This window comes from Pristiophorus japonicus, unplaced genomic scaffold (genome assembly GCF_044704955.1).
Source record: "Pristiophorus japonicus isolate sPriJap1 unplaced genomic scaffold, sPriJap1.hap1 HAP1_SCAFFOLD_37, whole genome shotgun sequence".
In the NCBI taxonomy this organism is placed as follows: Eukaryota; Metazoa; Chordata; class Chondrichthyes; family Pristiophoridae; genus Pristiophorus; species Pristiophorus japonicus.
In genome coordinates, this window is record NW_027253543.1 from 3,596,722 (window position 1) to 3,740,900 (window position 144,179).

At 44.8% G+C, this 144,179-nt stretch overlaps 1 long non-coding RNA gene across 1 annotated transcript; it reads right to left on the reverse strand.

The window, feature by feature from the left end:
* Positions 1-20,675: 20,675 nt before the first annotated feature.
* LOC139250322 (uncharacterized) lies at positions 20,676-96,899 on the reverse strand. The gene is made up of 3 exons (XR_011591290.1): positions 96,816-96,899; positions 23,934-24,097; positions 20,676-20,801 (listed from the first exon to the last, which is right to left on the reverse strand). It is a non-coding gene; the product is annotated as an uncharacterized lncRNA (long non-coding RNA).
* Positions 96,900-144,179: the final 47,280 nt, after the last annotated feature.

Below are 144,179 nucleotides of genomic sequence, written 5' to 3' on the forward strand. Positions count from 1 at the left end.
GTGCCCAGCTGGGCAATGCGCCCAGGGAAATCCCCCCTTAGCCCCTGATCCTGGCCCGCCAAACCATGGTCATGTATCCATGTGGACGACGCTGGTCCTTTCATGAGAAAAATGTTTTTGGTTGTAGTAGACGCCTACTTCAAATGGATCGAGTGTGAAATTCTCAATTCAAGCACATCCTCCGCCAAGGTAGAAAGTCAACGTGCAATGTTCGCTACCCATGGTCGACCGGACGCCTTGGTCAGCGACCATGGCACGTGCTTTACAAGCATTGAATTCCAGGACTTCATGGCAGGAAATAGTATCAACCATCTCAGAACGGCACCATTCAAGCCGGCCTCAAATGGTGAGGTGGAACGAGCAGTGCAGATAATCAAACAGGGAATGCTCAGAATCCAAGGGGGTTCCCTACAAAGCCGCTGATCATGCCTCCTGTTGACCAATAGATCCCGACCACACTCGCTCACAGGGGTTCCACCCGCAGAGTTGCTAATGAAAAGGACACTCAAAACCAGGTTATCCATTATACACCCCACCATGAAATAAATTGTTGAGAGCAGGCGCCAGTCACAATGTAACTACCATGACGGGAATGCGAGGGCGCGATGTATTGATGTCAATGACTCTGCCTTTGTCCTCAACTACGCTGCAGGGCTTAAATAACTCACAGGCACTGTGATTGCCCAAAGTGGGGAATAGGATTCTGATAGTTAAACTTACCAATGGACAAATCTGCCGCAAGCACTTGGATTAAACAAAAAGGGGGTTCAGCAACCACATTGAAGAAGCAGAGGAAGAACACGATTTCGAATTCACTCCTCCATATGTGACCGAACTTCGGAATCAAGCGGAGGAGAGCCCAGTCACTGTGGGCAGTCCGGACAGGCCTGAAGCACAGTAAACAGCAGACACTTAGACCAGCGCCCAACAACTGGATCCCCAACTCAGGCGCTCTACAAGGGAGCGTAAACCACCAGAGAGACTCAACCTGTGATCCAAATAAGACTTTGGGGAGAGGTGAAGTCATGTATTCAACTGTCATTGTAACCCATGTACAAACTGACCTAAGTTGTACACCGTGAGAACATTGACCACAAGGGGGTGAACTTGTGGGAGACACTCCTAACCTGGACTTTCAGGTATAAAAGGGGAAGCTCCACCCACCTTCATCACTTCAGTGCTGGCTAATAAATGTTACTGGTCACAGAGTGACCTTCTCTCAAGTATGGGCCTCGTGTGCATTTATAATCTGTAGTAAGGACATATTAGACAGAGTGTTCAAACTGCCCCGGTTCTGGTCTCTGTAAGAACTCCCATTCTGGATTGTTATACTGCGGGGAGTGTCGGGTTAATAAACGGACTGACGCAACAGGAATTGAAAAATAAATTTGATAAGTACTTGCGGGAGAGAATGTGTGACTGAAATCTGAGTCTCAGCCTCTAAACATGCTTTTAATTCGGCAGGCGGTGTAAATGAACAGGTCTGAGAGTGAAGCTGCTTATCTGAGAATTCAAAACTAAATCTACAGCTGGAACTCCAAAGGTTCACACATTTGTTCAGGAATTAATTACTGATTTAAGTTTAAAGGGAGATGGGTTTGTGCAGCTCTTTCAGAGAGGTTGTGGGTGGCTCTTAAAAGAGCCATTGTGTTTGGGTTTGACCTCTCAGGACAGCGTGCAGTTTGACTTGGAGCTGGTGTACTTGGTCACCGCCTTTGTCCCTTCCGACACGGCGTGCTTGGCCAGTTCCCCGGGCAGCAGCAGGTGCACGGCGGTCTGGATCTCCCGGGAGCTATTGGTGCGGCGCCTGTTGTAATGGACCAGGCGGGAAGCCTCACCAGTGATGCGCTCCAAAATATCGTTCACAACCGAGTTCATGATGCCCATGGCCTTGGAGGAGATGCCAGTGTCAGGGTGAACCTGATTCATCACTTTGTAGCTGTAAATGTGGTAACTCTCTATGCTCGACTTTCTGCGCTTCTTGCCGCTGTTCGGTGCTGTTTTAGTGACTGTTTTCTTGGCGCCTTTCTTGGCAGTAACTAACAAGAACATAACAACATAAGAATTAGGAACAAGAGTAGGCCATCTATCCCCTCGAGCCTGCTCCACCATTGAACACGATCATGGCTGATCTGGCCGTGGACTCAGATCCAAGTACCCGCCCGCTCCCCGTAACCCTTAATTTCCTAATTGGTTAAAAATATTTCCATCTGTGACTTGATTACATTCAATGAGCTAGCCTCAACTGTTTCCTTGGTCAGATAATTCCACAGATTCACAACCCTCTGGGAGAAGAAATTCCTTCCCAACTCGGTTTTAAATTGGCTCCCCCGTATTTTGAGACTGTGCCCCCTAGTTCTAGTCTCCCCGACCAGTGGAAACAACCTCTCTGCCTCTATCTTGTCTATCCCTTTCATTATTTTAAATGTTTATATAAGATCACCCCTCATCCTTCTGAACTCCAACGAGTAAAGCTGTTTCCCCCGGTGGTGGGAGAGTGCTCAGCGGCCGCCATATTTGTCAGGGCGGTCTCATGGCGCATGCACGGTCCTTTGTGCAGGGTACAAAAGGTGGGCGGGGCTTTAGATTGATCACATGTTTATGTCCAGCTCAGTGGGCCCTGAAAGGGAGCCTTGTTGTTCTGATAGTTGTCTGGTGACCCTGCGCCAGCAGGCCTCACCCTATTGGGTCAGACCAGTCCAAGCTAACCCTATTGGGCCAGTCCAGGCTCACCCTAATGGGCCAACACAGTCTCACCTCCTTGGGTCAGCCCGGGCTCACACTATTGGGCCAGACCGGGCTCACCCTATTGGGTCACCCAGGCACATCCTATTGGGCCAGCCCGGGTTTACCCTATTGGGCGAGCACAAAAGGCCCAGTGATCAGCAGAGAAAATCAGCAGTTCATTTATTTTATTCTCACTTTGTGTTCTTATCCAACCATGTAAACTGGAAATGATGGATACCATCGGCCTTTGAATGTGGAAGGAGAAACATTTTTCAGTTCTGTCTGTGGGAAAATATTTCAAACATCAATGTGACTGGAAAAGCAGCGACACACACATACCCTATCCGAGTGAGACTGTTCCAGTGTACTGACTGTGGAAAGAGCTTCAACCAGTTACACAGCCTGAAAAACATCGCACCATTCACAGCGGGGTGAAACTACACGTGTTCTGTGTGTGGACGAAACTTCAACTGATCGTCCAACCTGGAGAGACACAAGGACACCTGCTCCATGGAGAAATCATGGAAATGTGGAGACTGTGGGAAGGGATTCAGTTCCCCGTCTGATCTAGAAATCCATCATCACAGTCACACTGCGGAGAGACCATTCACCTGCTCTGTGTATGGCCAAGGTTTCACTCAGTCATCTGATCTGCTGAAACTCCAGCGAGTTCACACTGGGGAAGTGTGGGAAGGGATTTACTCAATCATTTGAATTGCGAGTTCGCAAGGGACTGCAGAGGTTGGGTTCTACTGTTAGTACTGCTGTTAATCACATCCTGACTGAATCGTGTTCATTCTGTGAGTTGGGAATTGTTTCTGCTGATGTTAATCACCCATACAACTGGACTGGAGTTTAATATTTTGATATTTCAAATAACACAGTGTGTCGATACTTGATGTCTCCATGATAAGAGGAGACAAATTGATGTCTTGTTATCGACTGCTTCATTTTGCGCCTTTACTCCTTTCTAACTGTAGATTGTTTCAGTTCTCAGACCTTTGGTTACTCTCAGGACAAGTCCCAGTTCCCCATACCGTCCAGAGTGCCTTGATGTCCAGGGTAGGGATAGCTAACACGCCCTGGATCACGAAACACAAAATCCAGTCTGTTAATCACTTACACATACTGGAATTTTCGTGTGTCCACAGCATCTCTCTCACCTTCAATGTGTGAATAGAGTATCACACCTGCAAAGCTGGTTTAAATTTAAATTTGAATCATTTCAGTAAAAGTATTTATAAAATATATCTACAAGTAAACCGATCACATCAGCTAATTGGCAAAGGTTTACAGTCAACTAGATGAACAAGTAAAAACATCATGGCCCAATAACGCAACTCCATATTCACAGAAGAATGTCTGTTATCTAATTCCTCGAATGTCAGTTGGTGAGATGAGAGACTGAATCTCTTTCCACACTTAGCTGGTAAATGGTCTCTCCCTGATGTGTATCCACCCAACGCGCATCTGCATCGATTCCCACTGACCCAACATTTACAGTGTTCAGTCAGCTGGGCACACAATCTCTCAAATCTTGACGTGATGTTTAGTTTGAATTTCCAAGCTGCAGATCGTCCCATTCTAATACCCTGCAAATGTAAGTTACAAACGTTGTTACTTTAAGTACAGGATAGAAATTCAGAACAGACAAGTCTTGATTCTATAGGAGATTATTTCCCCTCCTGTCCCTCCAAAACTGTAAATTCCTTTTTCTAGGCACTCTCCCTCCATGCTTACTGTCTAAAATCAACTGCGAGTTACTTTCTCCAGGAAGTGCTAAATCTGGCTGGGTGCAATTCCACAGAAATTTGTTAACCTCTGGTGCCTCATCATCAGTCCACTCAGTGAGTGTCAGCAGGATTTTAACCGTGGTCGGCATCAGAGAAGAGTCCAATCCTACCCTCAAAGACCTCCATACACTTCACAATTGATGTCAGTGGATCAGTATCAAGAGCAATTGCAGTGGCTAATTTTTACTCATATTTCGCCCAGTGGTACTGCGGACAATTATAACCCCTGAACTGCTGCCTTGGCTGATATCAACTAACAGCCCTGATCAAGGACGGAAATTGGCACCTACCCAGTCAGTATTGCAGAGTCTTCTAAAATTTGGGGTGGGGGTGAGGGAGGTTTAGAAAGATTATTTTGAAACAAATTTTACTCCACTTTTAAACAAAACCTTCGTCAAACTTCACAAATCTGAAATGACCACCAATGCGTCCACTATTTCTCGGGCCACTTCTTTAACTACTCTGGAATGCAGATTATCAGGCCCTGGGGATTTATTGGACTACAGTCCCTTCAATTTCTCAAACACCATTTCCTGACTAATAAGTATTTCCCTCAGTTCCTCCTTCACGCTCGACCCTCAGTCCCCTAGTATTTTCGGGAGGTTATTTGTATATTCCTTCGTGAAGACAGAACCAAAGTATTTGTTCAATTGGTCTGCCATATCTTTGTTCTCCATGACGAGTTCACCTGATTCTGACTGCAAGGGGCCGACATTAGACTTTACATATCTTTTTCTCTTCACATATCTATAGAAGCTTTTGCAGTCAGTTTTTTATGTTCCCTGCAAGCTTACTCTCATATTCTATTTTCCTCCTCCTAATTACACCCTTAGTCCTCCTCTGCTGAATTTTAAATTTCTCCCAGTCCTCAAGTTTGCTGCTTTTTCTGGCCAATTTATATGCCTCTTCCTTGGATTTAACACTGTCCCTAACTTCCCTTGTTTGCTACGGTTGAGCCACCTTTCCTGTTTTATTTTTCCGTCAGACTGGGATGTACAATAGTTGTAATTCATCCATGAGATCTTTAAATGTCTGCCATTGCCGATCCACCGTCAACCCTTTAAGTAACATTCGCCAGTTTATCCTAGCCAAATCACGTCTCATATCATTGAAGTTTACTTTAAGTTCTGGACCCCAGTCTCTGAGTTAACTGTGTCGCTCTCCAGCTTAATGAAGAATTCTAACATATTATGGTCACTCTTCCCCAAGGGGCCACGCATGACCAGATTGCTAATTAATCCTCTCTCGTTACACAAGACCCAGTCTAGGATGGCCTGCTCTCAAGTTGGTTCCTCGACATATTGGTCTCGAAAACCATCCCTTATACACTCCAGGAAATCCTCCTCCACAATATTGCTTCCAGTTTGGTTAGCCCAATCAATATCGAGTTAAAAGTTATCCATGTTAACTGCTGTACCCTTATTGCATGCATCCCTAATTTCCTGTTTGATGCCATCCCCAACCTCTCTACTACTGTTGGTGGTCTGTACACAACCCCAACTAACGTTTTCTGCCCTTTGGTGTTTCGCAGCTCTGCACATATAGATTCCACATTATCCCAGCTAATGTCCTTCCTTACGATAGCATTAACCTTCTCTTTAACAATTAACACTACGCCACCTCTTTTCCCTTTCTGGCTATCCTTCCTGAATATTGAATACCCCTGGATGTTATGTTCCCAGCTTTGGTTACTCTGAAGCCATGTCTCAATAATCCCAATTACATCATATCCGTTAACAGCTATCTGTGCAGTTAATTCATCCACCTTATTACAATGCTTCTCGCTTTGAGACTCAGAGCCTTCAGCCTTTTTTTTATTAAACACTCTTTGTCCTTTTAGAATTATGTTGTAATGTGGCCCTTTTTGATACAGAATTAAACCCACAGGTAATTACCAGTAATTGACAGGTACAGGATAAAATCCATGCTCTCGTATCAGAAACTAACATACAGAGTAAAACCCTCATCCACATACCAGAGATGGACAGATAGAGTCAAATCCACACTCCCATACCAGACACCCACTATATAAGAAAATAAGAACATAAGAAATAGGAGCAGGAGTGGGCCATATGGTCCCTCGAGCCTGCTCCACCATTTAATACGATCATGGGTGATCCGATCATGGATTCAGGTCCACTTCCCTGCCCGTTCCCCATAACCCTGTATTCCTTTATCGGTTAAGAAACTGTCTATCTCTGTCTTAAATATATTCAATGTCCCAGCTTCCACAGCTCTCTGAGGCAGCGAATTCCACAGGTTTATAACCCTCTGTGAGAAGAAATTCCTCCTCACCTCAGTTTTAAATGGGGTGCCCCTTATTCTAATATTATGCCCCCTAGTTCTATTCTCCCCGATCAGTGAAAACATCCTCTCTGCTACCACCTTGTCAAGCCCCCCATAATCTTATACATTTCAAAAATCATATCGCATTCATTCTTCTGAATTCAATGAGTAGAGGCCCAACCCCCTCAACCTTTTCTCATAAGTCAACCCCTCATATCTGGAATCAACTGACCGAACCTTCTCTCATCTTCCTCCAAAGCAAGTATATCCTTTCAGAAATATGGAAACCTAAACTGCATGCAGTATTCCACGTGTGGCCTCACCAATAACTTGTATAACTGTAGCTAGACCTCCCTGCTTTTATACTCCAACCCCTTTGCAATAAAGGCCAAGATTGCATTGGCCTTCCTGATCACTTGCTACACCTGCATACTCACCCCTTGTGTTTCATGTACAAGTACCCCACGTCCCGCTGTACTGCAGCACTTTTCAATCTCTCTCCATTTAAATAATAACTTGCTCTTTGATTTTATTTCTACCAGAGTGCATGATCTCTCACTTTCCAACATTATACTCCATCTGCCAAATTTTTGCCCACTCACTTAGCCTATCTGTTTCCTCTTGCAGATTATGTGTGTCCTCCTCACACATTGCTTTTCCTGCCATCTTTGTATTGCCAGCAAACTTGGCGACGTTACAGTCTGTCCCTTCTTCCAAGTCGTTAATATTGATTGTAAATAGTTGGGGTCCCAGCACTGATCCCTGCGGCACTCCACGAGTTACTGATTGCCAACCCGAGAATGAACCATTTACCCCAACTCTCTGTTATCTGTTAGTTAGCCAATCCTCTATCCATTCTAATATATTACCCCCAGCCCCGAGAACTTTTATCTTGTGCAGTAACCTTTTATGTGGCACTTTGTCAAATGCCTTCTGGGAGTCCAAATACACCACACCCACTTTATCCAACCTGTTCATTACATGCTCAAAGAATTCCAGCAAATTTGTCAAACATGACTTCCCCTTCATAAATCCATGCTGACTGCCTGACCGAATTATGCTTTTCCAAATGTCGTGCTAATGCTTCTTTAAGAATGAGCTCTTCAAAATTTTCGTAACCACAGATGTTAGGTTAACTGGTCTATAGTTTCCTGCTTTTTGTCTGCCTCCTTTTTAACCGAGTGCGGCTCTCAGCCCCGGGCAACACCGAGTGCGGCTCTCATTCCCCGGGCAACACCGAGTGCAGCTCTTGGGACCCGGGCAACACCGAGTGCGGCTCTCGGGCCATGAGTCAGAGCCACTGGTCCCAGCACCAGCAACCCCCGGGGGTAGCACCTCCCCCACACCAGGAAAACAACAACTTGCAGGCCCAGCAATTCCCAGCCGCTCTGTATCAATGTGGGCGCTGGATGTGTAAGTTACTCCCTGGCCTCCTGTGTGGATCTGTTTCTTGCATCAGTTTGAGATGGATGGAGAGAGGGGAGAAGCTGCTGGGTTTCACCCCCGGTAATTCTGAGCCCAGTGGGACCAACAATTTCCCATGTGGGCCTGTCGTGAGAGGTGGGTTCACTTCCCTGAAGGACTGTACTGACCCAGATGTGTTTTTACGACAATCCGGCAGCTTTCAAGGTCACTTTTTTCTAGAATGGCCCCACAAATGACCAGATTCATTAAACTCAATTTCACAACCTGCCTTTGTGTTTTTGTGGGTTCTCTCTCATACTCCCTATTTCCTGTTTGAAATTCACTTTACAGGCTGTTAAAAGGGAAGGATTTGTAGACTGGAAGCTCAAACCAAACATCACTCAAGATCTGACAGTCACTCGATATATCGGGACTGGAATATCATCAGTTTTTGACCATGGCAGCAGAAGGCACCATTCACAGTGGGGAGAAACGGTACACGTGCTCTGTGTGTGGACAAGGCTTCAGTCAATCGTCCAAACTGGAGAGACACAAGTGCAGTCCCACTGGGGAGAAACCGTGTAAATGTGGGGATTGTGGGAAACGCTTCAACTCCCTGTCCCAGCTGGAAACACATCGGCGAGTTCACACTGGGGAGAGGCCGTTCACCTGCTCCAACTGTGGGAAGGGATTCATTCAGTCATCCGACCTGCTGAAACACCAGCGAGTTCACACTGGGGAGAGGCCGTTCAACTGCTCCGACTGTGGGAAGGGATTCACTGCATCATCCAACCTGCTGAGACACCAGGGAGTTCACATTGGGGAGAGACCATTCACCTGCTCTGAGTGTGGGAAGGGATTCTCTCTGTCAGGCAACCTGCTGAGACACCAGTGAGCTCACAAGTGACTGCAAGGGTTGGATTCTGTTGTTAATCGCATCCTGGACTGCATTGTCTTCATTTTGTTAGTTGGGGTTTATAACTCCTGTAACGCTGATGTTAATAACTCCTGTAACTGGACTGAAGTTTAATATTTGGGATACAGACACATTATTAGTGTTGCTTCCAACACATTGCTGTGGATTTTTGTATTTCCCACCTGAGAATTTAGCATCACCTGACTGGAGCTGAGAAAGGACAATCTGTGGGGAGGATCTTACACGGGGAACTTCAGCCTGGACACAGTCCTTCAGGGCCACACTGAGATTACCTCATTATTCTGAGCTCCAATGTGTATAGGCCCAACCTACTCAACCTATCGTCATAAGTTAAACCCCTCATCTCCGGAATCAACTCTGGAATCTGCAGCAGATATGAACAAGGACCTGAGGCTTATTAAAATACACATATTTCATTACAGACAAGGTTACACTGGGTGAAATGTTCAGTTAGAACATGAGAATATAATAAATAGGAGCTGGAGTAGGCCATTTGACCCCTCGGGGCTGCTCCGCCATACAATAAGATCATGGCTGATCTGATCATGGACTCAGTTCCACTTCCCTGCCCACTCCCATAACCCTTTACTCCCTTATCACTCAAAAATCTGTCTATTTCCGCCTTAAATATAATCAAAGACCCAGCCTCCACAGCTCTCCTGGGCAGAGAATTCCATAGATTTACAACCCTCAGAGAAGAAATTCCTCGTCTCAGTTTTAATTGGGTGGCCCCTTATTCTAAGACTATGTCCCCTAGTTTTAGTTTCCCGTATAAGTGGAAATATCCTCTCTGCATCCACCTTGTCAAGCCACCTCATTACCTTATGTTTCGATAAAATCATCTCTCATTCTTCTGAACACCAATGTGTTTAGGCCCAACTTACTCAAGCTGTCTTCTTAAGTAAATCCCCTCATCTCCGAATCAACCAAGTGAACCTTCTCTGAACTGCCTCCAATGCAGGTATATCCTTTCTTAAATACGGAGACCAAAATACGGAGTCCATTACAGGCAAAATGCCAAGCAAACCAGCAGTACACTGGCACCTTAACAGTGTCTCATTGGCCTACAGGCTTTTCCTCAATAGATTTGCTGAGTGGATATAAACTTAAACCAGGTTTGCAGGCGTGATGCTCTATTCACATATTGAAGGTAGAAGAGATGCTGTGGGGTACATGCTAAGTCCAGTAGCTGAAAGTGATTAACAGACTGGGTTTTGTGTTTTACTGATCCCAGGCGTGTTACCAATACCAGCAAAATCGAAGCCCATGGAATAACGGGGACAGTGGCAGCATGGATATGAAAGTGGCTAAGTGACACAAAGAGAGTACTGGTGAATGGTTATTTTTCAGACTGGATGAATTGCTGTTCACCAGAGGTCGGTACTCGAGCCACTGCTTTTTTAAATCTATATTAATGACCTAGACTTGGGTGTACAGGGCACAATTTCCAAATCGACAGCTCACACAAAACTTGGAAGTACAGTGGACAGTGAGGAGGACAGTGATAGACTTCAGAAAGACATAGACAGGCTGGTGGAATGGGCAGACATGTGGCAGATGAAACTTAACGGAGAAAAGTTTAAAAGTGCTACATTTTGGGAGGAAGAAAGAGGAGAGTAAATATAAACTAAAGGGTACAATTGTAAAGGGGTGCGTGAACAGAGAGACCCAGGAGTACATGTGCACCAATCACTGAAGGTGGCAGCACAGGTTGAGAAAGTGGTTACAAAGACTTACAGGATCCTCGGCTTCATGAAATGAGATATGGAGTACAGAAGTGTGGATATTATGATGAAACTGCATAAAACTCTGGTTCGGCCTCAACTGGAGTATTGTGTCCAATTCTGGGTCATCATCATCATCATAGGCAGTCCCTCGGATCGAGGAAGACATGCTTCCACTCTAAAAATGAGTCCTTAGGTGGATGAACAGTCCATTACAGGAGCCACAGTCCCCGTCACAGGTGGGACAGATAGTCGTTTAGGGAAGGGGTGGATGGGACAGGTTTGCCGCACATGCTTTCTGATGTGTGCGGTTGATTTCTGCATCGAGGTGGATGCTCTTCCTCCACTTAGGGCGGTCTTTAGCCAGTGACTCCCAGGTGTCAGTGGGAAGATGTTGCACTTTATCAGGGAGGCTTTGCGGGTGTCCTTGTAACGTTTCCTCTGCCACACCTTTGGCTCGTTTGCTGTGAAGGAGTTCTGAGTAGAGTGTTTGCTTTGGGAGTCTCATGCCTGGCATGTGAAAAATGTGGCCTGTGCAGTGGAGCTGATCAAATGTGTTCCGTGCCTCAATGCTGGGGATGTTGGCGTGGCCGACGACGTTGGTGCGTCTGTCCTCCCAGGGGATTTGTAGGATCTTGCAGAGACATCGTTGGTGGTCTTTCTCCAGCAACTTGAGGTGTCTACTTTACATAGTCCATGTCTCTGAGGGTGGGTATTACAGCAGCCCTGTAGACCATGAGCTTGCTGGTACATTTGGCGGCGTGGTCTTCAAACACTCTTTTCCTCAAGCGGCCGAAGGCAGCACTGGAGGCGATGTTGAATCTTGTCATCAATGTCTGCTCTTGTTGATAAGAGGTTCCCGAGGTATGGAAAATGGTCCACGTTGTCCAGTGCCGCGCCATGGAATTTGATGACTGCGAGGCAGGGTGTGGGTGGAGTGGGGAGTGCTATTTGGCGAGGACAGGCTGGTGGAGGACCTCGGTCTTACAGATGTTTAGTGTAAAGCCCATGCTTTCGTACGCCTCAGTAAATACATCGACTATGACTTGGAGGTCAGCTTCTGTATGTTCGCAGACGCAAATATTGTCCATGTATGGTAGCTCAACGACAGAGATTGGGATGGTTTTTGACCTGGCCTGCAGACGACGAAGGATGAATAGGTTCCCACTGGTTCTGTAGTTTAGTTCCATTCCAGCGGGGAGCTTGTTGACTGAACTGGAGCAATTCTAGCTTCCGCATTTGAGTAAGTATGCGATGGCCTTCTGAGAGCGTGCAGAAAAGATTTACGAGAATGATTCCGGGGATGAGGGAATTCAGTTACGTGGATAGTCTGGAGAAGTTGGGGTTGTTCTCAGAACAGAGAAGATTGAGAGGAGATTTGACAGAGGTGTTCAAAATCATGAGGGGGTCAGGTCAGAGTAGATATAGAGAGATTAGCTGAATCTCTTGCAGATAGCCGGCATGGGCTCGACGGGCCAAATGGCCCCCTTCCATGTTGTAACCAGTCTCTGATTCTGTGATGATGAAAAATGTGTTGCCCAGGATGCTCCATCTGCCGGGCACTGGGACCCAGTTGGGAACAGACATTTTGAAGCCCCGCCCACTCTCTATTCCTGAACCAAGATGGCCGCGCATGTGCCCTGATCACGCCATGTGCAAGATGGCGGCCCGTGACCCTGCTCCCCCAGGCCTGTCACCACGGGGCCTGTGGGATCTAATTCGGGGCCTGAGATTTATTCTGTATCGAAGCCATGCTGTACCTGCCCTGGGATTGTTTGATGAGATAGTGTAGAGGGAGCTTTACTCTGAATCTAATTATTGCTGCACCTGCTCTGGTAGTGTTCGACAGGACAGTGTAGATGAAGCGTTTTAATACACACGAAAAATGACGGACAGGTAAAGACCATCTGGTCCATCAAGCCTTCCCACACAATTGCGATATATCACAGCATATGCATTCCACTCCACCCGAGTCCATGTGATCAACTTGGAGAGGCAAAAATACAGATTTTTAAAAAACCTAGACAATTTGGGGAAATAAAATCTGGGAAATTCCTCACCAACCCATCTAAGCGATGGAAACTAGTCCAGGAGATCACTCTGGCCATTCTACCCCCTGCAGTACCTATCTTCTCTAAGTGTTAATCTCCGCCGCAGGCAGAAACAAATCCAGCTTTTACTTGAAGGAATTCAGTGAGTCTGCATCCACCACATGAGAGGGCAGCTTGTTCCAGAGGTCTACTGTTCTCTGGGAAAAGAACCACCTCCTGATGTCTAACCAAGATCTATCCTTATACAACTGTAATTTTGTCCCTGGTCCTGTCTAACCTACTTAATTGAAATAAACGGTCAGCTGGAACACACTCTTTCACTTTCATTATCTTATAAACCTCAATCATATCGCCCTAAGTCGATGCTGCTCTCATATAAAGAGTCCCAGATCTTTTAACCTATATTGATAATTAAGATGCTTTAGACTTTAGACTTGGAATTAGTCGAGTGACCCTTTCCAGAACCTCAATATTACCCACCATGTGAGGAGACCAAAACTGGACACATTATTCCAAGTGTGGCCTGATTAAGGTCTTGCAGCAGCACAAAACACTACTCCTCGTCTTATTCTCAATTGTCCTATGGATACACCCGAACACCCTATTTGCTCTAACTGTCGCTTCACTGCGTTGCTCGTGTACCTTCAAGGATGTATTCACTAGACTGTCTAAATCTCTTTCTATCTCAACTATCTTTAATGCTTTTCCCTGGAGTGTGTATGAATGTTGAGCATTTGCCCTGCCCACATACATAACACTGAACTTATCTAAGTTGTACATCATTTTCCAGTCATGAGGCCAGTGTCCCAACACAATTAATATCTGCCTGAATCAGACGAGCCACTTCTACAGTTCGAGCACTCGCACAGATCTTGGCATCATTTCAAATTTGTGCCCCTAACACCAAAATCCAGATCATTAATAAAAATAGTAAAAAGCAACAGTCTCAACACTGATCGCTGCGGGACACCACTGGTGACCGGTCTCCAAACAGATCCAAATCCATCTAAAACTGCTCTTTACCTAAATCCTGCCAGACAGTTCTGTATCCAATTCAATATATTTCACTAATACCGGAGGCTCCGTTCTCATAGAGAAGGCTCTTGTGCGGTAACTTATCAAAATGTTGTTGGAAATCTAAGTAGACAATGTCTACTGGGCTTCCCTCATCCACCAACTTTGTAACTTCTTCAAAAAATACAATTAGAGTTGTGAGACAAGAACTCTTTTTTATGAAGCCATGTTGGATTTCCCTAATAGGTCCTTCCCCTTCCAAGTATTCATATATTGCATCCCTTATGATTCTTTCCAGCATCTTACCTATTACTAATATTAAACTGATGGGCCTATAGCTACCCAGGTCTGCCTTTTCACATTGTTTTAAAATGGGGACTACTTTAGCCTCCTTCCCATCTGTAGGAACCATGCCAGAGTGCAGTGAGCTATTAAACATACAGGACAGGGGCTCGCACAGCACATGTCCCATCTCCCGGAGGACCCTCACACAGTACATGTCCCATCTAACGGAGAACCCTCACACAGCACATGTCCCATCTCCCGGAGGATCCTCACACAGCACATGTCCCATCTCCCGGAGGACCCTCACACAGCATATGTCCCATCTCCCAGAGGGGCTCACATAGCAGATGTCCCATCTCCCGGAGGACCCTCACACAGCACATGTCCCATCTCCCAGAGGGGCTCACACAGCACATGTCCCATCTCCCGGAGGGGCTCACACAGCACATGTCCCATCTCCCGGAGGGGCTCACACAGTACATGTCCCATCTCCCGGAGGGGCTCACACAGCACATGTCCCATCTCCCGGAGGGGCTCACACAGTACATGTCCCATCTCCCGGAGGACCCTCACACAGCACATGTCCCATCTCCCGGAGGACCCTCACACAGCACATGTCCCATCTCCCGGAGGACCCTCACACAACACATGTCCCATCTCCCGGAGGACCCTCACACAGCATATCTCCCATCTCCCGGAGGACCCTCACACAGCACATGTCGCATCTCCCGGAGGGGCTCACACAGCATATGTTCCATCTCCCGGAGGACCCTCACACAGCACATGTCCCATCTCCTGAAGGATCCTCACACAGCACATGTCCCATCTCCCGGAAGGGCTCACACAGCACATGTCCCATCTCCCGAAGGGGCTCACACAGCACATGTCCCATCTCCCGGAGGACCCTCACACAGCACATGTCCCATCTCCCGGAGGGGCTCACACAGCACATGTCCCATCTCGTGAAGGACCCTCACACAGCACATGTCCCATTTCCCGGTGGGGCTCACACAGCACATGTCCCATCTCCCGGAGGGGCTCACACAGCACATGTCCCATCTCCCGGAGGATCCTCGGGTGGCTGCTCTATATATTTTGAAGTTTTTAATTTTTTCTTAAACAATATTCATATCTATGTTAATGTTACTGAGAAAAACTAGTATTATTAAATCTAATATTTGAGCATGATCTTCAAGGGTGAAGACTGATGCAAGATACTCACTAATATTTCAACCATACTCAGTGAGTCCTTTGTAACCTGTCCTTGAACACACATCAGTGGCCCAATACAGTCTTTAATAGTTCTCTGACACTTTACATAAATAAAAAAGTCTCTTCCCATGACTGCCACAGTTGCCGACAATTTTTTTTTCAAAACAACCTTTTTGCTGATCGAATAGCAGCTTCCGTTTTCACATTTCTTTAATTTATAGAGACATTTCTGTTTACTTGTTATTTGTCTTTGTACAGAGTCAGTCAGCCACCTTGGCTTTTTCTTACCACATTTCCATCTTTAGATTTTGGCTACGTTAGTTTTCCACATTTTTAATCTGAATTACATTCCATTTATATTCAACATCGGTTACATCACCACCGAGTAGGGTTGGCCAATTTACCTGTTGCAAGTCCTCTGCCATTTTGGAGACGTTTGCCCTTCTGAAATGCAGTGCGAGTTGCAGGTTCTCAGTCACTTTGGTTCTCCTGGCCAATTGGGACCCTACGATGTGATTACTGTTGCCCAGATGTTCCCCCACACGGAGGCCTGATATGAGGTCAGGCTCACTACTAAACACCACATCCAATATGTAATTTTCCCAAGTACCTTCATTAACATGTTGAGTCAGGAAACATTCCTGTATATTTTCAATAAATAAGAACATAAGAAATAGGAGCAGGAGTAGGCCATAAGGCTGTTCAATAAGATCATCGCTGATCCGATCATGGACTCAGCTCCACTTCCCTGCCCGCTCCCCGTAAACCCTTATCCCCTTATCGTTTAAATACATTTAAAACAAGAATAGACAGTTTCTTAATATCCCAACTTCCACAGCTCTCTGAGGCAACGAATTCCACAGATTCACAACCCTTTGAGAGCAGAAATTTCTCGTCTTCTCAGTTCTAAATGGGCGGCCCCTTATTCTAACATCAAGCCATCTAGTTATAGTCTCCCCCATCAGTGGAAACATCCTCTCTGCAACCACCCTGTCAAGCCCTGTCATAATCTTATCCGTTTCTGTAAGATCAAATCTCATTCATAGTAACATCGAAAATCGGTGCAGGAGTAGGCGTTTCGGTCCTTCGAGCCTGCACCACCCTTCAGTCAGATCATGGCTGATCACTCCCTCAGTATCCTTTTCCTGCTTTCTCTCCATATCCCTTGATCCCTTTAGCCGTAAGGGCCATATCTAACTCCCACTTGAATATATCCAATGAACTGGCATCAAAACTGTCTGCGGCAGGGAATTCCACAGGTTAACAACTCACTGAGTGAAGAAGTTTCTCCTCATCACAGTCCTAAATGGCCTACCCCTTATCCTAAGACTGTGTCCCCTGGTTCTGGACATCCCCAACATTGTGAACATTCTATCCGTTTCTATCCTGTCCAGTCAGAATCTTTTATGTTTCTATGAGATCCTCTCTCATCTTTCTAAATTCCAATTTTAAAGGCCCAGGTGATCCAGTCTCTCCTCAAATGTCAGTCCTGCCATCCCGGGAATCAGTCTGGTGAACCTTCGCTGCGCTCCCGCAATAGCAAGAACACCCTTCCTCAGATTAGGAGACCAAAGCTGAACACAATATTCCAGGTGAGGCCTCACCAAGGGCCTGTATAACTGCATTAATAACTCCCTGCTTCTTTACTTAAATCCCCTAGCTATGAAGGCCAACATATCATTTGCCTTCTTCACCGCCTGCTAAACCTGCATGCCAACTTTCAATGACTGATGAACCATGACACCCAGGTCTCGTTGCTCCTCCACTTTTCCTAATCTGCCACCATTCAGATAATATTCTGTCTTCGCGTTTTTGCCCCCAAAATGGTTAAGCTGACATTTATCCACATTATACTGCATCTGCCATGAATTTGCCCACTCACCTAACCTGTCCAATTCAACCTGCAGTCTTTTAGCGTCCCCCTCACCGCTCACGCTGCCACCCACTTTAGTGTCATCTGCAAACTTGGAGATATTACACTAAATTCCTTCATCTAAATCGTTAATGTATATTGGAAATAGCTGTGGTCCCAGCACTGAGCCCTGCGGCACTCCACTAGTCACTGCCTGTCATTTAGAAAAGGACCCGTTTATCCCGACTCTCTGCTTCCTGTCTGCCAACCAGTTCTCTATCCACGTCAGTATATTACCCCCAATACCATGTGCTTTGATTTTACACACAAATCTCTTGTGTGGGACTTTGTCAAAAGCCTTTTGAAATTCCAAATACATGACTTCCACCGTTTCTCCTTGTCCACTCTACACGTTACATTCTCAAAAAATTGAAGAAGATTTGTCAAGCATGATTTCTCCTTCATAAATCCATGCTGACTTGCAATGATCCTGTCACTGCGTTCCAAATGCGCTGCTTTTTAGTATTTAATAATTGATTCCAACAATTTCCCCACTACTGATGTCAGGCTAACCCGTCTATAATTACCCGCTTTCCCTCTCCCTCCCTTTTTAAAAAGTGGTGTTACATTAACTACCCTCCAGTTCACAGGAACTGATCCAGAGTCGATAGACTGTTGGAAAATGATCACCAATGAATCTACTATTTCTAGGGCCACTTCCTGAAGTACTCTGGGTTACAGACTATCAGGTCCCGGGGATTTATCTGACTTCAATCCTATCAATTTCCCTAACACAATGTCCAACCTAATATGGATATCCTTCAGTTCCTCCTTCTCACTAGGCACTCTGTCCCCTCGTACTTCCAGAAGGCTATTTGTGTCTTCCTTCGTGACGACAGAACTGAAGTATTTGTTCAATTGGTTTGCCATTTCTTTGTTCCGCATTATAAATTCACCTAAATCCGACTGCAAGGGACCTACGTGTGTCTTCACGAATCTTTTTCTCTTCACATATCTCTATCAGCTTTTGCAGCCAGTTTTTATGTTCGCGGCAAGCTTCTTCTCGTACTCAATTCCGCCCCCCCCCTTAATTATACCCTTTTTCCTCCTCTGCTGAATTCTAAATTTCTCCCAGTCCTCAGGTTTGCTGCTTTTTCTGGCCAATTTATAAGCCGCTTTCTTGGATTTAACACTATCCTTAATTTCCTTTGTTAGCAATGGTAGAGCCACCTTCCCAGTTTTATTTTTACTCCAGACAGGGATGTACAATTGCTGAAGTTCATCCATGTGATCTTTAAATGTTTGTCATTGCCTATCCATCGTCAAACCTTTAAGTATCATTTGCCAGACTATTCGAGCCAATTCACGCATCAAACCATCGAAGTTACCTTTCCTTAAGTTCAGGACCTTAGTTTCTGAAATAAGTGTGCCACTCTCCATCATAATAAAGAATTCTACCATGTTATGGTCACTCTTCCCCAAGGGGCCTCGCCAAGCAAGATTGCTAATTAGTCCCTTCTCATTACATATCACCCAGTCTAGGATGGTCAGCTCCCGAGTTGGTTCCTCGACATATTGGTCTAGAAAACTATCCCTAACACACTCCAGGAAATCCTCCTCCACCGCATTGCTACCTGTTTGGTAGCCCAATATATATGTAGATTAATGTCGCTCATGATAACTGCTGTACCTTTATTGCATGCATCCCTAATTTCTTGTTTGATGCTGTCCCCAACCTCACTACTATTGTTTGGCGGTCTGTACACAACTCCCTCTAGTGTTTTCTGCCTTTTGGTATTCCGTAGCTCCGCCTATACCGATTCCACATCATCGAAGCAAATGTCCTTTCATTCTATTGCATTAATTTCCTCTTTACCTAACAATGCCACTGCCTCCTTTTCCTTTCTGTCTACCATTCCTAAATGTTGAATACCCCTGGATGTTGAGTTCCCAGCCTTGGTCACCTTGGAGCCATTTCTCCGTGATGCCAATTACATCATACCAGTTAATTGCTATCTGCACAGTTAATTCGTCCACCTTATTCCGAATACTCCGCGCATTGAGGCACAGAGCCTTCCGGCTTGTCTTTCTTACACACTTTGCCACTTTAGAACTTGGCTGTAATGTGGCCCATTTTGCCTTCGGTTTCTCTGCCCTCCACTTTAATTTTCTTCTTTCTATCTATCTTTTGCTTCTGCCCACATTCTACTTCTCTCTGTCTCCCTGCATTGGTTCCCATCCCCCTGCCATAGTAGTTTACCTCCACCCCAACAGCACGAGCAAACACTTCCCCTATGACATTTGTTCCAGCCCTGCCCAGGTACAAACCGTCCAGTTTGCACTGGTCCCACCTTCTCCAGAACCGGTTCCAATGAACCAGGAATTTGAATCCCTCCCTTTTGTACCACTCCTCAAGCCACGTATTCATCTGAGCTATCCTGAGAATCCTACTCTGACTAGCACGTGGCACTGGTAGCAATCCTGAGATTACTACTTTTGAGGGAGCATTATTCTGTATGTAACCCGTGCTGTACCTGCCTGGGACTGTTTGATGGGACAGTGTAGAGGGAGCATTATTCTGTATCTAACACGTGCTGTATCTGCCCTGGGAATGTTTGATGGGACAGTGTAGAGGGAGCTTTATTCTGTATCTAACCCATGTTGTATCTGTACTGGGAGTATTTGATGGGTTAGTGTAGAGGGAGCCTTACTATGTTTGTAAACCATGTGGTAATTGTCCTGAGATTGTTTAATGGGACATTGTAGAGGGAGCTTCACTCAGCATGTAACCTCTGCTGTATGTGTTTGGGAATGTTTGATGGGACAGTGTAGAGGGAGCTTTACTCTGTATCTAACCATTGCTGTACCTGTCCTGGGAATTGGACAGTGCAGAGGGAGCTTTAATCTGTATCCAACCCATGCTGTGTTTGCCCCTCTGAGTGTTTAGTGGGAGAGTGCAGAAGGAGCTTTCCTCTTAGTCCAACGCGTGACGTACCTGCCTGAGTGTTTGATGGGGCAGTATAGAGGGAGCTTTACTCTATATCTAACCCAGGCTGCAACTACCCTGGAGTTGTTTGGTTTGACAGCATTGTGTGAGCTTTACCCTATATCTAACCCGTTCTGTACCTGCCTGGGAGTATTTGATGGGACATTGTAGAGGGAGCTTTACTCTGTATCTACCCCTTGCTGTACCTGCTCTGGGAGTGTTTGATGGGACAGTGAGAGGGAGCTTTACTCTGTATCTAACCCGTGCTGTACCTGCTCTGGGAGTGTTTCATGGGACAGTGTAGAGGGAGTTTTACTCCATATATAACCCGTGCAGTAGCTGCTCTGGGAGTGTTTGATGAGACAGTGTAGAGGGAGTTTTACTCCATATATAACCCGTGCTGTACCTTCTCTGGGAGTGGTGAAGTGAACCGAGCTGTGTCCATTCTCATTCTTGTTGAAGTTGTTGGATCTTTCCCCTGTTTGGACCTTCAGCCATGGCGGTGACAGGCATTCCCAGGTTCTGATGCTCTATAATAAATATATTAATAGGAGGGTTAGAGGGAAATATTAAAATGGGAAGGAGGACATTGCCATGATACCCAATCCCTCCTCCCCCACCGGTACAACAGCGGTTAGCTCTGGGATCGAGCATTTCCCAGTGTTACGATCAACTCTTCACATCAGGTGTGACACAGAAAGCTGCCCAGTAAAACCAGTGAGTCCCACTGATCTGCACAACCCAGTTCCAGACGGGCTCCCGTCGGCCGAGAGTCCGCACTGGGAGCACCCATTGGTGAGATTTACTCACAATGCAGGCACAAACCATTATACCCAAGGTAGGGAATATTCAGCAGGGAAATGTGGAGCGGGTGATAATTGATGAATTAAATGATCCTTCATTCAGTTTTACTTGGTCTGGAATAAGAATATAATAAATAGGAGGAGGAGGCCTTCTGGACCCTCAAGCCTGCTCCGACATTTAATGGCGGTATTGTATTATTTTTATTCACAGATGTGTGTTTAATATTTTTGAGTTGGGATATTAAATTATGCCATTTTATGACTATTTTATCTATCCACGTACACAACATATAGCTGGGTGTAATTCCTCTGGTCTCGATGGGCAGTGATATTGTCCGTGTGTTCAGGGAGATGTGAACTGGTTGCTGCTTCTATTTGAATATATTGACCATATATTATGGTGTCAGCATCTGACTAATGAACTCCACTGGGCGGGCCACATTGTTCACATGCCTGACACAAGACTCCCAAAGCAAGTGCTCTACTCGGAACTCCTTCACGGCAAACGAGCCCAAGGTGGACGGAGGAAACGTTTCAAGGACACCCTCAAAGTGTCCTTGATGAAATGCAACATCACCACTGACACCTAGGAGTCCCTGGCTAAAGACCATCCTAAGTGGAGGAAGTGAATCCGGGAGGTCGTTGAGCACCTCGAGTCTCGTTGCTAAGAGCATGCAGAAATCAAGCTCAGGTAGCGGAAGGAGCGTGCGGCAAACCAGCGCCACCCACCCTTTCCCTCAACAGCTGTCTGTCCCACCTGTGACAGAGATTGTGGTTCTCGTATTGGACTCACTTTTCGAGTAGAAGCAAGTTTTCCTCGATTCTGACGGACTGCCTGCGATGATGAAGAATGAGCACTTTAGGAGGTGAGGACATTTCCCACTGTCCCACTGATAACATAATGTAGAATGAATTGTGTACCTTCACAGTCAGGGGATACATAACATTGATTTGTTAAATTATCTTTAGGTGTTTTACAATCTCAAGACACCATAAATATATAATTGGTAGAGTTAGCTGCTGTTTTACAATCACAATTCTCCACTTGTGCGTGTGCAGACACACGCTCATGCACGTTAACTCTCAGCATCCTTTCCTTTCCCCACTGTGGAAATGCAAGCGATTCAGTCTCGGATCAGGAATTTCTCCAAACAGTTGTTGAAGTTATTCTCTGGCATTAATTTGTGAGGAGTTAGGAAATTAGCAACAGGGTTTTGGATGAGTGCAAGTTTACGGAGGGTGTAAGAAGGGAGGCCGGCCAGGAGAATGATGGAATATTCAAGTCGAGAGGTAGCAAAGGCAGAGATAAGGTTTTCAGCAATAGATGGTTCACCTGCTGTTGTTCCTCAGTCTGCAACCCCTGTTCACATCCAGCTGCAGACCTTTTATTTATCACTCCATCATTTACCCGAGATCTAATTATGCGAGACAGAAAATTAGATAAATATTGATAAAGTGACGTGGATTGGGACTCCCTCTGACCTTTTTCCCCAGTCCATCCCCAGGACCAGTGTGTATCTGAGTCAATGGGACTCTCTCTGACCTTTCTCCCCAGTCTATCCCCAGGACCAGTGTGTATCTGAGTCAATGGGACTCTCTCTGACCTTTCTCCACAGTCTATACCTAGGACCAGTTTGTATCTGAATCAATGGGACTCTCTATGACCTTTCTCCCCAGTCTATCCCCAGGACCAGTGTGTATCTGAGTCAATAGGACTCTCTCTGTCCTTTCTCCACAGTCCTCCAGGACCAGTTTGTATCTGAATCAATGGGACTCTCTCTGACCTTTCTCCCCAAACCCCCAGGACCAGTGTGTATCTGAGTCAATGGACTCTCTCTGATCGTTCTCCCCAGACCCCCAGTACCAGTGTGTATCTGAGTCAATGGGACTCTCTCTGACCTTTCTCCCCAGACCCCCAGGACCAGTGTGTATCTGAGTCAATGACACTCTCTGACCTTTCTCCCCAGTCTATCCCCAGGACCAGTGTTTATCTGAGTCAATGGGATTCTCTGACCTTACTCCCCAGTCTATCCCCAGGACCAGTGTGTATCTGAGTCAATGGGACTCTCTCTGACATTTCTCCCCAGTCTATTCCCAGGACCAGTGTTTATCTGAGTAAATGGGACTCTCTCTGACCTTTCTCCCCAATCTATCCCCAAGAGCAGCGTGTATCTGAGTCAGTGGGACTCTCTCTGACCTTTCTCCCCAGTCTATCCCCAGGACCAGTGTGTATCGGTGTCAATGGGACTCTCTGACCTTTCTCCCCAGTCTATCCCCAGGACCAGTGTTTATCTGAGTCAATGGGACTCATTCTGAACTTTCAACCCAGTCTATCCCCAGGACCAGTGTTTATCTGAGTCAATGGGACTCTCTCTGACCTTTCTCCCCAGTCTATCCCCAGGACCAGTGTGTATCTGAGTCAATGGGACTCTCTGACCTTTCTCCCCAGTCTATCCCCAGGACCAGTGTTTATCTGAGTCAATGGGACTCATTCTGACTTTTCTCCCCATTCTATCCACAGGACCAGTGTTTATCTGAGTCAATGGGACTCTCTCTGACCTTTCTCCCCAGTCTATCCCCAGGACAAGTGTTTATCTGAGTCAATGGTACTCTCTGAACTTTCTCCCCCGTCCCCCAGGACCAGTGCGTATCTGAGTCAATGGGACTCTCTCTGACCTTTCTCCCCAGTCTATCCCCAGGACCAGTGTTAATCTGAATCCATGGGACTCTGTCTTACCTTTCGCCCAAGTCTATCCCCAGGACCAGTGTTTATCTGAGTCAATGGGACTCTCTCTGACCTTTCGCCATTGTCCATCCCCAGGACCAGTCTGTATCTGAAGCCATGGGACTCTCTCTTACCTTTCGCCCCTATCGATGGATGAAAGTTCTTTGAATCGATAGTTTTCTCTGTTTGGTGCTATCAAAATCCTGGGCTCGTTCACCTGGTGTTGTTCCTCAGTCTACAATACCTGTTAGGTCCACAGCTGGAATTTTCTCAAGCACTCCTACATTCACCGGGATATCTAATCAGGACAGAAAATGAGAACAAAATTATCGGGGTGAAATAGAGTGTGATGTTAACCTACCTTGTAGTTACTGGTCGAAACAAAACATTCAAGTAAAAATAATTCCATATTCCGCTATTAGAGACTCCTCATATACTGGACGTGCATTTTCCAGGAGTAGGTCACATATTGAAGTTGGAAACATAGAAAATAGGTGCAGGAGCAGGCCATTCGGCCGTACAAGCCTGCACCGCCATTCAATAAGATCATGGCTGATCATTCAACCTCAGTACCCCATCCCTGCCTTCTCTCCATACCCCTTGATCCCTTGAGCCCTAAAGGCCACATCTAATTCCCTTTTGAATATATTTAGTGAACTGGCCTCAACAACTTTCTGTGGTAGAGAATTCCACAGGTTCACCACTCTCTGAGTGAAGATGTTTCTCTTCATCTCGGTCCTAACTGGCTTACCCCTTTTCCTTAGACTATGTCCCCTGGTTCTGGACTTCCCCAACATCGGGATAATTCTTCCTGAATCTACCCTGTCTAATCCCATCAGAATGTTTTATGTTTCTATGAGATCGCCTCTCATTCTTCAAAATTCCAGTGAGGATAAGCCTAGCCGATCCAGTCTTTCCTCATATTTCAATCCTGCCATCCCGGACTCAGTTTGATGAACCTTCGCTGCACTCCCGCAATAGCAAGAATGTCCTTCCTCAGATTAGGAGAGTAAAATTGCACACAATATTCCAGGTGTGGCTTCACCAAGGCCCTGTACAACTGCAGTAAGACTTTCCTGCTCCTATACGCAAATCCTCTCGCTATGAATGCCAGCATGCTTTCTCCGCTATCTACAATCACTGCCCATTCCTTTATATTCCTGGCTGAAGCCCATCCAGGACACACCCGCCCCGTCTCCACCTGTCTGTCTGTCCCTCGTGTTTTGCTTTCTCTCAGTGACACCTCAGGCAAAGAGAGAGCTGAGAGCAATATATACAGCTCAGACACTCAGCAGCTTCCCTGGAGCGTTGGCCAGCTTTAATGAAACTGATTAACATGGGCTTTCTCCCTCCCACTGTCTGGGGCTCTCTCTGTGTCCAGAGAGACAACAATGGACATCCAACTCGCTCTCAATTCCTGTCTGAGAGAGGGACAGCCCACCGTGTGTGAGGTAAGGGCCCCGCCCCCACAGCCCCTGAGCCCAGCAGCGGGAATGCTGCAATGTGAGAGAATAAAGAGAGAAGGTATCTGGGAACAGTCAGCCTGAGAGCTCAGGCAGTGTGTTTGGGGCGACAGAGAGAGAGAATGGAGCTGAAGGAAGATCATTGTCATTGGCCTGACATTCAGGGTCACGGGGCTTTACCTGCTGCTGGGGGCAGTGCAGCTGAAAGATTGAGTGACAATATACAGCAGTGTTTCCAGACACAACATGTTAATGCAGTAACTGGGGAAAACCAGAGATTGGATCTGGTGTTTAATAGTGAGCCTGATCTCGGATCAGGCCTCCGTGTGGGGAACATCTGGGCAACACTGATCACATTATACCGTCCCGAATGGCCGGGAGAATCAAAGGGACTGAGACCCTGCGACACGGACCGCATTTCAGGGCAAACTTCTCCAAACTGGCAGAGGATTGTAACAGGTAAATTGGTCAACCCTTCTCGGTGGTGATGTGACCAATGTTGGATATCAATGGAAAGGTTTTAAGAACAAGTTTAAAAATGTGGTAAACAAACGTGGTCAAAATTAAAAGACAGAAATATGGTAAGAAAAAGCCGAGGTGGCCGACTGGCTCTGTACAAAGATGTAAACAGAAAAGTTTCCATAAATTAAATAATTTTACCGTAAATAAATAGGGTGAATACAAGGAACAACTAAAGAAAACGAAGGCTGCTATTTGATCAGCAAAAAGGCTCTGGGAATAAAAGGATTGTATTAAACTGGCCGTCATGGGCAGAGCTTTTTCAGTTATGTGGAGAGTCCGAGAACTATCAAAGTCTATATTGGGCCACTGAAGGGTATTCAAGGACAGGTTACACAGGAGTCACTGAGTATGGCAGGAATATTAGTGAGTACTCTGCATCAGTCTTCACCCTTCAACATCATGATCAAATATTAGAATTTAATAATGATACACTATTTGTTCAGTAACATTAACTTAGATAAGCATATTGTTTTAGAAAACATTCAGAACTTAAAAAGAGATAGAGCAGCAGGGCCGGAGTATATACATCTGAGGGTCCTCCGGGAGATGGGACATGTGCTGTGTGAGGGTCCTCCGGGAGATGGGACATGTGCTGTGTGAGGGTCCACGGGGAGATGGGACATGTGCTGTGTGAGCCCCTCCGGGAGATGGGACATTTGCTGTGTGAACCCCTCTGGGAGATGGGAGATGGGACATGTGCTGTGTGATGGTCCTCCGGGAGATGGGGACATGTGCTGTGTGAGGGTTATCCGCGAGATGGGACATGTGCTGTGAAAGCCCCTCCGGGAGATGGGACTTGTGTTGTGCGAGCCCCTGACATGTATGTTTAATAGCTCATTCTGAAATAGTTCCGACAGATTGGAAGGAGTCTAATGAAGTCCCCATTTTAATAAAAATGTGACAAGGCAGACCCGGGTAACCAGAGGCCCATAAGGTTAACATCAGTAATAGGTAAGATGCTTGAAAGAATCATAACGGATGCAATATATGAATACTGGGATAGGGAAGGACATATTTGGAACTACACAACCCATTATAAAGAGTTCATGTCTCCATACTCTAATTGTACTTTTTGAAGAAGTTACAAAGTTGGTGGATGAGGGAAGCCCAGTAGACATTGTCTGCTTCGATTTCCAAAACCCTTTTGACAAGGTGCCACACAAGAGGCTTCTCTATAAGATCGGAGCCTCTGGTGGTGATAATTTATTGAGCTGGATACAGAACTGGCTGCAGGATGCAGGTAAAGAGCAGTTATAGATGGATTTGGATCTGTTTGGAGACCGGTCACCAGTGGTGTCCTGCAGGGATCAGTGTTGGGACCATTTCATTTTACTATTTTTATTTATGATCTGGATTTTGGGGTTGGGGGCACAATTTGCAAATTTTGAAATGATACCAAGATCTGTGCGAGTGCTCGAACTGTAGAAGAGGCTCGTCTGATTCAGGCAGATCTTAATGTGTTGGGACACTGGCCTCATGACTGGAAAATGATGTATAACTTAGATAAGTTCAGTGTTATTCGTGTGGGCAGGGCAAATGCTCAACATGCATACACCCTCCAGGGAAAGGCATTAAAGATGGTGGAGAGAGAACGAGATTTAGACATTCTAGTGAATACATCCTTAAAGGTACACGAGCAATGCAGTGTAATGACAGTAAGAGCAAATAAGGTGTTGGGGTGTATCCATAGGACAATTCAGTATAAGGCGAGGAGTACTGTTTTGTCCGAGTACAAGACCTTAGTCAGACCACACTTGGAATACTGTGTCCAGTTTTGGTCTCCTCACATGATGGGTGATATTGAGGTTCTGGAAAGGGTCACTCGACTAATTCCAAGTCTAAAGCATCGTAGTAACCAAGATAGGTTAAAAGAGTTGGGTCTCTTTACCTTAGATTAGTGCAGAATTAGGGCAATATGATTGAGGTTTATAAGATAATGAAGGTGAAAGAGATTGTTCCAGCTGACTGTTTGTTTATGTCAATTAAATATGTTAGGCAGCACCAGGGGACACAAATTTCAGTTGTACAAGGATAGATCTTGGTTAGACATCAGGAGGTGGTTCTTTTCCCAGAGAACAGTAGACCTCTGGAACAAGCTGCCCTCTCATGTGGTGGATACAGACTCACTGAATTCCTTCAAGTAAAAGCTGGATTTGTTTTCTGGCTGCGGTGGAGATTAACACTTACAGAAGGTAGGTAATGCAGGGAGTTTAATGGCCAGAGTGATCTCCTGGATTAGTTTCCATCACTTAGATGCCTTGGAGAGGAATTTCCCAGATTTATTTTCCCAAATTGTCCTCGTTTTTTTTTAAATCTGTATTTTTGCCTCTCCCAGGAGATCACATGGATTCGGGTGGAGTGGAGTGTATACGCTGTGACATATCGCAATTGTGTGGGACAGGCTTGATGGACCAGATGGTCTTTACCTGTCCGTCATTTTTCGTATGTATTAAAATGCTTCCTCTACACTGTCCCATCGAACACGACCAGAGCAGGTACAGCACGGCTTAGATACAGAATACATCTCAGGCCCCGAATTAGAGCCCACAGGCCCCGTGCTGACAGGCCCGGGGGAGCAGGGTCACGGGCCGCCTTCTTGCACAGGGCGGGATCAGGGCGCATGTGCGGCCATCTTGGTTCAGGAACTGAGAGTGGACGGGGCTTCAGGGTCTCTGTTCCCAACTGGGTCCCAGTGCCCGGGAGATGGAGCATCCTGGGCAAAACACATTTCATCATCATAGAATCAGAGACTGGTTACAACATGGAAGGAGGCCATTTGGCCCATCGAGCCTATGCCGGCTATCTGCAAGAACTTCTACGAATCCCACTCTATCTCGTCTGTCCAGACCCCTCATGATTTTGAGCACCTCTGTCAAATCTCCTCTCAATTTTCTCTGTTCTGAGAACAACCCCAACTTCTGCAGACTATCCACGGAACTGAAGTTCCTCATCCCTGAAATCATTCTCGTAAATCTTTTCTGCACGCTCTCAAAAGGCCTTTGTATACTTACTAAAATGTGGAAGCCAGAATTGCTCCAGTTCAGTCAACAAGCTCCCTGCTGGAGTGGAACTAAACTACAGAACCAGTGGGAACCTTTTCAACCTTCGTCGTCTAAAGGCCAGGTCCAAGACCACCCCAATCTCTGTCGTTGAGCTACCGTACGCGGACAATACCTTTGTCTGGGCACATATAGAGGCTGAACTTCAAGTCATAGTCAACGTATTTACTGAAGCGTACCAAAGCATGGGCCTTACACTAAACATCTGTAAGTCCGAGGTCATCCACAAGCCTGTCCTCGTCAAATAGCACTCCCCACTCCACCCACCCCCCACCCTGCAGTCATCAAAATCCATGGCGCGGCCCTGGACAACGTGGACCATTTCCCATACCTCCGGAACCTGTTATCAACAAGACCAGACATTGAAGACAAGATTCAACACCGCCTCCAGTGCAGCCTTCGGCCGTTTGAGGAAAAAAGTGTTTGAAGACCACGCCCTCAAATCTACCACTGAGCTCATGGTCTACAGGGCTGTAGTAATACCCACCCTCAGAGACATGGACTATGTACAGTAGACTCCTCAAATTGCTGGAGAAATAACACCAACGATGTCTCCGCAAGATCCTACAAATTCCCTGGGAGGACAGATGCACCAATGTTGGTGTCGTCGGCCAGGCCAACATCCCCAGCATTGAAGCACGGACCACATTTGATCATCTCCGCTGCACAGGCCACATTGTTCACATACCAGACACGAGATACCCAAAGCAAGCACTCTACTCAGAACTTCTTCACAGCAAACGAGCCAAAGGTGTGGCAGAGGAAACGTTACAGGGACACCCTCAAAACCTCCCTGATAAAGTACAACATCCTCACTGACACCTGGATGTCCCTGGCTAAAGATCGCCCTAAGTGGAGGAAGTGCTTCTGGGAGGGCGCTGAGCACCTCGAGTCTCATCGCCGAGAGCATGCAGAAATAAACCGTAGGCATCAGAAAGAGCGTGCGGCAAACCTGTCCCACCCATCCCTTCCCTCAACGACTATCTGTCCCACCTGTGACAGGGACTGTGGCTTCGTATTGGACTGTTCAGCCACCTGAGGACTCATTTTTAGAGTGGAAGCAAGTCTTCCGCAATCTGAGGGACAGCCTATGATGATGATGGTGAACCAGAACTGCACACAGCAGTCCAGTTGAGGCCGAACCAGAGTTCTACGTGGGTTCAACATAATATCCACACTTCTGTACTCTATACCTCTATTCATGAAGCCTAGGATCCCGTAAGTCGTTGTAACCACTTTCTCAACCTGTGCTGCCACCTTCAGTGATTGGTGCCCATATAATCCTGGGTCTCTCTGTTCACACCCCCCTTTACAATTGTACACTTTAGTTTATATTTCCTCTCCTCTTTCTTCCTACCAAAATGTATCATTTTTGAACTTTTCTACGTTAAGTTTGATCTGCCACGTTTGCACATTCCAGCAGCATGTCTGTGTCTTTCTGAAGTCTATCACTACCTCCTCACTGTTCACTGTACTTCCAAGTTTTGTGTGAGCTGTCGATTTGGAAATTGTACCCTGTACACCCAAGTCTAGGTCATTAATATAGATCAAAAAAAACAGTGGCACCAGTACCGACCTCTGGGGAACACCACTTCCTCCAGTCTGAAAAACAACCATTCACCACTACTCTGTGTGTGTCACTTAGCCACTTTTATATCCATGCTCCCACTGACCCCGTTATTCCATGGGCTTCGATTTTGCTGGTATTGGTAACACGCCTGGGATCACTAAACACAAAACCCAGTCTGTTAATCACTTTCAGCTACTGGACTTAGCATGGACCCCACAGCATCTCTTCTACCTTCAATATGTGAATAGAGCATCACGCCTGTAAACCTGGTTTAAGTTTATATCCACTCAGCAAATCTATTTAAGAAAAGCCTGTAGGCCAATGAGACACTGTTAAGGTGCCAGTGTGATGCTGGTTTGATTGGCATTTTGCCTGTAATGGACTCTGTATTTTCGTCTCCGTATTTAAGGATGGATATATCTGCATTGGTGGTAGTTCAGAGAAGGTTCACTCGGTTGATTCCGGAGATTAGGGGGTTGACTTATGAAGATAGCTTGAGTTGGTTGGGCCTAAACACATTGGAGTTCAGAAGAATGAGATTTGATCTTATTAAAATATAAGATAATGAGGGGGCTTGATAGGTGGATGTAGAGAGGATATTTCCAATTACACGGGAAACTAAAACTAGGGGACATCGTCTTAGAATAAGGGGCCACCCAATTAAAACTGAGACGAGAAATTTCTTCTCTGAGGGTTATTAATCTGTGGAATTCTCTGCCCAGGAGAGCTGTGGAGGCTGGGTCTTTGAATATATTTAAGGTGGAAAAATAGACAGATTTTTGAGAGATAAGTGAGTAAAGGATTATGGGGAGTGGGCAGGGAAGTGGAACGGAGTCCATGATCAGATCAGACATGATCTTTTTGAATGGTGGAGCAGGCCCGAGGGGCCAAATGGCCTACTCCGGCTCCTTTTTCTTATGTTCTAACTGAACATTTCTCCCAGCGTAACCTTGTCTGTAATTAAATATGTGTCTTTTAATAAGCCTCAGGTCCTTGCTCATGTCTGCTGCAGATTCCAGAGTAGATTCCCGAGTTGAGGGGTTTGACTTATGGTTGAGTAGTTTGAGGAGGTTGGATTAAACATATTGGAGTTCAGAAGAATGGGATCTAAGTGTGGCCCTGAAGGTCAGTGTCCAGGCTGAAATTCTGATCCCCCCGTAAGATACTCCCCACAGAATGTCCTTTCTCAGCTCCAGACAGGTGATGCTAAACTCTCAGGTGAGAAAGACAAAAATCCACAGCAATGTGTTGAAAGCAAAACTAATGTATGTGTCTATATCCCAAATATTAAACTCCAGTCGATTTCAGGAGTTATTAACATCAGCGTTACAGGATTTATAAACCCCAACTGTCAGAATGAACACGATTCAGTCCGGGATGTGAATAGTAGCAGAATCCAACCCCTGCGGTCACTTGTGAACTCGCTGATGTCTCAGCAGGTTGCCTGACTGAGAGAATCCCTTGTCACACTCAGAGCAGGTGAATGGCCTCTCCCCACTGTGAACTAGCTGGTGTGTTAGCAGGTTGGTTGTGGTAATGTATCCCTTCCCACATTCAGAGCAGCTGAACGGCCTCTCCCCGGTGTGAACTCGCTGGTGTCTCATCAGTTGCTCTTTGCTTTCAAAACTCTTCTCACAGTCAGAACATTTACAAGGTCTCTACTCATTATGAACTCGTTGGTGTCTCAGCAGGCTGGATGATGCAGTGAATCCCTTCCCACAGTCAGAGCAGGTGAACGGTCTCTCCCCACTGTGAACTCGCTGGTGTTTCAGCAGGTGGGATAACTGAATGAATCCCTTCCCACAGTCGGAGCAGGTGAACGGCCTCTCCCCGGTGTAAACTCGCTGGTGTTTCATCAGTTGCTCTTTGCTTTTAAAACTCTTCTCAGTCAGAACATTTACAAGGTCTCTCCTCATTATGAACTCGCTGGTGTGTCAGCAGGTTGGATGATGTATTGAATCCCTTCCCACAGTCGGAGCAGGTGAATGGTCTCTCCCCAGTGTGAACTCGCTGGTGTGTCAGCAGGTGGTATGATGTCGTGAATCCCTTCCCACAGTCGGAGCAGGTGAACGGCCTCTCCCCAGTGTGAACTCGCTGGTGTGTCAGAAGGTGGGATAATTGAGTGAATCCCTTCTCACAGTCGGAGCAGGTGAACGGCATCTCCCCAGTGTGAACTCGCTGGTATGTCAGCAGGTGGCATGATGTACTGAATCCCTTCCCACAGTCGGAGCAGGTGAACGGCCTCTCCCCAGTGTGAACTCACTGATGTGTCAGCAGGTCAGATGATGTAGTGAATCCCTTCCCACAGTCGGAGCAGGTGAACGGCCTCTCCACAGTGTGAACTCGCTGGTGTGTCAGCATGTTGGATAAATGAGTGAATCCCTTCCCACACTCGTACCAGGTGAACGGACTCTCCCCAGTGTGAACTCGCCGATGTGTTTCCAGCGGGGATGGGTAGTTGAAAAGTTTCCCACAATCCCCACATTTACACGGTTTCTCCCCAGTGTAACTGCACTTGTGTCTCTCCAGTTTGGATGATCGGCTGTATCCTTGTCCACACACAGAGCACGTGTACCGTTTCTCCCCACTGTGAACGGTGCCTTCTGCTTCCATGGGCAGAATACCAAAGGGCAATAAACGTTAGTGGGAGTTGTGTACAGACCTCCAAACAGTAGTAGTGATGTTGGGGAGGGCATCAAACATGAAATTAGGGGTGCATGCAATAAAGGTGCAGCAGTTATAATGGGTGACTTTAAAATGCACATAGATTGGGTTAACCAAACTGGAAGCAATACGGTAGAGGATGATTTCCTGGAGTGCATATGGGATGGTTTTTTAGACCAATATGTCGAGGAACCAACTAGGGGGGAGGCCATCTTAGACTGGGTGTTGTGCAATGAGAGAGGATTAATTAGCAATCTCGTTGTGCGAGGCCCCTTGGTGAAGGGTGACCATAATATGGTGGAATTCTACATTAGGATGGAGAATGAAACAGTTAATTCAGAGACCATGGTCCAGAACTTAAAGAAGGGTAACTTTGAAGGTATGAGGCGTGAATTGGCTAGGATAGATTGGCGAATGATACTGAAGGGGTTGACTGTGGATGGGCAATGGCAGACATTGACAGACCGCATGGATGAACTACAACAATTGTACATTCCTGTCTGTCGTAAAAATAAAAAAGGGAAGGTGGCTCAACCGTGGCTATCAAGGGAAATCAGACATAGCATTAAAGCCAAGGAAGTGGCATACAAATTGGCCAGAAATAGCAGCGAACCCGGGGACTGGGAGAAATTTAGAACTCAGCAGAGGAGGACAAAGGGTTTGATTCGGGCAGGGAAAATGGAGTACGAGAAGAAGCTTGCAGGGAACATTAAGACGGATTGCAAAAGTTTCTATAGATATGTAAAGAGAAAAAAGTTAGAAAAAACAAACGGAGGTCCTCTGCAGTCAGAATCAGGGGAAGTCATAACGGGGTACAAAGAAATGGCGAACCAATTGAACACGTACTTTGGTTCGGTATTCACTGAGGAGGACACAAACAACTTTCCGGATACAATAGGGGTCGGAGGGTCTAGTAAGGAGGAGGAACTGAGGGAAATCCTTATTAGTCGAGAAATTGTGTTGGGGAAATTGATGGGATTGAAGGCCGATAAATCCCCAGGGCCTGATGGATTGCATCCCAAAGTAATTAAGGAGGTGGTCTTGGAAATAGTGGATGCATTGACAGTCATTTTCCAACATTCCATTGACTCTGGATCAGTTCCTATGGAGTGAAGGGTAGCCAATGTAACCCCACTTTTTAAAAAAGGAGGGAGAGAGAAAACAGGGAATTACAGACCGGTCAGCCTGACATCGGTAGTGGGTAAAATGATGGAATCAATTATTAAGGATATCATAGCAGTGCATTTGGAAAGAGGGAATATGATAGGTCCAAGTCAGCATGGATTTGTGAAAGGGAAATCATACTTGACAAAACTTCTGGAATTTTTTGAGGATGTTTCCAGTAGACTGGACAAGGGAGAACCAGTTGATGTGGTGTATTTGGACTTTCAGAAGGCTTTCGACAAGGTCCCACACAAGAGATTAATGGGCAAAGTTAGAGCATATGGGATTGGGGATAGTGTACTGACATGGATTGAGGACTGGTTGTCAGACAGGAAGCAAAGAGTAGGAGTAAATGGGTACTTTTCAGAATGGCAGGCAGTGACTAGTGGGGTACCGCAAGGTTCTGTGCTGGGGCACCAGCTGTTTACACTGTACATTAATGATTTAGATGATGGGATTAAATGTAGTATCTCCAAATTTGCGGATGGCACTAAGTAGGGTGGCAGTGTGAGCTGCGAGGAGGATGCTTATGAGGCTGCAGAGTTAGGTTAGGTGAGTGGGCAAATGCATGGCAGATGAAGTATAATGTGGATAAATGTGAGGTTATCCACTTTGGTGGTAAAAACAGAGAGACAGACTATTATCTGAATGGTGACAGATCAGGAAAAGGAGAGGTGCAAAGAGACCTGGGTGTCATGGTACATCAGTCATTGAAGGTTGCATGCAGGTACAGCAGGCGGTTAAGAAAGCAAATGGCTAGTTGGCCTTCATAGCGAGGGGATTTGAGTACAAGGGCAGGGAGGTGCTGCGACAATTGTACAGGGCCTTGGTGAGGCCACACCTGGAGTATTGTGTACAGTTGTGGTCTCCTAACCTGAGGAAGGATATTCTTGCTATTGATAGACTGCAGCGAAGGTTCACCAGACTGATTCCCGGGATGGCGGGACTGACCTATCAAGAAAGGCTGGATCAACTGGGCTTGTATTCACTGGAGTTCAGAAGAATGAGAGGGGACCTCATAGAAACGTTTAAAATTCTGATGGGGTTAGACAGGTTAGATGCAGGAAGAATGTTCCCAATGTTGGGGAAGTCCAGAACCAGGGGACACAGTCTAAGGATAAGGGGGAAGCCATTTGGGACCGAGAATGGAAGGAATTTCTTCACCCAGAGAGTGGTGAACCTGTAGAATTCTCTACCACAGAAAGTTGCTGAGGCCAATTCAATAAATATATTCAAAAAGGAGTTAGATGAAGTCCTTACTACTAGGGAAATCAAGGGGTATGGTGAGAAAGCAGGAATGGGGTACTGAAGTTGCATGTTCAGCCATGAACTCATTGAATGGCAGTGCAGGCTAGAAGGGCCGAATGGCCTAATCCTGCACCTATTTTCTATGTTTCTATGTTTTCTATGGTCAAAAGCTGATGATATTCCAGTCCCGATGTACCGAGTGACTGTCAGATCTTGAGGTGATGTTTGGTTTGAGCTTCCAGTCGACAAATCCTCCCCTTTTAAAACCCTGTAAAGTGAATTTCAAACAGGAAAAGTGAATGAGAGAGAGAACCCACAAAAACACAAAGGCAGGTTGTGAAATTGAGCTTAATGAATCTGGTTACTTGTGGGGCCCGCACTAGAAAAAAGTGACCATGAAAGCTGCCGGATTGTCGTAATAACACATCTGGGTCAGTACTGTCCTTCAGGGAATGGAACCCACCTCCCTCGACAGGCCCACATGGGAAATTGTTGTTCCCACTGGGCCCAGAGGTACTGGGGGTGAAACCTAGCAGCTTCTCCCCGCTCTCCATCTAGCTCAAACTGATGTAACAAACAGACCCACACAGGAGGCCAGTGAGTGAATTCCACATCCAGCGCCCCACTGATACAGAGCGGCTGGGAATTGCTGGGCCTGCTGTATAAATGTAAGTTGTTGTTTTCCTGTTGTGGGGGAGGTGCTGACCCCGGGGTTGCTGCTGCTGGGGCCAGTGGCTCTGACTGAGGGCCTGAGAGACGCACTCGCTGTTGCCCGGGGACTGAGAGCTTCACTCGGTGTTGCCCGGGGACCCGAGAGCTGCACTCGGTGTTGCCCGGGGACTGAGAGCCTCACTCGGTGTTGCCCGGGGACTGAGAGCCGCACTTTGTTTTGGCCGTGGCCCGAAAGCCACACTCGGTGTTGCCCGGGGACTGAGAGCCGCACTCAGTGTTGCCCGGGGACTGAGAGCCCCACTCGGTGTTGCCCGGGAACTGAGAGCCACACTCGGTGTTGCCCGGGGACTGAGAGCCGCACTCGGTGTTGTCCGGGGACTGGGAGCAGCACTCGTTGTTGCCCGGGGACTGAGAGCCGCACTCGGTGTTGCCCGGGGACTGAGAGCCGCACTCGGTGTTGCCCGGGAACTGAGAGCTGCACTGGTGTTGCCCAGGGACTGAGAGCCACACTCGGTGTTGCACGGGGACTGAGAGCCACACTCGGTGTTGCCCGGGGACTGAGAGCCACACTCGGTGTTGCCCGGGGACCGAGAGCCACACTCGGTGTTGCCCGGGGACTGAGAGCCACACTCGGTGTTGCCCGGGGAAAATGAGCCACACTCGGTGTTGCCCGGGGACTGAGAGCCACACTCGGTTTTGCCCGGGGACAGAGAGCCACACTCGGCATTGCCCGGGGACTGAGAGCCACACTCGGTGTTGCCCGGAGACTGAGAGCCACACTCGGTGTTGCCCGGGGACTGAGAGCCACACTCGGTGTTGCCCGGGGACTGAGAGCCACACTCGGTGTTGCCCGGGGACTGAGAGCCGCACTCGGTGTTGCCCGGGGACTGAGAGCCGCACTCGGTGTTGCCCGGGGACCGAGAGCCACACTCGGCGTTGCCCGGCGGCCCCAAGAGCCACACTCGGTGTTGCCCGGGGACCGAGAGCCGCACTCGGTGTTGCCCGGGGACTGAGAGCCACACTCGGTGTTGCCCGGGGACCGAGAGCCGCACTCGGTGTTGCCCGGGGACCGAGAGCCGCATTCGGTGTTGCCCGGGGACCGAGAGCCACACTCGGTGTTGCCCGGGGACCGAGAGCTGCACTCGGTGTTGCCCGGGGACCGAGAGCCGCACTCGGTCTTGCCCGGGGACCGAGAGCCACACTCGGTGTTGCCCGGGGACTGAGAGCCACACTCGGTGTTCCCCGGGGACTGAGAGCCACACTCGATGTTGCCCGGCGACTGATAGCCAAACTCGGTGTTGCCCAGCGACTGAGAGCCTCACTCGGTGTTGCCCGGGGAAAATGAGCCACACTCTGTGTTGCCCGTTGACTGAGAGCCACACTCAGTTTTGCCCGGGGACCGAGAGCCACACTCGGCATTGCCCGGAACTGAGAGCCACACTCGGTGTTGCCCGGGCAGTTAGAGCCGCACTCGGTTTTGCCGGTGACTGAGAGCCACACTTGGTGTTCCCCGGGGACTGAGAGCCGCACTCGGTGTTGCCCGGGGACTGAGAGCCACACTCGCTTTTCCCCGGGACTGAGAGCCACACTCGCTGTTGCCCGGAGACTGAGAGCCACACTCGGTGTTGCCCGGGGACTGAGAGCCGCACTCGGTGTTGCCCGGGGACTGAGAGCCACACTCGGTGTTGCCCGGGGACTGAGAGCCACACTCGGTGTTGCCCGGGGACTGAGAGCCACACTCGGTGTTGCCCGGGGACTGAGAGCCGCACTCGGTGTTGCCCGGGGACTGAGAGCCACACTCGGTGTTGCCCGGGGACTGAGAGCCACACTCGGTGTTGCTTGGGGACTGAGAACCACACTCGGTTAAAAAGGAGGCAGACAAAAAGCAGGAAACTATAGACCAGTTAGCCTAACATCTGTGGTTGGGAAAATGTTGAAGAGTTCATTCTTAAAGAAGCATTAGCACGACATTTGGAAAAGCATAATTCGGTCAGGCAGTCAGCATGGATTTATGAAGGGGAAGTTAAGTTTGACAAATTTGATCTAAGTCTTTGAGCATGTAATGAACAGGGTGGATAAAGTGAGTGTGGTGTATATGGATTTCCGGAAGGCATTTGACAAGGTGCCACATAAAAGGTTACTGCACAAGATAAAAGTTCACGGGCTGGGGGTATTATATTAGCATGGATAGAGGATTGTCTAACTAACAGAAAACAGTGATTCGGGATAAATGTTAATTCTTGGGTTGGCAATCAGTAACTAGTGGGGTGCCGCAGGGATCAGTGCTGGGACCCCAACTATTTACAATCTATATTAACGACTTGGAAGAAGGGACTGACTGTAACGTAGCCAAGTTTGCTGGCGATATAAAGATGGGAGGAAAAGCAATGTGTGAGAAGGACACAAATAATCTGTAAAAGGACACAGATAGACTAAGTGAGTGGGCAAAAATTTGGCAGATGGAGTATAATGTTGGGAAGTGCGAGGTCATGCACTATGGCAGAAAAAAAATCAAAGAGCAAGTTATTATTTAAATGGAGAAAGATTACAAAGTGCTGCAGTACAGTGGGACCTGGGGGTACTTGTGTATGAAACACAAAACGATAGTATGCAGGTACAGCAAGTGATCAGGAAGGCCAACTGAATCTTGGCCTTTATTGCAAAGGGAATGGAGTATAAAAGCAGGGAAGTCTTGCTACAGTTATACAAGTTATTGGTGAGGCCACACCTGGAGTACTGCGTGCAGTTTTGGTTTCTATATTTATTATAGGATATACTTGCTTTGGAGGAAGTTGACAGAAGGTTCACTAGGTTGATTCCGGAGATGAGGGGGTTGACTTATGAGAAAAGATTGAGGAGGTTGGGCCTCTACTCATTGAATTCAGAAGAATGAATGAGAGGTGATTTATCAAAACGTATAAGATAATGAGGCAGCTTGACAAGGTGGATGCAGAGAGGATGCTTTCACTGATAGGGGAGACTAGAACTAGGGGGCATAATCTTAGAATAAGGGGCCCCCATTTAAAACTGAGGTGAGGAGGAATTTTTACTCAGAGGGTTGTAATGCTGTGGATTTCGCTGCCTCAGAGAGCTGTGGAAGCTGGGACATAGAATATATTTAAGACAGAGATAGACATTGTCTTAACTGATAAGGGAATAAGGGGTTATGGGGAGCGGGCAGGGAAGAGGACCTGGGTCCATGATCGGATCAGCCATGATCGTATTGAATGGTGGAACAGGCTCGGGGGGCATATGGCTACTCCTGCCCATATATCTTATGTTCTTATTTTCTTATATAGTGGGTGCCTGGTGTGGGAGTGTGGATTTGACTCTGTATCTGTCCATCTCTGGTATGTGGATGAGGGTTTTACTCTGCATGTTAGTTTCTGATACGAGAGCATGGATTTTATCCTGTACCTGTCAATTTCTGGTAATTGCCTGTGGGTTTCATTCTGTATCAAAAAGGGCCACATTACAACATAATTCTTCAAGGACAAAGATTGTTAAAAAAACAAGCCTGAAGGCTCTGAGTCTCAAAGCGAGGATCATTCGTAATAAGGTGGACGAATTAAATGCACAGATAGCTGTTAACGGATATGATGTAATTGGGATTACAGAGACATGGCTCCAGGGTAAACAAGGCTGGGAACACTACTTCCAGGGGAATTCAATATTCAGAAAGGATAGCCAGAAAGGAAAAGGAGGTGGTGTAGTGTTAATGGTTAAAGAGGAGGTTAATGCAATAGTAAGGAAGGACATTGGCTGGGATGATGTGGAACCTATATGGGTCGAGCTGCGAAACACCAAAGGGCAGAAAACGTTAGTTGGGGTTGTGTACAGACCACCAAACAGAAGTAGGGAGGTTGGGGATGGCATTAAACGGGAAATTCGGGATGCGTGCAATAAGGATACAGCAGTTATCATGGGTGACCTTAACCTAGATATTGATTGGGCTAACCAAACTTGTAGCAATACTGTGGAGGAGGATTTTCTGGAGTGTATAAGGGATGGTTTTCTAGACCAATATGTCGAGGAACCAACTGGAGAGCTGGCAATCCTAGACTGGGTCTTGTGCAACGAGAGAGGATTAATTAGCAATGTAGTCGTGCGTGGCCCCTTGGGGAAGAGTGACCATAATATGGTAGAATTCTTCATTAAGCTGGAGAGTGAGACTGTTAACTCAGAGACTAGGGTCCTGAACTTAAAGGAAACTTCAATAGTATGAGACGTGATTTGGCTCGGATTATCTGGCGAATGATACTTAAAGGGTTGATGGTGGATAGACAATGGCAGACATTTAAAGATCACATGGATGAATTACAACTATTGTACATCCCTGTTTGGCATAAAAATAAAACCGAAAAGGTGGCTCAACCGTGGCTAACAAGGAAAATTAGGGACAGTGTTCAATCCAAGGAAGAGGCATATAAATTGGCCAGAAAAAGCAGCAAACCTGAAGACTGGGAGAAATTTAGAATTCAGCAGAGGAGGACTAAGGGTCTAATTAGGAGGGGGAAAATAGACTATGAGAGTAAGCTTGCAGGGAACATTAAAAACTGACTGCAAAAGCTTCAAGAGGTATGTGAAGAGAAAACGATTAATGAAGACAAACGTGGTCCCTTGCAGTCAGAATCAGGTGAATTCATAATGGGGAACAAGGAAATGGCAGACCACTTGAACAAATACTTTGGTTCTGTCTTAACTAAGGAAGACACGAAAACCTCCCGAGGATCTAGCGGGAAGGAGGAACTGAGGGAAATCCTTATTAGTCAGGAAATGTTTGCAGGGAAACTGATGGGACTGAAGGCCGATAAATCCCCAGGGTCTGATAGTCTGCATCCCAGAGTAGTTAAAGAAGTGGCCCTAGAAATAGTAGATGCATTAGTGGTCATTTTCCAGAATTTCATGGACTATGGATCAGTATCTATAGATTGGAGGGTAGCTAATGTAACCCCACTTTTTAAACAAAAGGAGGGGGAGAGAAAACAGGGAATTATAGACCGGTTTGCCTGACATCGGTGGTGGGGAAAATGCTGAAATCAATTATTAAAGATGGAATAGCAGATCATTTGGAAAGCAGTGACAGGATTGGTCCAAGTCAGCTTGGATTTATGAAAGGGAAATCATGCTTGACAAATCTTCTGGAGTTTTTTGAGGATGTAACTAGTAGATTGGATAAGTGAGAACCAGTGGATGTGGTGTATTTGGAATTTCAAAAAACTTTTGACAAGGTCCCACACAAGAGATTAGCGTGCAAAATTAAAGCACATGTTATTGGGGGTAATGTATTGACGTGGATAGAGAACCAGTTGGCAGACAGGAAGCAAAGAGTAGGAATGAACAGGTCTTTTTCAGAATGGCAGGCAGTGACTAGTGGGGTGCCGCAAGGTTCAGTGCTGGGATCCCATATATTTACAATATATATTAATGATTTAGATGATGGAATAGAAGGTAATATCTCCAAGTTTGCAGATGATACTAAGCTGGGTGGCAGTGTGAGCTGTGAGTCGAATGCTCAGAGGCTGCAAGGTGAATTCGACAGGTTAGGTGAATGGACAAATGCATGGCAGATGCAGTATAATGTGGATAAATTGAGGTTATCCACTTTGGTGGCAAAAACAGGAAGGCAGATTATTATCTGAATGGTGACAGATTAGTAAAATGGGAGGTGCAAAGAGATCTGGGTGTCATGGTACATCAGTCACTGAAGGTAGGCATGCAGTAAAGAAAACAACTGGCATTCTGGCCTTCATAGCAAGAGGATTTGAGTATAGGAATAGGGAAGTCTTAATACAGTTGTACAGGGCCTTGGTGAGACCACACCTTGAGTACTGTGTGCAGGTTTGGTGTCTTAATCTGAGCAAGGACGTGCTTGCTATTGATGGAGTGCAGCGAAGGTTCACCAGACTGATTCCCGGGATGGCAGGACTGACATTTGAAGAAAGACTGAATCGGCTAGGCTAACAATCACTGGAATTTAGAAGAATGGGAGGGGATCTCATAGAAACATATAAAACTATGACAGGACTGGACAGGTTAGATGCAGGAGAATGTTCTCGATGATGGGAAGTCCAGAATCAGGGGTCTCAGTCTAAGGATAAGGGGTAAGCCATATCGGACTGAAATGAGTAGAAACCTTTTCACCCAGAGAGTGGTAAACCTGTGCAATTCTCTACCACAGAAAGTTGTGGAGTCCAGTTTGTTGGATATGTTCAAGAGGGAGTTAGATGAGGTGTTTACGGCTAAGGGGATCAGGGGGTATGGAAAGAAAGTGGGAGTGGGGTACTGAAGTTGCATGATCAGCCATGATCATATTGAATGGCAGTGCAGGCTCGAAGGGCCGAATGGCCTGCTCCTGCACCTATTTTCTATGTTTCTATATTTCTTTCCATTCCTGGTGTGTGAGTGTGTGTTCTGTGCTATATCTGTCCATCTCTATTATGTGAATGTGAGCTCTACTCCATACCCGGCATTCTCCAGTATGTTCGTATTGTTTTACTGTGTACCACCAATTCCTGATAGAGTATTGGTTTTACTTTCTAACTGTCAATTTGTGTAATGGAGGTGAGTTTTATGCTGAATCTGTCGGTCCTGGTAAATGAATCTGAGTTTTACTCTGTATCGAGTTGCCTCTGGTTGTGAGTGTGGGCCTTTCTCTGTATCACTCCATTTCTGTTATGGGAGCCTGGGTTTTATTCTGTACCCGTCAAGCTCTGATATGTGATTGTGGGCCTTACTCTATAACTGCCTGTATCTGTTTAATTATGAGTGGACTTTCCTTTGTACCTGTCAGTTTCTGGAATGAAAGAGAGTTCTTTACCCTGTACCTGTCAATTCCTGGTTCCTGAGTATGGGCATGTCACTGTATGTCAATTTATGTTATGGGAATATGGATTTTAACATGTGAGCCTCTGATATGTGAGTGTGGGTTTTATACTGTATCTCTCAGTCTCTGATATGCAAGTGTGTGTATTTTTCTGTAACTGTCAGGTTTTGGTGTGTGTTGAGGTTTAATCTGTGCCTCTCAGTTTCTGCGATGGTAATCTGGGTTTAATCTGTATTTGCCAGTCTCTGGTATGTGAACGTGATAATCAATTTAACTTTTTAACCTGTATTTATCTGATATGTGAATGAAGATTTTGCCTTCCACGTGTCATTTTTCAGATGTGTGTGTGTGGGTTTTTCTCTGCCCCGATCAGTTTCTGCGATGTAAGTAACAATTTTACTTACTGCCTTTCAGTTTTCCGACATGTGCACATGGGATTTACACTTTACCTGTCACTCTCTGGTATGGAAGTAGGGATTTTATTCTGTTACTGTCACTTTCATATATGTGGATGTGTGTTGTATACTGTATCTGTCAGTCTATGGTACGGGAATGTGGGGTTTATTCTGCACCTGTCATCTTCTGGTATGTTCGGGGGGTTAAATACTGAATCGGTCAGATTCTGAAACACGAATATGGCTTTTGCTCTGTACCCATCAGCTTCTGATATGCGAGTGTGGTTTATACTACCTGTTTGACATTTTTTCTGATAGATGATTGTCTTTTATTCTCTACCTGCCAGTTTCTGGCAAGTGAGTGTGGGTGTTTAATGTACCTGTCAGTGTGATCTGTTTCAATGGTGAAACAGCATCTGATTCTACTGCTCCATTTGGCTGTAAGATTCACATGTAACTCTGCCACTTCGGATCACTGTGGGACTGACAGCTTCTGCTGCCTGTGAAAATAGGATTGAGGCCAGTTCTGAGTCTCTGCGCTCTGTGAGTGATAATCTACTTACTGAGTGTGAGAAGGAGCTGCCTGCACTGTTCCTTGTGTTCTGGGTGGAGGAAAGATCACATTTGTTCTGACTGAAGAATTTTGCTCTGAGATTAATAATACGAGAACATTATTAGTTCTAAGATATGGATGCGGGGAGAATATGATGTATCTGAGGGAGTGACAATGTAGCTCTCGATCATCAGCAACACGGTTCTGGAGAACTCAGCTCACCGAAACAATAAAACCCGTCTTTAAAATATCTTCCCCCACACTCCTTTCCTGGTGCCTGCAATAGATGCACTTTGTGAAACTCCTCGCATCCTCACTGTTCGGCTGTGTTTCCACTGCTCACTGCCCAAGAAAAACAGACACGGTGAGATTGGAACAGAATCAGGAACATTGACTACTGATTTGGGGAAAGAAAGCCGCAATGATTTGAAAGAGCGAGGTGGTTTACTTTCACTGTTACCTTACACTGTCCACACACAGCCCGAGAATGGCCTCTTCCTTCCCCCACTCACATCATGTCCCGGAACTAGTTCCTGCTCCACTCTGCCTCTTACACACAGCCCCCAACAGAACTAAACCAGGAACCTTCACTACTGGTTTGGAGAGAGAAAGCAGCAGATTGTAAATAGCAGATTCTGACCATTCTGTCTCCCTTACCCTGGAAACACACTGCCCAAGAATGGCCTCTCCCTTCCCTGACTCACACCACGCACTGACACTGGTTCTTGGTCCACTCTGCCTCTCACACACAGCGCCCGACTCCCCCTGAACTTTCCCCGGACTCAATTCCGATTTCTGAGCCCATCTGCGGACACACTCCCAAAGCGCTGCGCTGCTGTAAGGAGGCTGCTGCTCGCTGCCTTACACTGGGGCCGCGGTGTCTCCATTCCCGGCTGTTTTAAACTATCTTCTTCCGCTCACTGAGTGAAAGGTGATCACAGGCAGGGCTGGGGGAGGGGAGTGCACATGTACTCTTCCGCTAATTGGGAATTGACACAGGGGGCGGGGCTGAACCGCGAATGCGCAGCTCTCTGCAATAATTCAGCCTGTAAAAATCAAAATGTACTTTTCCCAATTTACTTTTATCAGAATCTGAGCTAAGGAACTCGGTCTGGGGGGAAAGGACAGAGAATGATTAAAGCTGGGAGCCTTTTCCCTTGGAGATGCTCAATTTGGGATGATTCCGTGCAGGGTGTTTCTCTCCGTGAGCCCATCTTCACAAAGCAATCCTGCAGAAACATCAGAGGGACGAGGGAGTGGGAGTGTTTGCTGGGACCGTGCAGGAGTTAATATCTGACAGACACAATCTGTGATCAGTTTAATTACAGTAAAACACTCGGTCACTGAGAGTAATAATGAAGTGGATAATTAAGGGAAATAGTGAGGGAGTAACTTAATACAATCACTGTTCATAATGAAGTAGTACTCAGAAAAATAATGGGACTAAAGGCAGACAAGTCACCTTGCCCTGATGGTTTACATCGTAGTGTCTTAAGAGAAGTGGCTGCAGAGATAGTGGACACATTAGTTGTAATCTACCAAAATTCCCTGGATTCTGGGGCGGTCCCAACAGATTGGAAAACCGAAAATGTAACGACTCTATTTAAAAAAGGAGGCAGACAAAAAGCAGGAAACTATCGACCAGTTAGCCTGACATCTGTCATTGGGAAAGTGCAGGAGACCATTATTAAGGAAGCAGTAGTGGGACATTTGGAAAAGCATGATTCAATCAAGCTGAGTCAGTATGGCTTCATGAAAGGGAAATCATGTTTGACAAATTTGCTGGAGTTCTTTGAGGATGTAATGAGTCGGATGGATAAGGCGGAACCAGTAGATGTAGTGTGTTTGGATTTCCAGAAGGCATTTGATAAGGTGGCATATAAGAGGTTACTGCACAAGAGAAAAGCTCACTGGGTTGGGGGCAGTATATTAGCATAGATAGAGGATAGGCGAACTAACAGAAAACAGAGAGTTGGGATAAATAGGTATCTTTCTGGTTGGCAAATGGTGACTAGTGGGGTGCCGCACGAATCGGTGCTGGGTCCTCAACTATTTACAATCTAATTAATGACTTGGATAAAATGCCTGAGTGTAATATAGCCAAGTTTGCTGATGATACAAAGATGGGTGAGAAAGCAAATTGAGGACACAAAAAAATCTGCAAAATTATATAGAAAGGCTAAGGAAGTGTGCAAAAATTTGTCAGATGTTGTAAAATGTGGGGAAATGTGAGGTTATCCACTTTGGCAGAAATAATAGAAAAGCAAATTATAATTTAAATGGAGAAAAATTGCGAAGTGCTTCAGGACAGAGACCTGAGGGTGTTTGTGCTTCAAACACAAAAAGTTAGTATGCAAATACAGCAAGTAATCAGGAAGGCAAAAGGAATGTTGGCCTTTATTGCAAGGGGGATAGAGTATAAAAGCAGAGACGTCCTGCTACAACTGTACAGGGTATTGATGAGATCAAACCTGGAATACTGCATGCACTTTTGGTCTGTGTATTTAAGGAAGGATATACTTGCATTGGAGGCTGTTCAGAGGTTAATTCCGGCGACGAGGGGATTGTCTAATGAGGATATGTTGAGAAGGTTGGGCTGCTGCACATTGGAGTTCAAAAGAATGAGAGGTGATCTTATTGAAACATATGATAACGAGGGGACTCGACAAGGTAGATCCAGAGAGGATATTTCCACTCAGGGTAAACTAAAACTAGGGTGCATCGTCTCAGAATAAGGGGTCATCCATTTAGAACTGAGATTAGGAGAAATGTCTTCGCTCAGAGGGTAAATCTATGGCATTCTCTGCCCCAGAGCGCTGTAGAGGCTGGGTCATTGAAAATATTTAAAGCAGAGATAGACAGATATTTGAGCGATAAGGGATTAAACGGTTATGGGGAGGGGGCAGAGAAGTTGAGCTGAGTCCATGATCAGATCAGCCATGATCTTATTGAATGGCAGAGCACGATCCAAGGGCCAAATGATCGACTCCGGCTCCTATTTCTTATGTTATTATGTTCTTATGAAATAATAACCCTGGGACTGTTAACGGGGATTCCAACCCTGGGACTGTACATGGGGATTCTAACCCAGGGAGTGAACATCTCTGGGGCTTTCCTGGTCCAAATGTCTTGGACGTAACCAGAAGCTTAGTACTGAGCAGCGCCTTTGGGAGATGGTGAGAAATCCGAGGTGTCGAGAATAAAATAACTAAGCTGTTACATTACCAAGATGGCCGCTCATGCGCTTTGCTGCTCACTGAACCAAGATGACGGAGAACTGACGCTACCTTCCTGTACAAAGATGGCCGCAGTTACCCTGGGCCTACGACCGTGAGAAAGCCTCGAGGCTGCAGTCGCCGACATTCAGGTTGTTGTTCCGGGCTTCCGGCTACCCGCTGAGCCATTACTCACCTCCGCCCCACTGAAAATGGACTGTTTTGCGGAACAGATGTTCACCATGTCCGCGCCGCCATTGCACGCACCGCGCATGCTCCAAACACAGCCAGGTCCTGCGCCTGCGCACTGGGCCCCTGTAGTCTGGTGTCGGCACTTCCGATGTCGCGGGGAATGCTGGGTAAATACCAAAGACCACTTTAGTGACTGGGACAGGATTTACTGGGCCCCCATTGGGCACTGAACCATGTTCATTCTGGCACGCAATCATTGTTTCTGCTCATCTGAATGACCCTGTCCCTGAGCTGGAGAGTAATGTTCTGTCTCAGTATTGTTTCAAACACCGTGTGTCCAATATTTGATTTCTCCATAATAAGAGAATAATTAATGTTTCCTTCACTTCCATTTTAGGCCTTTTCTTACTCGAGATTCTTTCACTTCTCACGTAATTCATCTTTTCCCACATTCAAATCCCAAACTTGTTTCGTTTGAGTATACGGATTGTGGATGTGTCAGACTGAACCGGCGTGTCTCACTTTACACTCATTTCACGTTCATTTCAACCAACCCTTGAAAGAACTATCCTTCGTAAGACGGTAAATCTGTTATTTCCTGTATTTAACGATTGTTGAATGCGGTTAATAGATCTTCACACATACTGCATGTGATCAACTTTGAAATGTTCTGATATTTGTAATTGCCTTTGCTAATTTTGCTGGCTTAGTTGATTACAATTACTTGTTACCATCATACCTTGCAGTATTTTTTGCATCAAAATAATTGTTTAAATACTTCCTTTATCAGGTCTTTAGCTTCCGCACTGATCTCTGTTTCCTCTTGTGGGGGAATCTAGAACTAGGTGGCAAAGTCTGATCATAAGGGGGCGCCCATTTAAAATGGAAATGAAGAGGAATTTCTTCTCTCATATGGTCGTGAATCTTTGAAATTCTCTACCCCAAAGAACAGTGGAGTCTGGGTCATTGAAAATATTTATGTTGCAGATAGACTGATTTTAGAAAGATGGTGGAGTCACGGTATATCGGGAGAGGGCAGGAAAGCGGAATTGAGGTAAAGATCAGATCAGCCATGATCTTATTGAATGGCGGGGTGGGCTCAAGGGGCCAGATGGCCCACTGCTACTCATATTTCTTATGTTCTTAGCCTTGGTTAGGGGCTGGGTTTAGATGTATGTTTCGGGGTTAGTGAGTGTGGTTTGTGGTTAGTTGTTAGGATTGTGATTAGTGATTGGGATAATCAATCGAGTATTCGGCTTAGGATATATTGATTAACTTAGAAAATACTATTGGCAATATAAGTGTCACTAGACATGCCCTTTTCCATTTCATGTTTTTAACCTCACAGAGCCGAGTCACAAAACAGCCTCACAATATGTTCATTTAAGGAACTTTCTTTTCTGTGCAAGCCTCATTTCCTCCCTTTTTTCTGTCAACAGCACATCGTCATTTCTACATTTCTCATGAAAAACTAAATTAGTGACATTAGATTTGGGGACACTAACAGATTGATACAGTTGTTGCACTGGTTACATCTAATCATCAACCTGCCTGAAAAGGACTGCTGACATTAATCTGTCACCAGGCCCCACCAGTCACCGTCTGATTCCTCCATCGCCTCTTCATTCATTACCCAACTTTCCCCCTAACTAGAGCTGATTTCACCGGCATGACCATTCTCCATACTGAAGCTCGCTAATTCCCGAGCAGAGCATAAACTCCGGCAGAGAATGGTTAGACCAAATGGCCCATTTCTGTGTAATTTGGTAGTCACAGTGTAAGTGGTCCCTGGATTTGATGCCTCAGTCTTACTGGAACCTGGATTGTTTGTCACGGTATTATTAATCTCTCAATTTGATGTTACGGTGTTATTCATCCTGGATTTGATGCCTCATTGTAACTGATTCCTGGATTTGGTGCCTCAGTGTAAGGGCTCCCTGGATTTGATGCCTCAGTGTAAGTGGTCCCTGGATTTGGTGTCACAATGTAAGTGGTCCCTGGATTTGGTGTCACAATGGAAGGGAATCCTGGATTTGTTGTCAACAGCACCTCGTCATTGCGACTGATGACAACCCCGCAGACCAGCAGCGCATTCAGCACAGAATGATCCCACCAAAATCTCTTCCCAATTAACACTACCCATATTAATTCACCAGAAACAGCCCAGTGCCTGCAGCGAACTGAAGCCCCGCATTTAACTTCAGTGGAACACAGTGCAAAACATTTCAAAAGAAAAATAAACATCATAGTTCAACAAAGGCAATTAATGTGCAGTAAATACCCCTCACTCATACACCTCCTTCACCCCTACACTCCAACTCCCCCTCGCCAACTACTCTTTCGCCCCTACTCTCTAATCCCTCACCCCAACTCCGCTCTCACCCCATTTCTATCAAACCCTCACCCCAACTCCTCTTTCACCCTTCTCTCCAAACCCCTCCCCCAACTCCTCTTTCATCCCTACAGTTTCATTTTCAACATCACTTACACAGGTCATCCGCACTGAAGGTAAATCTGAGGAGATACTGTGTGATGGTGAGGTGATCACTGGACAATAACGTGCAGAGTCTGGTGGGTGGCTGCTCATTACCCTCGGTGAGATTTAATCCACTTTCCCACTGAATACTGCGGACAGACGGTCACCTTGGTAACAGAATAGACATTGTGACATCACTTTCTAAACAAGGGTACACAAGACAATGGGCCATCAATAAACGGTAAAGGGATTAAATACTCTACAACATTGCAATAATAGGAAATACAATGCTGAAAACTGGCGAAGATAATAGCTTATCTCTGTGGAATTCAATAATAAACAACAATAGATATGTCTTTAGTTTGCACACACACACACACACTTACACATATATATATAGCAAATACTTTGTGGACACAGTTTTCTGTTGTTGTTCTTAAGCTGATGCAATATGTTTTATTAGGTCTTGCTGCGTCAGGATATAAAGAGACTGCACACTATTGCTCCTCCCGCTGCCTGGGGGAATGGAGCAGATATTTAAAGGGACAGGGACTCCCCTTTCTCTGCCTAGTTATACTTAAAAGAACAGTCCAGTTTATCTCGGAGTGTTGGAGGACTTCACAAATCGAGCTCCCATTAACAGTCGCTCCCTTTTGTACCGTGCAGTGATTGTAAAGCTGTTTAGTTTCAGTGACGAGCTTTTCTATAATGTCTCATTGTTTTTAATGATCCATTTGATTTCCTTTTCTAATTTGAAAGGATTTCAGAATTGTGCATTGTGAAGAAGGTTCTGTTTAAAGGTGGGTTAAAATTTGTTTGAAAATATTCTTTCTAACCCTCCCCCAACCCCTCAAATTTTAGATCACTCTACAATACTGACTGCGATGGTCCCAATTTCGGTCCTTGATCTGGGCTGTTCGTTGTTCTCAGTCAAGGCAGCAGTTCAGGGGTTGTAATTGTCCTCACTACCACTGGGCTAAATATGAGTAAAAATTATCCAGTGCTCTTGCTCTTGATACCGATCCAGTGACATCAAATGGGGAGTGTGGGGATGTCAATTGAGGGCAGGATTGAATTCGGCTCTGATGCCTATCACAGTGTAAATTTCTATCCTGTACTTAAAGAAGCAACTTTTGTAACCTCCATTTGCAGGGTATTCGAAGGGGAGCATCTGCAGCTGGGAATCTCAAACCAAACATCACGTCAAGTTTTGAGGGAATCATCGGATTCATCAGGATCACCTTATCATCAGCCTTTGGAAAAACACCATTCACAGCGGGCAGAAACAGGACACATGTTCTGTGTGTGGATGCACCTTCAACCAATCGTCTAACCTGTGAGACTCGTGTGCACAGCTGACTCAACAATGTAAATGTGGGGACAGTGGGAATGGATGCAGATGTGCGTCGGGTGAAAACACATCAGGGAGAGACCATTTACTAATTGAGTGTGGAAAGAGATGCAGTCGCTTATCTCAACAACTGCTGTGTGCACATGTTAAGTGATGTCGCTGAAAGTGATTAACAGACTGGGTTTTGTGTTCAGTCATCCCGGGCGTGTTCGCTATCCCTAACCTGGACACCAAGGCAAAGAGAGACACTCTGGAAGGTGTGGGGATCTGGGACTTGTTCCTGAGAGTAACCAAAGGCATGGGAACTGAAACAATCGAGAGTTAGAAAGTAGAAAAGGCCCAAAATGGAGCAGTCGGTAACAGGACATCAATAGTCTCCTCTTATCATAGAGATATCAAATATTGACACATTTTGTTATTTGAAATATCAAATAATAAACTCCAGCCAAGTTTTCGGAATTATTAACATCAGCAGAAACAAATCCCAACTGACAGAACGAACACGGTTCAGTCAAGATGTGATTAACAGCAGTAATAACAGTAGAATCCAACCCCTGCAATCACTTGTGAACTACCAAATCAGATGACTGAGTGAATCCTTCCCACACTTCCCCAGTGTGAACTCGCTGGAGTTTCAGCAGTACGGATGACTGAGTGAAGCCCTGCCCATACATGGAGCAGGAGAACGGCCTCTCCCCGGTGTGACTGTGACAATGCATTTCTAGATCAGACGGGGAACTGAATCCCTTCCCACAGTCTCCACATTTCCACGGTTTCTCCATGGTATGAGTGTCCTTGTGTCTCTCCAGATTGGACGATCAGTTGAAATTTCGTCCTCACCATCAGTCGACTCAGTGAGTGTCAGCAGGATTTCCACTGTGGTAGGCATCAGAGCCGAGTCCAATCCTACCCTCAAATGACATCCATACACTTCCCAATTGATGTCACTGGATCAGTATTAAGAGCAATTGTAGTGGCTAAATTTTACTCATATTTACCCCAGTGGTACTGAGGACAATTATAACCCCTGAACTGCTGCCTTGGCTGAGATCAACTAACAGCCCAGATCAAGGACCGAACTTGGCATCTTCCCAGTCAGTATTGCAGAGTATTCTAAAATTTGGGAGCTGAGGGAGAGTTGGAAAGAATATTTTGAAACAAATTTTACTCCACCTTTAAATAAAACCTTTGACATTTGACAAATTAGACAAGCAAGTCAAATGGATTATAAAAACAATGTGACATTTCAAGTTACTGAAATAGACAGCTTTACAATCACAGCACAGTACAGAAGGGAGAGAATGGTAATAGTACCTCGGTTCGTGAAGTCCGCCAACACTCTGAGATAAACTGGACTGTTCCTTTAAGTATCAATAGGCAGAGAAAAGAGAGTCCCTGTCCGTTTAAGTAGCTACCCCTTTCCCCGGGCAGTGGGAGGAGCAACGGCGCGCTATCTCTTGAGATACTGAAACAGCAAACACCGCCTGATGGCTTCCCGCGGGTTCCTAAAATCCTAAGAAATAAAATTGCATCAGGTTAAGTCGAACAACTGAAAAGAATGCACACAGAGTCGTTGCTATGTGTGTGTGTGTGTGTAAACAAAACACATCATTCTTAATGTTTGATAGAGATAAGCTATTATCTGCACCAGTTTTTTTCGAACATTTTATTTCCTATTATGTACAATGTAATTGCAGAGTGTTTAATTCATTTACCATTTATTGATGACGCATTGTCTTGTGTGCTGTTGGATAGAAAGTGATGTCACAATGACCATTCCGTTACCAAGGTGACCATGTCTGCCCGCAGTGTTCAGTGGGAAGGGGATTAAATTAAATCTTTGCTCTGGGATTTGGACGCTGTGGGAACATTGGCGCAAAATCATCCGTTTTAATGTGAAATATGTCTGTTTTCTCACATGTCGAGCGGCTGTGAGAAATGGAACTTTGAGTAAAGAATGGCGGGGCTCGTCCGCGATTTGGACCCGGGACCTCTCGCATATCAAATGTGATCATCCCTCAGCAAAAATCAGACCCCTAGACCAACGAACCACCGACAGTGATTTGCGTAGCTCTCAGATTCTGACGGGTGTGAGAAAATGTATTCGGCCCATCGTGCTTGTGCTGTCCCTCAGAGACCTATCTAATTATTCCCTCTCTCCATAGTCCTCCAAATGTTACTCCTTTGACGAATATATTATTAGTTTGAGACATGACATGAGCAAAGTGCAGCATCCTTGTAATTAAATGGGAAATTTGGCGATGAGGTTAATTGTGATTGAAAAAACACAATAAGAACGAGAATGGGATTTGAATCCGTGCGTGCAGAGAACAATTAATTAGCAGTCCATCGCCTTAACCGCTCGACCACCTCGTCTCTTATTTACCCCCGCGTCAGCCATTTAATCTCCTGCTTTTTGTATCCAAACACAAATAATGTGCTGGGAAATCCACTTCACAGCTTGCTCCGCCCGTGCAACCAGTTCGACAATGATCAAAACGTGCTATTAGATTGTTGAAGCAAACAGCCTCACTTTACTTCCAGTGAGTGACTGGAAGCGATGGTTGGTTTTGCGGCAGAATCATAAGAAAGAATATCACGCACCGAATTAATTGACCGCCGCAGGATTCGAACCTGCAATTTTGTAATCAAGTCGCAGCTACAATCGAAGTCAAACGCCTTATCAATTAAGCCACGCGGTTTCTGCCATGACCCCCAACATTTCTTGTTGTGACAATTGGGAGCTAATTTGGAGCGACTGCGATAGCAAGGAGTGGATTTAAGAAAAGCTGAGCGGATATCGTGTAAATGAACAGATGCACTGCGATCTGTGTGCGCACCCGTGCAGGCAACCCCAATGTAACTTGGAACACAGCAGTTTATCAATTCGGTCATTGCAGCTGAAAGCACACTCCTTCTCAAACTATAAAAGATGAGGTGGGATTATGAAAAAATCCGTCTTAAATGGACAGATTATGAAACGGAACTGACAACCATCCCGTTTAAAGAGACAAGAATGATCCGAGACTGCAAGTACATCCCTTTTACACAGATGTAGAATGATCCTTGACTGAAAGCAATTCCCTTTTAAAAGAAAAAGGTGAGATTGCTATAATCACTGAAGACAATTGTGCAGGCAGAACAGAAAAAGCACATTTATTTTGGAAGTTAAAAAGTTGGGATTGGATATAAATATATATTTATGTATACAAAGTCAGTCAGTCATGTCTTGTCTTGTCTTGTCAATAAGGGTGGAGGATGTAATCATGTCACACAGCCCACACGCAAGCCCTCGATAAGATCGCTATATTTCTAACTTGTTTATTTTCCCTTCTTTCAGATGTGGAACAGCAAAATCCCACAGCAGATTCTTCTACTGTCAGAGAGTCCACGAAGGAGTGTTCAATCAAATCACTACGGTTTCAAGCAGCATGTAATGCATTTTTCTCACATGACAGTAAGATCGCACGGCACATTTGCACACACACTGGCTTACACAAACACACAAACAAACTAAAATTCCTGCATCCTCTAAAGGCAGTTTTTGAAATTTGAAACTTGAACTCCGGGACAGACAGCACATCCCTTTTAAACAGACACAGAATATTGCGGGGCTGATAGCACACCATTTTAAACAGACAGAGAATGATCTCGGACAGACAGCACATCCCCTTAAAAGGGACACGGAAACAGAATGAATACAAACAGATAAATATGTAAAACTCAGCAGGTCGTGCAGATTCTGTGGATGAAGAACCCGGTTTCACGTTCTGTCGAACAGCCTTCCTTTACTTCAGGTGAATGACTCGAAGAGATGGTTGGTTTCTCGGCAGAATCGCAACAAATATAAAATTTCACGCAGCAAGATACGAATCTGCAATGTTTTGATAAGTTCGCGGTTATAATCGAAGTCAGACGCCGTATCCATTAGACCACGCGGCCGCTGCCGCCATCAAACAATGTGTTGTTGCGTATATTGCGAGCAAACTCAAGGAGTGAATTGAGGAAAAGATGAGCATATTTCGAGTGAATGAACAGATGCACGGCGATCTGGGTGCGCACCGGCGCAGGCAACCCCAATGTAAATTGGACCACAACAGTTTAACAATTCGGCCATTGCAGCTGAAATCATACTCCTTCTCAAACAATACAGGATCACCCGGGTTTATGAGAAAATCCGTTTTAAATGGAAAGATTATGAACCGGAACTGACAACCAGACCTTTTAAACAGACACAGAATGATCGGGGACTGCAAGGACATCCCTTTTACCCAGATGCAGAATCACCCTTGACTGGCAGCAGTTCCCTTTCAAAAGAAAAATGTAAGATTTCTGTCATCACTGAAGGCAATCGTGCTGTGGAGCTCAGGACCACGCGGGGCAGACACGGTTATTGAAGCCATAGGTGATAGACAGGCAGGAAGGAGGGAGGGACGTAAAAGCAGCCCAGACTGAAAGCCAATTTACAAATATATATATATTAAACATTTTAAGAAAATAAATAAATTTAATTTTTAATTAAAAATAATTGAATTTGATTTGTTTTAAATAAATAAATAATTGATTCATAATCTAGATATTTTTTGATTGAACGAAGGCTGTGTGACTGGAAGAATTTCATTGGAAATGAGGGGGTGCCTCTTATCAACAAAGGCAGACACTGATATGGAGATTCAGCATCGTCTCCAGTGCTCCAGTGCATCTTCGGCCACCTGCAGAAAAGACTGTTTGAAGACCAGGCCCTTAAATCTACCACCAAACTCATGGTCTACAGGGCTGTAATAGTACCCGCCCTCCTGTATGGGTCTGAGGCATGGACGATGTGCAGAAGGCACGTCAGGTCGCTGGAGATATATCACCAACGATGTCTCCGCAAGATCCTGCAAATCTCTTGGGAGGACAGGCGCATTAACATCAGTGTCCTCGACCAGGGTAACATCCCCAGTATTGAAGCACTGACCACACTCGATCAGCTTCGCTGGGCAGGCCACATAGTTCGCATGCCAGATGTGAGACTCCCTGAGCAATGCTTTATGCGGAGCTTCTTCCTGGTAAACGAGCCAAAGGAGGACAGCGTAAACGTTATAAGGACACCCTCAAAGCCTCGCTGGGAAAGTGCGACATCACCACTGACATCTGTGAGACCCTGGCCGCAGATAGCCCGAGGTGGAGAAAATCCATCCGGGAGGGCGTTGAGCTCTTTGAGGCTCGATGCAAGGAGCATGAAGAGCCCAGGCGCACGCAGCAGAAGGAGCGTGCGGCAAACAAGCCCTACCGACCCCTTCCCCTGACGAATGTCTGTCCCACCTGTGAAATGGTCTGTGGCTCTCGTATCGGACTGCTCAGCCATCAAAGAATTCACTTTGGGAGTGGAAGCAAGTCCTCCATAGGAACCCTGGACCTGATGGCTTATATCCTGTGGATACAACCAATGCATCCATAGGATATAAGCCATCAGGTCCAGAGGACTTGTCCGCCTTTAGTCCCATTATTTTACCTCATACTGCGTCATTAGTGATAATGATAGTATTAATTTCCTCCCTCCATATAGCCCTTGGATTATCCACTATTTGGATGTTTTTACTGACTTCTACCGTGAGAACTGAAACAAAATATTTGTTCAATGTCTCTGCCATTTCCCGGTTCTCGATTATTAATGCCCCAGTCTCATCCTCCACGAGACTAACCTTTACTTTAGCCACTCTTTCCCTTTTTACATACCTGTAGAAACTCTTACTATCTGTTTTTATATTTCGTTCAAGTTAACATTCATAATCTACCCTCTTTTAATCATATTTTTAGTCATTCTTTGCTGGATTATAGAAATGTCCCAATCCTCTGGACTCGCACGAGTGGATGATTGGGTGAGCGTGACGGAACAGGTGGCCGACAAGTTGCTGCAAAATAATTCAGAACAATTACACCTCAAACGACCTCCAAACAGAGCGGATTACGGGCGAATGCCTACAGCTACTGATTCATTGTGAACAGGGCTCGAACTTACTCAGAAGCATTTGATTACATTCCTAATCCAATGACTTAACCACCCAGCCAAGGCAGCTGGCACCTCGCATTTTTTTAAACACACACTGAATGAAGCAGCACTGAGATCGCAATCCTTTTAAACAGAAAAAGACTGATCCGAGACTGACAGTACAACAACTTGATGTCGCTGTATTACACAATAGAAAGCGGGAATGGCTGAATTGCTTTCGGCGGGAATTAAATGCTGTGCTCCCTGCTTGTCTCAGCTAATCAGCTCGTTGGTCAAGGGGTATGATTGTCACTTATATAGGAAAATAATGGAACCCTTACTAATGGAGAAAATAGAAGAACATCTCGAAACCAAAAGTATAAAAATGAATAATCAGCATGGATTTCAATAGGGAAAGTACTGCTGGACCAAACTCATAATGTTTGAAGAGGTTATAGAGAGGGTAGACATTGATCATGCAATAAGTATAAGGTATCTAGATTTTCAAAAAGACCCTCGCTATGATACCCAATAATAGCCTGCTGAGCAACGTCAGGGTATAAGCAGCAGAATGCATAGCGAGTAGCTTCAAGACTGAAATCAGAGATTGGAGGTAAAAGGCAGATATTCACATTGGCAGAAGATGGTTAGTGGTGTTCCAAAAGGATCAATGCCGGAACCACTATTGTTCACAATTTATATTAACGATTTAGAATTTGGAACTAAAAACAGAATTTCCAAATTTGCCAATGATACCAAATTGGAGGAAATTTATACTGAGGAGGACTGCAACAAATTAAGGACAACATTAATAAACACGCAGAATGGGCATATAATTTTCAATTAAGTTCCACACACATACATGTGAGGTATTACATTTTGGTAGGAAGAATATGGAGGTCACTAATTACTTGGCACAAACGACTCTCGGTGGGGTAGAGGAACAATAGGATCTCTGAGTACAACTTCACAAATCACAAAAATTGTCACAGAGTTTAGCAAGACAAAATAAAGGTAACTAAGCAGTGGATGTTATTTCTAGTGGTATAAAATTGCAAAATAGGAAGGTTATGCTAAACCTGTATTGAACATCGGTTAGACCACACTTAGAGTACTGCATGCAGTTCTGGTCATCCTATTATAAAGATGATATAGAGGCACTTGGGAGGGTGCAGAGAAGATTTACACGGATGCTACCAGAAATGGGAGGTTATTCATAAGTGGAAATACTGAACAAGCTGGGTCTCTTTTCTCTTGAAGATTGATCAATAGGGGTGACCTAATAGATTTATTTAAAATTATGAAAGATTTTGATGGAGTGTTTACAGAGAGAATGTTTTCACATGTGGGGAAGAGCATAACTGGAGGCCACCAATATAAGATAGTCATCAAGAAATCCAGAAATCAAATGGAGAATTCAGAAGCAACTTCTTTCTGGAAAGAGTGATGAGAATGTGGAACTCAAAAGCGTAGGAGTGGTTCAAGCGAATACTATAGATATATTTACGGAGAAGCTATACAAGCATATGAGGTAGAAAGGAATAGATGGCTATGCTGATAGATTTAAATCAAGAAAGACTCCAGAATATTCGAGTGGAACATAAACGCTGGCATGGTCAGAATAGCCAGAAAGGCAGTGTACGCTATGCTGTCCTTTGTAAGCCTATTTAATTCAGTTATCTGCAGCATTATGCATTGGATTCAATGACAAGCTCTCTGAGTATAGGTAGGAGTGTCTGTGTCACTGTAAGAGCCTTCTGTTTCTGTGTAATAGTTTCTGGGTCTCTTTAGGTGCTGTCTGGGTCTGTGTTGCAGCTGCCTGTGTCAGAACTTGAGCTGACTGTGTCTGTTGAAGTGTTGTCCGGGTTTGTGTAGGAGCGTCGGGCTTTGTGTTGCAGCTCCATGTGTCAGGTTTGGAGCTGACTGGGTCTCTGCAAGAGTTGTCTCTTTTTGTGCCGGAGAGTCTGCATCTGTGATGGAGTGTGTCTGTCTCTGGTTGATCTCCCTGGGTCAGTGTGGTTCTGCATTGAGCTTTTTGATTCAGTACCGGTGCTGTCTTTATCTTTAAATGAGATGTCTGCATCTCCGAAGCGAGCTGTCTGGCTCGGTGAACGAGCAGTCTGGTCCTTTGTCGGAGCAGTCTGCGCCCGTGCAAGAACTGCTTATATCTATGTAGGAGTTCTTGGATCTGTGTTGGTGATGCCTTGGCCAGGGTAGAGCTGTCTATGTCTATATAGGAGGGAATTAATCTGTCTCGGAGGTCCCAATGTCTCTGAACGGAGCTGTATGGGTTTGTGTAGGAAAGTTTGTGCCTGTGCTGTTAATCCCTGCTTCAGTGTAGCACCTGCCTGGTTCTGTACAGGAGCTGCCTACTTTCGCGAAGGAAATGTCAGTGTCTCTGTCGAAGCTCTCTGGAAATGTGTTGGTGTTGTCTGCGGCTGATGAGGACATGTTTGCTCCTGTGTAGGTGATGCTGGGTCTCTGAAAGGAACTGTCTCAGTCTGTACACAAGCATTTTGATGCTGTGTATGCGCTTCGCCTGTCTGCACAGGAGTGTATGGATCTGTGCAGTAATGTCTGACTCGGTGTAGGATCAGTACCCATCTGTGCGGGAGCTGCATGGGTCTGTTTAGCCGCTGTCTCGGTCGGTGCAGGAAAAGTTTGGATCTGTGAAGGTAGATTGTGGTACTGTGTCGGAAGATTGTGAATCTGTGACGGTAGAGTCTGGGACTGTGAATGAGCCGTCTGAATATGTGTTGCAGCTGTCTGGCTCTGTGAAGGAATAGTCTGGGGCTGTGAAAGTACATTGAAATCTAGAAATCCACAGCGCTGAAGGAGGCCAATTCGGCCCATAGTATACATGCCAGCCGACAAAAAGCCACAAGGCCCTTTGATCAACAACCCTGAAGGCTATATATGAACCTGTGAAGTATGACAATGGCGGAAAGATAAAAACGCCCAGCCCAATAAGTCAGCCCCACACAACTTCTACAACCCTTGCACCGAAAAATTATTGACACCACCCCAACCCGAGCCATGCGAACGCATGGGAGAAGCAAAAAAGCAGAAAAATCCCCCAGGCTAATTGTGGGGAAAAAATCTGTTAAAATTCCTCTCCATCTACGCGATCAAATTAGTCCAAGAACTCAACTTGGCCGTATTGGAATTCCTGCAGTACTTACCATCGTATCTGCGCCAGCCAACAAAAGGTTATCCAGCCTAATCCCACTTACCAGCTCTCGGTCCGTAACTCTGCTAGTTACAGCAAGGACATTGTACTTGACTGTATAAAACATTGGTTAGGCCGCTGCTGGAGTACTGTGTGCAGTTCTGGTCACCACATTTAAAAAAAAAGATGTGATTACGCTGGAAAGGGTACTGAGGAGATTTACAAAAAAAGTTGCCTGGAATGGAGAATTTTGGTGATGAGGAAAGATTGGAAATGCTGAGTCTGTTTTCTTTGGACCAGAGGAGGCTGAGGGGAGAATATATTGAGGTGCATAACTTTATGACGGCCCTAGATAGAGTTGGAAGGAATGTCCTGTTTCCGTTTGCAGAGTGGTCAACAACCAGGAGGAATAGATTTAAACTAATTTCGGGATGGACCAATTCCCCTATCTCGGGCGCCTCCTATCAACAAGAGCAGGCATTGATGACGAGATCCAACACCGCCTGCAGTACGCCAGTGCAGCCTTCGGCCGCCTGAGGAAAAGAGTCTTTGAAGATGATTCCCTCAAAACTGTCACCAAGCTCATGGTCTACAAGGCTGTAGTAATACCCGCCCTCCTGTATGGCTCAGGGACGTGGACTATGTACAGTAAACACCTCAGGTCGCTGGAAAAATGCCACCAGCGATGTCTCCTCAAGATCGTGCAAATCCCCTGGCAGTACAGACGCGCAAACATTCGCGTCCTCGTCCAAGACATCATCGCCAGCATTGCACCACTTACCACACTTGATCAGCTCCGCTGGGCAGGCCATATGCCACACACGAGACTGCCAGAGCAAGCGCTCTTCTTGGAACTCGTCCACGGCAAATGAGCCAAAGGCAGACAGAGGAAACGTTAAAAAGACACCCTCAAAGCCTCCCTGATAAAGTGTGACATCCCCACTGTGACCTGGGAGTCCTTGGCCATAGATCGCCCTAAGTGGAGGAAGTGACTGTGGAAGTGTGCTGAGCTCCTCGAGTATCGTCGCCGAGAGCATGCAGAAATCAGGTGCAGGCAGCGGAAGGAGCTGCGGTAAACCAGGCTCCCTGCCCATCCTTTGCCTGAACGACGGTCTGTCTGACCTGTGACAGAGACTGTGGTTCCCGTATTGAACTGTACAGCCATCTAAGAACACATGCTAAGAGTGGAAGCAAGTCTTCCTCGATTCCGAGGGACTGCCTATGATGATGAATTAGGGGGAGGGTTTGATGAGTTGTGAGGATAAATGTCTTTACCCAAGGCGTCATGGTAGTCGGGAACTCAATGCCTCAATGCGGCAGAAACCCTCACACATTTTAAAAATACTTGAATGCCACTTAAATTGCTGTAACCCATAGGACGGACTTAGAGCTGGGAAGTGGGAATTAGGCTGGAAAGCTCTTGATCGGCTTCCTCGGGCACTATTGGCTGAAAGGGCCTACTTCCATGCTGTACATTTTTGCATTTCCTACACTACAAAGTGATCACATTTTAAAAGTAATGAATTTGCTCTGAACTGCTTTGGGAAGTGCTGAGGTAAAAGTCGCTATAGGAATGCTATCATTTTAATGTAAGGGTGCCATAAGAAAGTACATAGCATTAAGGCCGGTTGCCTCACTTGGTTAGCGCTTGGTGTTACTAACGCCAAATTGGCGAGTTCGAACCCATTACGTGCCATTTATTTTATTTTTGGTGGTGCGGTTGGCCTGCAAGTATTTTAGAGCAGCTGAAACATTCAGGGACGAAACTCACACCAAACCTGTAATACATTCAAGCAATGCTGCAAAACATTACTTCTGCCGAGAGCTGGTGGCCCTGAGGAGTGGTTCCAGCATTAAATGAATAATTCCATATCCTCCGGGGATTTGTGACTTCTCGTATTTCAATCAGTGAAAGGCTCACTGCCGCTGATTGGTTTGTAGTGCAAAGTATGGAACTGATCTAAATACAATTCTACTGCATAATCCCTCATTATAAGAACATAAGAATTAGGATCAGGAGTAGGCCATCTAGCCCCTCGAGCCTGATCCACCATTCAACAAGATCATGGCTGATCTGGCCGAGGACTCAGCTCCACGGACTCGCCCGCTCCCCGTAACCGCTAATTCCCTTATTAGTTAAAAATGTATCTATCTGTGATTTGAATACATTCAATGAGCTAACCTCAACTGCTTCCTTGGGCAGAGAAGTGCACAGATTCACAACCCTCTGGGAGAACAAATTCCTTCTCAACTCGGTTTTAAATTGGCTCCCCCGGATTTTGAGGCTGTGCCCCTAGTTCTAGTCTCCCCGACGAGTGGAAACAACCTTTCTGCCTCTATCTTGTCTCTCCCTTTCATTCGTTTAAATGTTTCTTTCAGATCACCCCTCATCCTTCTGAACTCCAACGAGTAAAGACCCAGTCTACGCAATCTATCATAATAAGGTAACCCCCTCATCTCCGGAATCAGCCTATTAAATCTTCTCTGTACCCCCTTCAAAGCAAGTATATCCTTCCTAAGGAAAGGTGATCAAAATTGCACGGAGTACTCCAGGTGCGTCCTGAACAATGCCCTATACAGTTGCAGCAGGACCTCCCTGCTTTTCTACTCCATCCCTCGCGCAATGAAGGCCAACATTCCATTCGCCTTCCTGATTACTTGCTGCACCTGCAAACTAACATTTTGGGATTCATGCACAAGGACCCCCAGGACCCTCTGCACCTCAGCATGTTGTCATTTCTCCCCATTCAAATAATATTCCTTTTTACTGTTTTTTTTCCCCAAGGTGGATGACCTCACATTTTCTGACATTGTATTCCATCTGCCAAACCTTAGCCCATTCGCTTAACCTATCCAAATCTCTTTGCAGCCTCACTGTGTCCTCTACACAATCCTCTTTCCCACTAATCTTTGTGTCATCTGCAAATTTTGTTACACGACACTCTGTCCCCTCTTCTAGGTCATCTATGTATATTGTAAACAGTTGTGGTCCCAGCACCGATCCCTGTGGCACACCACTAACCACCGATTTCCAACCCGAAAGGGACCCATTTATCCAGACTTTCTGCTTTCTGTTCGTTAGCCAATTCTCTATCCATGCTAATAGATTTCCTATGACTCCACGTATCTTTATCTTCTGCAGTAACCTTTTGTGTGGCACCTTATCGAAAGCCTTTTGGAAATCTAAATACACCACATCCATCGGTACACCTCTATCCACCATACCCGTTATATCCTCAAAGAATTCCAGTAAATTATTTAAACATACTTTCCCCTTCCTGAATCCATGTTGCGTCTGCTTGATTGCACTATTCCTATCTAGGTTCCCGCTCTTTCTTCCTTCATGATAGCTTCAAGCATTTTCCCCACTACAGATGTTAAACTAACCGGCCTATAGTTACCTGCCTTTTGTCTGCCCCCTTTTTTAAACAGAGGCGTTACATTTGCTGCTTTTTAATTCACTGGTACCTCCCCAGAGAATTTTGGTAGATTATAACGAAAGCATCTGCTAGAACGTCCGCCATCTCTTTTAATACCCTGGGCTGCATGCCATCAGAATCAGGGGACTTTTCTACCTTGAGTCCTATTAGCCTGTCCAGCACTAGCCTCCTAGTGATAGTGATTCTCTCAAGGTCCTTCCTTCCCACATTCCCGTGACCAGCAATTTTTGGCATGATTTTTGCGTGTTCCACTGTGAAGACCGAAGCAATATAATTGTTTGAGGTCTCAGTCATTTCCACATTTCCCATTATTAAATCCCCCTTCTCACCTTCTCAGGGACCAACATTTACGTAGTCATTCTTTTCCGTTTTATATATCGGTAAAAGCTTTTACTAACTATTTTCATGTTTTGTGCAAGTTTACCTTCGTAATCTAGCTTTCCTTTCTTTATTGCTTTCTTCGTCATTCTTTGCTGTCGTTTAAAATGTTCCCTATCTGCTAATTTCCCACTAACCTTAGCCACCTTATACGCATTGGTTTTTATTTTGACACTCTCCTTTATTTCCTTGGTTATCCACGGCTGGTTATCCCTTCTCTTACCGCCCTTCTTTTTCACTGGAATATATTTTTGTTGAGCACTATGAAAGATCTCCATAAAAGTCCTCCACTCTTCCTCAATTGTGCCACCGTTTAGTCTGTGTTTCCAGTCTACGTCCGCCAACTCTGCCCTCATCCCACTATAGTCACTTTTGGTTAAGCATAGTACGCTCGTTTGAGACACTACTTCCTCACCCTCAAACTGTATTACAAATTCAACCATACTGTGATCACTCATTCCGAGAGGATCTTGTACTGGGAGATCGTTTATTATTCCTGTCTCATTACACAGGACCAGATCTAAGATAGCTTGCTCCCTTTTACGTTCTGTAACATAATGTTCTAAGAAACAATCTCGTATGTATTCTATGAATTCCTCCTCAAGGCTGCGCAGTGCGATTTGATTTGACCAATCGATATGTAGGTTAAAATCCCCCATGATTACTGCCGTTCCTTTTTCACATGCCTCCATTATTCCCTTGGTTATTGCCCGCCCCACCGTGAAGCTATTATTTGGGGGCCTATAAACTATGCTCTCCAGTGACTTTTTCCCCTTACTATCTCTAATATCTACCCACAATGATTCAACATTTTGTTAATTAGAGCCAATATCATCTCTCACATTGCCCTGATATCATCCTTTATTAACAGAGCTATCCCACCTCCTTTCCCTTCTTGTCTATCCTTCCGAATTGTCAGATACCGCTGTATGTTTAATTCCCTGTTCTGGCCAACCTGCAACGTTTCAGTAATGGCCAACAAATCATACCCATTTATGATGATTTGTGCCGTCAAATCATTTACTTTATTTCAAAAGCTGCGTGCGGTTAGGTAGAGTGTTTTAATACTAGTTTTTAAACCAGGATTTTTAGTTTTGACCCCTCCTGCAGCCTCTTTATATTCATACATATTGTCCCTTCCTATCACCTTGTCGTTTACACTTTCCCCAGTGCTACTCTGCTCTATTGCCTCCTGCCTTTTGTATTTTTGGGGTCCTGTGATCTGAGCTCTCACCCACTCTAACTAGCTCAGAGCCCTGTCCTGGGTTCCGAATCCTCCTTGCATTGCGGCACCGAGATTTCATGCTTGCCTTTCTATTACACTTTGACCCATTAGAATTTTGCTGTACATTAGTCTGCTGCAAACTGCAGGGGCCACGTTGCTTACTGGATAAGGCATCTACTTTGATGCAAACACTGATGTAATCAGAAAATTGCAACGTCAAACGCAGCCGTGGTCATTTTGGCAAAACTTGTTCATCTTTATAAAACCAAACCTCGTTCGCACTCATTAACTAAAGGTGAGTTCCTCCCAAACAATGCACTTGACTTTATTAAAAGGCATTTTTTCATACTGTGTATATTGCTCACTGATTTTTGGAGATAGTGTCCAACAAACCAACAATTAATACCGATAAACTATTAATGTTTCCAGTTCGAACAATAGCTTCGCGTGAATCAGTGTAATAAAGGGCAGTGGAGGGAATTGTGATCAGATTCCAATGAGATCCCCGTGAGTCGATAAAAAAACAGCACCTGTAGAATCTCTGCGAGCAGGGTTCGAACCTGCGCAGGGAAACCCCCATTGTCAAGTCCAATGCCTTAACCACTCGGCCATCGCAGCTACACAGTAGAGCTGCTTTAATAGTCGATTCGTTGGTACAATTTATCAGAGAGACCGCCTGCATGCTTGCCCTATTGGATCTGTGAAAATTAAATCACAGAATCGCAGAATTTCGCAGCAAAGAAGGAAAAATTTCGGTTAGAAATGAAAGAATTTACATTTCGGGAAAAACTGAACAGTCTGGGGAGCTTCTTTCTCGAAAAACAAGTGAGATATATTTTTAACATTATGAAGGTATTTGATCGAGTTGATGTGGAGAAAATGTTTGCTATTGTGCAGGAGTTCAGAACGGGAGGTCACCGGTTAATTCAGTGGACAATTCAAGAGCAACTTATTTACCAAAGAGTGGTTAGAATGTGGAAGATGCTACACGAGCAGTAGTTGAGGCGAATAGCACAGATTCATTTTATAGGGAAATTACCAAAGCACATGACTGAGAAAGCAATAGAACAATATGCTGATAGGATCAAGTGAAGTAGCGTAGTGTGCAGCATTAACTCGCGCAACACCAGTTAGGTGCAATTGTCCCTTTCTGTGATGCAATCTCTATATAACATTATGTAACACACATTTTAAACAACAACAACAACTTATATATAATTAGTACCTTGAAATTAGCGAAACGTCCAAGGCACTTCACAAGAGTATTATGCGATACAAATTTGACACCGAACCACGAAATACAAATTAGCGCAGGTGACTGAAAGATTGATCAACCAGGTATGCTTGATAATGAGGAAGAAAGCTGTACATTGCAGGTAGATATCAAAGAACTTGTCAGGGGTTTAATGGAATTCAACCGGAAGAAGTGTTAGATAATGCATTTGAGGAGTGCTTATAGGGAAAGCGAATAAACCTTAAATGTTAGGCCACTGATGAGTGTAGAGGTGCAAATGACCTTGGAGTGCATGTCCACAGAATCCTTGACGGTAGCAGGGCAGGTCGATAAGATGCTTGTGAAGTATAGACAGAAAGGAAAAGGAGGCGGGGTGCCGTTGCTGGTTAAAGAAGAAATTAATGCAATGATAATGAGCGACATTAGCTTGGATGATTTGGAAGCGGAATGGGGGGAGCTGCAGAATACCAAATGGCAGAAAACGCTAGTAAGAATTGTGTACAGACCTCCAAACAGTAGTAGTGAGGCTGGGGACAGCATCAAACAAGAAATAAGGGATGTGTGCAATAAAGGTAGAGCAGTTACCATGGGCGACTTTAATCTATATATTGATTGGGCTGACCAAACTGGTAGCAATGCGGTGGAGGACGATTTCCTGGAGTATATTAGGGATGGTTTTCCAGACCAATATGTCGAGGGACCACCTAGAGAGCTGGCCATCATGGACTAGGTGATGTGTAATGAGAAGGGACTAATTGTCAATCTTGTTGTGCGAGGCCCCTTGGGGAAGAGTGACCATAACATGGTAGAATTCTTTATAAGATGGAGAGTGACACAGTTAATTCAGAAACTAGGGACCTGAACTTTAGGAAAGGTAATTTCGATGGTATGAGGCGTGAATTGGCTAGAATCAGAGAGTTGTTAACCTGTGCAATTCCCTGCCGCAAAGTGTTGTTGATGCCAGTTCATTGGATATATTCAACAGGAAGTTATTGTGGCCCTTATGGCTAAAAGGATCAAGAGGTAGGGAGGAAACATGAAAGCGGTACTGAGGGAATGATCTGCCATGATCTTATTGATTGGTGGTGCAGGCTCGAAGTGTCGAATGGCGTACTGCTGAAACTATTTTCGATGTTTCTATGTTGAGAAGCAACACGCAATACTTGCCTTCATTAGATGAGCCATAGAATATAAGATCGGGGAAGTTATGCTTCAAATGTGTAAAACTCGAGTAGGGCCACAGCTAGATTATTGCATGCTTCTCTGGTCACCGCATTACAGGAATGATCAGACAGCACACGTGAGCATACAGGTTAGATTTAGGCGGATGGTGAATTTAGCTCTGAGTAAATATTGCATTGGCTGGGTTTGTTTTCTTTGGAACAGAGGAGGCTAAGGGGCTCCGTATTGAAGTGAATAAAATTATGAGTGGCCTAAATCGAGTGCATAGAAAGGATCAATTTCCCTTCGCAGAGTGGCCAACAACCAGGCGTCATAGATTTAAAGTAATTGGTATTAGGTTTTCCGGAATTTGAGGTACACTGTTTTCACCCAGGGGTGGTGAGAGTCTGGAACTCACTCCTGAAAGTGATTTAGAGGCAGAAGTCCTCACCACTTTTAAAAGTCCTTGAATGTGCACTTCAATTCCAGTAACCTAAAAGGCTATGGACTAAGAGCTGGAAAGTGGCATTAATCTGGATAGGTCGGAATTTAGTCGGAATTTAGGTCATGATCTGGTGTTTCTTCGGCAGCTCAGTGCATTTTGCAGCAAATCAATACTTCAGAGAAGGGAAACTGCGTTCCCTGCAATTCCTGCTACACAGTGGCTCCAATCCTACCGACTTTTCCATTGAGTACTCTTAGAACCTGAGTCTATTACACAGGAACAAGAGCAAGCCATCGAACCTGTTACAGAAGGACAGCAGAATTCCATTAGCCCCTCGAGCCAGTTGCAAAGGACAAGAGGAAGTAATTCAGATTCTTGGGCTTTTTACACAAGAATAGTAGAACGCCTTCGGCCGCTCGTACCTGCTGCATAGATGACGAGGAGGCACACTTTCCTGTTACACAGAAGGCTGGAGGACATTCAGCCGCACCGCACTGTTGCACAGGGAAAGGAGAAGGCCATTAACGTCTCAAATCTGAGCCACGGAGAGGCAGAAGCCGATCAGTTCCTTGAGCTTGCACTACAAGAAGAGTATAAGTCCATTTAGATCCTAGAACATAGAAACATAGAAAACGGGAGCAGTAATAGGTCATTCGGGCCTTCGAGTCTGCACCGCCATTTAATATGATCATTCCTAATCCTCTATCTCATCACCATATTCACGCTTTTCCCCCGTATCACTTGATGTCTTTTGTGTCTAGAAATCTATCTCCCTCTTAAATATATTCAGTGACTCGGCATTCACAGCAGTCTGTGGAAGGGAATTCCATAGCTGCACCACTCTCTGAATGAAAAACAAGTCTCACCTTCTCCTTCCTAAATTTCCTACCCCGTATCCTGAGACTGTGACCCCTTGTTATAACCTTCCCAATCATGTGAATCATCTTCCCCGCATCCAGTCTATTCAACCCTTTCAGAATGTATACGTTTCAATGAGATCCTCTCTCATTCCTCTAAACTGTACAGGATACAGACCGAGTCCACCCAATCTCTGCTCATACGACAGTCCTGCCATCCCAATAATCCATCTGCTGAACCTTCGCTGCACTCCCTCTATGGCAAGTATATCCTTTCTTGGGTAACGAAACCAAGACTGCACACAATACCCCAGGTGCGGTCTCACCAAGGCCCTGTAGAACTGTAGTAACACATCTTTACTCATTTACTCACATCCTCTTGGAATGAAGGCCAACATACCATCTGCCTCCTCACTGCTTGCTGCACCTGCATGTATGCTTTCAATAGACAATTTTACAAGGACACCAGGTCCCTCTGCCCATCGATCCTGTTTCCTGTCCATTAACCAATTTTCAATCCATGCTAGTAAATTACTCCCAATCATATATGTTTTAATTTTGCACACTACATCTTACGTGGGACTTTATCAGAGCCCTTCTGAAAATCCAAATACACTATATCCACTGGTTTCCCTTAACTTTTCTTTCAGTTACATCCTCAAAAACTCGAGTAGGTTTGTCAAACATGATTTTCTTTTCATGAATTCATGTTGACTTTGTCTAATCCCTTTGGTATTATCTTAGTGTTCCGTTATAATATCCTTTACTATAGATTCTCGCATATTCCCTACAACTGGTGTTCGGCTAACCAGTCTGTAGTTCCTTATTTTCTCTCTCCCTCCATTTTTAAACAGTGGGGTTACATTTGCCACCGTGCAAACTGCAGGAACTGTTCCATAATCTATAGATGTTTGGAGGTTGTCAACCAATGCATGCACTATTTCCATTGCAACCTCTTTTATTACTCTGGGATGCAGATCATCAGGCCCTGAGGATTTATCGGCCTTCATTCCCATTAGTTTCCTCTGCACTATTTTCTTACAAATAATCATGTCCGTTAATTCCTCTTGCTCACGAGACCTTTGGTTCACAAGCATTTATGGGATGTTATTTATGTCCTCCGTGAAGCCAGAATCGAAGTATTTATTTAATTGTTCTGCCATGTCCTTGTTCCACATTGTAAATTCACTAATCTTTTCCTTTTTACGAACTTGTAGAATCTACTGCAGCCGGTTTTTATGTTCCTTGCATGTTCACTCTTATACTCTATTTCTCGCCTCTCAATCAATCTCTTGGCACATTTTTGCTGAATTCTAAATTGTTCCCCATCCTCAGGGTTGTACTTTCTCTGGCAACTTTGAATAACTCTTCTTTGAATCTAATACTATCCTTAATTTATTTTGTTAACCATGGTTGGGCCAGCATCCTTTTTGTTCACACCAGAAAGGAAAGTATAACTGCCGCAATTGATACATTCGTTCCTGAAATGTTAGTCCTTGCCCATCCACCAACATGACGTTTATTGACTCTTCCCAATTGATCATACCCCATGCAATTCATTCCCCATGCATTCGTAGATTCTTTAGCTTAGATTTAGGACCATAGATTCGGATTGGGTTACTTCACTTTCCATCTTAATAACGAGTTTAATCGAGTTATTGCCACTCTTCGCTAAAGGACCCCAGACAACTTGACTTTTAATTAACCCCTTCTCATTACACAAGACCCAAACTAGGATATTCTGTTCCCTAGTACGCTCCGTAAAATACTGGGCTAAAAAAACAACTGGTACAAACGCCAGGAATTCATCAGCCACATTATTATTACTTTAATTTATATGTAGTTTAAAGTCACCTTCGATGATGGTAGTACCCTTGTTACATGCAGCTCTAATTTCCTGTTAATGTTATCCTCTACACTACCACAACTGTTTGGAGGCTTATGGACAACTCACACCAATCTTTTCTGGTCCTTCGTTCTAATTAGCGCCATCCAACTGCATCTACATCGTGTCTTTCTGAGCCGAATACCTTTCTCATTATTGCGCTGATATCATCCTTTACCAACAACGCAACACAACCCGCTCTTCCTTTTTGCCTGTCCTTTCTAAATACCGGATAATGGTTGATATTCAGTTCCCAACCCTGGTCACCGTGCAACCATATGTCTGTAATTGCAACGATATTGTATCTGTTAACATCTGTTTGCGCTGTTAATTCTTCTATCTTATTACAGATGCTTCGTCCATTCAGATACAATGCTTTTGGATTGGTCTTTTTAACATTATTAGAGATCATAACATTTTTTTGCACTATAGCTCGATTTATCTTATCGCTTTTTTTCTTATCAGGATCCTACTTTTTAGTGCACTCTTTTGTTTGTATACTCTGTCCCTTCTTGACATGATGTGGTTACATTACAACAATCACTTTCCGGCATTGCTTCATTTTCATTTCTCTTTAGCATTCTAGATTTCTCTTCATTGCGACCGTCCTCCCCACCGCCTCCCCTCCCCCACTCCACTCTCCCCTTAATAAAAGATGTTGCATAGGATTAGGACGAGGCATTTCAGACACACCGACCAGTTATACAGAAACAGGTGGAGACTAATCAACCCCTAGAACCTGTTACATAGGACGCGGGGGATGACATTCCGTCCCTCAAACTATTGCACAGGAACAGCCTGATTCATTCAGCCCCTCTAGCACATTACACAGCCGGAGGCCTGTGGCACTGGACTAGTAATCCAGTGAGAGAAAATCACAGTTCACCAAGAGAGTAGGACAAATTAAATTCATATAAATACATCTAGGATTTTAAAAGACCATTGACGCAACACACCCATCTCGCTCAATAATCTCCTTTAGTGAAGGAAATCTGCAGTCCTTAGTGGTCTGGGCCCAAATGTGGCTCCAGATCCAGAGCAACGTGGTTGGCTCTTTACAGCTCTCTGAAAAGGCCTAGCGAGAAACTCATTTGCATAAGGTGGCTAACCATCACCTTCACAAGGGCAATTAGGGAAGTGCAACAAAGGCTGCGCTTGCTAGTATTGTCCACATGCTAGAATGAATAAAAGAAACAATAGGATGTCTAGATTGTTAGACAAGAAAAATTAGAACCGCAAGAGAGGTCAGAGAATGTGGAGTTTGGAGACAACTAGATAACTGCACAGCTAGCTGGCTTTAAGCCAGAAAGCAGAGAATAGGTGTAAAAGTTAGCTTTTTAGAGTGGCAGAAGGTGGGTAGTGCTGTTCCACAAGGATCGGTGCTGGGACCACTGTTGTTTTCAATTTATATTAATGACTTCTACCTGGCAATCAAAAACACAATTTCTCAATTTGCGGATGATGCCAAATTAGTTGGATATTCAATACTAAGGATGACTGCAACAAATTCGATCGCAAAAACCTGTTGTATAGATGACGAGAAGGCAATGCCAAACCAACTAACCTGTTGCACAGAAACAGTAAAGGCAATTGAGCCTCTCCAGTCTGTTACACAAGAACAGGAGAAGGCCATTAGCCACTTGCTAGCGATGACAACATGCTTGAAAGAATAAAATAAAAAAATAGATTGTTACATGGTTACAAGAAGAGTTGGAAAGTGAGATTAGGCGGGATTGCAATTTTCGGACTGTGCGGACACGCGGGGCCGAAGTAACCTCCTTCCGTGCTGAAAGGTTCTACGAGTCCATGACAACACATTGCTTTCAAACATGATGATTCGGGTCTGACAGGGCATCCGTTTTAGACGGCGGAGGTTGATCCAGTGACGATGAAAGTTCATCGACCTGAAACGTTCACTCTGTTTCTCTCTGTGCAGATTCTGCCTCATCTGCTGAGTGTTTCCAGATTTTTTTTAGCTCAGATTACGCATCAACATTATTTTACTTTTGTATTTATGCACAATTTGGCGACTCTGTGGCGCAATGGATAGCATGTTCGATTTTTAATTCTTGGCATATTAAACATTCAAAGTTTTTGTGCTCGACTCCCACCAGAGTCAGGATTTGAGCCTGGGCCGCACAGTGAACTTTGCATCAAAGCAACACTTCAGAGAAGGCTAACTGTGGTCCCTGCACTTTCTGTTGCACAAGTGGGTCCAGTCCTTCCCAAGTATCATCTGAATATTTTGCACAGTAACGGATGCAAGCAATCGAGCCTGTTACACAGGGACAGGTGGAGGCCAATGAGTCACTTAACCCCTCAAACCAATTGCAAAGGTCAGGAGGAAGCCATTCAGCTGTGTGCGCCTGTTTTACAAGAAATGTCGAACTCCATTCGGTCGTTCGAACCTTTCGCATAGTTGACCAGAAGGCAATGCCAAACCAATGAAGCTGTTGAGCAGAAATAGGAGGATGCCATTGAGCCTCTCCAGTCTGTTGCACAAGGACAGGGGAAGGCCATTAACCCCTCGAGCCTGAGGCATAGGACTGGCGGAAGCCATTCAGCTCCTTGAGACTTATCTATAAGAAGACTAGAAGTCCATTTAGCCATTCGAAAGTTTGAAGTTGAGGCATTTGCGACTCACGAACCTGTTATACAGGAACAGGAGGAGGCTAATCAATCTCCCGATCCTGTTGCGTAGGAACAGGGCACACCATTCCTTCCCTCAATCTGCTGCAATGGAATAGGAGGTGTCATTCAGCCCCTTGAGCGCATTACACAGATCATAGTAGCATGATGGTTATGTCACTGGACTAATAATCCAGAGAGAAGAAATCATAGCCCACCATGAGAGTGGGGAAATTTAAATTCAATTAATTAAATCTGGAATTTTACAAGTATCAATAATGATGACCATTGTAACAAACTCCTCATCTGGTTCACTTGTCTCCTTTCGGGAAATAATTCTGCCGTCCTTACCGGTCTGGGCCGACATGGGACTCCAAACCCACAGCAATGTCGTTGGCTCTTAACTGACCTCTCAAATGGCCTGGCAAGCCAGTCGGTTTCGTAAAGTGACTCACCAACAATTTCACAAGGGCAGATGGAGATGGGCAACAAATCCGGCCCTTGCTAGCGATGTCGACAAGCTTGAATGAATAAAATAAAAAAAATAGATTGTTACATCAGAACAAGAAGAGCCTCAAGCCAAGTCAGAGAATGCGGAGTCAGGTGACAACTGGCAGAATGGATAGCTAGCTGGCTTCAAGACAGAAATCAAAGAGTAGCTGTAAAAGTTAGCGTTTCTTAGCCACAGAAGGCAAGGATCGGTGCTGGGACCACTGTTTTTCAAAATTTATATTAAAGATTTAGACCTCGGAATCAAAAACAACATTTCTAAATGTGCGGGTGACACCAAATTAGGAGGGATAGTCAATACGGAGGAACACTGCAACAACTTACAAGAGGACATTAATAAACTTGCAGAATGGGCATATAATTGGCCAATGAATTTCAAACCATATAAATGTGAGGTGTTACATTTAAGTAGGAGACTTAGTGAGGTCACTTATTATTGGCAGGTGCCAGTCTGGGTGGTGTAAAGGAACAAAGAGATCTCGGAGTACAAATATAAAAACTCTAAAAAATAACGGCATAAGTTAGCAAGGCCATAAAAAGCAAACCAAACACGTTGATTTATTTCTAGACATACAGAATTGAAAAGTAGCGACATTATGCTAAACCTGTATTTAACCTTCATTAGATCACGCTTAGAGTACTACGTACAGTTGTGGTCGCCATATTATAAAAAGGGCATAAAGGCATTTCAGAGGATGCAGAGACGATTTACAAGGATGATACCAGAACAGCCAGCGTACACAAATCAGGAAAGGATGAACAGGCAGTGTCTCTTTTCTCTTGAAAAAGGAAGGCTGAGGCGTGACATGATACAGACATTTAAAATTATGAAAGATTTTGATGGAGTGGATACATTTAGAATGTATCAACTTGTGGGAAACAGAATAACTTGACGGTATCAATATAAGATAGTCACCATGAAATCAAAATCGGGTATTCAGAAGAAGCTTATTTACCCAAAGAGTGGTGAGATTGTGGAACTCGGTACGACAGGGAGTGGTTGAAGAGAATAGTATGGAAGTATTTAAGGAGGGGATAGTCAGGCATATGTGAGAGAAGGAAATAGAGCACTAGGCTGTTGAGGAATGTTGAGCGGTGGCTCCAGTGGAGCATAAAAGACTGGCTGAGGCGAATGGCCGGTTTCAGTGCTGTATATCCGATGTAATCCAATGCTTGACATGAGTGTACTTGACTCCATTCCGCAGAATGCTAGCCGCCACCACCTCAATGAGACCCCAACACTGCACGAGGTAGAAAACGCCATAAGAAAGCTGAAAATTAACAAGGCTACGGGGACTGACGGAATCATTGCTGAGGCACTAAAGTATGGCGGTGAGGCACTGCTGGCGCGAATACCTGACCTTCTTTCTCTCATCCGGAGGGAGGAAAGCATGCCGGGAGATCTTAGTGATTCAGTGACCGTGAACATCTTTAATAAGGCAATAAGTCCGACTGCAGCAATGAAAGGGGAATCTCCCTGCTATCAGCCACTTGGAAAGTCGTCGCTAGCCTCCTGCTCAACTGACTTCTCCCTGTGGCGGAGGAGCTCCTCACGGAGTTGCAGAGCGGATTTCCTCCCCTCCGGGGAAAAACGGACATGATTTTTTGCAGCACGACAGCGGCAGGAAAAGTGCAGGTAACATGGCCTTCTTCGACCTTACAAATGCCTTTCCCACTCTCAACCACGAGAGCCTAAGGAGCGTCCTCCTCTGTTTCGGACGCCACCAAAGGTACGTCACCATCCTCCGCCTGCTGCACGATGACATGCAGGCCGTGATCCTTACCAACGGATCCATCACAGACAGAATCCACTTCCGGACCGGGGGTCAAGCAGTCTGCGTCAACGCTCCAACCCTCTTCTCATTCTTCCTCGCTGCCATGTTCCACCTCACAGACCACAAGCTCCCCGCTGGAGTGGAACTAAACTACAGAACCAGGGGAAACCTGTTCATCCTTCGCCATCCATAGGCCAGATCCAAGACCATCCCAACCTCTGTCGTGAGCTACAGTACGCGGATGACGCCTGCGTCTGTGCTCACACAGAGGCTGAACTCCAGGACACAGTCGAGGTATTTATTGAGGCACACGAAAGCAAGGCGCTTGCGCTAAACATCAGTAAGACAAAGGTTCTCCACCAACCTGTCCTCGCTGCACAGCACTGCCCCCCAGTCATCAACATCCATGGTACGGCCCTGGACAACGTGAACCAATTTATTATTTCGGGCGCCTCCTATCAACAAGAGCTGGCATTGACGACAAGATCCAACAACGTCTCCAGTGCGCCAGTCAGCCTTCGGCCGCCTGTGGAAAAGTGTGGTTGAAGACCAGGACTTCAATACTTTCACCAAGCTCATGGTCGACAGGCCGTAGCAATACCCGCCCTCCTGTACTGCTCAGAGATGTGGAAGATGTAAAGTAGACACCGCAAGTCGCTGGAGAAATACCACCAACGATTTGTCCGAAAGATCCTACAAATCTCCTGGGAGGACAGACGCACCAAATTTAATATCCTCATCCAGGCCAACATACCCAGCATTGTAGCACTGACTACACATAATCAGCTCCGTTGGGTAAGGCCACATAGTTCGCATGCCAGACACGAGACACCCAAAGCAAGCGCTCTACTCGCAACTCGTCCACTGCCAACGAGCCAATGGTGGGCAGTGGAAACGTTACAAGGAGACACTCAAAGCCTCCCTGATAAAGTGTGACATTCCCACTGACACTTGGGAGTCACTGGCCCATAACCGCCCTAAGTGGAGGAAGTGCATCCGGGAGGGCACTGAGCTGCTCGAGTCTCATCCCCGAGAGCATGCAAACATCAAGCGCAGGCAGCGGAAAGAGCGTGCAACAAACCAGACTCCCCGCCCACCCTTTACCTCAAACACTGTCTGTCCCACTTGTGACAGAGACTGTGGTTCTCGTATTAGACTGTACAGCCACCTACCTACTCATGCTAAGAGTGGAAGCAAGTCTTCCTCGATTCCGAGGGACTGCCTATTATGATGATGATGATGTGAGGCTATTGCACAGGAAGAAGCCCTTCAGTACCTTCAACTTTGTACGCAGGAGCAGGCTATTCATCCCCTCATACATGTTAAATAGTAACAGGTGGCCACCATTCAACTTTTCAAGCGTTTTAAAGAAGAACAGGAGGTGGGTCATTCGGCACTTTCCAGACAGTTTTATAGTTATAGGAAAAGGCAATTCTGCCCCTCGTATCCGTTGCATAGGAACAGGAGGTTGTCATTAAGCCCATCGATGCTCATACACTAGAAAAATAGGAGGGCATTCAATCTCACGAGCCGGTTACATAGGAACAGGAGAAGAATATTCAACCCACAGAGGCTGGTTAATCAGGAACAGGAGGAGTTCATTCACTCCCTCAAGCTTGTTATACAAGACAGGAGGAGGGCATTCAGCCACTCGAGCTTGTTACACAAGAATAGGAGGAGGCCATTCATCCACTTGAGCCTGTTACGCTGGAACGGGTAGAGGCGATTCAGTACTTCGAGCCTGTGGCAGTGGAACAAGATGACGTCATCAGCCCCCATAAATTGTAACACAGAAGCACACTATTCGGCCCCTCAAAACACTTACATTGGAATAGAGGGGATGATTAAACGCTGTTCAGCCTATTAGACATCAAGAGGATACATAGAGACATACAAAAATAGAAAATGGATGCAGGAGTAGGCCATTCGGCCCTTCGAGCCTGCACCACCATTCATATGATGATGGCTTATAATGCAAAATCAGTACATAATTCCTGCTTTCTCTCCATACCACTTGACCCTTTAGCAGTAAGTGGCACATCTTACTCCATTTTGAATATATCTAACGAACTGGCAACAACAGCTTTCTGTGATAGAGAATTCCACTGGTTCACAATTCTCTGAGTGAAGAAGTTTCTCCTCATGGCTTATCCCTTATCCTTAGATTCTGACTCCTATTTCTGGATTTCCCCAACATCGGGAACAATCTTCCTGCATTTAACCTGTCCAATCCCGTCAGAATTGTATCTGTTTCTATGCAATCCCCTCTCATTCTTCTAAATTCCAGTTAATATAAGCCAGTCGATCCAGGAGGAGGCGATTCAAGCCCTCAACCCTTGTATTTAGGAAACGGAGCAGGCCATTCAGCCACTCAAGTTTGTTACATCGGAGTTGAAGGAGGCTAGTCATCCCCTTGACCCATTTGCATAGAGTGGAAGCAACTCCTCCTCAATTCCGAGGGGCTGCCTATGATGATGGGGCAATTTTAGGATTGAGCAAAGTAGACCAATATGTGTTTAAATATGTCTGTGCTGTCAGTCCCGGATCATTCTGTGTCTCTTTAAATGGATATGCTGTCAGTTCAGTTCATTCTTTGTCAGTATAAAAGCGATGTGCTGTCTGTCCAGGATCATTCTGTGCATGTGTCTGCTTAATATTAGTGTGATTACAGCTGTGAAGACCGAATTTCTAAGGTGATATATTTGAAAGCGAAATGGGTTTCCTTGCGTAGGAGTGAACCCAGTTGACAGCGCACCTGTTGAATAATTCAAAATGTATTTATATTTGAGGAAAACCCTTTCTCTAATCATAGCTGAAGCCCTGAAAAAGCTCCCAATTCTCTCCACAATAAAGTGACCAGCTGTGGACACATTGCCGAATGGATAAGGCATCCGCGTTCAGTTTTAATCGTGATGTTGTCAGAAGATTGCAGGTTCGTGTTGTGCTCCGGTTGTTTAACTCACCGGGCAAAACTTATTCTTCTGTTTTCCGAATCTCGCCTAAAAGCGACCAATTCTGACAGTTACTCAAGTGAAGTTATGGAAACGCCTGCTTACAGAGACTGATTCTGCGTTTTCCATATTGTCGATCTGGGGGCACCCGCAAGGCATGCGACGAACATAAGAAAATAAACATTAGTAGAAAGGGTCGGTCATTCGGCCCTTCGAGCCTGCTCCGCAATGAAATCACCTCCTATTCTTCTAAACTCTGTAGAATATAGGCCTAGTCTACTCAACCTCTCCTCATGTAAAATAACATTGCGGTTTCGAGTCTGTTGAGGTCGGTTTGCCCAGTGGCTTCCAAAGTGGAAAGGAACTGTTTTTACCCGACCATTTCTAACAGTCTCTGACCTTACATAACGGACTTAGCGAAATTAATTTTGCTCACAGAAGCTGACTGTCAGTTTTTCACATTGTTATCGGGGTGCACGGGCAGGTCTTGTGGTAAAGATAACTGTCGTGCACGTTTTCTCTTTGAATGTCATTTCTTAAAAAATCTTTGTCAGTTCACTCCAGACGAATGATCTGAAGGAAGAAGTGAGGATCTCCGATCCGGATCTCTGCTCCACCTTCATTCAAGAAGTGAAGAATTCCAATAGTCAGTGTTCATTTTAACAAGACGTGAACAATGCTGGGGCAGAGACCAGTGGTTTTAAGGAGATTTGGATTCAATGCCTATTGTATGTAAGTTTCAGTCAAAGTCTAGGATGATTCATCAGCATCAGAAGTTTACCACAATAAATAAGCACAACGGTTTAGGCGGCCATCGCCTTAACGTCCCGTCTACTGTCGAAGACAACTCAGCCATTCAATCTGGTGCTGTTAGTCTCCAACCAGAAATACTCTGCTAGAACGTCCCAATCACCTTCAAAGTCCTGCCCGTGCAACCAGATTGACAAAGTTCAAAATGTAGAATCAGATTCTCCAAGCAAAATGCCTTCAGGAATGCTATAAATTACCTCATCGAATGAAGCCTTTCACTCTGATCAGACAGCCTGGCGACGCCGGTTTGATTCCCAGTCATTACAGAATCCTCTACGGATATTATCCTCTACGGATAGACCACATTTGGCGTACTGTGTGCAAATCTGGTCGCCATATTATTTACAAAATTGATATAATGGAACTGGAGAGGGTAAAGAGCGGATTTACAAGGAGGATGCATGAAATGCGAGGATATATATCAGGAAAGGATGAACAGGCCGCGTCTCTTTTCGCTTGAAAAGAGAAGTCTGAGGGTGACCGAATAGAGGTCTGCTCGACATGAAAGGGTTTGATAGGTTAAATGCAGAGAGAGAGAGTTTGCACATGTGGGGAGAACCGTCACTGGAGGGTATCAATATAAGATCGTCGCCAACAAATCCAATAAAGAATTCACAAGAAACCTATTTATCATAGATTGAGAATGTGGAACTCACTATCACAGGGATTTGTTGAAGCAAGCAGGATATAATCATTTAAAGGACAGTTAGATAAGTATATGTGCGAAAAAGGAATATCGTGTTATTCTGATGAGAGGATGTCCAGTGGACCATAAAGGTGGGAATCGACTGGTTGGGTCGAATGGCCTGCTCTTGCTCTGTATATCCTATATAATCGTATGTATTCGGCACACATAATACTAATTCAAAGGCCAGCTCTTTAAAACCTTCAGCACTAGAGTATGGGCACTAACTAAAATACAGTGCTGAGGATTTTTCAAGATTATTTTGAGATTGACGCTGAATTTCAATATATCCAAATTCAGGCGAGTTCCTGCGTGCTGAATGGAACACGGGTGTCAGACGTCAAGTCGACACAGCGCCGCATACACGGGGAAACATTTAACTTTACTCAGTTGATTAGTTTTCTTTAGTTGCTCATGTGAAGCTCTGAGATTTCGGAAAATGTGGGGAAAATGGAGCAAATTCATAAGTTTAAATTTACTTTTATCTAAAAGCCGTCGCGGCTCGCTTATTAATTTGAGAAATTTCATGAGCTGAGTGTAAGATGCTCGGTAGAAAAAGATGAATCTGGACATGAGCTTCAAGGTAAAAGTACAATGAAAAAAAAACAGAGGCATGAAACATTCCACAAAAAAACTACGAAAATGGGATCCGAACCAACACGTGCAGTGTATAAGAGATTAACAGTACATCGACTTAACCACACGGCCACCTCGTCTGAGGCCTATAGTGTGATCTGCCCTTCGGTTTCCTGTTTTTTGTATCCAAACATATATACCCTGCGACAAAGTCCAGTTCACCACTTGTATGGCCCGAGCATCCAGGTCCACAAAGTTCAAAGTCGACAATCAGCTTCTGTAAGCAAAAGCCCTTCCAATACTTCAGGTGAGGCAGTATCAGAAATGGCCAGTTTTGAGACAGTTTCACAGCAGAATAGAAAAGGTATTACCCGGTGAGTTATACAGCTCCGACAGGACATGGTTAGCACCGAAGTCAGACGCCATATCCATTGGGACACATCCCACTGCCGTTGCCAGAAGATGTGTTGTATTTGGAACATAAGAACATAAGAAATAGGTGCATCAGTCGGCTATTTGGCCTGCTCGGCTATTCATTAAGATGATAGCTGATCTGATAATGGAATCAGCTCCACTTCCATGTCCGCACTCCATAACCCTTTACCCAATTATTCCTCAAAAAGCTATCTATCTCCGCTTTAAATATATTCAGACCAAGCCTCCACAGCGCTCTGGGGCATTGTTTTACAAAACTCAGAGAGATGAAATGTTTCCTCATCTCAGTTTTAAATAGGGTGCACATTATTTTAAACTATATCCCTAGTTTTATTTTCTCCTATGAGTGGAAATATCCTCTCTGCATCCACCTAGTCGAGCTCCATATCGATCTTCTACGTTTCAATCAGATCACCTCGCATTCTTCAGAACTCCAATGTGTCTAGGTCCAATCTTCCAAACATATCCTTAAATTAACGCCCTCATTTCCAGAATGAACCTAGTGAACCTTCTCTGAGTAGTCTCCAATGCAAGTATAACCTTCATTAAAAACTGTACGCAGTACTCCATGTGGTGGCCTGCAGAGTTGTAGCAGGACTTCATTGTTTTTATACTCTATCTCCCTTGCAATAAATACCAACAAGCTATATGCCTTTCTGATTACTTACTGTAACATGAATAATAACGTTTTTGTGTTTAATGCACAAGGACCCCCAGGTCTCCTTTTATTGCATCACGTTGGAACGTTTCTCCATTTAAATTGTGGGCCATGAAATGCCGTTTTGGCCTTCCCGCGGGCATTTTAGAGAAAACATACGCATCTACATTATGCTGTTGACCACTTTCGACTTTCTTGAGGACTCCTTCGAGTGCGCTTCGCAGCGTGTGCACGGCCGAGAGCTGCAGTCACATGGCTTTTGGCAGCCAATCAGGTGAGGTATCATAGCAATAGGAGTTCCGCAGGATCCTATATTCCTGTTACTATGATTGTGATAGAGCCTGAAACACTAAAAACACAGACCCAAACAGCTAAAACTCTTATAAAAAAAATAATTACACTACTTCCATTTAAATTAAAGTTAATAATGTCTTTAAAAAATTCACGATTTTTTAACATTTTCATTAACAAACTTACCGTTGTGGGGAGGGTTTTTAATGATAAAATATGTTTTAATAACTTTATTTTTATATGTTTTTGAGTTTTGTAAAACATTTGCGCCTGTAAAAGTCGGCTATGCGCCTGCTTTTTCAGGCGCAAGTTTTTGAGGACATTAGTAAGAATAAATATCGGAAATTTCCACTTACAAGTGTCCTTGCTCCAGAGATACGGCCATCTGTCATGTCAGAAACTTGGACACTGAAAACCGGCATTTCCGATGCCTTCCCGGGTCCATAGGAACTCTGTACAGACCTGGGGAAGCCGGAATTTCAGGGACAATATTTGCTTTTCTATTATTTCTTCCAAAGTTGATAACCTCACATGTTCCCACATTATAATCAATCTGCCGAATTATTGTCCAGTCATTTAGCCTGTCTAAATCCCTTTGAAGATGTTTTTTGTGCTGCTCACGATTTGGTTTCCCAACCATCTTTGTATCATCAGCAAACTTGGCTATTTTACACTCGGTCCTTTCATCCAAGTAATTAATATAGATTTTAAATAGTTGAGGACCCAGCACAAATCTCTGCGGCACCTCATTAGTCACTGTTCCCCGTCCGGAAAATGACCCGTTTATCATGACTCTCTGATTTCTGTTAGGAAGCCAATCCTCTATCCATGCTAATATATTACCGCCAACCCCGTGAGCATTTATCTTGTGCAGTAATCTCTTATGTGGCATTTTATCGAATGCCTTCTGGAAATCCAAATTCACCACATCCACTTGTTCCCCCTTATCCACTCTGCTCGATATATCGTCAAAGATTTGCAGGATAATTGTCAAACATGACTTCCCTTCCATAAAACCAAGTTGACTCTGCTTGATTCAATCATGTTTTATCAAATGTCCTGCTACTGCTTCCTTAATAATGGACTCCAGCTTTTTCCCAACGACAGATGTTAGTCTAACTGGTTTATATTTTCCTGCTTTGCATCTGCCTCTTTATTTAAATAGGGGCTTTACGTTTGTGGTATTCCAATCAGCTGGGACGAACCCAGAATCGAGGGAATTTTGGTAGATTACAACCAAACCATTCAGTATCGCTGCTGCTTTTTCTCTTAAGACCCTAGGCTATAAGCCATCAGATTCAGGGGACTTGTCCGCCTTTAGTCCCATTATTTTACCTCTGATTGCTTCATTAGTGATAATGATAGTATTAAGTGTCTCCCTCACTCTTGCCCATGGATAATCCACTATTGGGATGTTTTTAGTGACTTCTACGATGAGAACTGATACAAAATATTTGTTCAAAGTCTCTGCCATTTCCCTGTTCTCCATTATTAATTCCACATTCTCATCCTCCAGGACACCAACATTTACTGAAGCCACTCTTTTCCTTTTTATACACCTGTAGAAACTCTTACTATCTCATTTTATATTTCGTGTAATTAACATTCATAATCTATCCACTTTTAAACATATTTTAATAGTTCTTGGCTGGATTTTAAAAATGTCCCAATCCTCTGGACTCACACGAGTGGATGATTGGGGAGTGTGACGTAACAGGTGGCCAAAAAGTTATTGCAAAATAATTCAGAAGAATTTCAGCTCAAATGAACTCCAATCGGAGCGGATTACGAGCAAATGCCTCCAACTACTGATTCACTACGAGTAGGGCTCGAACCTACTCGGAAACAATTCCATGAAATTCCGAATCTAACGATTTAAGCACATTACCACTGCAGATAGCACGTTGCATTTTTAAACACACACCGAGTGAAGCAGCACTGGCAGCACAACCATTTTAAACAGAGAAAGTCTAATCCGAGACTGACAGTACAACTTGACGTCGCTGTATTACGCAGTAGAAAGCGGGATAGGCTGAATCACTTTCGGCGGAAAATAAACTGCACTCCCTGCTTGTCTCAGCTAATCAGCTCGGAGGTCAAGTGTATAATTTTCTCTTAGATAGGAAAATAATGGAACCCTTATTAATGGATGTTGGAGGGGATCTTTGGACATATACTTGACTAGTATATGGGACCAAACATTTGTTTTATTTTTCCCCTTTAATTAATTTTGTATGGGACAATACGGATGCAATATGCTTTATATAAAAAACACAGTTAGACTTTAAGGTATGCTGGCCTTGAGTTATGGAGATAGGAAAGTGAGATAATGAACGACTGGAGGGATAATTAAGTGGGATGTTTTTCTATACCGGTGCCAAAGAGTCTGCCCATGTTTATAATGCTCTGTCACAATGTAGGCTGGTTGATATCAAAAATCCTCAGCTTTGGAGGAAAAGCTTTGTAAACCTTGTAATGCGATGATAGAGCATGTGATGGAAAGTGATGTAATTTGTAAGATAATAGAACCTCACTGGAAATACCAAATTGAGAAGCTGGTTCAAAGACAGAGGTCTTTATCACTTCTCCCAAAGCTTTGTCTCCGATTTAATAAACCTCCCTTTATATATTATACAGTCTCGGAAATATGTTTCCACAAAAAATGGCGTCAGGACAGGATACTGTCCGATCATACGTGATCACTTAAGACAGTATCTGGAATCTGGTGTTAGAGACTGAAAAGAGAGGTGTACTGGCACGACGGGATAGTGTTAAAGTTACGAGTAAGTAGATAGCGGGAAGAGGCTGACTAACGGTTTGATTTTTCCCTTTGGTAAATAAGTTCGGTGCGGAAGGGAACTGATCACTCCAACCTAGAGCCGAAAAGCTCTGGTGGTAAGGAAACACGGTAGCTTTGTTGCGAAGACAAAGAGTCTCCACAGAGTAGTCGTGGCCGTGAGTATTACAGGAACAAAGGGAAACATCCGAGACTGGCGAAGATGGAAGGTAGGAAGGAAATGTAAAACGCGGGCCGCCCGGGTCGTTAATTAATTCCTATGTGACCGATCGACAGGTCTTAATCAAGAAAATGTAAAAGGACGGTTCGGATGTATCCCAGACGTTAGACCAACAGCGAAGTTGGATAGTTAAACAAAAGAAAGATAAAACTAAAAAAGCCGGAGTATTATTGGTGCATCTGTTAGGTGGACTAATGGAACAGGTTAAGGAGGTTAAAGAGAAAATGGATGAAAAAAGTAAACAATTAAATCGGGCACAAAGGCAAAATTTAGAGTGGGTAAAGAAATGCCTGGCGCTGGAACAACAGATCCAGGAACGATCTCAATGGGGGGGATCGCTGCCCCCTCATGAGAATTATCAATGCGAAGCAACCACCCCGGGTCAGGAAGATTTAGAAACCCTCCCGGTGGCGCCGGTAACGAGAGGGGGGACGGCCGTAAATCCCACTGCGACCTATAAGCTCTTTACCCCCGGCAAAAGACAGCAGATAATGGCATCCCTGGGTAAATTACAGACCCGATGTGCGAATATATAAAATTTTGGGCAGAGCTGGATACAGTTTGGGTGGGCCACCATCTACACCTCAGAGATATCCACCAACTAGTCCGAGCGGCTTGCCCGGCAGATCGGTGGGGAGTAGTGGCCGGAGGTGCCGCGGTAGCAGCCAATGTCGACTTTTCAGGGGGACGTTGGACACACGCGGTACCTTTAACCACCGAAGTAGATGGTCAACAGGCGGCCTTTGTCCCTTTTAAAACCGAGATCCAACAGGTTTTAGGCAATGCCCATACTAATTGGGGTAAAGTTACTACAACCAAACAGCAAAAAATAGAAGGAGCCTCAGAGTATAGGGAACGATTGTTCCAGATATATCAAGAATGCTCTGGACAGGGAAACCCAGGCCGCGGTGACCGAGCATTTATTCAGGCATTCAAGGACGGACTATCCGCTGCAAACCAGGCCATTATCAAAATGGGAGTAATTGTAACCCAGGATTATGATGAACTGGTCGAGTGGGCTAGTGGCGTCCAGGGAGGGGGCGATGAAAAATCTCAGACAAAGGTAAAGCAGGAAAAGGTATCTGCCACGGGAACAGGAGGAGAGCAGGAAAGGGGGTCTTGCTATAATTGTGGAAAACCGGGCCATTTTGCCAGGGAATGCAAAGGGAAAGGCAGTGAAAAGCAATGTACGTATTGTGGTAAGAAAGGGCACCTGGAAGCGACATGCTATGGTAACAATGGCTATTGTAATAAGGCAAGGACCCTGTCAGAACAGGAATACCAGAAGTGGCAGGCGTACAAATCCACCCGGTGATGTCCGGCGGCCCCTGTACAAAGTAAAATGGAGGGAAGGATATATGTGTCTGCACTAGTAGGGGGCCGACAGTGTGAAAGGCTAGTGGACACGGAAGCCTCAATATCTATTACCAATATGCACCTTCCCGTCACCGACAAGAAGGCTCTGATAAAGGGAATAGATGGACGGCCCACACTGGCCGACCTGAGCACCACCCAATTGGTGGATATTGATAACTTATATATACCCATGAGATTTTACGTATGCAAGAGTCGTGAGGGAACACTATTGGGGAATGATGTAATGAGGGAATTTAAGGCTCTGATTATTTGCGGCAAGGGGAAACTGACATGTCTAAAGGCGGATGGCGGTAAGGGAGATTTACGACAGATAGCCCACCATGTGGAAGGTATAGGTGTAGCTGCAGCCACAAAAACTGACTGGCTTATCGGCACTGGAGGGTATGGAGGCATATGTGCCTGTGTGCCCGGGGTCTGGGCACAGACAGAATTAGACACTGGAAGGCGAAGATGGATCCTATTAAATTCCCTGGATCACCTCATAAACCACACCGACAATACCCTATTAGACCTGAAGCTAGAACTGCGGTTGTAGAAATAGTAAAAGGGCTAGTGGAAAAGGGTATCTTGAAAGAAACAGTTAGCACCACTAACTCCCCAACATGGCCGGGAGGGAAACCAGATGGGAGTTATAGACTCACTATCGACTACACTGCCCTTAACAAGGTCACCCCCAAATTACACCCGATAGTGGCCAGCCCCTCCACAATCCTTCATGGATTATCCCCTGAACATAAGATCTTTACAGTCCTGGACATAACCAATGGTTTTTGGGCCCTTCCCCTCGACCCAGAATCACAAGAAAAATTTGCCTTCACGGTGGAGGATAAACAATATACTTGGCCCCGATTACCACAAGGATTCCATAATAGTCCTGCCATATTCCATCGAGTCATGAGGGATATACTAAAACAAATAGAGGTACCGGCAGGAAATAGTATTTTACAATATGTCTACGACATATTAATAGCCTCAGAAACAAAGGAAGGACATCAGGCAACCCTATACTTAGTATTAAGGGCTCTGGAAACGGCGGGCCTTAAGGTTAACCCCAAAAAGGCCCATGTAGGAAAATCCCAGGTCCTGTACCTAGGGTACTGCCTCTCAAAGGGGCTGAAAGAAATGCCCTCGGATAGGAAAAAGGTTGTCAAGGACATGCCTAGACTAGTAACGGTAAGGGGGGTGAGGAAACATAGAAACATAGAAAATAGGTGTAGGAGCAGGCCATTCAGCCCTTCTAGCCTGCACCGCCATTCAATGAGTTCATGGCTGAACATGAAAATTCAGTACCCTCTTCCTGCTTTCTCCCCATAACCCTTGATCCCCCGAGTAGTAAGGACTTCATCTAACTCCCGTTTGAATATATTTAGTGAATTGGCCTCAACTACTTTCTGTGGTAGAGAATTCCACAGGTTCACCTCTCTCTGGGTGAAGAAGTTCCTCCTCATCTCGGTCCTAAATGGCTTACCCCTTATCCTCAGACTGTGACCCCTGGTTCTGGACTTCCCCAACATTGGGAACATTCTTCCTGCATCTAACCTGTCAAAACCCGTCAGAATTTTAAACGTTTCTATGAGGTTCCCTCTCATTCTTCTGAACTCCAGTGAATACAAGCCCAGTTGATCCAGTCTTTCTTGACAGGTCAGTCCCGCCATCCCGGGAATCAGTCTGGTGAATCTTCGCTGCACACCCTCAATAGCAAGAATGTCCTCTCTCAAGTTAGGAGACCAAAACTGTACACAATACTCCAGGTGTGGCCTCACCAAGGCCCTGTACAACTGTAGCAACAACTCCCTGCCCCTGTATTCAAATCCCCTCGCAATGAAGGCCAACATGCCATTTGCTTTCTTAACCGCCTGCTGTACCTGCATGCTAACCTTCAATAACTGATGTACCATGACACCCAGGTCTCGTTGCACCTTCCCTTTTCCTAATATGTCACCATTCAGATAATAGTCTGTCTCTCTGTTTTAATCACCAAAGTGGATAACCTCACATTTATCCACATTATACTTCATCTGCCATGCAGTTGCCCACTCACCTAACCTATCTAAGTCACTCTGCAGCCTAATAGCATCCTCCTCGCAGCTCACGCTGCCACCCAACTTAGTGTCATCCGCAAATTTGGAGATACTGCGTTTAATCCCCTCGTCTAAATCATTAATATACAATGTAAACAGCTGGGGCCCCAGCACAGAACCTTGCGGTACCCCACTAGTCACTGCCTGCCATTCTGAAAAGTACCCGTTTACTCCTACTCTTTGCTTCCTGTCTGACAATCAGTTCTCAATCTATGTCAGCACACTACCCCCAATCCCATGTGCTTTAACTTTGCACATTAATCTGTTGGGCCTCATTAATTACAGCCGGAACTTTATCCCTGATTTTGCAAAAATTGCTGAGCCAATACAAAGATTAGTGAAAGGGGGGAAACCGGCCCTAGAGCTCATCGAGTGGGGCCCTGAACAAGAACAGGCGTCGAGTAAACTCAAGTCAGAACTAGTCTCCGCACCTGGATTGGGACTGCCTGACATGGGTAAGGATTTCCACATCCACTTTAACAATGAAGGTGGGTTATATATGGCCGTGGTCACAAAACATCATGGGGATAAAAGGAGACCTATAGCCTACTACTGTACCACCGAAAGCTCAGTGGTGACTGGGTTATCCAGATGTATAGCCGCGCTAGATTGCGCAGCTTGGGCGGTAAAAATTAATCGAGCCTGTGTTGATGACTGGAAACATCATTCTCCACACTAATCACACATTGGTAGAAATGTTAAACACAGGAAAACTGAGAACCGTACCTAATATGAGACGGGCAAAGTGGGAAGCAGTCCTCTTAAACCCAACAAAGTGGTAACCATAATTAGAGATGTAGGAAACAACCCCGCAGAAGATACGATGGGTGAGGGGGAACCCCACTTTTGCGAAGAGGTATGTCAGGATATGGAAGAGGATAGAATAAAAGACGCCCCCCTTCCAACCGCAGAACAAACCTTGTTTGTGGACGGCTCACGAAAATACGTAGAGGGACTACCTCGTGCCGGATGGGCCGCAGTTAACCAGGATCTAGAGACAGTTGAATCAGGGCGAATTAATGGGGGGTCGTCAGCTCAAGTGGCAGAACTGGTAGCCCACACCCGGGCACTGGAATTATCGGAAAATAAGATTGTTAATATCTATACGGACAGTAGATATGCATTGGGGGTAGTAAACGATTATATGACAGCATGAGGGAGAAGGGGTTTTATCACAACTAGCGGGCATCCCATAAAGCATCAGCTGAGAATAGAAGCTCTTTTAGCAGCCAGTAATAAACCAAAACTGGTAGCGGTCATTAAAATTAAAGCCCACAGGAGGGAGCCGGACCGAACCAGTCCAGATTGGCTGAGTCACCAGGGAAATAAGGCTGCAGATGTAGCTGCACAGAAGGCATCAGAGCAGGAAGAGTGTGAGGAAGCCTCAGTCAGTGCCGCTGGAGCCCGAGACGAACAGATAAGTATTGAGAAACTACACCAGGAAACTTCTGAGGAGGAAATAGGTATGTGGACAAAGCAGGGCGCAACACAAGGGAAGGATAACGTTTGGAGACTAAACGACAAGGTAATGGCGCCTGAATGCATACATATTAGGGGTGCGTGCAATAAAGGTGCAGCAGTTATAATGGGTGACTTTAATATGCACATAGATTGGGCTAACCAAACTGGAAGCAATACGGTGGAGGAGGATTTTCTGGAGGGCATAAGGGATGGTTTTTTAGACCAATATGTCGAGGAACCAACTAGGGGGGAGGCCATCTTAGACTGGGTGTTATGTAATGAGAGAGGATTAATTAGCAATCTCGTTGTGCGAGGCCCCTTGGGGAAGAGTGACCATAATATGGTGGAATTCTGCATTGGGATGGAGAATGAAACAGTTAATTCAGAGACCATGGTCCAGAACTTAAAGAAGGCTAACTTTGAAGGTATGAGGCGTGAATTGGCTGGGATGGATTGGCGAATGATACTTAAGGGGTTGACTGTGGATGGGCAATGGTAGACATTTAGAGACCGCATGAATGAACTACAACAATTGTACATTCCTGTCTGGCATAAAAATAAAAAAGGGAAGGTGGCTCAACCGTGGCTATCAAGGGAAATCAGGGATAGTATTAAAGCCAAGGAAGTGGCATACAAATTGGCCAGAAATAGCAGTGAACCTGGGGACTGGGAGAAATTTAGAACTCAGCAGAGGAAGACAAAGGGTTTGATTAGGGCAGGGAAAATGGAGTATGAGAAGAAGCTTGCAGGGAGCATTAAGACGGATTGCAAAAGTTTCTATAGATATGTAAAGAGAAAAAGGTTAGTAAAGACAAACGTAGGTCCCCTGCAGTCAGAATCAGGGGAAGTCATAACGGGGAACAAAGAAATGGCGGACCAATTGAACAAGTACTTTGGTTCGGTATTCACGAAGGAGGACACGAACAACCTTCCGGTTATAAAAGGGGTCGGGGGGTCTAGTAAGGAGGAGGAACTGAGGGAAATCCTTATTAGCCGGGAAATTGTGTTGGGGAAATTGATGGGATTGAAGGCTGATAAATCCCCAGGGCCTGATGGACTGCATCCCAGAGTACTTAAGGAGGTGGCCTTGGAAATAGTGGATGCGTTGACAGTCATTTTCCAACATTCCATTGATTCTGGATCAGTTCCTATGGAGTGGATTGTAGCCAATGTAACCCCACTTTTTAAAAAAGGACGGAGAGAGAAAACAGGGAATTATAGACCGGTCAGCCTGACATCGGTAGTGGGTAAAATGATGGAATCAATTATTAAGGATGTCATAGCAGTGCATTTGGAAAGAGGTGACATGATAGTTCCAAGTCAGCATGGATTTGTGAAAGGGAAATCATGCTTGACAAATCATCTGGAATTTTTTGAGGTTGTTTCCAGTAGAGTGGATAAGGGAGAACCAGTTGATGTGGTATATTTGGACTTTCAGAAGGCGTTCGACAAGGACCCACACAAGAGATTGATGTGCAAAGTTAGAGCACATGGGATTGGGGGTAGTGTACTGACATGGATTGAGAACTGGTTGTCAGAGAGGAAGCAAAGAGTAGGATTAAATGGGTACTTTTCAGAATGGCAGGCATTGACTAGTGGGGTACCGCAAGGTTCTTTGCTGGGGCCCCAGCTGTTTACACTGTACATTAATGATTTAAATGAGGGGATTAAACGTAGTATCTCCAAATTTGCGGATGACACTAAGTTGGGTGGCAGTGTGAGCTGCGAGGAGGATGCTGTGAGGCTGCAGAGTGACTTGGATAGGTTAGGTGAGTGGGCAAATGCATGGCAGATGAAGTATAATGTGGATAAATGTGAGGTTATCCACATTGGTGGTAAAAACAGAGAGACAGACTATTATCTGAATGGTGACAGATTAGGAAAAGGGGAGGTGCAAAGAGACCTGGGTGTCATGGTACATCAGTCATTGAAGGTTGGCATGCAGGTGCAGCGGCGGTTAAGAAAGCAAATGGCATGTTGGCCTTCATAGCGAGGGAATTTGAGTACAGGGGCAGGGAGGTGTTGCTACAGTTGTACAGGGCATTGGTTAGGCCACACCTGGAGTATTGTGTACAGTTTTGGTCTCCTAACCTGAGGAAGGACATTCTTGCTATTGAGGGAGTGCAGCTAAGGTTCACCAGACTGATTACCGGGATGGCGGGACTGACCTATCAAGAAAGACTGGATCAACTGGGCTTGTATTCACTGGAGTTCAGAAGAATGAGAGGGGACCTCATAGAAACATTTAAAATTCTGACGGGGTTAGACAGGTTCGATGCAGGAAGAATGTTCCCAATGTTGGGGAAGTCCAGAACCAGAGGTCACAGTCTAAGGATAAGGGGTAAGCCATTTAGGACCGAGATGTGGAGGAACTTCTTCACCCAGAGAGTGGTGAACCTGTGGAATTCTCTACCACAGAAAGTTGTTGAGGCCAATTCACTAAATATATTCAAAAAGGAGTTAGATGAAGTCCTTACTACTAGGGGGATCAAGGGGTATGGCGAGAAAGCAGGAATGGGGTACTGAAGTTGAATGTTCAGCCATGAACTCATTGAATGGCGGTGCAGGCTAGAAGGGTCGAATGGCCTACTCCTGCACCTCTTTTCTATGTTTCTATGTTTCTATGTGGCACCTTGTCAAATGCCTTCTGGGAGTCCAAATACACCACATCCACTTTATCCACCCTCTTCATTACATGCTCAAATAATTCCAGCAAATTTGTCAATCTTAACCTCCCCTTCATAAATCCATGCTGACTCTGCCTGACCGAATTATGCTTTTCCAAATGTCAAGCTACTGCTTCTTTAAGAATGAACTCTTCAACATTTTCCCAACCACAGATGTTAGGCTAACTGGTCTATCGTTTCCTGCTTTTTGTCTGCCTCCTTTTTAACCGAGTGTGGCTCTCAGTCCCCGGGCAACACCGAGTGCGGCTCTCAGTCGCCGGGCAACACCGAGCGCGGCTCTCAATCCGCGGGCAATACCGAGTGCGGCTCTCAGTCCCCGGGCAACACCGAGTGTGGCTCTCAGTCCCCAGGCAACACCGAGTGTGGCTCTCAGTCCCCAGGCAACACCGAGTGTGTCTCTCAGTCCCTGGGCAACACCGAGTGTGGCTCTCAGTCCCCGGGCAACACCGAGTGCGGCTCGCAGTCCCCGGGCAACACAGAGTGCGGCTCTCAGTCCCCGGGCAAAGGTGGCTCAATCGTGGCTAACAAGGGAAATTAGAGACAGTGTTAAATCCAAGGAAGAGGCATTTTAACTGGGCAGAAAAAGCAGCAAACCTGAGGACTGGGAGTAATGTAGAATTCAACAGAGGAGGACTAAGGGTGTAATTAGGAGGGGGAAAATAGAGCATGAGAGTAAGCTTGCAGGAAATATTAAAAACTGACTGCAAAAGCTTCTATAGATATGTGAAGAGAAAAAGATTAATGAAGACAAACATGGTCCCTTGCAGTCAGAATCAGGTGAATTCATAATAGGGAACAAGGAAATGGTAGACCAATTGAACAAATACTTTGGTTCTGTCTTCACTAAGGAAGACACGAATAACCTCCCGAAATTACTCGGGGACCGAGGGTCTAACGGGAAGGAGGAACTGAGGGAAATCCTTATTAGTCAGGAAATGGTTGGAGGGAAACTGATGGGACTGAAGGCCGATAAATCCCCAGGGCCTGATAGTCTGCATCCCAGAATAGTTAAAGAAGTGGCCCTAGAAATAGTAGATGCATTGGTGGTCATTTTCCGGAATTTCATGGACTATGGATCAGTACCTGTAGATTGGAGGGTAGCCAATGTATCCCCACTTTTTAAAAAAAGGAGGGAGAGAGAAAACAGGGAATTATAGACCGGTTAGCCTGACATTGGTGGTGGGGAAAATGCTGGAATCAATTATTAAAGATGTAATAGCATAGCATTTGGAAAACAGTGACAGGATTGGTCCAAGTCAGCATGGATTTCTGAAAGGGAATTCATGCTTGACAAATCTTCGAGAGTTTTTTGAGGATGTAACTAGTAGAGTGGATAAGGGAGAACCAGTGGATGTGGTGTATTTGGAATTTCAAAAGACTTTTGACAAGGTCCCACACAAGAGACTGGTGTGCAAAATTAAAGCACATGGTATTGGGGGTAATGTATTGACGTGGATAGAGAACTGGTTAGCAGACAGGAAGCAAAGATTGGGAATATACGGGTCTTTTTCAGAATGGCAGGCAGTGACTAGTGGGGTGCCGCAAGGTTCAGTGCTGGGATCCCAACTATTTACAATATATATTAATGATTTAGATGATGGAATTGAAGGTAATATCTCCAAGTTTACAGATGACAATAAGCTGGGTGGCAGTGTGAGCTGTGAGTAGGATGCTAAGAGGCTGCAGGGTGACTTGGACAGGTTAGGTGAATGGGCAATTGCATGGCAGATGCAGTATAATGTGGATTATTGTGAGGTTATCCACTTTGGGGGCAAATACAGGAAGGCAGATTATTATCTGAATGGTGACAGATTAGTAAAATTGGAGGTGCAAAGAGACCTGGGTGTTATGGTGCATCAGTCACTGAAGGTAGGCAGGTCCAGCAGGCAGTAAAGAAAGCAACTGGCATGCTGGCCTTCATAGCGAGGGGATTTGAGTATAGGAGCAGCGAAGTCTTACTGCAGTTGTGCAGGGCCTTGGTGAGACCACACCTTGAGTATTGTGTGCAGTTTTGGTCTCTTAATCTGAGCAAGGACGCGCTTGCTGTTGAGGGAGTGCAGTGAAGGTTCACCAGACTAATTCCCAGGATGGCAGTACTGACAGATGAAGAAAGACTGGATCGGCTAGGCTGGAATTTAGAAGAGTGAGAGGGGATCTCATAGAAACATATAAAATTATGACAGGACTGGACAGGTTAGATGCAGGAAGAATGTTCCTGATGTTGGGGAAGTCCAGAATCAGGGGTCACAGTCTAAGGATAAGGGGCAAGCCATATCGGACAGAAATGAGGAGAAAGTTTTTCACCCAGAGAGTGGTAAACCTGTGCAATTCTCTACCTCAGAAAGTTGTGGAGTCCAGTTTGTTGGATATATTCAAGAGGGAGTTAGATGTGGCCCTTACGGCTAAGGGGATCAAGGGAAAGGGAGAGAAAGCGGGAGCGGGGTACTGAAGTTGCATGATCAACCATGATTATATTGAATGGCGGTGCAGGCTCGAAGGGCCGAATGGCCTTCTCCTGCACCTATTTTCTATGTTTCTTTCCATTCTTGGTGTGTGATGTGTATTTTGTGCTGTATCTGTCCATTTCTGTTATGTGAATGTGAGCTCTACTCCATACCCGTCATTCTCCAGTATATTAGTATTGTTTTACTGTGTACCATCAATTCCTGATAGAGTATTAGTTTTACTTTCTAACTCTCAATTTGTGTTATGGAGGTGAGTTTTATGCTGAATCTGTCGGTCGCTGGTAAATGAGTCTGAGTTTTACTCTATCTATCTGTCTCTGGTATGTGAGTGTGGGCCTTTCTCTGTATCTCCATTTCTGTTATGGGAGCCTGGGTTTTATTCTGTACCCGTCAAGTTCTGATATGTGATTGTGGGCCTTACTCTATAGTTGCCAGTTTCTGTTTAATTGTGAGTGGACTTTCCTTTGTACCTGTCAGTTTCTGGAATGAAAGAGAGGTCTTTACCCTGTACCTGTCAATTACTGATGTGTGAGTCTGGGCATGTCATTGTATCTATCAATTTATGTTATGAGAATATGGATTTTAATATGTCAGCCTCTGATATGTAAGTATGGTTTTTATACTGTATCACTCAGTCTCTGATATGCAAGTGTGTGTATTTTTGTGTAACCGTCAGGTTTTGATGTGTGTTGAGGTTAAATCTGTGCTTCTCAGTTTCTGCTGTGGTAGTCTGAGTTTAATCTGTATTTGCCAGTTTCTGGTAATGTGAACGTGAGAATCAATTTTACTTTTTACCTGTATTTCTCTGATATGTGAGTGAAGATTTTGCCTTCTCCATGTCATTGTTCAGATGTGTGGGTGTGGGTTTTACTCTGCCCCGATCAGTTTCTGCGATGCAAGTAACAATTTTACTTACTGCATTTCAGTTTTCCGACATGTGCACATGGGATTTACACTTTACCTGTCTCTCTGTGGTATGTAAATGGGGATTTTATTCTGTTACTGTCACTTTCATATATGTGGGTGTGTGTTGTATACTGTATCTGTCAGTCTGTGATACGGGAATGTGGGTTTTATTCTGCACCTGTCAACTTCTGGTATGTTCGGGGGGTTAAACACTGAATCCGTCAGATTCTGAAACATGAATATGGCTTTTGCTCTGTACCAATCAGCTTCTGATATGCGAGTGTGGTTTATACTATCTGTTTGACATTTTTTCTGACAGATGATTGTGTTTTATTCTCTACCTGCCAGTTTCTGGCAAGTGAGTGTGGGTGTTTAATGTATCTGTCAGTGTGATCTGTTTCAATGGTGAAACAGCATCTGATTCTACTGCTCCATGTGGCTGTAAGATTCACAATTTAACTCTGCCACTTCGGATCACTGTGGGACTGACAGCTTCTGCTGTCTGTGACAATTGGATTGAGGCCAGTTCTTTGTCTCTGCGCTCTGTGAGTGATAATCAACTTACTGTGTGTGAGAAGGAGCTGCCTGCACTGTTCCTTGTATTCTGGGTGGAGGAAAGATCTCATTTGTTCTGGCTGGTTGAAGAATTTTGCTCTGAGAATAATAATACGAGAACATTATTAGTTCTAAGATATGGATGCGGGGACAATATAATGTATCTGAGGGAGCGACAATGTAGCTCTCGATCATCAGCAACACGGTTCTGGAGAACTCAGTTCACCGAAATATAACCCGTCTTTAAAATATCTTCCCCCACACTCCTCTCCTGGTGCCTGCAATAGATGCACTTTGTGAAACTCCTCACATTCTCACTGTCAGGCTGTGTTTCCACTGCTCACTGCCCAAGAACAACAGACACGGTGAGATTGGAACTGAATCAGGAACATTCACTACTGATTTGGGGAAAGAAAGCAGCAATGATTTGAAAGAGCGAGTGGTTTACTTTCTCTGTTACCTTGCACTGTCCACGCACAGCCCGAGAATGGCCTCTCCCTTCCCTCGCTCACATCATGTTCTGGAACTAGTTCCTGCTCCACTCTGCCTCTTAAACACAGCCCCTGAGGGAACTAAACCAGGAACGTTCGCTCCTGGTTTGGATAGAAAGCAGCAGATTGTAAATAGCAGATACTGACCATTCTGTCTCCCTTACCCTGGACACACGCTGTCCAGACACAGCCCGAGAATGGCCTCTCCCTTCCCCCACTCACACCACGCACTGGGACTGGTTCTTGGTCCACTCTGCCTCTTACACACAGCCCCCGACTCCCCCTGAACTCCCCCCGGACTCAATGCCGATTTCTGAGCCCATCTGCGGACACGCTCCCAAAGCGCTGCGCTGCTGTAAGGAGGCTGCTGCCTACTGCCTTACCCCGGGGCCGCGGTGTCTCCATTCCTGGCTGTTTTAAACCATCTTCTTCTGCTCACTGAGTGAATGGTGATCACAGGCAGGGCTTGGGGAGGGGAAGACACATGCGCTCTTCTACTCACTGGAAATCAACACGGAGCAGGGCTTATTCGCACATGCGCAGCTCTCTGCAATAATTCAGCCTGTAAAAATCAAAGTGCACTTTTCCCAATTTACTCTTATCCGAATCTGAGCATAGGAACGGGGCCTGGGCGGAAAGGACAGAGAATGATTAAAGCTGGGAGCCTCGTCCCTTGGAGATTCTCAATTTGGAATCATTCCGTGCAGGGTGTTTCTCTCCATGAGCCCGTCTTCACAAAGCAATGCTGCAGAAATATCGGCAGGACGAGGGAGCAGAAGTGTTTGCTGGGACCGTGCAGGAGTTAGAATCTGACATAAACAGTCCGAGATTAGTTTAATTACAGTAAAACACTCGGTCAATGAGAGTAATACCGAAGTGAACAATCAAGTGGATATAGGGAGGGAGGAACTTAATACAATCACTAATGAAGTAGTACTCAGTAAAATAACAGGACTAAAGGCAGACAAGTCCCCTGGACCTGAGGGTTTTAAGAGATGTAGCTGTAGAGATAGAGGATGCTTTGGTTGTAATCTACCAAAATCACTGGGATCTGGGTCCCAACTGATTGGAAAACCACAAATATAACGCCTCTATTTAAAAAAGGAGGCAGACAAAAAGCAGGAAACTATAGACCAGTTAGCCTAACATCTGTCATTGGGAAAATGCTGGAGTCCAATATGAAGGAAGCAGTAGTGCGACATTTAGCAAAGCGTGATTCAATCAAGCAGAGTCAGCATAGCTTTATGAAAGGGAAATCACATTTGACAAATTTGCTGGAGTTCTTTGAGGATGTAATGCGTCGGGTGGATAAGGGGGAACCAGTGGAGGTGGTGTATTTGGATTTCCAGAAGGCTTCCGATAAGGTGCCATGTAAAAGGCTACTGCACAAGATAAAAGTTCAGGGGGTTGGGGTAATATATTAGTACGGATAGAGGGTGGGCTAACTAACAGAAGACAGAAATTTGGGATAACTGAGTCATTTTCCGGTTGTCAAACATTGACTAGTGGGGTGCCGCAGGGATCGGACTCAACTATTTACAATCTATATTAATGACTTGAATGAAAGGACCAAGTTTAATGTAGCCAAGTTTGCTCATGATAGAAAGATGGGTAGGAAAGCAAATTGTAAAGAGGACACAAAAAAATCTGCAAAGGGATATAGACAAGCTAAATGAGTGTACAAAAATTTGTCAGATGTAGTATTGAGGTTATCCACTTTGGCAGAAATAATAGAAAAACAAATTATAATTTTAATGGAGAAAAATTGTAAACTGCTACAGGACAGAGAGACCTGAGGGTGTTTGTGCATAAAACACAAAAAGTTAGTATGCCGCTGCAGCAAGTAATCAGGAAGGCAAATGGAAGGTTGGCCTTTATTGCAAGGGGGATAGAATATAAAGCATAGAAGTCCTGCTACAACTGTACAGTGTATTGGTGAGACCACAGCTGGAATACTGCATGCAGTTTTTGTCTCTGCATTTAAGGAAGGATATACTTGCATTGGAGGCTGTTCAGAGGTTGATTCCGAAGATGAGGGGGTTGTCTTATGAGGATAAGTTGAGAAGGTTGGGCCGACACACATAGGAATTTAGAAGAATGAGAGGTGATTTTATTGAAACATGTGAGATCACAAGGTGGCTTGACAAGTTGAATGCAGAGAGGATATTGCCACTCATAGGGGAAACTGAAACTAGGGAGCAGTCTCAGAATAAGGGGTTGCCCATTTAAAACTGAGATGAGGAGAAATGTCATCACTCAGTGGGTTGTAAATCTATGGAATTCTATGCCCCGGAGAGCTGTGGAGGCTGGGTCATTGAATACATTTCAGGCAGAGGTAGACAGATTTTTGAGCGATAAGGGAATAAAGGGTTATGGGGAGCGGGCAGAGAAGTGGAGCCCAGTCCATGATCAGAGCAGCCTTGATCTTATTGAATGGCAGAGCAGGATCCAAGGGCCCACTGACCCACTCCTGCTCCTATTATTGTGATGTTATTGTGTTGTTATGAGATAATAACCCTGGGATTGTTGATGGGGATCCCAGCCCTTTGACTGTACATGGGGATTCTCCCACTGGGAGTGACCAGCTCTGGGGTTTTCCTCTTACACTTGTCTAGGACACAGACTGTGAGCTGAGCACTGAGCAGCGCCTGTGGGAGAGAGGGTGAGAAATGCCAGAATACAATAACTAAGTTGTTACTGTACCAAGATGGCCACGCATGCGCTTCGCTGCTCACCCGATGAAGATGGCGGAGGACTGAACCTGCCTTCCTGTACAAAGATGGCCGCCGTTACCCTGGGCATGTGACCGGGAGAAAGCCTCGGGTTTGCAGCCGCCGATATTCCGGTTATTATTGCGGGCTTCCGGCGGGCACCACGAGCTTATGACACCTCCGCAGCTACCGGCTGGTCCATTACTGCCCTCCGTCCCGCTGAAAATTATCACTTTGACGGAGCACACGCTCCCGATACCCACTCCGCCATTACACGCACCGCGCATGCTCCACACACAGCCTGGTCCTGCGCCTGCGCACTGGGGCCCTGTCGTCTGAGTCCGGCACATTCCCTGTTGCGGGGAATGCTGGGTAACTATGACGGGCCACTTTAGTGACTGGACAGGATTTCCTGGGCTCCCATTGGGCACTGAACCATGTTCATCCTGGCACTGAGCCTGCTGCTCTCAGTGACCCTATACCTGAGCTGGAGATTAGTGTTCTGTGTAAATATTGTATAAATCAGCTTGTTTCACACACCGAGTGTCCAATATCTGATTTCTCCATAATAAGGGACTAATTCATCTTCCCTTCACTTCTGTTTTGGGCCTTTTCTTACTCGAGATTATTTCACTTCTCCCGCAGTTCATCTTTTGCCACATCAATCCCAAGCTTGTTTCGTTTGAGTATACGGCTTGTGGGTGTCATGGACTGAATCGGCATGTCTCACTTTACACTCATTTGACGTTCCTTTCAACTAGCCCTTGAAAGAACTAAAGGCTTAAGACTGGAAATCTGTTGTTTTCTGTATTGTTTAACGATTGTTGGATGCGGTTAATAGATCTCCACACATACTGCATGTGATCAACATTGAAATGTTCTAATCTTTGTAATTGTCTTTGCTAATTTTGATGGGTTAGTTGATTATAATTACTTGATACTAACATACCTTGCAGTAATGTTTGCATCAACATAATTGTTTAAATACTTCCTTTATAAGCTCTTTATCTTCCCCACTGACCTTTGTTACCTCTTGTGGGGGAATCCAGAACTAGGTGGCACAGTCTGAGAATAAGAGGTCGCCCATTTAAAACCGAAATGAGGAGGAATTTCTTCTCTCAGAGAGTCGTGAATCTTTGAAATTCTCTGCCCCAGAGAGCAACGGAGGCTGGATATTGAATATATCTCATTTTGAGGGACCGCATATGAGGGATATTTAAGTTGCAGATGTACTAATTTTTGTAAGATAGGGGAGTCAAGGGTTATGGGGAGAGAGCAGGGAAGTGGAATTGAAGCCAAGATCATATAAGCCATGAACTTATTTAATTTTCTTATGTTCTTAGCCTTGGTTGGGGAATGGGTTTCGATGTAGGTTTAGCAGTTAGTGGGTGTGGTTTATGGTTATTTTTTAGGATTGGGATTAGTGATTGGGATAGTCAGTAGGATATTCGGCTTAGGATATAGTGATTAACTTAGAAAGCACTTTTGGCAATATAAGTGTCACTGGACGTGCCTTTTTCCATTTCATGTTTTTAACCTCACACAGACAAGTCACTAAACAGCCTCACAATGTGTTCACTCAAGGAATCTTCTTTCCTGTGCAAGCCTCATTTCCTCTGTTCTTTCACATCTCTACATTTCTCACAGAAAAATAAATTAGTGACATTAGATTTGGGGATGTTGGACAAGAACAGATGGATATAGTTGTTGTGCTGGTTACATCTTATCATCCATCTGCCTGAAAAGGGCTTCTGACAATCTGTCACCAGGCCCCACTGGTCACCGTCTGATTCCACCATCATATCTTCATTCATTACCCACCTTTCACCCTAACTAGAGCTGGTTTCACCTGCATGGCCATTCCCCATACTGATGCTCTCTAATTACCGAGCAGAGCATAAACACCGGCATGCACTGGATAATGCGAATGGTCCATTTCTGTGCCGTATATCCTATGTATTGTTGTAGTCTCAGTGTAAGTGCTCCCTGGATTTGATGTCTCAGTGTTATTGGTCCCTGGATTTGTTGTCACGGTATTAGTAATCCCTCAATTTGGTGTCACGATGTAATTCATCCTGGATTTGATGTCTCATTGTAACTGGTCCCTCAGTGTAAGAAGTCCCTGGATTTGATGTATCAGTGTAAGTCGTCCCTGGATTTGGAGTCACAATTTGTGTAGTCCCTGGATTTGGAGTCACAGTGTATGTAGTCCCTGGATTTGGAGTCGCAGTGTAAGTCGTCCGTGCATTTGGAGTCACAATGTATGTGGTCCCTGGATTTGGAGTCACAGTGTATGTAGTCCCTGGATTTGGAGTCGCAGTGTAAGTCGTCCGTGGATTTGGAGTCACAATGTATGTGGTCCCTGGATTTGGAGTCACAGTGTATGTAGTCCCTGGATTTGGTGTCACAATGTATGTGGTCCCTGGATTTGGAGTCACAATGTATGTGGTCCCTGGATTTGGAGTCACAATGTATGTGGTCCCTGGATTTGTTGTCAACAGCATCTCGTCACTGGGACTGATGGTAAACACGCAGCCCAGCATCTCATTCAGCACAGAATGATCCCACTCAAATCTATTCCCTATTAACACTACCCACATTAATTCACCAGAAACAGTTCAGTGCCTGCAAGGAACTGCAGCCCCACGTCTAACATCAGTGAAACACACCATACAAGACATTTTAAAGGAAAGATTAACCCCATCATAGTGCAACAGAGGCAAGTAATGGGCAGTAAATCCCAATCACTCATACACCTTCTTCACCCCTACTCCCCAAACATCCCTCACCCCAACTCCTCTTTAACCCCTACTCTCCAAACATCCCTCATCTAACTCCTCTCTCACCCCTACTCGACAAACCCCTCACGCAACTTCTCTTTCACACCTACTCCCCAAACCCATCACCCAACTCCTCTATCACCCCTACTCTCCAAACCCCTCACCCAACTCCTCTATCACCCCTACTCTCCAAACCCCTCACCCAACTCCTCTATCACACCTACTCTCCAAACATCTCTCACCCCAACTTCTCTTTCACCCCTACTCACCAAACATCCCTCACCCCAACTCTACTATCACCCCTACTCTCCAAACCCCTCACCCAACTCCTCTATCACCCCTACTCCCCAAACATCCCTCACCCCAACTCCTCTATCACCCCTACTTTATAAACTCCTCACCCAACTCCTCTTTCACCCCTACTCCCCAAACATCCCTCACCCCAACTCCTCTTTTAGCCCTACTCTCCAAACCCTGTATCACCCCTACTCCCCAAACACCTCACCCAACTCCTCTATCACCCCTACTCTCCAAACCCCTCACCCAACTCCTCTTTCACCCATACTCCCCAAACATCCCTCACCCCAACTCCTCTTTTACACCTGCAATTTAATTTTTAACATCACTTACACAAGTCATCCACACTGGAGGTAAATCTAGGATCTTCTGTGTGATGGTGAGGTGATCACTGGACAATAAAGTGCAGAGACTGGTGGGTGGCTGCTCATTACCCTCGGTGAGATTTAATCCCATTTCCCACTGAATACTGCGCACAGACGGTCGCCTTGGTAACGGAATGGTCAGTGTGACATCACTTTCTAAACAAGAGCACACAGGTCATCAATTAATGGTAAAGGAATTAAACACTCTGCAATTACATTGTAAATAATAGGAAATAAAATGCTGGAAAATAACTGGCGAAGATAACAGCTTATCTCTGTGGAAGTCAATAGCAAACATTAGGAATGATGTGATTTGTTTACACACACACACACATATCTAGAGCAAAGACTTTGTGTGTGCACTTTTCAGTTGTTGTGGTTAACTTGATGCGATAAGGTTTCTTTGGATTTTAGGACGCTGTGAGAGCTCATCCGGCGATGCTTGCTGTGTGAGGATATAAAGAGACCGCGCGCTGTTCCTCCTCCCACTGCCTGGGGGAATGGGGCAGATATTTAAAGGGACAGGGACTCCCTTTTCTCTGCCTATTTATACTTAAAGGAACAGTCCAGTTCATCTCGGAGTATCGGAGGACTTCACGAACCGAGCTCCCATTGACAGTCGCTCCCTTCTGTACTGTGCAGTGATTGTAAAGCTGTATATTTCAGTCACTTGCGCCTTTCTAAAATGTCTCACTCTTTTTGATGATCCGTTTGACGAATTTGGAAAGACTTGACAATTGTGCAGTGTGATGAAGGTTTTGTTTAAAGCTGGAGTAAAATGTGTTTCTAACCCTCCCCCAACATGCCCCTCCCCCCAAAATTTTTAGAACACTGCAATCCTGACTGACAAGGTCCCATGTTCGATCCTTGATCGGGGTTGTTAGTTGATCTCAGCCAAGGCAGTAGTTAGAGGGTTATAATTGTCCTCAGTACCATTGGACGAAATATGAGCAAAAATTAGACAGGGGCACTGCTCTTGATACCGAAGCAATGACCTCAACTGGGAAAAGACCTCATCTGGGAGGTATGTGGATGTCATTTGAGGGCAGGATTTGACCCCACTCTGATGCCTACCACAGTGGAAATTTCTACCCTGCACTTAAAAGTAACAACTTTTGTAAGCTCCCTTTGCAGTGTATTAGAAGGGGAGGATCTGCAGCTGAGAAACTGAAACCAAGCATCACGTCAGGATTTGAGAGATTTACCGGATTCATCGGCATCACCTTATCATCAGCCTTTGGAAAAACACCAATCACAGCGGGGAGAAACAGGACACATGTTGTGTGTATGGATGCATCTCCAACCAATCGTCTAGCCTGAGACTCGTGTGCCCAGTTGGCTCAACACTGTAAATGTGGGGACAGTGGGAATGGATGCGGATGTGCGTCGGGTGGAAACACATCAGGGAGAGGCCGTTTATCAGCTGATTGTGGAAAGAGATTCAGTCTCTCATCTTACCAACTGACATTCGAGGATTTAGATAACAGACTTTATCCTGTGAATATAGAGCTGGGTTATTGGGCCATGATGTTTTTACTTATTAATCTTGTTGACTGTAAACCTTTGCCAATTACTTGATGTAATCGGTTTACCTGTACTTTTTAAAAAATACATTTACTGAGTGGATTCAAATTTAAATTGAAACCATATGTGCAGGATGCTCTATTCACACATCGAAGGTGAGAGAGATGCTGCCAGGAACACGCAAAGTCCTGTAGCTGAAAGAGATTAACAGATTGGGGTTTGTGTTTAGTGATCCCAGGCGTGTTGGCTATTCCTACCCTGAACACCATGGCAAAGAGAGGCATTCTGGAAGGTATGAGGAAGTGGGACTTGTCCCTGAGAGTAACCGAAGGCATGAGAACTGAAACAATCTAGAGTTGGAAAGGAGAAAAGGCGCAAAATGTAACAGGACATCAATTAGTCTCCTCTTATCACGGAGAGATCAAATATCGACACATTGTATTATTTGAAATATCAAAATATTAAGCTCCATCACATTTTTCGGGGTTATTAACATCAGAAACAAATCCCAATTGACAGAACGAATACAATTCAGTCAGGATGTGATTAACAGCAGTAATAACAGTCGAACCCAACCGCTGCTGTCACTTGTGAACTCGCAATTCAGATGACTGAGTGAATCCCTTCCCACACTTCCCGAGTATTAACTCGCTGGAGTTTCAGCAGATCCGATGACTGAGTGAAACCCTGCCCGCACACAGAGCAGGTGACCAGCCTCTCCCCGGTGTGACTGCGACAATAAATGTCTAGATCAGAAGGGGAACTGTTTCCCTTCCCACAGTCTCCACATTTCGATGGTTTCGCCATGGTGTGGGTGTCCTTGTATCTCTCCAGGTTGGATGATTAGTTGACGTTTTGTCCACACACAGAACACGTGTATTTCTCCCCGATGTGAAAGATGCGACGTTTTTCAGGCTGTGTAACTGGTTGAAACTTTTTCCACAGGCAGTGCACTGGGACACTCTCACTCGGATGTGTGTGTATCTCGGTGCTTCTCTCGTCACACTGATGTTAGAAATTAGTTTCCACAGACAGAAGAGACAAACATTTCTCCTTCTCCATTAAAAGGCTGATGATGTGGATTAATCCCAGCTTACATGGTTGGCTTCAGTTCTGCACCCGCTGTGCGCAGAGTGAGAATAAAATCAATGAGCTGCTGATTTTCTCTGCTGCTTACTGGATCTTTTGTGCTGGCCCAAAATGGTGAGCCCGGGCTGGCCCAATAGGGTGAGCCCGGGCTGGCCCATTAGGGTGAGACCGGCTGGCCCAATAGGTTGAGCCTTTGCTTGCCCAATAGGGTGAGACCGGCTGGCCCAATCGGGTGCACGTGGGCTGGCCCAATAGGGTGAACATAGGCTGGTTCAATCGGGTCAGCCTGGGCTGGCCCAATAGGGTGAGACCGGCTTGCCCAATCGCGTGCACGTGGGCTGGCGCAATAGGGTGAACATAGGCTGGTTCAATCGGGTCAGCCTGGGCTGGCCCAATAGGGTGAGACCGGCTTGCCCAATCGCGTGCACGTGGGCTGGCGCAATCGGGTGAACCTTGGCTGGTTCAATCGGGTTAGCATGGGCTGGCCCAATAGGGTGAATCTGTACTGGCCAGATAAGGTGAACCTGGGCTGGCCCAATAGTGTGAGCCTGTGCTGGTCCGATAGGGTAAGCCTGGGCTGGCCCAAAAGGAGGAGCCCGGGCCCAGGGTCACCAGACAATAATCAGAACAACAAGGCTCCTTTTCAGGGGTCACTGACCCGGGCATAAACGTCTGTCCAATCAAACTGACATATACCCTGAAGCCCCGCCCACACTTTGTCCCTGCACAAAGGTCTGCTCATGCGCAGAGTGACCCGCCCTGACCAAGATTGCGGCCACTGAGCCTGCTTCCACCGGCGGGGTAAACAGGTTCCACCAAGGAAGGCACGAAGCAAGCCGTCACCAAAGTGCCAGCGAAGTGCCGCAAAAAGCGCAGAAAGTGGAGGAAGGAGAGTTACTCGATCTACATCTACAAAGTGATGAAGCAGGTTCACCCCGACACCGGCATCTCCTCCAGGGCCATGGGCATCATGAACTCGGTTGTGAACGATATTTTCGAGCGCATCGCGGGTGAGGCTTCCCGCCTGGTCCATTACAACAAGCGCCGCACCATCAGCTCCCGGGAGATCCAGACCGCCGTGCACCTGCTGCTGCCCGAGGAGCTGGCCAAGCGCCGTGTTGGAAGGGATACAGGCAGTCACCAAGTTCACCAGCTCCAAGTTAAACTGCGCGCTGTTCTGAGAGGTCAAACCCAAACACAACGGCTCTTTCAACAGTCACTCACAAGCTGTCTGAAAGAGCTGCACAAACCCATCAACCTTTAAAAAATAGGAGCAGGATTAGGCCATTTGGCTTCACGAACATGCTCCGCCATTCAATAAGATCACAACTGATGTGTCAATGCGTTATTGCCTAAGTGTTTTGCTTTTGCGTTTCAGCTTTTCACCATCCACAGTTACACACAAGGTATATATCCTCCCAGAGTATGCAGACGTGTAGTTTGCTCTGTGCTGAAAATTACTTCTTGAGTTTGCAAGCGATTTGCCGAATTTCCAAGCACTGCACTGCAGCGTGCCCATGACCAGGATGGCCGAGATGTTAATGCGTTGGAATTAAAATCCAACTGATGTGTCTCTGCTCCTGGTAAATATTCAAACAACTGGTTTGACAATTAAACTTAATGCTTGTTTGTTATGAAAGCGTGGAAGCGGTCCATAATCTCTGCAAATAATATATTTTAATTCACCCTTCAAGACAACGTTTCTTTATTTTTAATAGGTGTTCTGCCAATTGACTGAACATAGGAACAGGATTAGGCCATTCCGCCCCTTGTGCCTATTCGCCATCCTGTTAATTCTGGGCTGAGCTCCATCGTAACTCCATCCACCTACATTTGCTCCACATCATTTCAACCCGTGTCTCGCAAAAACTATCAACCTAAAATTAACATTTTTAATTAAGCTAGTATATCCTGCCTGTTGTAGGAGCTATATCCATCACCCTTTGCGTGAACAAGATTTTCCTAACTACTCTGTCGAATGTCCTGCCTCTGATTTTAACATTATGTCCCCTTGTCAAAACTCCCCCACGAATGGTGAAAAAGTATTTATCTCTATCTATCTTATCAATTCGTTTCAAAACCTTAAAAACCTCAATCAAATCGACACGTCACCTTCTATATTCCAGGGAGTACAGGCCTAGTTTATGTAATCTCTCCTCATAATTTAACCCGTGGCATCGTGGTAACATTCTGGTGAGTATGAATAGTACACATTCCAATCCAGCCTATCATTTCTAAGGGGCCGTGCCCATAAGGGGACTAGATATAATGGATAGAAATGGCTTATTTCCCTTAGCAGAGTGCTCCACAACAAGCGGGCATACATTTATAGTAATTGGAGAAGGTTTACAGGAGATGTGATGGTAAATTTCCAAACGCAGATAGTTGTGGTACTCTAAAACGCACTGCCTGAAAGAGTGGTGGAGGCAGAAATCTGTAGCACCTTTAAAACGTATTTGGATGTGCACCTGAAGGGCCGTGCAGGGTTATCGACCGAGAGCTGGAAAGTTGGATTAGGCTGGATAACCGTGGCACAGACAGGATGGGCCGAAATTGCCTCCTTTCATGCTGTAAACTTGTATGAATCTATTATATTCAATAACTTAGAGTACCCCAGATATAGTCTAACTACATCTCTGTACAGTTGAAGAAAAACTTCCATTGCTTTATAGTCCAACCACTAGTTATAAAGCCTAACATGCAATTAGTTGTTTCGAATATATTTGTAACTTGCTCCTACATTTTAGCGGTATGTGCACTTGGATGGTCAACCACTTTGGAACTCCATCCCTCCGAGCTGTGCTCCATTTAATTAGTACTCGTATCTAAACTTTGTGATCTATAATGAATGACCACACAATTACCTGTTTAGAATCTATCTGCCACTGAATTGTCCGTTCATTTAATCTATCAATATATCTTTATAAGTATACGCTAACTTCTGCACTAATTACTATATCACCAATATTTGCATCATCGGCAAATTAGGATATATGGCTGCCTGTTGTGCCTTCTTAATCTTAAAGAAATATAGAATGAAACAATTTTTTTAACACTGACACTTTAAAACATGCCATGCTTTGAAGCCCTGGTAGGGTCTGTCGGAAGGGGAAGGTAGGAGTAAGATTTGAGGTCGATGACACATGTGATCCTACAAATATACATCATGCAACTGTGCGCTGTTTTCAAACAGTAACAGCACGTGCTTGCATTCCTGTAGCATCTTTCACGAACATAGAATGACACAATTGCCCGCCGTTGCTCAGTTTGAGTTCCGACAGGACCCCCAGCCTCCAGACATCATTACAGCCTTGGTCCAAATATGGCCAAAAGTGACTAATTCTAAAATGAGGCGAGAGTGATTGTCCTTGACATCAAAGCAGCATTTGACCGAATGATTCATCAAGGAGGTTTCTAAAGTTGAAGTCATTGCGGGGTTAATCTCCACTGCTGGAGACATACTTCGAATAAAAAAAGATGATTGTGGTTTTTCGACGCCAATCATCTCAGCCCAGGATATCGCTGCAGGAGTTCCTCATCACCTGCTTCATTAATGACCTGCCCACCATCATAAGGTCAGAAGTGGGCATGATCGCTGAAGATTGATTTTTCCAACTCGAGTATCAACTCCGCAGATAATGAAACAGGAAATATATCGCATTTCCATTATTGTACTGGGTGAAAATCTTGGAACTCCTTCTACACCAGCACATTGGTACTACCATTACCTCACTCAATCATAGAACTGTAGATATTTCCAGCACAGAAGGAAACGATTTAGCCCATCGCGTTCTTGCTGGTGAACAAAGTACTCACCTGCCAAATCCAATTTCTAGCTCTTGGACCATAGCCATCAAGTCCATATCCAAGTACTGCAGTGGTTCACGAAGTTTGTTCATCACTACCTTCTCAAACCCAATTAGGGTTGGGCAATGAATATAAGCCTTGCTAGCTACGCACACATCCACTGAATTAATATTTTACTAAAACTTGCTTTACAGAAGATTAAGTCGTTCTTGAAGTGTAGTCACTGGATGTACTGTTGCGCAATACGGCAGCCAATTACCACACAGCAAGATCCCATCGATGGTGGGATACAGATACGAGCAGGACACAAAAGAGCATTCCACACCTCTTAGACTCATAGAATTGTAGAATTTTCCCGCAGAGAAGGAGGGCATTCGGCCGATCCTGTCTCCGCCAATCGAAAGAGCTATTCAGCCTATTCCCACGTCCCAGCTCTTGATCTGTAGCGTTGCAGATTAGAGCAATTCAATCCCTATACAAGTACTGCTTATGATTGTGTCTCCACCAACTTTTCAGTCAATGAGCTCAAGACCCAAATTCACTCTGGGTGAAAAAATGTATCTCGACTCTCGTGTAATCCTTTTATCAATTACTTTAAATCTATGCCCCTTGGTAATTGACTTTTCTGCTCAGGGGTATAGATGTTTCTTATGCATACTATCTGGGCCCCGCATAAAGTTAAACACCTCAATTATGTCACCCATTATCCTCATCTGTTCCGATGAAAACAACTCCAATCTTTCCCCATGACCGAATCGATCCAGTCTTGGGAACATCCAGAGCACAACAAAGCAAACAGATGTAAGTGGAGGAGAATTGTTTGTTTTTAAGCTGTGAGTGGTTGTGATCTGTAATGCACTGCCTGAAAGGGTGGTGAACCATAGAGTCATCGATTCATGGAATTGTTACAGCACAATAGAAGACAATTCGGCCCGTCGAGCCCGCGCTGACTCTCAGCCAGTCTCACCACCCTGTCATTTCCCCGTTGCACTACAGATTCAATTGTAACCCTCAAAATGGAATTGGATAAATGCTTGAAGAGGCACATTTTGCAAGCCGTTGTGGAAAGAGCTGGGACCAATTGGATAGCTCGTTCAAGAGTACGATGGACCAAGTACTCTCAATCGGAAATGTATGGTTTTATGAAATATTTTATGTTAGTTTCATATAAATTACGCTGATCATTTGCCCGTTGCACTATCCCACTTTATGTTTGTGTATATGCGTCTGTGCTCAGACAATGAAATTTAAATGAATTGGGATTCGGTAGCAATGTGACGAAAATCACGCAGCGTATTATTGTGCAGTGTCCCAGTGGAAAGGTGTTGTTATTGTAAATTGAAGATCATGGGTTCGACCCCCATCTGCACTTGTTTTATTTTTGTGTGTAATGCTTTGTTATTTCTAATGAATTTGGATGTCCGTGCGGGAAATTTAAACGATATCTGTGTATCTATCTGTGACATGTAAATAAAATTGTGTGGAACCTTGATAATCAAATTATTTGTGTTCATCTCTGCGTTATTATAAATATATTTGTTTTTATCTCTGTTTTCTTTCTGAATCTTTCTCTAAGTATCTCTGTGCTGCAATTGTCTTTACGTTTATTTGCGAGGTGTTTACAAGTAACATAGATACAAAGATAGACACAGAATATACATTTATATCGCACACAGATGATCCATAATTCAATTATAAATAATTTTGTTGCATTCAAATATATAAACACTAATAGAGATATACAAAATATATTTATATCCCACAGAACAAATTGCAAATTAACACAGAGACATTAACATATATTTAGAACTATCACTAATCAAAGAACATTTTACTCTCTGCGGTCGTCAGCAAATTCTGTTGTGCCTGTTTTGCCTATGCTTGTGCTCGGTGTAAGGGAAGGTTTGTTCGGGCCGTGGTTTATCGTTTCCCATGGATGGGTTGCAATGCCCTGTCTGAGTCCACGTTCACTGCTATATTTGATATATAATAATCATCTGGACTTGGGTATACAGTGCAAAATTACAACATCTACAGATGTTTCATCCTGATAAACAAATCCACTGCCAAATGAGTTCAACCTCTCACCCAACCCACCAGTTAATCTTCCCGCAAGTCCTTTGGTCCAAGCTCTGTTGATGTCCAACCCGACCTACAGTAACAGGTCCGTTCTGCGCCAGAACTGATCCCAATGTCCCAGGTTTCTGTAGCCCAACCTCGTGCACCGTTTATTCTAAACTCAATAGCGCGGGGCACTGGGAATAATCCATGGAATGCCTTTGTGGTCCTGCTCATTAATTTCCTCAATTACACCTGAAACTCTGACTGAAGGAATTCATCCCCTTATCTCCTTATGTCTTGGTTAGCACATAGATCACGGCTTATGCTGATCACCTTCACCCCTCAAAATGTTCCTCATCACTCAGTGATGTTCTTTACCTGGCAGCAGAGAGGATACACAGCACGCACGTCTCACGTTTGCCGTTGAATAAACGCCCTGACGTTCGAATCCTCAATGACGTCAAATTACATAACTTTTTAGTTTCAAAAGCAAAGTACTGCGAAGCCTGTAAATCTGAAATGACATCAGAAAATGTTGGATATACTCAGCCAGTAACTCTGGAAAGATTTATGATGACGAGATTGTGATTAAATGTCATTGACGGGAAGCGTCAATAATGCAATCCAGATACTGTCTGAGGTAATCCCAGTGCACCAGTTTGCGGGTATTGAAACCAATCCGGATACCGCACATCAGTCTGGGAGCTAAATTGATGTTGTTGTTCTTGTAAAGTCGCAACAGCAGAGGACTGCAATAAAATATCCAATCTTTAAGATAAATCATATGTTTTACAGTTAACAAAACGAGCCCGTTCGAAAAGACATTAAATCTTCAAATAGGTTAACTTGCGACGTTTAATTTCCGCCATGTGTGCCAGGGCAAACCACAAGCTTTAGCTTTTTTTAAAAAATTGCAGTTCAATGCTGTTGCGACTAGTTTACTTTGAACATTCTCCCTTTGACGATTCTCACAGAGGCCGTCTGACTGGCTCACGAGTTCTTGGCCTCTCACGTTTACTCAACCCTCTGACCGCCATCTAGTGGTTCGGATGCAGCACTCTATGCTCGTCGCCACAGATTCGATGCCCGTTCCGGGATTTATTAAATTAAAATGAAGCTTATTAAATTAATTACATAACTCTCTGTGAATGATTAATAATTATTGCAATCGTCATTGACAACTTGTCAGCCGCACGCGTCGAGTCCCCTCAAGTGCACTTCTCAGAGCGCGATGTGCATGCGCTGAAAACCGGCACTGGAAAAGTCAAAATGGCTTATGCCAGATCCAACGGATCCCTGAGAGAAGGGTCTTTGTGGTCGGAGATTTGCGCTATTTTACAAACTCTTGCTTGGAAGATCTCATTCAAAATCTTACGCCTGGTAAAGGTGACAGAGAGATGGACAGGCAGGGGAAGACAGTTATGTGCATGTCACAGAAAGAGAGAGACAGACAGGTGGTTGTGATGGAGAGGAGACATTCCTGAGAGACAGAAAGCGAGACAGACATATTTTGAAAGAGAGAGAGCGACAGACTAGGGGGAGGGGAGAAAGAGTGAGTTAATTATGGTGGAGGATATAGAGAGTGACAATACTGAGGGGAGGGGTGGCAAGACAGACCGACAGGGTGTGAAACGGATGGAGGCAAACTGGGGTGGCTGGGCGGTGGGAGATATGGTGGGAGACAAAGAGAGAGATAGACGAGGAAGGCAGAAGGGAGTAGTCAGATGTGGAAGAATAATGGAAGGGGGCAGTGCGTGACAGACAGGGGAGGCAGACAGGAAAAACTGACGGAACGCAGACATAGATCGACAGACAGGGGCAGATGGGGGTGAATGGTGGAAGGGGACAGTAATTGGCAGACAGGGGAGGCAGAAGTGTGTTAGCCAGAAAGATAACAGAGTGGGCTGAGATAGAGAGAGAGAGAGAGAGAGAGAGAGAGAGAGACGGTGGGGTAACGTAGTGAGTGAGAGAGAGGGGGTGAGACAGACTTGTAAGAGACAGAAAAATAGAGAATTGGTTGAAACAATCGGGGCAAACAGGGCGAGACGGCGAGAGATACAGATGGGGCATACAGCAACGGCAGATAGATGAGGAGACAGAGACAGAGACAGAGGCATACAGGAAAGACAGGACCAGAAAGACATAAGAGGAGGCAGAATGAGAGGGACATACGGGGGATCAGAGTTGGAGACAGATACGGTTAGGAGCGTGGGGAGGGAGATAGAGTGACGGAGACAGGCGGTGGAAAAAGACAGATGGCAAGACAGAGAGAGGCAGGTGGGGGAGAAGGAAGGAGGAGACAGACCGGGAATACACCGAGTGAGAGAACGAGAGAAACCTTACTGTCGCAGAGTGGGAATATTGCTGAACTAATCCAGTGGCCTGGACTAAAGATCCCGAGATGTAAGTTCAAATTCTGCCACCACAGCTGAGGAATTTAGGTTCAGTTAATTACATCAATCTGGATTTAAAAAGCTCGTATCAAAAATGACCATGATACTACTGGATCGTCGTAACAATCCATCTGGTTCACTAATGCTTTTAAAGGATGAATTATGCCGTCCTTTCCTGGTCTAGGCTACACATGACTCCAAATGCATAGCAATGTGCTTGACACTTCAATGCCCTCTACAATGGCCCAGCGAGACACTCAGTTGAATCAAACCGCTGCGACAATGTAAGCATTGTGGGAGTACCTCCACCACACGGACTGCAGCGGTTCAAACAGTCGGCTCACCACCACCTTCTCCGGGGCAGTTTCAGAAGGGCAACAAAGGAAGGAAGGCCGTAGTACCGACGCCCAAATTTCTGAATTAATGAAAAAAAACATGTTGGAGACAGGGAAAGAGAGAGATATATAGAAGCTGGGGTAATGGATGGGTCAAACAGAGTGAGAAATATAGGGAGACAGACGTGGGGAGAAAGAAGGAGAGAACGAGAAGGCGGAGGCACAGAGAGAGACAGACAGACAGATCGACGGGGCAAAGAGAGATAAACATTTGGGGGTGACAGAAAGAGTGCGAGATGGGGAGACTGCTGTGGATAGACAGGGCAGATGGGTTTGATGCAGAAGTGAGTACACGTGAGCGGGTTAGAATGGGACAGACGTAGGAGAGAAATCGGCAGAAATCAGACCCAGGGAGAAACCGACATGATAGACAAAGAAAAAGAGCTGGGGGAGCGAGAGACAGAGAGAGAGCAATATATTGGTGTGTTGGGATAGAGATTAACTGGAAGAATGGTGGATTGCGACAGGCTGCGGTAGATAGATGATATGTTACAAAGACAAAGGCAGAGACGGTGCCAGACGGGAACATTCAAACTGGTGAGCCAGAGGGCCAACAGCGAGAGTGAGAGAAAGACAGGCGAGATTTCGGAAGGAGATAGAGAGGAGATGTGGTGGGGGACAGAGAGAGAGCGACACACACAGAAGTTGATAGAGAGAGAGCGACAGACCGTGTGGTGGAAATAGTCCGACTGGAAATGTAAAAGAAGGAGACAGAGTGGGCGAGACTGATGGTGGTAGACAGACGGGAGGATGTAGAAGGGGAGAGAGATACAGCAGAGGGAAACGGGGAAGACAGAAATAGAGCGGAGGGATCAGGCAGACACAGGAAAGCAGGAAAGTTAGGGACAGAGAGTCCAGACTGGGGAGAGAGAGAGGGTGCAAACGAGAAAGTTAAACAGGAGGGAGACAGGGAGGTAACGACATAGACAGACAGTGAGAGAGATAGGTGGACAGACTGCGGGCCAAACGGAGTGAGAAATGCAAGGGACAGACTCGATAGACAGACGGCAGAGGGATGGAGGCGGAGAAACATATGGGAACAGACGGGGAGACAGAAATCGAGATAACAGCAGAGGAAAGAAAAAGACAGTGGCATTCAGACGGAGAGACCGGCGAGAGGGGCACAGAGAAAGACAGACAACGGTTACACAAGTGGCGAAAAAGACGATGGAGTGAAACGTTGGGCGAGAGAGAGTTGGAAACAGATGGGGAGACAAAAAGAAAAAAGACGTGAGAAGACAGAGAAAGACAAACAAACGGGGAGACTATTTCCAGTCCCGCTCTCTCATCCAATTTTAATGAATAACAATGCAACTGGCAATGCAAATATTGTCGTAGAACATGAAGTTGCAAAGTGACGTTTATTAAGTGTTTGCGAAAATAACTGTGTAGATACAGATCCCTGTGGCGAAGTGTAAATTCTTCCACATTGAACCTAAGAAAGATGGATCAGAGTATATTGTATTTAGAAACTATACCTGACAATGATATTAGGGGTGCAAGTACTGACATCTCTCCTAATCGCCCTGTTTTTGGTGGTCATAATTCACATGTCTTTTCAAAACCAAATGTCCCTGTTTGTGAAACTCCGGAAATCCCTGTAGCCGGGGCTCTGAATTCCCCATGTTTCAGGATCTCCTTTTCCCTCTGTTTCTGGAGCTCCTTATCCCTCTGTTTCTGGAGTTCCTTCTCCCTCTGTTTCAGGAGCTCCTTATCCCTCTGTTTCAGGAGCTTCCTATCCCTCTGTTTCAGGAGCTCCTTATCCCTCTGTTTCAGGAGCTCCCTATCCCTCTTTTTCAGGAGCTTCAAATTCACCTGTTTCTGGAGCTCCTTATCCCTCTGTTTCATGAGCTTCTTATCCCTCTGTTTCAGGAGCTACTTATCCCTCTGTTTCAGGAGATCCTTTTCCCTCTGTTTGAGGAGCTCCTTAACCCTCTGTTTCAGGAGCTCCTTATCCTCCTGTTTCTGGAGCTCCTTATCCCTCTGTTTCAGGAGCTCCTTATCCCTGTGTTGCAGGAGCTCCTAACGACTCTGTTGCAGGAACTCCTTATCCATCTGTTTCAGGAGCTCCTAATTCTTCTGTTGCAGGAGATCCCTATCCCTCTGTTTCAGGAGCTCCAAATTCTCCTGTTTCAGGAGCTCCTTATCCCTCTCTTTCATGAGCTCCTTATCCCTCTATTTCAGGAGCTCCTTATCCCTCTGTTTCAGGAGCTCCATAACCCTCTGTTTCAGGAGCTCCATATCCCTCTGTTCCAGGAGCTCCTTATCCCTCTGTTTCATGAGCTCCTTATCCCTCTGTTTCAGGAGCTCCTTATCCCTCTGTTTCAGGAGCTCCATATCCCTCTGTTTCAGCAGCTCCTTATACCTCTGTTTCAGGAGCTCCTTATACCTCTGTTTCAGGAGCTCCTTGTCCCTCTGTTGCAGTAGCTCATAGGTCCTGTTTCAAGAGCTCCTTGTCCATCTGTTTCAGGAGCTCCTTATCCCTCTGTTGCATGAGCTCCTTATCCCTCTGTTTCATGAGCTTCTTATCCCTCTGTTTCAGGAGCTCCTTCTCCCCCTGTTTCTGGAGCTCCTTATCCCTCTGTTTCAGGAGCTCCTTATCCCTGTGTTGCAGGAGCTCGTAATTCCTCTGTTTCAGGAGCTCCATATCCCTCTGTTTCAGGAGCTCCTAATCCCCCTGTTTCAGGAGCACCTTATCCCCCTGTTTCAGGAGCTCCTTACACCTCTGTTTCAGGATCTCCTTACCCCTCTGTTACAGGAGCTCCTTATTCCTCTGTTTCAGGAGCTCCTAATTCCCCTGTTTCAGGGGCTCCTTATTCCTCTGTTTCAGGAGCTCCTTATCCCTTTTTTGCAGGAGCTCCTAATTCTTCTCTTCAGGAGATCCTTATCCCTCTGTTTCAAGAGCTCCTTATCCCTCTGATTCATGAGCTATTTATCCATCTGTTTCAGGAGCTCCTTATCCCTCTGTTTCAGGAGCTCCTTATCCCCCTGTTTCTGGAGCTCCTTATCCCTCTGTTTCAGGAGCTCATTATCCCTCTGTTTCAGGAGCTCCTTATCCCTCTGTTTATGGAGCTCCTTATCCCTCTGTTTTAGCAGCTCCTTATCCCCCTGTTTCTGGAGCTCCTTATCCCTCTGTTTCAGGAGCTCCTAATTCTTCTGTTTAAGGAGCTCCTTATCCCTCTGTTTCAGCAGCTCCTTACCCCCTGTTTCTGGAGCTCCTTATCGCTCTGTTTCAGGAGCTCCTGATCGCTCTGTTTCAGGAGCTCCTTATCGCTATGTTTCAGGAGCTCCTTATTCCTCTGTTTCAGGAGCTCCTTATCAGTCTGATTCAGGAGCTCCTTATCCCACTGTTTTTGGAGCTCCTTCTCATTCTGTTTCAGGAGCTCCTTATTGCTCTATTTCCGGAGCTTCTAATTTCCCTGTTTCTGCAGCCCTATTCCAATTCCTCCTTTTTATGAATATCCTAACTCCGCTATTTTCGCAGCTCCTCCTTCTGCTGTATCTGGTGCACTTAATTCCACGTGTGTACAGCCACTCACCTGAAGTAATGGAAAGCTGATGGCACATTTCCAACATTGTACATCTGGTTGCATTGTCAGGACAAGTGGTGAAGTGGACATTCTTGCAGAATATTTCTGTTTGGATGCAAAAAGCAGTAAATTGAATGCCTAACGTTGCTGCAAACTGGAGAGTTGGTGGTGCAGAATTTAAAGCGAATAACTGCTAAATCATTGTGATCTGCATGAGTGGGTCCGGATCCCATAATCATCCTTAATGTGTTAAATGTAGGAATCCTCTTGTTGTTTTGTAAATGAGCTTAAACCTAATGGCCAAATTTGCCTCTTACTGTCAAGGATGCTGCACTTTGGTCATGTCATGTCTCAAATTAATATCGGGCCTGGATTTCTGGCTTCACTGGGTCTGTACGGAATATGTACACGACTGGCAAGGACCCACAAAAGCCTTTCTTTGGCGTACGGGATGCATGCACTGAAAATCAGCTTTTCCAATGTCAAATTCTTGCTTGACAGATCCAACGCTTCTTCAGGAAAAGGATATTCGCATGGGTGAGTATGCACTATTTGCCCATCTATTGCCCAGCGAATGTCCTTCAATTTCTTGCGCCTGGGAAAAGCAGCTGGATCGACTTTTTTTTATCAGCATAAAAGTTTTAAAACATAAAAAATATAAAAACAAATACAAATAAAATGTAAGAACATTTTTATTTTAAAAACCCTGTCCGCTATGGTAGGTTTATTTTAAACTCTAAATACCAAACTTTTTTAAAAATCCGAAAAATATATTTTTTTCTAATACATTTAAAAACTTTAATTTAAATTAACATTAAATACGCGAGATGTTGTTTTTTAAATTTTTATGTGTATTTGGGTGATGGGTCGTTCTCATAATGAGAACCCCTACTTCTGGAGATGCTATTATTATGAATGATAATACTGTACCTTCATTGGCTGTTCAGCGCCACGTGAATCCAGCGTCTCTCTCCGCATCTCCAAGACCTGAATGCGCTGCGAAGGGCAGGAAGAGAAGGCCTCAGAAGCGGACGGCTGGAGGGAGCAGGAGCAAAAGGTAGTTGTGGAACATTATTCCTGTTTTCAGCCGAGCGCCTGTGGGAAGCCTACCACAGTGACTTCAGGCCCAATATATACATCAAAGGAAAAATCTATGTTATTATTCGCAGGACTATGGAGAGGGGGACTAATTTGATCGCTCTGTCAGAGTCACAGCACAGCCACGTTGGGCCGAATAGCTTTCTTTACTGCCGTTAGAATATGCCGTTTTAATAATAGAATGGGTTACGCACTTTACTGTCGGCGGCTCGTTGGTCTAGGTGTATGGTTCTCTCTTTGGGATTTTCACAGTGGCAATGCGAGAGGTCCCGGATCATTCTGTGTCGGTCTAAACCGATTTGCTGTCATTCCAGGATCATTCTGTGTCTGTTTCCAAAGGGATTTTCTCTCAGTCCCGGGTCATTCTGGGCCTGTTTAAAATTAAAGAACTCTCAGTCCAAGATCATTCTATATCTGCTTCAGAGGGATTTGCATTCAGTCTCGGAAATGTCTGTGTCTGTTTAAAAGGGATAGGCTATCAGTCCCAGATCATTCTGTGTCTGTTTAAAAGTGATGTGCTGTCATTGCCAGATTTCAAATTTAAAATTTCAAAAACTGCCTTTGGAGTGTGTAGAAATGTAAGCTTGTTGCTGAGTTTGTGTAAGGGAGGGAGAGAGTGCAAACGTGTTGTGCGATCTTGCTGGACAATTAATATCATGTGTGAAAAAAGGCATTACGTGGTATTGAAGCCATGCCGATTTGATTGAATACTCCTTCGAGGAATATCTTACAGAAGAACAATCTGCTGTGGGATCTTGCCATTCCACATCTGAAAAATTGCTAAATTCCCAAGTTAGAAACATACGGATTTCAGCCAGGGCTTGCGTGTGAGCTGTGAGACATGATGACCATAACCACCTTATTTTCAAATTCAAATCAAAACAGGACAAAACAAGACAGTACTCACTGACTGACTTTGTTTATATATATATGTGTGTGTGTGTGTGTGTGTGAGTGTATAGCTATATGCAATGTATACATCCCCGCTTTTAAATTTCACAATAAATGTGCATTTTCTGTTCTGCCTGCACTGGAATCTATTGCTTTTGTCCACTTTCACAGCACAAGCAGCTGCTGTCGGATCCTGACATTCCACAACTGAAAAACAGCAGACAGACACACGTCACTTTAAAAGATCACCATTGCATCCCACATCTTCCCTCGTGGCTTGTCTTCCAACATGGGCTGACTGTGTCTGTCGGTATGTACTGCGTGCACAAACTTATTTGCAATGCTAGTCATCCAGACACACAGCCTTCGTTCAATCAAAAAATAAATAGATTATTAATTAATTATACATTTATTTAAAACAAATCAAATTACATTTTTGTTAAATAAAATTCATATGTATTAATTTTTTTAAAATTATGTATATATATTTTAATAAATTAGCTTTGCGTCTGGATTGCAATTACGTCCCTGCCTCCTTCCTGCCTGTCTATCACCTGTGTCTTCAATCAGCGTCCCAGCCCCGCGTGGTCCTGAGCACCACGCTCACTCACGCACTGCACAATTGTCTTCAGCGATGACAGAAATCTCACTTAATTCTTTTAAAAGGAAACTGCTGTCAATAAGGGTCATTCTGCATCTGGGTAAAAGGGACGTGCTTGCAGTCGCGGATCATTCTGTGTCTGTTTAAACGGGATGGTTGTCCGTTCCGGTTAATAATCTGTCCCTTTAAGACGGATTTTCTCATAATCCCGGATCATGTTGTATAGTTTAGAAGGAGTGTGATTTCAGCTGCAATGACCGAATTGTTAAACTGTTGTGTTCCAAATGGGGTTGCCTGCGCCGGTGCGCACCCAGATCGCAGTGCATCTGTTCATTTACTCGTAATATGCTGACCTTTTTCGAAATCCACTCCTTAATATAAGAGTTGGCCCGAATTTGCTCCCAATATACACAACAACACATTTGGCGCAAATGGCAGAGACCGCGTGGCCTAATCGCGAAGTTATCAGAAGATTGCAGGTTTGAGTCCTACCGCGGTCAATTAGACCGCTCTGTGAAATTTGATATTGTTTGCTGGGATTCTGCCGAAAAACCAAGCATCTCGGACAGTCACTCAGCAGAAGTAAAGGAAGGCTGTTTGCTTTAAGAATCTAATCGCATGTTTTCTTCATTGTCGATCCGGTTTCACGGGCAGAGCAAGCTTTGAAGTGGATTTTCTTGCAGTTTATTCCTGTTTGCATGCAATAAACGGGAAATTGTATGTCTGACGCTTCGGTGAGTAAAAGATGAGGTTGCCGAGAGGTTAATGCGATCGACTGCTAATCCGTTGTGTTCTGCACGCATGAGTTCGTAATCCCATCCTCGTCGTTATTGTGTTACAAATTTGAGCCCCCGGTCGTTTGTCAATCACATTTAACCTCATCTCTAAATTCCCCTTTCGCTAACAAGAATGCTGCACGTTGCTAATGTCATGTCTCAAATTAATAATATATTCGTGAAAGGGATGACATTTGTAGGACGATGGAGAGTGGGACTAATTAGATAGATCTCGAGGGACAGTACATGCACGGCACGCCGAATATCTTTTCTCTCTACCGTCAGAAGCTGAGAGTTACGCTCTTCACTCTCAGCGGCTCGTTGGTCTAGGGTTACGATTCTCGCTCAGCGATGATCACATTTGAAATGCGAGAGGTACCGGGTCCAATCCTGGACCAGCCCCGCCAGTTTTTACTCAAAGTTCCGCTTCTCACAGCCGGTCGACATGTGAAAAAACAGAAATAATTCACATTAAAACATGTGATTTTGCGCTGATGATCCCACAGTGTCCAGATCCCAGAGCAAAGTGAACCTCACCCAACTGAGTAAAGTTAAAATATCTCAGAGGTACTCGGCTCTGTGTCTAGTTGGATAACTGAAACCCGTGTTTGGTTCCGCCCAATACTTGATCAGTATACATTGCTGTCTGTTCGCATAACCTCACCTCAATTGGGATAAGTATACATTCAGCGTCAATCTCCAACTCTGCCCTGAATATGAGTGCGTCCTGTTTCTCTAGAGCTGAAAAGATGTGAGAAGCTGGCTTTTGAATTAATCACTTGGCTACCGAATTCAAACCGGACAGGAAATCAATCCGGGCTGGCCAAGCTGCCTGGTCTGATTAAATGGCGTTTAACCCTATATTGCAGGCATATTATAGTGTTCTGGCCTCAACATTCGCTTCAACGTATCGGATCATAAGCACCGTTCCTTTTGTCTGGTAATGGTTCTGCTGTACCCACTAACATCTCCTGTGGACCATCCTTTGTTACGTTATTGCCCGATTACCACCCACTTTGTCTTTCTCCATTGTGCCATTTATTAATTAATCACTCCTGCGTTCCACTGTATCACAGACGTTTCCTTTTGACCTTTGTCGCTGTGTATTTTTTCCAGGCGCTATTTTTGTTGAAAAAATCTGTAATCTTTAAATTTTCCTACAATATTGGAATGATTATCCGGGTTCTTCATCCACAGAACCTGCACGACCTGCTACGTTTTACACAATTATCTATTTTTATTCATTCTGTTTCCGTATCCCATTTAAGAGGATGTGCTGTCCGTCTGGGATCATTCTCTCTCTATTTAAAATGGTGTGCTATCAGTCCCGGATGATTCTGTGCCTGCTTAAAAGGGATGTGCTGTCTGTCCCGGATTTCAAATTTCAAATTTCAAAAACTGCCTTTGGAGGGTGCAGGAATTTTAATTTGTTTGTTTGTGTAAGCCAGAGTGTGTGCAAACATGTGTGCGTTCTTACTGTGCATTTCATGTCATGTGAGAAAAAAGCAGTACATGCAACTTGAAGCCATACTGATTTGATTGAACACTCCTTCGTGGACGCTCTGACGGTAGAAGAATCTGCTGTGGGATTTTGCTATTCCACATCTGAAAGAAGGGAAAATACACAAGTTAGAAATATAGCGATTTTAGCCAGTGCTTGCGTGTTGGCTGTGTGACATAATGACATCCTCCAACCGTATTTTGAAATTCAAATCAAATCAAATCAATACAAGACAAAACATGACTCATTGACTGACTTTGTTTATATATATATATATATATATGTATACATGAATTCAATTTTAAATTTTTAACTTTCACAATAAATGTGCTTTTTCTGTTCTGCCTGCACTGGGCTCTATTACATTTGACATCTTTCACAGCACAAGCAGCTACTGTCAGATCCAGCAGAAAGACATAAGCGACTTTAAATTATCGTCTTTGTAGCACACATCGTCCCTCGTGGCTTGTCTTGCACCTTGGGCTTACTGTGTTTGGGTATTTACTGACTGCATCCCCTCTTTTCCAAGGGAATTTTTCCAGTCACAAAGCCTTCGTTCAATCAAAAAATATCTAGATAATGAATCAATTATTTATTTATTTAAAACAAATAAAAGAAATTTATTTTTAAATAAAATTTAAATACATTTATTTTCTTAAAATGTTAAATATGTACATATTTGTATATTGGCTTTTCGTCTGGGTTGCTTTTACGTCCCTCCCTCCTTCCTGCCTGTCTGTCACATGTGGTTTCAATCACCGTCCCAGCCCCTCGTGATCCTGACGCCCACACTCACTCACGCACCACACAATTGCCTTCAGGGATGATAGAAATCTCACTTTATTCTTTTAAAAGGGAACTGCTGTCAGTCAAGGGTCATTCTACATCTATGTAAAAGAGATGTGTTTGCAGTCGCGGATCATTCTGTCTCTGTTTAAACGGGATGGTTGTCAGTTCCGGTGCATAATTTTCCCTTTAAAACGGATGTTCTCGTAATCCTGGATCATCCTGCAGAGTTTGAGAAGGAGTATGATTTCAGCTGCAATGACCGAATTGTTAAACTGTTGTGTTCCAAGTTACATTGGGGCTGCTTGCGCTGGTGCGCACCCAGATCACAGTGCATCTGTTCATTTTCTAGAAAAATGCTTATCTTTTCCAAAGCCCAATCCTTGATATACCAGTGGCACCGAATTTGCTCCCAATGTATACAACAACAAATGTTTCATTGATGTCAGAAACCGCGTGGCCAAATGAATAAGACATCAGACTTCGATTGAAACCATGCTGTTATCAGAAGATTGCCGGCTCGAGTCTTGGTGTGGTCACTTAGTTCGTTGCGTGCAATCTTATATTCGTTAATGTAATTCTGCCGAAAATCAATCATCTATTGCAGTCACTCATCTGAAGTAGATGAAGGCTGTTTGCTTTAAGAATTTCATGGCACGTTTTCATCATTATCCATCTCGTTGCACGGGCAGAGCAAGCTGTGTCGTGGACTTTCTTGCACATTATTTCTCTTTGTGCACAAGAAGCAGGAGATTGAATGACTGACAGAAGAATTAGGAACAGGAGTAAGCCATCTAGCCCCTCGAGCCTGCTCCGCCACTCAACAAGATCATGGCTGATCTGGCCGTGGACTCAGCTCCACTTTCCCGCCTGCTCCCTTTCACCCTTAATTCCCTTATTGGTTAAAAATCTATCTATCTGTGATTTGAATACATTCAATGAGCTAGCCTCAACTGCTTCCCTGGGCAGAGAATTACATAGATTCACAACCCTCTGGAAGAACAATTCCTTCTCAACTCTGTTTTAAATTGGCTCCCCCGTATTTTGAAACTGTGCCCGCTAGTTCTAGTCTTCCCGACCAGTGGAAACAACTTATCTGCCTTTATCTTGTCTATCCTTTTCATTATTTTAAATGTTTCTATAAGATCACCACTCATCCTTCTGAACTCCAACGATTAAAGACCCAGTCTACTAAATCTATCATCATAAGGTAACCCCCTCATCTCCGGAATTAGCCTAGTGAATCGTCTCTGTACCCACTCCAAAGCTAGTATATCCTTCTTAAGTAAGGTGACCAAAACTGCACGCAGTACTCCAGGTGCGGCCTCACCAATACCCTATACAGTTGCAGCAGGACCTCCCTGCTTTTGTACTCCATCCCTCTCGCAATGAAGGCTAACATTCCATTCGCCTTCCTGATTACCTGCTACACCTGCAAACTAAATTTTGGGATTCATGCACAAGGACCCCCAGTTCCCTCTGCACCGCAGCATGTTGTAATTTCTCCCCATCCAAATAATATTACCTTTTACTGTTTTTTTATCCAAGGTGGATGACCTCACATTTTCCGACATTTTATTCCATCTGCCAAACCTTAGCCCATTCGCTTAACCTATCTAAATCTCTTTGCAGCCTCTCTGTATCCTCTACACAACCCGCTTTCCCACTAATCTTTGTGTCATCTGTAAATTTTGTGACATTACACTCTGTCCCCTCTTCCAGTTCAGCTATGTATATTGCAAACAGTTGTGGTCTCAGCACTGATCCCTGTGGCACACAACTAACCATGGATTTCCAACCCGGATGCTGCAGTAAGTTAGAGACGAGGTATCCGAGAGGTTAAAAAGATGGCCTGCTAATCCATTGTGCTTTGCCCACATGAGTTCGAATCTCATCCTCGCCCTGGTTGTGTTACAGCTATGACCCACCGTGATCGTTTTATCAATCACATTAAACCTCATCGCCAACTTCCTCTTACAATCACAAGGATGCTGCCCTTTGCACGTCTGAAATTAATAATATATTTGTCAAAGGGATTAAATTTTAGGAACATAGAGAGGGGGGCTAATTAGATCGGTCTCTGAGGGACAGCAGAAGCACTATGCGCCGAATATTCTTTCTCACTGCCGTCAGAAACTGAGAGCTACGCTCTTCACTGTCGGCGGCTCGTTGGTCTCAGTGTCTGATTGGCGCTGAGGGATGATTACATTTGTAAATGCAAGAGGTCGCGGGTCCAAATGCCGGACATGCCCCGGCATTTTTTACTCAATGTTCCGCTTCTCACAGCCGGTCGATATTTGAGAAATCAGACATATTTCACATTAAAACGTGTGATTTTGCTCCGATGTTCCCAGATCCCAGAGCAAAGTGAAACACACCTAACTGAGTAAAGTTAAAGTATCTCAGAGATACTCGGCTCTGTGTCTCGTTGGATAACCTAAACCCGTGTTTGGTTCTGGCCAATGCTTAATCAGTATATCTTCCTGTCTGCACGCATAAGCTCACCTCAATTGGGATAAGCATACATTCAGCGGCAATCTCAACTCTGCCCTGAATATGAGTGCGTCCTGTTTCTCTAGAGCTGAAAAAATGTGAGAAGCTGGCTTTTGAATTAGTCCCTTGCCTGCCGAATTCAAACCGGACAGGAAACCAATCCGGGGTGGCGAAGCTGCCTGGTCTGATTAAAAGGCGGTATTATGGACCCTCGGAGACCTATCTAATTAGCATCCTATATTGTAGGCATGTTGTACTCTTCTGGCCTCAACATTAGATTCAACATATCGCATCATAAGCACCGCTCCCATTTTCTGTTAGTGGTCTGCTGTTCCCTCTAGCACCTCCTCTGGACAATCTTTTGTTACCTTATTGCCCGATTACCACCCACTTTGCCGTTCCCCATTGTCCCATGTATTATTTAATCACTCCTGCGTTCCATTGTACCACTGACGTTTCCTTTTGAACTTTCTCGCTGCTTATTTTTTCCAGGCTCTATTTTTTTTGAAAAAATCTGTAATCTTTAACTTTATTCTAAAATATCGGTATTATTATCCGACAGAACGTGGAACCGGGTTCTTCATTCACAAAATCTGCACGACCTGCTGAGTTTTACGTAATTATCTGCTTTATTCATTCTGTTTCCATATCCCTTTTAAGGGGATGGGCTGTCTGTCCGGGATCATTCTCTGTCTCTTTAAAATGGTGTGCTATCACTGCAGGATGATTCTCTGCGTGTTTAAAATGGATGTGCTGTCTGTCCTGGATTTCAAATTTCAAATTTCCAAAAATTGCAGGAATTTTAGTTTGTTTGTTTGTTTGTGTAAACCAGAGTGTGTGCAAACGTGCTGTGCGATCTTACCGTGAATTTCATGTCATGAGAGTAAAATGCATCAAATGCAACTTTAAGACATACTGATTTGACTGAACATTCCTTCGTGCACTCTCTGACGGTAGAAGAATCTGCCGTGGGACTTTGCTATTCCACATCTGAACGAAGGGAAAATAAACAAGTTTGAAATATAACGATTTTAGCAAGGGCTTGCGTGTGGGCTGTGTGACATGATGACATTATCCAAACTTATTTTGAAATTCAAATCAAATCAATTCAAGACACGACAAGACTGACTGACTGACTTTGTTAACACATATATATAAATATATATGTATATTTATATGCAATCGCAACTTTTAACTTTCACAATAAATGTGCTTTTTCTGTTCTGCCTGCACTGGGCTCTATTACATTTGACCTCTTTCACAGCACAAGGAGCTGCTGTCAGAGCCAGTAGAAAGACACGCGCCACTTTAAAAGATCGCCTTTGTCGCGCACATCTTCCCTTTTGGCTTGTCTTCCTCAAAGGGCTTACTGTGTTTGAGTATTTGCTGACTGCATCCCCTCATTTCCAATGGGATTCATCCAGTCACGCAGCCTTCGTTCAATCAGAAAATATATAGATTAGGAATCAATTATTTATTCATTTAAAACAAATCAAATGTTTTTTTTTAAATGAAACTTAAATTTTATGTATTTTATTAAAATGTTTTATGTACATATATACATATTTTTAAATTGGCTTTTTGTTAGGGTTGATTTTATGTGCGTCCCTCCTTCCTGCCTGTCTTTCACCTGTGGCTCCAATAACCGTCCCAGCCCCGCGTGGTCCAGAGCCCCACGCTCACTCATTCACTGAACAATTTCCTTCAGGGATGATAGAAATCTCACTTTATTCTTTTAAACGTTATCTGCGGTCTGTCAAGGGTCTATCTGCAAGTGGCTAAAAGGGATGTGCTTGTAGTCCTGGATCATTCGGTGTCTGTTTAAACGAAATCTTTGTCAGTTACAGTTCATAATCTGCCCCTTGAAGACGGATTTTCTCATAAACCGAGATCATCCTGTATATTTTTAAAAGGAGTGTGATTTCAACTGCGATGACCGAATTGTTAAACTGTTGTCTTCCAAGCTACATTGTGTTTGCCTGAGCCGCTGCTGACCCAGGTCGCAGCGCATCTGTTAAATTACTCAAGACATGCTCATCTTTTCCTAAATCCAATCATTGTTATAGCCGTTGTCCCGAATTACTCCCAATATAAACAAAAACAAATAGCCCTTTGGCGGCAGTAGCGCGTGGCCTAATGGATCAGATGTCAGTCTTCGATTGTAAGCGTGATGTTATCAGACGATTGCAGATTCGTGTCCTGCCGCTGTCAATTATCTCGCGGCGTGAAATGTTAACGTCTTTGTTGTTATTCTGCTGCAAAACGAGCCATCTCGCTCAGTCACTCACCTGAAGTAAAGGGAGGCTGTTTGCTTTAAGAAACCAATGGCAAATTTTCATCATTGTCGATCTGGTTGCACGGGCACAACAAGCGATGAAGTAGACCTTCTTGCAGATTATGTCTGTTTGGATGCAAAAATTAGAGGACTGTATGGCTGACGTTGTAGTAAATAGGAGATAAAGTGGCAGAGAGGTTCAGGTGATGGACTGCTAATCAATTGTGCTCCCAACCTCGTCGTTATTGTGTTAAACATTTGACCGCTCTGTTTGTTTTGTCAATCACATTTAACCTCATGGCCAAATTCACCTTTTACTGACAAGGATGCTGCACTTTGATCATGTCATGTCTCACATTAATAATATGTTCTCAAAGAGAAAACATTAGCAGGACAATGGATATGGTGACTAATTAGATAGGTCACTGAGAGACACCACAGACACGATGGGCCGATAGTAAACTGCCGTCAGAATCTGAGAGCTTCGCTTCTCAACGTTCGAGGCTCGTTGGTCGACTTGTTTAGCGATTGTCGCAATTTAAATGCGAGAAATCACAGGTTCAAATCCCGCACGAGCCTCGACATCTTTTATTCAAAGATCCACTTCTCGCAGCAGGTCGACATGTGAGAAAACAACAATATTTCAAATTAAGCGTGTCATTTCACGCCGTCGTTCCGACAGCCTCCAAATCCCAGAGTTGCACAGGAGCAAAGTGAAATTACCCAACTGAGTAAAGTTAAAATATCTCAGATGTACTCGGGTCTGTGTCTCATTGAACAACCTAAACCCGTGTTTGGTTCCAGACAATACTTGATCAGTATACCTTCCTTTGTGCCGCATCAGCTCACCTCAATTGGGATAAGCAGACATTCAGCGTCAATATCCACCTCTTCCCTGAATATGAGTGCGTCCTGTTTCTCTAGAGCTGAAAAGATGTGCGAAGCTTGCTTTTGAATTAGACACTTGGCTGCCGAATTGAAACCGGACAGGAAATCAATCCCGGGTGGCCAAGCTGCCTGGTCTGATTAAAAGGCGTTGACATCCTATATTTCGATTCGGCATTTGACAGTCGTTCGGCCTCAAAATTACGTTCAACAAATCGGATCATAAGCACCGCTCCCATTGTCTGGTAATGGTTCTGCTGTTCCCACTAACACCTGCTCTGGACCATCCTTTGTTACTTTATTGCCCGATTACCACCCACTTTGCTTTTTCCCATTGTGCCATTTATTATTTAATCACTCCTGCGCTCCACTGTATCACAGAACTTCTCTTTTGTCCTTTCTCTTTGCCTATTTTTTCCAGCTGCTCGATTTGTTGAACAAATCTGTAATCTTTAACATTTTCCTAAAATATTGGAATGATTATCCGACAGAACTTGAAACCGGGTTCTTCATCCACAGAATCTGCACGACCTGCTGAGTTTTACATAATTATCTGTCCTTTATGCATTCTGTTTCCTTATCCCTTTTAAGCGACTGTGCTGTCTGTCCAAGATCATTCTCTGTCTGTGTAAAATGGTTTGCTCTCAGTCCCGGATCATCCTATGCCTGTTTAAAAGGGATGTGCTGTCTGTCCCAGATTTCAAATTTCAAATTTCAAAAACTGCCTTTGGACGGTGCAGGTATTTTAGTTTGTTTGTGTGTTTGTGTAAGCCAGGGTGTGTGCAAACGTGCTGTGCGATCTTACTGTCATGTGAGAAAAATGCATTAAGTGCAACTTGAAGCCATACTGATTTGATTGAACACTCCTTCGTGGACTCTCTGATGGTACAATAATCTGCTGTTGGAATTTGCTATTTCACATCTGAAAGAAGGGAAATTAAACAAGTTAGAAATATAGCGATTTTAGCCAGGGCTTGCGTGTGGGCTGTGTGACAAGATGCCATCCTCCACCCTTATTTTCCAATGCTAATCAAATAAATTCAAGACATAACAAGACATGACTGACTGACTGACTTTGTGTATACATGTATATATATATGTGAATATTTATACACAATCCCAACTTTTTAACTTTCAAAATAAATGTGCTTTTTCTGTTCTGCCTGCACTGAGCTTCATTACATTGGATCTCTTTCATAGCACAAGCAGCTGCTGTCAGATGTAGCAGAAAGACACTCGCGAGTTCAAAAGATCGCCTTGAAAGCCCACATCTTCCCTCGTGGCTTGCCTTCCACCAAGGGCTTACGGTGTTTGGATATTTGCTGACAGCACCCCATCATTTCCAATGGAATTCTTCCAGTCACGCAGCCTTCGTTCAATCAAAACATATCGAGATAATGAATCAATTATTTATTTATTTAAAATAAATCAAATTCAATTTTTTTCAATAAAATATACATTTTATCTTTTCTTAAAATGTTAAATGTATATATATTTGTAAATTGGCTTTTTGACTGGCTTGGATTTACGTCCCTCACCCTTTCCTGACTGTCTATCACATGTGGTTTCAATCACCGTCCCAGCCCCGCGAGTTCCTGACCACCACGCACACTCATTGCACAATTGCATTCAGGGATAATAGAAATGTCAATTTATTCTTTTAAAAGGGAACTGCTGTCAGTCAAGGGTCATTCTGCATCTGTGAAAAAGAGTTGTGTTTGCAGTCGCGGATCATTCTCTGTCTGTTTAAACGGGATGGTTGTCAGGTCCGGCTCATAATCTCTCAATTTAAAACGAATTTTCTCATAATCCCAGATCATCCTGTATAGTTTGAGAAGGCGTATGATTTCAAATGCAATGACCGAATTGTTAAACTGTTGTGTTCCAAGTTACATTGGGGATGCCTGCGCCGAAGCGCACTCAGATCGCAGTGCATTTGTTACTTTACTCGAAATATCCTCATCTTTTCCAAAATCCACTCCTTCATATCTCAGTTGCCCCGAATTTGCTCCCAATATAAACAACAACAAACTGTGCGCTGATGTAGAGGTCGCGTGGCCTAACGGATAAGGTGTCTGACTTTGATTACCAGCGTGACGTTATCAAAAACTTACAAGTTCGAGTCCTGCTGTGGTCAATTAGTTCGCCACATGAAAATTTATATTCTTTGTTGTGATGCTGCCGAAAAACCAACCATCTCCAACAGTCACTCACCTGAAGTGAAGGAAAGCTGTTTGCTTTAAGAATCTAATGGCACATTTTCATCATTGTCGATCTATTTGCATGGGCAGAACAAGCTGTGAAGTGGACTTTCTTGCACATTATTTCTCTTTGGATACAAAAAGCAGCAGGTTGAATGGGTGACTTGTCGCTAAATAAGACACGAGCTGGCCGAGTGCTTAAGGCGATGGACTGATAAGCTATTGTGCTCTGCACACATGGGTTCAAATCCCATCCTCGTCGTTATTGTGTTACAGTTTTGATCCCCCTGGTCGTTTGTCAATCACATTTAACCTCATCGCCATATTTCCCTTTTGCTAGCAAGAATGCTGAACTTTGCGACTGTCATGCCTCAAATTAATAATATATTCGTCAAAGGGATAACATTTGTAGGACTATGGAGAGGAGGACTAATCATCTAGGTCTGGAGGGACAGCACACGCACGATGCGCCGAGTATCTTTTCTCACTACCGTTAGAATCTGAGAGCTACGTTCTTCACTGTTGGTGGCTCGATGGTCTATGGGTGCGATTCTCGCTTAGCGATGATCACATTTAAAATGCGAAAAATCCCGTACGACCCCCGCCAGTTTTTACTCAAAATTCTGCTTCTCCCAGCCGGTCGACATAAGAGAAAATAAAAATATTTCACATTAAAACATGTGATTTTGCGCAGATGATCCCACAGCTTCCAAATTCTATAGCAAAGTGAAACTCACCCAACGGAGTAAAGTTAAAGTATCTGAGCGGTACTCGGCTCTGTGTCTCGTTTGATAACCGAAACCCGTGTTTGGTTCCGTCCAATACTTGATCAGTATATATTCCTGTCTCAACGCATAGCCTCACCTGAACTGGGATAAGCATACATTCAGCGTCAATCTCCAACTCTGACCTGAATATGAATGTGTCCTGTTTCTCTGGAGCTGAAAAGATGTGAGAGGCTGGCTTTTGAATTAGTCCCTTGGCTGCCGAATTCAAAACGGACAGGAAATCAATAAGGGGTGGCCCAGCTGGCTGGTCTGATTAAAAGGCGTTGAAGGCATATCTTTTAGTCATGTTATAGTCTTCTGCACACAACATTATGTTCAACGTATCGGATCATAAGCATCGTTCCCATTGTCTGGGAATGGTTCTGCTATTCGCACTAACACTGGACCATCCTTTGATACGTTATTGCCCGAATACCACCCACTTTGCCGTTTCCCATTCTGCCATCAATTACTTAATCACTCCTGCGTCCCAGTGTATCACAGACGTTTCCTTTTGACCTTTCTCGCTACGTATATTTGCCAGGCGCTATTTTTGTTGAAAAAAATTGTAATCTTTAACTTTTTCCTAAAATATCGGTATGATTATCCGACAGAACGTGAAACCGGGTTCTTCATCTACAGAATCTGCACGACCTGCTGAATTTTATACAATCATCTGTTTTTATTCATTGTGTTTCCATGTCCCTTTTATGACGATGGGCTGCCTGTCCGGTATCATTCTCTGTCTGTTTAAAATGGTGTGCTGTCAGTCCCGGATCATTATGTGCCTATTAAAAAGGGATGTGTTGACTGTCCCGGATTTCAAATTTCAAATTTGAAAAACTGCCTTTGAACGGTGCTAGAATTTTAGTTTGTTTGTTTGTTTGTTTGTGTAAGCCAGAGTGTTTGCAAGCGTGCTGTGCGATCTTACTGTGCATTTCATGTCATGTGAGACAAATACATTACATGCAACTTGAAGCCATACTGATTTGATTGAACACTCCTTCGTGGACTCTCTGACAGTAGAATAATCTGCTGTGGGATTTTGCTATTCTACATGTGAAAGAAGGGAAAATACACAAGTTAGAATTATAGCGATTTTAGCCAGGGCTTGCGTGTGGGCTGTGTGACATGATGACATCCTCCACATGTATTTTGAAATGCAAATCAAATCAATTCAAGACAAGACAAGACATGACTAACTGACTGGCTTTGTGTTTACATGTATATATATATATATATATATATATGTATAAATATATACAATCCCAACTTTTTAACTTTCACGATAAATATGCTTTTTCTGTTCTGCCTGCACTGGGCTCGATTACATTTGACCTCTTTCACAGCACAAGCAGCTGCTGTCAGATGCAGTAGAATGACACATGTGAATTTAAAAGACAGCCTTTGTAGCCCACATCTTCCGTCCGGCTTGTCTGCCGCCATGGGCTTACAGTGTTTTGGTATTTACTGACTGCACCCCGTCATTTCCAATTGAATTCTTCCAGTCACACAGCCTTCGTTCAATCAAAAAACATCCAGATAATGAATTAATTATTTAATTATTTAAAACAAATCAAATTCATTTATTTTTAAATAACATTTAAGCGTATTTCTTTTCTTAAAATGTTAAATATATATATATTTCTAAATTGGCTTTTAGTGCTTTTACGTCCCTCCCTCCCTCCTGCCTGTCTATCACATGTGGTTTCAATCACCATCCCAGCCCCGCGTTGGCCTGACCCCACGCTCACTCACGCACCGCGCAATTGCCTTCAGGGATGATATAAATCTCACTTTATTCTTTTAAAAGGGAACTGATGTCAGTCAAGGGTCATTGTGCATCTGTGTAAAATGGATGTGCTTGCATTCCGGATCATTTTGCGCCTGTTTAAACGGGATGGTTGTCAGTTCCGGTTCATAACTGTCCCTTTAAAACTGATTATCTCGTAAGCCCGGATCATCCTGCATAGTTTGAGAAGGAATATGATTTGTGTAAGCTAGAGTGTGATTTCTGCTGCAATGACCGAATTGTTAAACTGTTGTGTTCCAAGTTACATTGGGGCTGGCTGCTTCGCTGCGCACCCAGATCGCAGTGCATTTGTTCATTTACTCGAAATATGCTCATCTTTTCCTAAACCCACTCCTTGATATAGCATTTGCCCCGAGTTTGCTTCCTGTGATGTATCTCACCTTACTGTATATAACTGTATCTTACCATGCTATACATTACTTTAACTGGATATAACCTGTAACAATAAGCATACCTTACCACCAGGGGTGCACTTGCAGGATACACTCCATACCTGTCCCACTGAGGTACATAAAGGGAGGTCTCAGGCAAGTGCAGCACTGCAGATCTGTGAATTAAAGGTGCAGGTCCTGAGTGACCTTGAGTTCAGCATGTGTCTTGTGGAAGTCAGTACATTAGACTCAGGACTTTACAGTGTCGAAGAGAATGGGATCACAGAATCGACAGAATGGCTACCAATAGCTCAGATGAGAAATACAATGCTGGAGACAATTGGGATGACTTTATAGAAAGGCTCCAGCAAAGCTTTGTGACGAAAGACTGGCTGGGCGACAATAAGGCAGACAAGACAAGAGCCCATCTCCTGACCAGCTGTGGATCGAAAACATAAGCTTTAATGAAAGATCTGCTGGCAACAAGAAACCAGCAAGCAAGTCGTTTGAGGAGTTGAGCGCACTGGTGAGAGACCACCTGAAGCCAGAAAACAGCCTACACATGCCCAGACACAGGTTCTACAACTACCGACGCTGTGTGGAACAAAGCATTCCCAACTTCATTGCGGAACTTCGGAGGCTGGCTAGTTCATGTGATTTCACCGATGAACTAAGGAGAGAAGTATTGAGAGACTGTTTTATTGAAGGAATAGGCCAGGTATGCATATTCCGAAAGCTTATAGAGACTAAGAACTTGCCTCGAAAGGCAGCAGCACTGGTCGCACAGACGTTCTTGGAAGGCGAAGAAGAAACGAGGCTGATCTGTACTTCGGGTATGACAACCAACAAGGCATCAGAACAAGGGATACACATTGTGAAACAAACCGCTACCCCCACACACAGACAAAGGCCGGAGAGCAGGCCTTCAACAGCAGACAGTGGCGCCAAAATCCATCAAAATCAAGGGCCACATAAACGGCCGATCACACCTCATCAACCCCAATGCGAGCAATAAACAACAGATCGAGAGAAGCTCAAGGGAGATCAGCCAGACGCAGCTCATCCTTCGCAAATAATGGAAATGGTCTGTGTTGCAGATGTGGGGGAAGGCACTCTATCAGGGTGTGTCGATTTCAGCATGCCGTTTGCAGAAACTGCAACACACACAGCATCTGGCTCGTATGTGCAGAAAAACAGCAGCTCGGCTGGTTTACGAATCAGAAGGGTCGGAATGCGGACCAGAACCTGATTGGAACAGTGCAGGGGACGCCGAGGTACAGCGGGTTAACACGATCAATGTCTACTGTTCTTACACCAAGACGCCTCCAATTATGATGAGGGTTCTACTCAACGGGATACCCGTCAACATGGAACTGGACACGGGGGCCAGTCAATCCCTCATGAGCGTTCAACAATTTGAACAACTATAGCCGCACAAAAGCAACAGACCAAAACTCACAAAGATCGACACCAAACTGAGGATCTATATGTGATGAGGGAAAAGAGAGAAAACGAACTGGACCGGCTTCTGCGGGAAGGCATAATTTCTCCCGTGGAATTTAGCGACTGGGCAAGCACCATCATCCCCGTCATGAAGCCTGATGGATCCATGTGAATCTGTGGGGATTACACGATAAATAGAGTCTCCCGACAGGACCAATACCTGCTGCCCAGAGCGGAGGAACTATTTGCCACGTTAGGCGGAGGTAAACTTTTCTCGAAACTTGACGCACATCTGCATATATGACTCAAGAACTGACCGAATAGTCGGAGCTACTCACCACCATCAACACACATCGAGGCCTTTTTGGGTAAAATTGATGCCCATTCCGCAGCAGGTCGGCGGCAGCTATATGCCAGCGCTACATGGAGAGGCTGCTCAAGTCCATCCCGGGGACTGTTGTGTTTAAAGATGACATACTCATCACGGGCAGGGACACCGACTCTCATCTCCGCAAACTTGAGGAAATACTCAGTCGATTGGATCGGGTCGGCCGAAGAGTTAAGAAATCCACGTGTCTGTTTTTCGCGCCTGAGGTTGAATTTTTGGCAGAAGGATTGCCGCTGATGGAATCCGCTCAACCGAATCCAAAACCAAAGCGATTCACCAGGCACCCAGTCTCTGGAATGTCTCAGAACTGTGTGCGTTTCTCGGGCTACTCAATTGCTTTGGGAACTTTATGCAGAACTTGAGCACGCTGCTGGAGCCTCTCCAAGTGCTACTCAGAAAGCGGTGCGATTGGTTTTGGGGGGACGCCAAAGAACGCACCTTCAATAAGACATGCAACCTCCTATGTTCCAAGAGTGTTTTAGCATTTTTTGAGCCAGGTAAAAATTTAATCCTTATGTGTGCTGCGTCAGCTTATGGGTTCAGTTGCGTTTTACAGCACGTCAATGATGCAGGTAAATTGCAGGCCGTTGCTTATGCCACCAGGTCACTTTCGCGGGCAGAGCGCGGGAACGGTATAGTTGAGAAGGAGGCACTCGTTTACATGTATGGTGACAAAAAGATGCAGCAATACCTTTCCGGGGCCAAGTTTGCGTTAGAAACTGACCACAAATCCCTCACGTCCCTCCTATCCGAGTGCAAGGCAATCAACGCCAACGCCTCGGCGCGCATTCCGCAGTGGCCACTCATGCTGGTGGCTTACGATAAGTCACAAACCAGGCACAGACAACTGTGCCGACGCGCTTAGCAGGCTACCCCTGGCGACCACAGAAGGGTCCAACGAACAGGACTGTGAGATGGTCATGGCAATCAATGCCTTTGAATCCACAGGTTCACCCATGACGGCTCGCCAAATCAGAGGCTGGACCAGCAGCGACCCCACGGTATCTCTAGTTATAAGATGCGTTTTAACTGGTGACTGGGCAGAGGCTCGCGATGCCTGCCCCAAGGAGGTCAAACCCTTCCATAGGTGCATGCATGAACTCTCACTACAGGCAGACTGCCTGCTGTGGGGCAGCCAAGTAATTGTGCCCTTACGAGGCAGGGAGGCATTTTTCCGGGAGCTCCATTGCGAGCACCTGGGGATTGTCCTTATGAAGGCCATAGCCAGATCTCAAGTCTGGTGGCCTGGCATTGACGCGGACTTGGAGCTCTGCGTCCGTCGGTGCACCTTTTGTGCCCAACTCAGTAATGCCCCCAGGGAGGCCCCTTAAGAACCTGGCGCTGGCCCACCAAACCATGGTCGTGGGTGCATGTCGACTATGCGAGCCCAATCATGGGCAAAATGTTCCTCGTAGTCGTTGATGCATTTTCAAAATGGATCGAGTGCACCATTTTAAACTCCAGCACAACCTCCACCACTGTGGAGAACCTTAGAACCATGTTTGCAATGTACGGCATTCCTGACATATTGTTCAGTGATAATGGTCCGTGTTTCACCAGCGCAGAATTTCACGATTTTATAGTTGACCACGATATAAATCACTTTAAAACAGCACCTTTCAACCCGGCCTCCAATGGCCAGGCGGAGCGAGCAGTGCAGGTCATTAAACAAGGCATGCTCAGAATTCAAGGTCCCTTGCTGCAAAGGCGCCTGTCGTGACTGCTGCTGGCATACATATCTCGTCCACATTCGTTGACGGGGGTTTCCCCCGCGCAACTATTGATGAAACGAACCTTAAAGACCAGGCTCTCGTTAATCCTCCCAGACATGCATGAAATTGTTGACGCTAAGCGTCGAAAGCTAACTGATTACCATGGCCGAAATTCAAAGGGGAGGTGGGATGAGATAGGGGACAAAGTGTTTTGCTAAACTATGGCTGGGGTCCCAAAAGGTTTGCAGGGACAGTAAAAGACAAAGAGGGAAACAGTCTACTGGTTATACAAATGGACAATGGCCAAACCTGCCGGAGGCATGTAGACCAAGTAAAAAGTAGATTCACTGATTACACTGAAGAACCAGAGGCAGACGACAATGTGGAATTCACACCACACCTGGTGGACAGATAGGTGGAGCAATCTGAGGAAAGGGCAGTCTCAACAGACAGCGCAGGCGAGATACCAGCAATCACACCGAACTAAACAGATAGCCCAGGTGAGATACCAGCAATCACACCGAATGAAACAGACAGCCCAGGCGAGATACCAGCAATCACACCGAACGAAACAGACAGCCCAGGTGAGATACCAGCAATCACACCGAATGAAACAGACAGCCCAGGCGAGATACCAGCAATCACACCGAATGAAACAGACAGCCCAGGCGAGATACCAGCAATCACACTGAACGAAACACAGGCACCAAGCAAACAACGAAACCACAACTAAGACGCTCCACGCGAGAGCGCAGACCATATCCGAGACTGAATCTATAAAGGCAATAAGAACTTGGGGGAAGGCTGATGTCATGTATCTCACATTACTGTATATAACTGTATCTTACCATGCTATACATGACTGTAACTGGATATGACCTGAAACAATAAGCATACCTTACCACAAGGGGTGCACTTGCAGGAGACACTCCATACCTGTCCCACTGAGGTATATAAAGGGAGGTCTCAGGCATGTGCGGCACTGTAGAGCTGTGAATTAAAGGTGCAGGCCCTGAGTGACCTTGACCTCAGCATGTGTCTCGTGGAAGTCAGTACATTTGAGTCAGGACTCAACTCTCCCAATATACACAATACCAAATGTTGCGCTGATGGTGGAGGCCATGCGCCCTAATGGATGAGGCGTCTGACTTCGATTACAACCTCGACATTATCAGAATGATTACAGGTTCAAGTCCTACTGCGGTCAATTTGTTCGCTGCGTGAAATATTATATTCTTTGTTGTGATTCTGCCAAAAAACCAACCATCTCTTCCAGTCACTCACCTGATGTAAAGGAAGGCTGTTTGCTTTAAGAATCTAATGGCACCTTTTCATCATTGTTGATCTGGTTGCAGAGGCAGAGCAGCTGCAAAGTGGACTTTCTTGCACATTATTTCTCTTTGGATACAAAACATAGGAGATTGAATGATTGACAGTGCTCTGTAAAAGTGACAAGGTGCCCGAGACGGTAAGTTGATCGACTGCTAATCCATTGTGCTTTGCACCATGGGTTCGAACCCCATCCTCGTCGTTATTGTGTTACAGCTTTGCCCACCGTGGTCGTTTTGTCAATCACATTTCACCTCATTGCCAAATTCCCCTTTCACTGACAATGCTGCACTTTGCTCAAGTCATGTCATGTCTCAAATTAATAATATATTCGTCAAAGGGATAATACTTGTAGAATTGTGGCGAGAGGGACTAATTAGATAGGGTCTCTGAGCGACAGCACAAGCACGATGGGCCTAATATCTTTTCTCAATACCGTCAGATTCTGAGAGATCTCTTCTTTTCTATCGGCGGCTCGTTGGTCTTGGGGTATGAATCTCGCTTCGGGTTAAGCACATTTGAAATGTGAGAGGACACGGGTCCAAATCCAGGACCAGCCCAGCCATTTTCAAATCAATATTCCGCTTCTCACAGCCGGTCGACGTGAGTAAACAGAAATATTTCAAATTAAAACCTGTGATTTTGCACCGATATTCCCAAAGCGTCCAAATCCCAGAGCAAAGTGAAACTCACCCAATTGAGTAAAGTTAAAGTATCTCAAAGGTACTCGACTCTGTGTCTCGTTGGACAACCTAAACCCATGTTTGGTTCCGGCCAATACTTGATCAGTATATCTTCCTGTCTGGATGCATGAGCTCACCTCAATTGGAATAAGCATACATTTAGCGTCAATGTCCACCTCTGCTCTGAATATGAGTGCATCCTCTTTCTCTCGAGCTGAAAAGATGTGAGAAGCTGTCTATTGAATTAGTCTCTTGATTGCCGAATACAAACCGGACAAAAAATCAATCCGGGCTGGCCATGTTGCGTGGTCTGATTAAAAGGCGTTGACACCCAATATTTTAGGCATGTTATAGTCTTCTGGCCTTAACATTAGATTCAGCGTATTGTATCATAAGCATTGTCTGGTAATGCTTCTGGTGTTCCCACTAACACCTCCTCCAGACCATCGTTTGTTACCTTATTAGCCGATTCCCACACACTTTGCCAATTCCCCATTATGCCATTCATTATTTAATCGATACTGCATTCCACTGTATCAAAGACGTTCACTTTTGTCCTTTCTCGCTGCTTATTTTTTACAGGCGCTAATTTTGTTCAATAAATCTGTAATCTGTAACTTTTTCCTAAAATATCAGAATGGTTATCCGACAGAACGTGAAACCGAGTTTTTCATCCACAGAATCTGCACAATCTGCTGAGTTTTACGTAATGATCTGTGTTGTATTCATTCTGTTTCCCCTCTTAAGGGGATGAGCCGTCTGTCCGGGTTCATTCTCTGTTTGTTTAAAATGGTTGCTATAATGGTGTGTCATCATCTCGTTCGCACAGAATTTAATCTAAATCGTTCCAGATGGAATAAAGTATTTTATAGATCACAATAAACAGTATCTTGTTATAAATGTTGGCTTTTTAGGTCCCTAGTATCAGAGGAGCAATTGTCTGAGTCCTTCAATTATTTCATGTTAGAGGCAAACAGAGGTATCCATTCAGAATCAATGCACAGATTGTCATCGAGATAAATGCAGCGAGAGATACAGGCAGCATTGGCATACATGGCGGAATAGATAAGGCAGAAGCTTAAATAAAAAAGGGACTCAAACTCCAAATGGAAGTGAGAGGTAGCTGATAGATATGAGTGAGTGGAGACGATAGTTCAAAGGCGTGGTTTCACGCCATGGATTAACTAGTCAAAGCGACTAACGAGTAAACAAAGATTCTCGGTTTGCCTCACAGCGGGGCTGGCAATTACTGTCTTCATGGTTCACAAAGGGTGAGTTTCTTGCCATGTGATATAGCTGCAATCATTTTAAACAAAACTGGGGTTGCACTAGTTCCCATTCTGGAGTAAGGCCCGAGATGGTGCGGGGCCTTGGTCGCATATCAACGCTGCTATAATTTCTGGCGGGGTTGAATTTGGCTTAATCACAAAAACTACATATTTCCTGACCACCGCCGTGTGTAACTTTGCTGCAGTCAGAAGAAAGCTGTGGCAGCTGGTGTGTGGCGCCGTGATCGAAAAGTGATTAGTATGCTGTGTTGTGCCGCAGCAACCTCGGTTTGAATCCGATTCACGACACATCTCGCTTTATATCTTTTGTTCACTCGGACACCTGCTGATACAACACAGCGAAACATTTATCCTTACTAAATGAAACAGATATTACGTTTTTAGCAGTTGAACTTATTTACTCCTTCAAACCACCCTCTTCTCCCACCTTTTCTGCCTTCCATAATCAATAACCCTCCTTTATTTTGCTCATAATTCTCCCCGCAACAGTTTGTCTGGTGATGGCACTGGCGCGAGGCCGAATGAATAAGGTGATTTACTTCAATAGTAAAGAAGTCCTGTCATGGTCATTTAAATCACCGGGCGAAACATGTCTTTCTCCGTTCTGAATCTGTCTCAAAACCGACCATTTCTAAAATTCCCTCACCTGAAGTAACGGAAGGCCCTTTGCTTACAGAAGCTGATTGTACATGTTTTGAACATTGTCGATTTGGGTGCACGGGCAGGACAAGCGGCGAAGGCTTGTTTTCGCAAGGGAGTTCTGTTCGGATGCAAAAATCAGTAAACGAGATGGCTGATCGTGTTGCGGCACTCGGTGGCCGACTTGATAACGCGAGGGACTATGCATCCATTGTGTTCTGCACGCGTGGGTCCAGTCCCATCCTCGTCGGTATTTTGTTAAATATTTGATGCTTGTGTCTCTTTGTCAATCACCTGAAAATTCATTTCTAATACACCTTTTTTTACCGAGCTTGCTACACTCAGCTCATGACATGTCTCAAATTATTAATATATACTTAAAGAGAAAATACGGCAAGGGAATACACAATAAATTGTAGGACACTAAGAAGTGTAGCGGAACAAATGGACCTTGGAGTTCAGCTCCACAGATCCCCGAACGTTGCAGGCCAGGTTGATAATGTGGTTGATAAGACATATGGAATACTTGCTTTTATCAGCCGATGCACATTATTTAAGAGCAGGGGGGTTATGCTTCATCTCTATACAACACTAGTTAGGCTAGAGGTAGAGTACTGTGTCAGCACATTACAGGAAATATGTAATTGCATTGGAGAGGATACAGAGGAGATTTACGAGAATGTTGTCTGGACCTGAGAATTTGAGCTATAAGGAAAGATTAGACAGGGTGAGTTCGTTTTCTTTGGAACAGAGGAGGCTGAGGGGAGACAGTAATCATGGAAATACAATTATTAGGGGCCTAGACAGAGGTGTTAAGTCGGACCTATTTCCATTAGCAGTGCGCTCAACAAAGATGAGGCAAAGATTTATTGTAATTGGTCGGAGGTTTAGAGGTGATTTGTACAGAAAATCTTTCACCCAGAGGGATCTGTAACACACCGCTGAAAGGATGGTCGAGGCAGATACCCTGCCCAGGTTTCAAAAAGTACCTGGATTTGCACTTAAAGTGCCGTTACCTTCAAGAGTACGGAACAATAGCTGGAAATTGGGATGAGGCTGGATAACTCCTGTTCGGCAAACGTGGACACGATGGGCCGGAATGGCCTCCTTCCATACTATGAAATGCAATGACGTAATGATATGCATTTGTGTGAAGAGAATTGTGAACTTTGTCAGGGCCACTATTATGATAAAAAGTGTTTCACGTAAAGATAAACATATATTGAATTACAGAACAGAAGAATTGCAAAGTGTGTCTGCACACACGCAGGTAAACCAAATGCGCTTTCGATCACATCATCTTAAATATTCGGTAATCAGAACTGTAATCACGCTCCTTTGAAACAGACAAAAACACATAATGATCCAGGTCAGATAGCACATTCCTTTTACACACTCACAGATTGATCCGGGACTAAGTGCACATCCCTTTTACACAAACACAGAATGAACCAGGACTGAGAGCACGTCCCTTTTACACAGACACAGAATGATCCTGGACTGAGAGAATATCCCTTTTACAAACACACCATGACCCAGTCCAAAGAGTATATCCCTGTTACACACACACAGAATGATCCTGGACTAAGAGAATATCCCTTTTACACAGGCACAGATTGATCCCGGACTGAGAGCACGTCCCTTTTACACACACACAGAATGATCCAGGACTGATAGCACGTCCCATTTACACAGACAACGAAAGGTTCAAGACTGACAGTAGATCCCTTTTAAACAGACACAGCTTGATCCGGGATTGACAGCACACAGCCTTTTAAATTCTCAAACATCCCTTATGCTCAGGCTTACTACTATTTTTGGCAATATTATAAATCTCTTCCGTGAATCTAATATATCTTTAATTTCTTTTGTTAACCACGGTTTGAACATTTTTAGTTTGGTGTTGTTATTCCTTCAATTAATGAACATTGTAGCGAATTATGACATTTCCTTGAAATGCTTGCCATCAAACGTGAATTGGGTAATATTT